The sequence below is a fragment of the Oncorhynchus mykiss genome, chromosome 10 (assembly GCF_057628025.1).
Source record: "Oncorhynchus mykiss isolate SJ-2025 chromosome 10, ASM5762802v1, whole genome shotgun sequence".
NCBI classification, from domain to species: domain Eukaryota; kingdom Metazoa; phylum Chordata; class Actinopteri; order Salmoniformes; family Salmonidae; genus Oncorhynchus; species Oncorhynchus mykiss.
Window position 1 is genome coordinate 60,860,183 of NC_143031.1, and position 144,179 is coordinate 61,004,361.

General features: G+C 42.8%; 3 protein-coding genes across 12 annotated transcripts; 1 reads left to right on the top strand and 2 right to left on the bottom strand.

The window, feature by feature from the left end:
- Positions 1-651: 651 nt before the first annotated feature.
- On the top strand, positions 652-38,144 carry LOC110534405 (pericentriolar material 1 protein). Of its 10 annotated transcripts, none has more exons than XR_016483859.1 (40): positions 652-901; positions 3,987-4,110; positions 4,930-5,181; positions 9,270-9,593; positions 10,247-10,417; positions 11,150-11,269; positions 11,620-11,800; positions 11,929-12,038; positions 12,424-12,712; positions 13,008-13,200; positions 16,448-16,657; positions 16,989-17,155; positions 17,269-17,486; positions 19,723-19,859; positions 20,049-20,178; positions 20,375-20,554; positions 20,816-20,997; positions 21,167-21,367; positions 21,575-22,596; positions 23,458-23,603; positions 24,189-24,415; positions 25,519-25,690; positions 27,770-28,089; positions 28,433-28,597; positions 28,754-28,810; positions 29,403-29,575; positions 29,849-29,977; positions 30,799-30,934; positions 31,102-31,254; positions 31,603-31,706; positions 32,096-32,230; positions 34,622-34,852; positions 34,990-35,046; positions 35,451-35,553; positions 35,849-35,994; positions 36,072-36,132; positions 36,435-36,637; positions 36,818-36,910; positions 37,037-37,160; positions 37,390-38,144. XR_016483859.1 is itself a non-coding variant. In XM_036933514.2 (40 exons), exons 2-40 carry the CDS (start codon positions 4,006-4,008, stop codon positions 37,413-37,415), a joined length of 6,414 nt encoding a protein of 2,137 aa, XP_036789409.2. In that variant the 5' UTR covers positions 652-901; positions 3,987-4,005; the 3' UTR covers positions 37,416-38,144. The 10 variants fall into 10 exon arrangements, 8 of the variants coding, with proteins under 8 accessions (XP_036789409.2, XP_036789410.2, XP_036789413.2 ...); XM_036933514.2 differs by having other exon boundaries at positions 20,813-20,997; positions 22,317-22,596; XM_036933515.2 differs by having other exon boundaries at positions 22,317-22,596.
- Positions 38,145-38,152: 8 nt separating this feature from the next.
- On the bottom strand, positions 38,153-44,439 carry LOC110534407 (acid ceramidase). Its single transcript, XM_021619264.3, has 14 exons — positions 44,046-44,439; positions 43,870-43,916; positions 43,427-43,517; positions 43,244-43,330; positions 43,040-43,118; positions 42,842-42,916; positions 42,658-42,703; positions 42,301-42,445; positions 42,063-42,117; positions 41,885-41,966; positions 40,257-40,388; positions 39,370-39,493; positions 39,206-39,262; positions 38,153-39,069 (listed from the first exon to the last, which is right to left on the bottom strand). The coding sequence occupies exons 1-14, from the start codon at positions 44,109-44,111 to the stop codon at positions 38,980-38,982; spliced, it is 1,176 nt and encodes a 391-aa protein (XP_021474939.1). The 5' UTR covers positions 44,112-44,439; the 3' UTR covers positions 38,153-38,979.
- A 796-nt stretch (positions 44,440-45,235) lies between these two features.
- Positions 45,236-61,992, bottom strand: LOC110534408 (protein FRG1). Its single transcript, XM_090187318.1, has 9 exons — positions 61,555-61,992; positions 61,275-61,342; positions 61,050-61,172; positions 49,081-49,138; positions 48,664-48,778; positions 48,254-48,358; positions 47,922-48,013; positions 46,343-46,453; positions 45,236-45,920 (listed from the first exon to the last, which is right to left on the bottom strand). Exons 1-9 carry the CDS (start codon positions 61,611-61,613, stop codon positions 45,884-45,886), a joined length of 768 nt encoding a protein of 255 aa, XP_090043444.1. The 5' UTR covers positions 61,614-61,992; the 3' UTR covers positions 45,236-45,883.
- Between the last annotated feature and the right edge of the window lie 82,187 nt (positions 61,993-144,179).

A 144,179-nucleotide genomic window follows, 5' to 3' on the forward strand; every position in this document is an offset into this window, starting at 1 on the left:
AGTAAATGATGTCGTCTGGTTTGCTTTAGTCCCAATCAAAACTCGCCTACACCGATGTATGCTCGCCTCCAATTCTACTTTTGCGCTGTCATCTTATTTTGTGTTTTTCATCGGATGGCGAGCATTTAGCTGGATGGAGTTGTAGCAAAGTTGTAAATTGGTGGTCGGACACATTATTCTGTAAATTTAAGCAGATCTTGCGGTGTTTTTTTATACTTCTCTACAGTCTCAGTGTATTATTAATATAGATTTTAGGGAGAAAAAAATGTATGTGTATGTGCGTGGTAAACTTTCAGCTCAGATGATAAGGGTAGGTTCTATTGATTCACAAAGGGGTCTGTTTGCTTATCATATAATTACAGCTAGTAACAGTTTGAATATTTACACGCTTCCATGACACTAGTGTGAGTGAATACTGTCAGTCATTGGCCAATTTGATTAAATTGAATTAAACTTGATCTGTTCAAAATTAAACTTTTAGGCTAAACACTGACATTCTTGCAACGTAACGTACCAATAATTAACCATCCGAGAGCCCAAATAGTACCTTATTCAATAGGGGTGCCATTGCCTGTACATTTATCCAACAATATTGTACACACAATTACAGTCACTTTGATATACTCCTTACATCTCTGTGTGTGTGCATTTGAGGAAAAACATAACCGTATTGATGATGAGGTTCTCTTGTGCAAGTAGCACTACTATTTTATATCACTCCGCCTTCTTGAACAGGGAATATAATGGCTGACACTGGACGGATAACGTACATTGACTGAGGGGATTCATCAACAACACCGAAACGACATTTCTATTCATTGAGAAACCAGCTTTCTCATGTCTCTTAGAATGAGCCGTTGACCATAACGTGTTACGATAATTTCTCAAAAAACTCACTGAGGTAATTCATTTATTTCCACTACTTTTATTAGCCAAGGCAAAGTGGCTAGTTCACCACCAGCTAGCTAACTTAGCATCATCACGCAGCTCGCTATCAAGTTAGCTACCCCCTTACCCAAAACAAAACTAGGTTGGTGCTGTATTTTCGAGGAGTCATGAAAAGCTAATGTATTTAATCAGCTACGTGTACTCATTTTGAAACTGCTATAGACAACAATAACTAAGTAGGTAGCTAGCTATCTCGTCAGGCCGTGAAATCTTGTTTGTTTTTAGTTGGCCAGCTAGCTAACGTTACCTAGAAAGGTCACGTTGGCTACTAACAAGTTGACGTTACCTACGCCAGTGCCAGCAAGGTATTGTAATTCCTAGCTAACTGTAATTCCTACTAGCAAGTGACAGTACTTCCCCCCCCCCCCCCGAATTGAACATCAGCTTTTGTTTTGAATATCAATTGTTCAAACTTTCCAAGGGCAGTGAATGCAACAATTAACGTTAGTTAGCCTTCAACGTATGTTCCATTATCGGAATTTCACCCCCAGTTTTCGCGGGGAAGGTAGGGGAGTGGGGGGCTCAAGTGTTACCATGGCGTTCAACTTCATGTTGCCAAACAGTGACAAAGCCAAATGTAAACTAGTTTAGAATTGCATAGCTACATTTTGTATCCCAAATGATGAATAGGCCGCATTGATTTGTCCCCATACTTTGTTACGTTAGAAGTTCTCAGAGGGGGGCTAGTTGTTGCTAGTGACAGTTGGCTCCTGCGAACTCACAGAAGTGGAGGGAATTTCGTAAACTTGACCGGGAATTCTAGTGGTCTACACCGCAGAGGTTTAACGCAAATCCATATAGACTAAACCGCGCCTTTTGTCGTGAAGTTAGCTAACTACTGTTAGTCGTCAAGAAATCCTTACTCAATCCGCTACCTCTCCAATAGCAAACCAACCAATTAATAGTGGGTGACTGAATACACCGCACAGGTACGTAATCGATAGGTAACGTTATTGAAATCGGTAATGTTTATTACTATTAGCTATGTCATAAATAAGTCATACACTGGTTTGTGGCAAGCTAGTGGTGGTATTCGGATTATTAACGTTATGCTTCACATGTTATGGTTTAGTTTACTCTAATACTTGTCCTAGGGGAAAGGTCTGTGAATGTTGACTGTTGCTTAGTTGCAGGAACATTCCTCCGAACAAGGCACCGTTTCGGACTGGAGGCTGTTTCTGAAAGCAACAAACACCTCTACAGTCATGCACTCTGTTAATGTCATAACGAATGTCATAACGATGTAGATACTAAGGAAACACACCTCTGTATATTTTCCATTTGGAAAATGTGTCCCAGACAACGTGACCTGATATGTTTTAATTTGCTGTCAATTTGAGAAATGTTCCTGAGCTATAATGTTATGCATTGTGTGTATAACCCATTAGGATGTCCCACTCACGGTGCTCAGAATGACAAACATTTTGATTATGGTATTCAAATTAACAGAACATCCAACTCCTTTAATGAAGCAGACACTAAAGCATTATTTTCAAAAATATGCTAAAATGCAATTTTTGGGAAAACACCACCATTACAAACAGCGCACCTGATGCCAGCGGTTCTATATATGACAGAGATGACGATCTCTGTTAGAAACTTAGGTTGCTAATATAACTGGGATTTGATATGAAACCCAACAGGAGAGATGCTGGTTTAAATGGCATATGAGGAAGTATTTTTATAAAAATAATTGCTTCCACGTTTCTATGGTCAGATTTTTTTTCTAGGCTGCTTTGTAGCAAGGTAAAACATGCCACATAATATGAATAAAAACTTTCAGGTTTCAGACAATTATGTATGTTTTCCAAATGCATACTGCCGCCAGCTCACATTGCCAAGTGGTGGGTGACTCAGTATTAATATGCCTACTGTTACTGTGACTGCGTTAGAATTGTTGCCCAATGACTGGTCTTATTAAAATACATGTTTTACTCCAGCAACAACGAGCTGAGGAGCTGCTGCAGCTCTAGTGCTGTCTGACAAGTGTTATTTTTCTCAAAATAGGCTCTGTGTGCAGGTAAGAAATTATACATTACAACCAATGTTCCCTCGTTTTCTTCGTCACTGAGCAAATTTCAGGTCTGCTGAGAACAATGTTTGAAAGTTGTGAACATTTTGTGCAACTTCCAACGCGCTGTTACTCTGAGCACTGAGGTTATATCTGCTGTAAGTTAGTTTTAACAGTGGCCATGTGTGTAGGCAACTGTGGCTATTTGATCATAATGTAGGCCTGCCAGAGTGGCCTAGCATAAAAAACAATGACACAAATGCGTCCCATAACATTTTAACATGGAAATAGCTGTTCTCTCTCAGCCTACAGTAGCAGCCAATGTGTGGTATTCAATGTAGGATTCCATGAGACCTTTGGGGAAAAAACATGCAGGGCTTGACAATAACCTCTTTATCAACTTGTCCTTCAGACAAAGTGACTGAAAATGCTGTTTGATGCAAGAAAAGACTTAACAAAATAAAATGCGTTATTGTCATACCATTTTTACAGAGAATCAGAAATGATGATACCCTCTGCCTATAGGCTTGAATAAGCTAAGTAGCCAGTCTCAATTTTCTTTTTATACACACATTCATGTTGTTACTCTTGTGGACAGAGTACATTGGAGGTCGATCATGATTGACCGGTTGGTGACCACTGCTCTGGAAGGTTGAGTGAAGTTATCTGTGAGCTGATATTTCTGTGCCGCAGTCCCGGGGGAGCAGACTCCAATTTTATTTCCACTAAATGTAACAAATATGCTAATCGTCTATTAGGTTGACTGTGAAATGTATTTCCATCAATTAATATAAAGCATTATTTTTGCACTGGGAGGATTTTATTTTATTCTCCTGCTCAATTTGGCTGGCAACAATTTTATCTGCTTCATTTTCTTAATTGTCCTAAAGCCAACAATTACCATCTAATGGAAAACCTGGTGAGTGTGTGAGTAAATAAGTTGTTTACAGTATGCCAGTATGAAAGAGTCTCCAGTCCAAAGCCGTTCTATAGTGTTGACTGACGATGCATGTCAACGACCCAACAGGTGCGGAGCGGAGGAGGACATGGCAACAGGGGGCTCCCCCTTTGACGACTGCGCAGACGAGCAGGAGCTTCATAACTGGACCGTTACCAACGGCAGCAGCCTGGAGGACAGGCTCAACAACATGGTACAGAGGAGACGAGGGAGACAATGGCTGTGTCCCAAATGGAACCCTATTCCCAACGTAGTGCACTACCTTTGACCAGGGCCCTATGGGTCCTGGTTGAATGTAGGGTACTGCTGAATAGGGTGGCATTTGGGACCATTGAGAATGGACACTAAAAGGCTAAATCCTAACTGGAGATTTGCGAAAGTAACAAAAATCTTTGGTTGCATAAGTAGTTTGTGGATATATAGTCCCACAGTGGAGGTGTCATAATACCCGTAAAGCCTAGAGGCCAAACAGGGAAATGGTTCCAATCATTTCCCCACCATTCATCTACATAAAACACAGTCCTTATTTGACGTGTTTCTAAAAACCCTTATGGGGAAAAAATGAATGGCGCAAAAACAGTTGGAACTATTTCCCTGTTTGTCCGCTAGGTTTTATGGGTATTATGACTCACACTGTGGTATCTACAGCTTTAGTAAGGATTCATCCCCTCACTGACTAGCTTTAGAGTCTTTCAATCTACCTACAATGCTGACCAAAGCAAGACATGGATTTGAAATGGTGTATTACAAGTTTATTGTAGTGTCTCCTCTTTGGGCAACTATGATGTGCAGTACATGGTATTACATAAAACACATGTATATGTCGATATGAGCTTCTGTCCTTTTAAACTCCAGGTTGAAGTTTCCCCTAGGTAAATGTCAAAGATCAGCTTCCCCCTCCCTCAATCCTAACCTGAACCATTTGTGGGGAGGAAATGCAAAACTGACCCAAGATCAGTGTTTAGGGATAACTGCACCCTACACCCCTTTTGAGCTCCCTGTCCCCCCTCAGGACTGGGGCATCCAGCAGAAGAAGGCCAACCGCTCGACGGAGAAGAACAGGAAGAAATTCTCAGCCGGCGGCGTGGCGGAGAGCCGACTGACCAATGACATCTCCCCGGAGTCCACACCTGGCACGGGGCGGAGAAGGACGAACACCCCTCACACCTTCCCCCATGTCAAGTACACCACCCAGATGTCGGTGCCCGATCAGGCCGAGCTGGAACGTCTCCGGCAGAGGATCAACTTCACTGACCTCGATGAGGTGAGAGGATTCTCCCTAGAGTTTTCTGAACTATGCATTTCTTGGTGGATTCATCTGTGATTGTTGGGGGTTAGTGTCTGGAAGGGGGGTAATAGTTCATCTGGAAATGTGTAGAGTAGTGATGCACCGCTATGACATTTTTGGCCAATACCGATATCCAATATTTTCCTTGCCAAAAAAACTGATACCATTAATAAAAAATAAAAAAAACGTTTATTTAACTAGGCAAGTCAATTAAGAACACATTCTTATTTACAATGACAACCCACTGTTCCTAGGTCAACTGCCTTGTTCAGGGGCAGAATGACAGATTTTTACCTTGTCAGCTCCGGGATTCGATCTTGCAAACTTTCGGTTACTGGCCCAATGCTCTAACCACTAGGCTTCCTGACCGATAACTAGGGTTGCAAAATTCTGGTAAATTTCTCAATTCCCAGGTTTTCCAGAAACACTGGTTGGAAAACTCCAGGAATAAGCAGGAAATCCAGGAATCTTCCAACTGGGATTTCTGGAAAACTTGGAATTTGATTTTGCAACCCTACCGATAACCAATATTTTAAATTTTTGTGGCATTTTAAGCAGTCTAGTTAAATTGTTATCACACACACGGACACATCGGTCTAAGGCACTGCATCTCAGTGCAAGAGGCATCACTACAGTCCATGGGTCGAATCCAGGCTGTATCACATCCAGCAGGTATATTTCACTGGTCATCCCCAAAGCCAACACTTCGTTTGGCCCACTTTCCTTCCAGTTCTCTGCTGCCAATGACTAGAAAGAATTTCAATCTCCCTTATATCTATCTCCCTCTCTAACTTTTAAGCATCAGCTGTCAGGGCAGCTTACCGATCACTGTACCTGTACGCAGCCAATTTGTAAACGGCACACCCAACTACCTCATCCCCATGTTATTACTTACCCTCTTGGTCTTTTGCACCCCAGTATCTCTACTTGCACATCATCTGCACATCTATCACTCCAGTATTAATGCTAAATTGTAATTATTTTGCCTCTGGACTATTTATTGCCCACCTCCCTTCTCATCTACATTTGCACACACTGTATATAGATTTTTCCCCCAAAAATTATATTGTGTTATTAACTGTACGTTTGTTTGTGTAACTCTGTTTTTGTCGCACTGCTTTGCTTTATCTTGGCCAGGTCGCAGTTGTAAATGAGAACTTGTTCTCAACTGGCCTACCTGGTTAAACAAAGGTGAAATAAAAATCATAATTAACATCTGGCCGTGGTTGGGAGTCCTACAGGGCAGCGCACAATTGACCCAGCGTCGTCCGGGTTTGGAAGGGGTAGGCCGTCATTGTAAATAATCATTTGTTCTTAACTGACTTTCCTAGTTTAAATAAAGGTTATGCACACTGACCAAAAAGTAATTTTGTTTGCATTTACATATGTCCCCATTACCAGTAAAACATAATCAAAACCTATTTCTTTCACTTACTTGCTCTACTGTTTTGTTGTTCACTTGTTCAGTCGTTTCAGTCTCAACCAGGATTTCATCATACATGTCAAGCAGTGAAGATTCAGCTCTGTCTGTCCATGGCCTCTTCCTCGGTGCGCACTGTCACCATACCATGTCTGTTTCCATCTTGTCCAGCTGTGTATATGTAACATTTCACGTAAACCCTGTTTCTTGTCTGCATCGAAGTAGCTGTCCTTGTACATGGCGGCGACACCTTAAAGAGCGAATGCCCCCGAATCGCTTGTTCACAGCCTGTGTTGGCAGTTATGAGCAGTCGATTCAATTAGAGGTCGACCGATTAATCGGAATGGCTGATTAATTAGGGCCGATTTCGAATTTTCATAACAATTTTTGGACTCCGATTTAGCCGATTTAATAAATAAATACATGTATATTTTTACACCTTTATTTAACTAGGCAAGTCAGTTAAGAACACATTCTTATTTTCAATGATGGCCTAGGAACGGTGGGTTAACTGCCTTGTTCAGGGGCAGAACGACATTTTTACCTTGTCAGCTCAGGGATTCAATCTTGCAACCTTAGGGTTAACTAGTCCAACGCTCTAACCACCTGCCTCACGAGGAGCCTGCCTGTTACGCGATTGCAGTAAGAAGCCAAGGTAAGTTGCTAGCTAGCATTAAACGTATCTTATTTTTAAAAAATCAATCAATCATAAACGCTATTTATAACTACACATGGTTGATGATATTACTAGTTTATCTAGCGTGTCCTGCATTGCATATAATCGCTGCGGTGCGCATTCGCGAAAAAGGACTGTCGTTGCGCCAACGTGTACGTAACCATAAACATCAATGCCTTTCTTAAAATCGATACACAGAAGTGTATACATTTTTAAACCTGCATATTTAGCTAAAAGAAATCCAGGTTAGCAGGCAATATTAACCAGGTGAAATTGTGTCACTTCTCTTGCATTCATTGCACGCAGAGTCAGGGTATATGCAACAGTTTGGGCCGCCTGGCTCATTGCGAACTAATTTTACTAATCTTTACTATCAAATGAGGATAGACAAACTTATCACACAAGTCAGAGTTATACTTAAACTAAATCTTTAATCACTTATTAGTAATAGAGCAGGTAAATACAACGCACACACATATAAAGTGAATCGATTGCGTGCTCTACGATAATCATGGCTGGTCGTCAATTCATGGTCAAATGATTCGTCGAGAGCCGCGAGACAAAGGTATTTTATAGCCAAGATACACCCCTTTCAACCTACATGACGAACAACAGATATATAGAATGGGTCACAAGGTTAAGATTTGTATGAAAGACAGTGTTTGCTGTGTATTATAGGTATCTGCTGTGTCAACAGTTTTCATTGTATAGAGACCAGTGTCTGGCCCTCCGACTCCAAACTGGAACCATCTCTCCCTGGTACGGTATAGAACAAAAAACATTAACTCATGCTCTGGAATGCTCTTTATGTTTTATCACCCAGAAGACATCGTACATTTCCTGTCAGTGTTATCGCCCAGAGGCCCATCCTCAGTAGAACACACACACAAAAGTTAAGAATACTCTATTCTGTTGACTAAAACAACCATTTGATGCAATATAAGTATTATATAAAAGTATTGTAACATAATCTTGCAATTTTGCTCTCACAGCCATGACGAAGGGTATCACGTCTACTGCAGGCGCAGTTGATGAGCTTTTTTCTCGAGTCAGTTGTTCGAATGGAGCTAGCTAGTGTGTTCATGGTTCCAAGTTTCAAACATGTTCTCAAATGCCATTGAAATGGCAGCAGTGGTATGACAACCAGCATTTTCATGAGCATGCAATACGACTTTCCTCAGTAAGAAATCCTCGACAACTCATTGTGATGTCAAACTCGGCACGCTCATGGGGTTGATATCGCTGGTCCAAATGTCAGCCGTGAAGCTAATAGCAGTGACGCTATTAGTGTGTAACTCCGGTAGGGCAACATCTGAAATCTAGCACACTTGGTATTGTGTACCGGTGCTCAACCAGTCGGCAAAAGCCAACCTCACCCACAACAGAGAACTGTTGATTGTCAAGGGCAATGAATTCTATTATCTTGCCGTTAATGGATTTCGCCTTTTGAGTTGTCTCGCTGAACTTCTCTTACTCTTTCAAATGACTGCTTGACTTGTTGACTGCTCGATCCACACAGCAGACGTTGTGTGGGCTAGATTAGGAATGCTGTGTTGCACGTGTAGCGCAAAATTTGACATAGTGTCAGTATGTCATGTATCTACATTATATAGGTATGCACGTCAGCTTTGACATCGGCGGTGAACTAGACATCGGGCCGATACCGACGTTGGCATTTTTAGCTAATATTGGCCGATTCAGATATATCGTGCATCCCTTGGGTCAATTTCACCAAAGATGTTGTGGAAGGGTACTGTTCTTGTTAAAAACGTGCACTTGTTGTCTTTAGGAATGTGAATAGTTGAACACTTTCAATGTTCCAAATAACCTTCTTTCCAGCTTTTTATATCGCAGAGGTTCTGCTGCGTTGTTCTGTTTCATAGTACTGGAATTTCAACTGGAAGCCAGGTTACTGTAATATAGACTGGAAGCCAGGTTACTGACATCCCTCGCTCTCTGTTTTCTCAGAGGAGCGTTGGCAGTGACTCCCAGGGCCGTGTAACAGCAGCCAACAACCAGCGAGAGCTGGCGGCGGAAAACAAAAAGCCCTTCAAATTCCTGCCGCTGCACGTGAACACCAACAAGAGCCGGGAGGCGCCCTCAGCCTCGGCCCCTGCAACCCCCTCCGTCGCCGCAACAGCCAAAAAGCAGAGCCCTGGCCTGGGTCTCAGGGACGCGTTCACCCCCTCCCAGCCCAGCAATGACACCCCCAGGCTAGGTAGAGGGGCCGAGAGAGGGCTCCTTCCCCCTAGGGAGGATGGGAGAGGAGAGCTCAGCATCGACAGTAGCCAGGTAGGCAACGTCTAGGAACTTGGGATTACTGAAGGATTAGGGCTTTTCAGGACTTGTATTTTAGACTACACACAGACAGTGTATGTTTTGTTTGATCAACTACATATTGCACAATGCAAATTATTGAAGTTTGTAGTTTCAATACTTAGTTAAAATAGAACAGACATAGGACAATGCATACGATCAAGGTAGTTTAGTTGTGGGTAGATTTGTCCTACTCAGTAACACATTTTGGACAAATCTATATAAGTAGCATACCTTGGAACAGCATTTTCACCATTTAGTATGCTTGCACTGAACTGATCGTCCTGTACTGGCTGCAAATGATCACATGGCGTGCTGGGTTCTCGCTCCTGTAAGAAAATAAATGGTAGAACAAGGATGGGAGCCTAGGTGAGCAAGATGACGATGAAAGCAGTGTGTATTGAGGGCAATTTTAAAAATATGCCACCACCGCAGGTTCCCAAGTGAGTTCTACCCTCGTTTAGCTCAGTCTGCAGTGAGCGGCCTGGTATCTGCACTCTCTCACACTATTTCTCTGTCTCGCTCTCGCTATCATTTACACTCACACATGCTCTTTCTCTCTGTTGTCACACTATCTCATACACACCCTGTCCCTTACACACCCTCACATTCTCTGGTGTCCCTGTCAGGTGGTGACCAAGCTGGTTCAGATCCGGGAGTACATCGGCAAGGCCAGCTCCATGAGGGATGACCTGGTGGAGAAGAAGGACATCCCGGCCAACGTGGAGCGCCTCACCCACCTCATCGCCCACCTCAAGGAGCAGGAGAGGTCCTACCTCCGCTTCCTGCAGAAGATGCTGGTCAGTACAGTACGCTGGCTTATCCCGGCTTTCTCACCGTCTCTCTTTCTGTGTCTCGTTGTTTTTCTCCATTTCTCTCACTTTGGCTTGATCTGTCTCATTATTTACATTTTTTTTTAAAGTCTCTTTTGGCCCATCTCTCTTTCCATCCTGTCATTTAAGGATGAAAGGGGCTGCTTTCAGAAGACTTTTAGTTTCAATTAACTTTTTCTATGGTATTGATAGTAAAAACAAGCTAAGCTAGCCTTCTTGGGCTTTTGCCTGTTAAAGAAGCCTGCAGTCCACTGCTTCTTACATTGCTGTTGATAGTTCAAGTTGTTGTGTTTGGGAACTTTTCACTTGCACCCTGGTCATGTATTTTTTAATTTTTATGCCAAGTTGTCTGAAACACGCCGACAAGACAGTCGTGTATCTTGTTCCATTTGGCAGACAAATCTAGGACATGACACGCATTGCTTCTGAACTGCTGGATGGCACGTGTCATTTGATCTTGCTATCAATATTAAATGGGTTTACCCCCCTCTGGCATTTGTGAGTAATTATCAGCAGTCCTTCTATTTTCATTATTGTATGCTCATTTTATCACTTCAACCACTGTTCAAGTATTACATTGAAAGGGAAGGAAATGCTTGAGGAGACCTGGTTTCCATAGTCAGTATAGGTCAGGCCAAAGAGGGGGCCCGTGCTTGCAGTACATGCCTACTATTTTACTGACCGCCCCCTCTTCTGTAGGCGAGGGAGAACGAGGAGGACGAGGCGGGAACACTGGACTCGGCCGTGGGTTCAGGCTCATTGCCAGAGAGCGCCTCCCTCAACATGGAGGTGCGCTCCTCGGACGCCTCCAACGCCACTGTGAGTAGCCAATCCTTTAGTTCTGACAGCCCGTTCTGCTTCAGCAATTTTTTTTGTACAATTATTTATTATTATTATTTGTTTTTGTAGTAGAGGAGTTTGGATTGGTCACTAGGGATTTGCATTACAATCTCTACCAGATAGTAAGACGCTGCTTCTAGAAGTAGAGACCCAAGCAGACTGAGGCTAATCTTATTGCCCACCATCCCTCCCTCTCGTCATTCCTTGCTCTCCCTCCCCCTCCGCCTCCCATTGCCGGTGTAACACCAGGAAGTCTGCGCGGTCAGCTTCTGACGCACAACCAGTTTTGCTTGTGCTGGCGATTTTTCTAATGTGTGTGTCTCCAACAGGGCCGTGTTGCAGGCCGCAGTGAACAGAAGGAGGAGCTGGAGAACTTGAGGAAGCAGCACGAGCTCCTGAAGAAGATGCTGGAGCAGCAGGAGCAGCTCAGGGCTCTACAGGGCCGCCAGGCAGCACTACTGACCATGCAGCACAGCTCTCAGCACGCCTCCCACACCATGGCTGACAACGGTGAGACACGGGCCATATAGAGAGGGCGCATGCAAAGGAGCACATACAATGACTTGACACACAGTGCACATGCGGAGCAGGTAGCTACACACACACACGTAACCCTTTTCATTTGGTGTGTGTTCCAGTGCCGACAGAGACCACAGGCAGTGTGTCAGGGCTGAGCATCACCTCGGAGCTGAACGATGAGCTGAACGACCTCATTCAGCGCTTCCACAACCAGCTGCACGACTCCCAGGTACCAGCAACATACAATAATACCTGGTCGTATGAATTAGGGCACACTGTAGCCAAAAGTATTAGCGTTTTCTTCTGTCTGATGCCTAATGAATACAACCCTGGGAAACATCAAAAGGTAGCACTTTACGCCACAGGCTGGTGTGGTAAGAACAAGGTATTGTTACCCCTCTATTACAGACGAGGTGTATAACCCTGTAACTAGAATGATTACATAAAGGGATAACTGGGCAAAATGAAGTCTTCATGTTGAGTAATTAGAACTTGTTACCATGTTATTGTCACTTTATCCTGTGTGGTAATGTGACGTGCTACCCATCAAAGTAATATATGCTGAGTTTGTGGTCATTCACCTACTAACATCCTGTGTGCCTTTCCTTCCTCAGACCAAGGCAGCAGTCCCAGACAACCGCAGACAAGCCGCGAGCCTCTCCCTCTCCCGGGAGGTCTGCCGCTCTCGCTCCTCCCAGCCTTCCCCTCCTCCCCGCTCTGCCGCCTCCTCCTTCCTCCGTCCCCCCCCTCTCACCTCCCTGACCTCCATCACCCTTACGTCGGCCTCGGCGGCGAGCGCCAAGCTGACCAAGCTGCAGGAACTGCAGGACAAGAAGCAGACCATGGACAAGATCCTGCAGGAGCTGCACTCGCTCCGTGACCAGACCCTCAACAACAACTCCTGTAAGTTATGGTTTGTCTCTGTAACTGACTAGGAGTAGGTTAACACCGTCAGGGATGGCGGGGGGGGGGGGGGGGGGTTATATTTTATTATTTTGCTTACTTGAACACCTGCAACTGCCATTTCTTGCAATCTAGAGCAAAACATTGCCTTCAGTCATAACAAACGTATGTTTTCTTTTTTTTTTGTGGCGCAGCTCCCATCTTACATTCTTTGGGGAGAACCCTGGTGCATATGATAGAAGCTTGTAAGTTTGCTGTCGTGCATGTGTGAGTGATGTGTGGGTTGGTCCCTCAGGTCGCAGCGCCAGTGTGCCCCTGTCCTCTCAGCATAGCCTGGCTCTGGGCGCGGACCCCTCCTCGGACCGCCCGTCTGCCCTGTACAGAGAGCCCAACGGGGCCTCAGCCATAAGACGGGATGCCTCCACCTACCACCCCTCCACACACACCCAGCAACCCCAGCATGAGGACGCCCCAGCTGACAAACTCCGGTACTAAACTCAAACTATTATTATGATCAGTGCACATCACACCACAGTTGTATTCATGGGGCAACAAAAGGATGAAAACTGACAAACGCAGAGGGACTTCCTGGACTTGCCAAAATCAAGTTTTATTGGTTGCATACACATATTTTGCAGATGTTTTTGCGGATGTAGCAAAATGCTTGTGTGCTCCAACAGTGCAGTAACATAAAAAAATTCACAACAATACACACAAATCTCTAAATGAATGGAAATGTATAAATAGATGGACGAGCAATGTCCGGAGTATGAGTATGTATGTACACTACCGTTCAAAAGTTTGGGGTCACTTATACATTTCCTTGTTTTTGTCCATTAAAATAACGTCAAATTGATTAGAAATAGAGTGTTGACATTGTTAATGTTGTAAATGACTATTGTAGCTGAAAAAGGCTTTAGTCCATAATTTATTATTTTTTATCTACAGAGGTCCATTATCAGCAACCATCATTCCTGTGTTCCAATGGCATGTTGTGTTAACTAATCCAAGTTTATAATTTTAAAAGGCTAATTGATCATTAGAAAACCCTTTCGCAATTATGTTAGCACAGCTGAAAACTGAAGATTTCGTACAACACCGTGTACTATACCCTTCACAGAACAGCCCAAACTGTCTCAAACCAGAATAGACAGAGGAGTGGGATGCCCCGGTGCACAACTGAGCAAGAAGACAAGTACATTAGTGTCTAGTTTGAGAAACAGACGCCTCGTCTCACAAGTCCTCAACTGGCAGCTTCATTAAATAGTACCCGCAAAACACCAGTAGTACCCGCAAACACAAAACACCGGGATGCTGGCCTCTGGGCAGAGTTGCAAAGAAAAAGGGTTTTCTAATTAGCCTTATAAAATGATACACTTGGATTAGCTAACACAACATGCCATTGGAACACTGGAGTGATGGTTGCTGATAATGGGCCTATGTAGATATTCCATTAAAAATCAGCCCTTTCCAGCTATAATGGTCATTTACAACATTAACAATGTCAACACTGTATTTCTGAGCAATTTGATGTTACTTTAATGGACAAAAAATGTGCCTTTCAAAAACAAGAGAATTTAGAAGTGAACCCAAACCTTTGAATGGTGATATGTGTACAGTGCATTCGGAAAGCGTTCAGACCCCTTTTCCACAATTTGCTACCTTACAGCCTTATTGTAAAAGGGATTAAATAGCCCCCCCCCCCTTAATCTACACAGAATACCCCATAATTAAACCCCAAATGTATTCAAAATAATGAAAATATTACATATACTTAAGTATTCAGACCTTTTACATAGTACTTTGTAATCGCTGCCCAAATCTGCTTCAACAGCCTCGAGTCTTCTTGGGTATGACGCTACAAGCTTGGCACACCTGTTTTTAGCGAGTTTCTCGCATTCTTCTCTGCAAATCCTCTCAAGCTCTGTCAGGTTGGATGGGAAGTGTCGCTGCACAGCTATTTTCAGGTCTCTCCAGAGATCTTCGAGCGGGTTCAAGTCCGGGCACTGACTGGGCAACTCAAAGACATTCAGAGACTTGTCTCAAAGCCACTCCCGTGTTGTCTTGGCTGTGTGCTTAGGGTTGTTGTCCTGTTGGAAAGTGAACCTTCGCCTCAGTCTGAGGTCCTGAGCACTCTGGAGCTGGTTTTCATCAAACTTCCCTCTGTACTTTGCTCTGTTCAGCTTTCCCTCGATCCTGACTAGTCTCCCAGTCCCTGCCTCTGAAAAACATCCCCACAGCGTGATGCTGCCACCACCATTCTTCACCGTAGGGATGGTGCCAGGTTTCCTCCAGACATGACGCTTGGCATTCAGGCCAAAGAGTTAAAGCTTGGTTTCATCAGACCAGAGAATCTTGTTTCTCATGGTCTGAGAGTCTTTAGGTGCCTTTGGCAAACTCCAAGCGTGCTGTCGTGTGCCTTTTTTACTGAGGAGTGGCTTCCGTCTGGCCACTCTACCATAAAGGCCTGATTGGTGGATTGCTGCAGAGATGGTTGTCCTTCTGACAGGCTCTCACCATCTTCACAAAGGAACTCTAGAGCTCTGTCAGACTTGATGGTCACCTCCCTGACCAAGGCCCTTCTCCCCCGATTGCTCAGTTTGGCCGGGGGGCCAGCTCTAGGAAGAGTCTTGGTGGTTCCTAGCTTCTTCCATTTTTAAGAATGATGGAGGCCACTGTGTTCTTGGACCAGTGCTGCAGATATTTTTTGGCACCCTTCCCCAGATCTCTGCCTCGACATAATCCTGTCTCGGAGCTCTACTGGCAATTCCTTCAACCTAATTACTTGTTTTTTGCTCTGACAACTGTGGGACCTTATATAGACAGGTGTGCGCCTTTCTAAATCATGTCCAATCAATTGAATTTACCACAAATGGACTCAAAGTTGTAGAAACATCTCAAGGATGATCAATGGAAACAGGATGCACCTGAGCTCAATTTTGAGTCTCAGCAAAAGGTCTGAATACTTATGTAAATTATGTATTGTGTGTAGACTGAGTAATTTTGTTGTATTTAGTAAATTTTACAATAAGACTAACGTTTCAAAATGTGGAAAAAGTCAAGTGGCCTGAGTACTTTCCGAATGCATTGTATGTGATGGGATGTATAGACATTGCAGATAGTATGTGGATAGAATATTATACATTCTGCAATAGTTGAATAGGATGGCATTGACTAGAATACAGTATTTACATCTGAAATGAGTGAAACAGTATGGAAACATAATTAAAGTGACCAGTGCTCCATGTCTATTGGGACTACCTGGACTTGTGTGCCCTAATGAATACAACCCAGTGCCAATGAAGCAAAGGAGACGAGTAGAGGGAACCAATGCAGACTATTAGCATGCACCCTTTCTATCTCTCTGGTACCAGCAGCTGAAGATCCATACTGCACTGTTCCTTCAGACAAACTCTACCATCCATCACCCTTATCCCTCTTATTCATTCATCAGTTGGTGCAACAATAGATCCAATTAGTCAAGTGTCTCTCCTTCATTGATTTCAGTTGTCTGTGTATCAACCTTGGTCTCTCTCCCACATTCCATTTCTCCCTATTCATTCCACCACATTCTCTCTGAAATTTGACTCAAAAGAAAGACTTGGGATGCTTTCAATTCTTGGGGGGGTGCACACTTTGGGCAGAAGGCCAATCCAATGCTTTTAAATCCTTGAGGTGGAGACATTTAAAACAGAATCAGGCCATTTTTAAAACAGAATCCCCCTCCCACCACAGGAAGCTGAAGGAGGTGCACAAGCGTCTGAACGAGCTGCGTGAGCTGGTACAGTACTACGAGCAGACATCGGACATGATGGTGGACACGGTCAACGAGAACGTGAAGGAGGAAGAGGAGGAGGAGGTGGAGACTGAGGAGGACGGCTCCATGCTGGAGACCATGTTCGACTCTGAGCAGGAGAACCGCCGGCCCCCCATCACAAACATCAGGTACTTGAGGGACACAGACGGAGTTGGGTGAAGTCATTATTACTCATTAGAGCTGTTTATTAGTGGGCCTTGTCCATTTCTGTTACTAAGCATCATTCGAACCGGCAACCATTGACAGTAACTGGTTCGCTTCAAACCAAGCATATAATCTGTTCCCTTCATGTGCCCCACATTAACAGGTATTTATTGTAAAAGATAGCCAGGCAAGTCATTGAGAACAAACTAAGAAATATTATTAAGGTTTAGATGAATACAGTTCCCAAGGGTAAATCATGGCAGAGAGTGAAATTGAGTCTTGACCCTCTTCTCCATCTCTCTTTCCCTTGGTCAGAAACCCACAGCATTCTGGGAACTGGACAGAAATGAACAGTCTGACCAACGGCCGAGGAGGAGGCAGCACCAACAACCACGCTGACGTCAGGCTCAACACTGAGTGTGAGATCAACAACCGCTCTGCAGCAGCCAACCTCCGCAGCCTCAACATCCCCTCAGCCATAGGTAGCGCAACGCACATTACATGCTGTACACCTGTACACCCCCCCCGCCTGCTGTTCTCACACATACACACAACCCACTCATCTCACTAACCCTGATTTCTCTGGCTCCACAAGAGTGCCAGTACAACCGGCCCTACAACCAGGTCAATGATGACGATGCCCTGGAGGATGAAGAGGTGCGGGGGGCCAGGGGCCGGGACAGCGAGGGCTCGGGGTCGAGCAGGAGGAGCAGCCTGGGGAACGATGACGCAGACTTCGCCCACAAAGTTCACCGGCTGCAGACGGCCAAGCAGAAACTACGGCAGCTCCAGGAGCTGGTGGCCATGGTGCAGGTGAGAGGACTGACTAGAAGCAGAGAAACATAGCATAGTGCAAGTCAGTGGGACCAATCTCATCCAAAAATTTTACTCAAGTTTGCCAAAAAAGCACCTGGATGATCAAGACTCTTGGAAGAATTTTCTATGGACAGATGATTCAAAAGTATAACTTTTTGGATGGCATGGGTCCCGTGATACCTGGCGAAAACCAAACACTGCGTCATTGCATCACCAAGCATGGTGGTAGTGTGATGGTTTGGAGATGCTTTGCTGCCTCAGGACCTGGACTACTTGCCTTAATGGAAGGAACCATGAATTCTGCTCTATATCAGAATTCAACAGGGAACTGTCAGGCCATCTGTCTGTGAGCTGAAGCGCAGCTCGGTCATTCAGCGAGACAGTGAGCCAAAATACACAAGTCGACATGAAAATGTCTAAAAAGGTAGAGGTCGACCGATTATGATTTTTCAACGCCGATACCTTTATCTAATTATTGGAGGACCAAAAAAAGTCTTAACGATTAATCGGCCAATTTTTTATTTTATTTTTACATTTGATTTATTTGCAATAATGACAATTACAACAATACTGAATGAACACTTTAACTTAATATAATACATCAATAAAATCAACTTAACCTCAAATAAATAATGAAACATGTTCAATTTGGTTTAAATAATGCAAAAACAAAGTGTTGGAGAAGAAAGTGCAATATGTGCCATGTAAGAAAGCTGACGTTTAAGTTCCTTGCTCAGAACATGAGAACATATGAAAGCTGGTGGTTCCTTTTAACATGAGTCTTCAATATTCCCAGGTAAGAAGTTTTAGATTGTTATAGGAATTATAGGACTATTTCTTTCCATACCATTTGTATTTCATTAACCTTTGACTATTCGATGTTCTTATAGACACCTTTAGTATTGCCAGTGTAACAGTATAGCTTATACGTCCCTCTCCTTGCTCCTCCCTGGGCTCGAACCAGGAACACAACGACAACAGCCACCCTCGAAGCAGTGTTACCCATGCAGAGCAAGGGAAACAACCACCCCAAGTCTCAGAGCGAGTGACGTTTGAAACGCTATTAGCGTGCACCCCGCTAACTAGCTAGCCATTTCACATCGGTTACACCAACCTCATCTCGGGAGTTGATAGGCTTGAAGTCATAAACAGCGCAATGCTTGACGCACAACGAAGAGCTGCTGGCAAAACGCACGAAAGTGCTGTTTGAATGAATGCATATGAGCCTGCTGCTGCCTACCACCGCTCAGTCAGATACTTGTATGCTTGTATGCTCAGTCAGATTATGTGCAACGCAGGACATGCTAGATAAACTAGCAATATCATCAACCATGTGTAGTTAACTAGTGATTATGATTGGTTGATTGTTTTTTATAAGATAAGTTTAATGCTAGCTAGCAACTTACCTCGGCTTACTGCATTCGCGTAACAGGCAGTCAGTCTCCTTGTGGAGTGCAACGAGAGGCAGGGGGTTATAGTGTTGGACTAGTTAACTGTAAGGTTGCAAGCTTGGATCCCCGAGCTGACAAGGTGAATATCTGTTGTTCTGCTCCTGAACAAGGCAGTTAACCCACTGTTCCTAGGCCGTCATTGAAAATAAGAATGTGTTCTTAACTGACTCGCCTAGTTAAATAAAGTCCAGATCTAATCCCAATTGAGTTGATGTTGTGGCAGACAAGAAACGAGCAGTTCATCCTTGAAAACCCACAAATGTCATGGAGTTACAGCAGTTCTGCATGGAAGAGTGTTCCAAAATTCCTCCACAGCGATGTGAGCGACTGATCAACAACTACAGGAAACGTTTGGTTTGAGTCATTGCACAACCAGTTATTGAGTGAAGGGGGCAATACACATTTTCAAACGGGGGCTTTGGGTGTTGTGTAAGAATATAATTGTTGTTATTTGTTCACTCAGGTTCCCTTTATCTAATTATTAGGTTTTGGTTGAAGATCTGCTAACATTCAGTACACAAAAAAAATAAAGCAGGGGGGGGCAAATACTTTTTCACAGCACGTGCGAGTAGGAACATATCAACACACACAAATAAGTCAATAATACAAAATAGACCATGGTACAGCATCTAAAATGACCATGGTGCAGTTGACTGGTCTAGACAGTTCAGAGTGGAAGAGGACCCTTTTACAGTCCAAGAAAATAAAGAGCTGGAATTTGAGCCGTTGAAGACGGGCAATGGCCTTACGGAATAGTAACCATGTGACTTTCTGTCTCCTAGAGTGACGATACAGACGCCGCCACGGCCAACGAGGACGAGGGCCTCCACCAGCAGCCCAACAACACCAGAGGTGCTGCTGCTGGGGCTCCTGGCTGCAGAGGAGGAGCCAGAGACCTCACCCTCACAGACAAAGCCAGGTTCGGAGACTCACTCACACCCATACGGAGCACTAACACACACCCGCGGTAGAAGCCGTTGTACCATCATAAGTGTATGAAAGTACCTCCGTCTATTTATATCGGAGTGAGTGCATTTCTGCCTTTAAGCGTGTGAGAATTACACCGCCGGTGATTCTGTTTGAATCTAAAATAAGTTGTGTGTCTCAGGGAGAAGCTGTATGAGGAGAAGCTTCGTCAGCAGCAGCAGGAGTTGCAGCAGCTTCACGAGGAACGCCAGCGGCTGATGGAGATCCAAGACCAGATCCAGGACCTGCAGTGGGCCTGCCCCGACCTGCAGGTAACACACACTGAGCACACCACTCTATTTCCTGATTGATTGTGTTGAAAGGCTTTGGTGTCAGAACTTGTTTCTGACATTTTAACCTTAGTGCTCTATATCGGGAATAGGGTGTTATTTGAGAGAGCCTCGCTCTTCCTCCTATCATTCTCTCGCATACACGCTCTACCTCTCCCTCCGATCTTCTCCTCTCCAGTCGTCAGTGTCCAGCAGCACAGTGAGTCAGCAGGCCCTGATGAGGAAGGTCCCGGCTGCAGCTTCCACCCCAGCCCCTCCCCCTGCTCCTGCTGCAGCCCCCAAAGCGAATGCTTCTCCTGCCGCCACGCTCAAACCCACAGCCCAGGCCGCCGCGAACGCCTCTGTCACCGACAACGAGGTGGGTTCTTGATTTGTTTCGATTTGACAGGGTCAGTTCACAGTAACGTCAAGGATCGTATGCACATCCCACGAACTCGATGGCTCGCCAAAATCATACAGACGACTTGCAAGGCAGTGCAAGGCTTTTCCTGAGGGTTAGCATGACCGAGTTAGCCATGGCTATGGCTGGATGTCAGGGAGCTGTATAGGAGTGTGAGTTATCATGCAGATGTAACCATGAAAATAACAGCGCTCATTTACCTTCATGTTTCCCCAGCAGCTGTGGTGTGAGATGCGGCGCCACCAGATCCTGCGGGAGGAGCTGCGCCAGCGGAGGAAGCACCTGGAGTCCCTGATGGCCGAGCACCAGAGGAGGAGCGGCCTCAGCGACTCCCCCTACAGGATGGAAGACCCCGAGGGTCACGCCGCCGCCGCCACGCAGCCACTCAGCAGGGACGAGAGGTGAGCGAAGACCCCCAAATAATCGGGTGAATTCCATGATATGTAGATATGAAAGCATGTGATGGCTAAAAAGCATCAATCTACTTCGATCTGATACCTCGTGAAGCGTTCTGAATGTATCGGTGTCGTCTCTGGGTTGGGCCTTAATTGACTTTGTTGCCCTCCTCAGGACCATGGCCACATGGGGCGGCTCCACCCCCTGTCAGCTGGACGAGGACGGCTACCCCTCTGAGTTGGGCGCTGAGGAAGAAGAGGAGGAGGAGGAGGATGAAGAAGAAGAAGACGGAGCAGAGTCCAGCTCCAGTGATGACCTGCATTGCTACTCCACTAGGAAGCAGAGATCCTACAGCAACAGGAAGACACTGGGCAGGTCTGTGAAAGAGGCATACAAGGAAACCCATTGTTTTTCAATTACGCATAAATATACAGGGCACAATAGTGTTAACCTCAAAGTCTATTTGATATCGAATTTTAGGAACCCTTTAGGTATAAAAAAACTATAATATACATCGACACATATTTAACCCTGTATTTTTTGGGGGCACAAAACTGCCTTTGTGCTTCCATGTGTTTGTAGGGGTTACCTTCAGATGAGTCACGGGACACTTGTGGGGGTCGTAGAGCAAAGTGGAGAACACCAACGCGTTCGGGAGTCATCTTTCCATCGCAATAGTTTGTAGGCCAAACCGTTCCGCTGCCACAGACGTTTTCGTGAGAAGACCAATTTCCGGGACGTCTCCTGGTCTGACTGACAACGCTGTGGCTCAGCCACCTTCCACCGCAGATGCGAAGGCCGACATGGGTGGATTGAGATGCAGCCCATGCAAACTGATATCACTAGCTTATACTGACTGATAAAAAATACAAATTACAAAATTGTTAATAAATTTTTTTTTATTTTTTTTTATTACGGGTTCGTTAATAGACTCTTAAGGATTAATCCATTGTAGTAGTGATATGAGGGGTTAGGGTTAACCTTAACCTAACTCCAGTCCAAGAGATACTGAGCCTTCAGGCTTTTGATCCACCCTGTAGGATTCTATAGATATATGGTTAAATACGGTATTCTACTGCCATTTACTTTTGTTCGTATTCTTATTTTTTACCGTTCCTTATTGTTGTCGAGAAGGAACCTGCAAGCATGCACTTCGTTGGACGATGTATACCATACGTAGCCCCCCGTACATAATACAAATAAAACTTGAATCTTGGCATCATGAAAGTTCTGTGGGGAAAATTGGCTCTTGCATTCACAGCAGCACCAACAACTCGCTGGACACCCAATAATACATCACTCTCTCTTCGTTCTTTTTCTCCAGCAACGTTCTGAAGCCGCCCCAACAATTCGCATCCGAAGCTAGTGGCCGTCCCTCTCCCCGTTCTCGAGGCAAACAACAGCAACAAGCCCATGGTGGCGTCAGCATCGGGGGTGCGAGGCGCCAGGAGAACCTACGCTGGGCGGCCGAGCTGTCCTTCCAGGAGGGTTCTGGCCCTGGGTCTGGGTTGGCATCACGCCACTGGCAGGAGCAGGTGGGCACACTACAGAGGCAGCTGGACTTCAGCACCAGCATGTGTCAGACCCTACTGCAGGATCAGCAGGTTGGTATAGCAGTTGGCTCACACTTCAGTCACCTCACACCAATACGTAGGCTTATCTCAAACGTTTGACATGGTTGAGCTTGTCAGGTACGAGGCTAGCTGGCATGAGGAGTTTGCACCATTTTTGTTCTTTGTACCATCCGAGCTAAATTAAGTACCTCAAGTATTTTTAAATGTTTGGAGTACACATCCGATCCAGGTCTGAATTCTCTCTTACCAAATGAGGTACTTGAGGTTCGTTTAGCTTGCCTGGCACGTGGAGTTTGTTTCCATTTTACATAACCCAGCTAAGCCAAAAGAAAGTACACCAGGTATTTCAAATATTCTGGATATGATGTATTCGCCCCCTGGTCTGTTTCACCCGACCCTATAGAGAAGGTAGCAGCAATGTTTGGCATTTCTGCTCACTTTCCTTTCTGTTCAATGTCTATTACGTTTTCATAAAGTAAGTTAATAAAGAAAATGTATTACTCACGCCAGTCTTGTGTTAGAGGTGCCTAAATGGATTTTCTCCACGTTGTCATTGATATAGCACGGTGGCGGTGACACTTATTAACCTATAGGGCATGGTGTTGAATTTATTCAGCGTGTGTCGTCCTGATGGAAATGCCAACGCTGCTATTCCTTTGTAGAAATCAGCCGTTGGCTTGAGTTCCTATTTGACTGGGTGTCAGAACTTGTATGTGGAAACCAACTGACGGACAGGTTCATGAATACCATTCTGTTCTCCCTCTTTCTCCTGCCCTTCTCTCTCTGTCTCTTCAAACTAACTTTCCCTCTCCACACACACACACACACACATACACACACACATTCTTTCTACATCCTCTCACTCTTCTACCCGTTTCCCCCCCCCTCCAGACGTTGTCCTACATGCTCCAGACCCTGCTGACAGGACCGCACAACGCGCTGCCCAACAACCTGTCCTCCCCCCAGGTTCACCTGGTCATGCACCAGCTCAGCCAGTGTTACACACAGCTGGCCTGGCAGCAGAACAACGTCGAAAGGTAGACCGAACACACCGCTACCGACCCCCAAAAAATAGACTAGAAAAACGTATTCTATTGGTTTATTTACATTTTTGTCATCTAGCAAACGCTCTTATCCAAAGCGACTTACAGTAGTGAGTGCATACTTTTTCGTACTGGTCCTCCATGGGGATCGAACCCACAACTCAGGCACTACAAGCGCCATGCTATACCAACTGAGCCACACGGGACCCATTTGACACAGATGATGTACAACAAACATTGCACCATATTTTAGCAATATACTGCAGCTAATTCTCATCTGAAGTCCACAGAAATGTTACTAATATGTTAATGTCACTGGCTGAATGTACTGCATGAGGGATATTATCAGCGTCTGTTTTCCAGACCTTACAATTCAGTTTATGAACATTTTATTTATTGCAGCTTTGGTTTGTTAGGTTCACACGCATGTCATGTCTACGTTAATGTATAGTTCTGAATGCATAGTCAATTAACCGTGATTGGCTATCTGCAGTATATGTGAACATAACATCAGGCTTAAACATGACTTGTGAATACATGAATGTGATTTAGGTTTGCCTGTATCCTGTTTGTCCCCAGACTGAAACTGGTGCTGAGCGACCTGCTCCGTCAACAACAGCAGCAGCTGTCTTCGTCTTCAGGTCAGCAGCCCCAGAACCAGGGCTCCACGTCCCGGGACTCCGGCAGTGCCTGTCCCCCCCTCTCCCCCACCAGCCTCTTTCTCCCCTTCACCACCTCCATGCAACCCTCTGTCAACCAGGCCCTCAACCTGCCTCCCGGCCTGGCTGGATTCTCGCCCTTCTCCGGTATGCCTTCCAACACCCCTTCAAACTTCCATCCTTCAATCCCATGTTTTTAGATCCTTCCTCGATGTTATGAAGTATCTGTTTTTGTATGAGTGACAGTTTTCTCAAAGGAATGTAAAATCCAAGAGGATACCCCGACTATACCGAACATACACCCCCCCCCCTGTCAGAACAGCCTGAATTTGTCAGGGCATGGACTCTCTAAGGTGTTGAAAGCACTCCACAGGGATGCTGGCCCATGTTGACTCCAATGCTTCCCACAGTTGTCAAGTTGGCTGGATGTCCTTTTGGGTGGTGGACCATTTTTTGATACACACTGGAAACTGTTGAGCGTGTGAACCCCAGCAGCGTTGCAGTTCTTGACACAAATCGGTGTGCTTGGCTCCTACTACCATACCCCGTTCAAAGGCACTTAAATTCTTGCCCATTCACCCTCTGAATGGCACACATACAAAATACATGTCTCAAGGTTTAACCTGTCTCCTCATAGCTTTCACCTGATCAGTCTGTCATGGAAAGAGCAGGTGTTCTAAATGTTTTGTGTAGTTAGTGTTCAAATGTTTATTTCTGGGACTGGGTGTGCAAAAATGTATCAATTGCTTTTGTAATAATGTCGTAGAAGGCAGTCTTCTACAAATACCTGTCACCTTGACCCAGTTCATTTCAGAGGTTAGCTTTAGAAATTGAGAAGCTCTGGCACAGAGGGCATACTGGAATACTAGGACAAATTCCTGATTTGATACACTTGTAATAAAGTTGTTTCCAGATCACAATATACACAGTTTGATGTTTGTAAGTCTTGTCCAGGAGGCAGAACTGAGCTATTTTATTTTTTAATAGATTTTTCCCCCCTTAAATAAGCCAGTCAAAATGGTCTATATTGTAAAAATTCACAAGAGCTTTTTGGTCTTAATTTAAGGTTAGGCATTAGGGATAGCAGTTGGGGCTAGGTTTAAAATGAGATTTTATGACTTTGGTCACTAGCTGGCAGAGCCGCACTCTGTAGATTTGCCTCCAGAACCAGATTCATAATGGAAAAACCGCTAACCTGCACAATATACCTCAACATGTGTGCTCACTTCATTTCTTTCTCTCCTCCACAGGGTTTAACTTCAACCCCCTGTTCCCTTCTGCTATGGGTGAGTTCCTTCAGAGTGCTGGTGGCCAAGCCAGCCCAGACAACCAACAGCAGCAGCAGCTGGATCCCAACACCTCAGAGTACTTGAGCTTCCCCCCGCCCCTACAACGCTCCCCACTCAACACTGTAGACAAAAGGTGTGCCTAGTAATGGGAGGAAAAAATCCATAGTTGCATGTCGTGATATTATTTTTGGACAATAATATCATCGTTTGACTCCCAAGTATCGATTTTGTAAAATCGATGTAGGTTGCGTTAGCTAGCGCTAGTCGGCTGTACATGTGCCCAAAACTCCAGTATTTTTCATGTTCTGTCTTTTTTTTAAAGTAGTTAGCCAACATGTTTTCAGCACTTCTATTTCCCTGACTGATCAAAACGAGTTTTCTCATGCTCTCTCTTGTCCCTCTGTAGCAGGCATATAGTGAGCAATATGTTTGGAACATCAAATCGCAGTACATATCGTATTGGCACCTAAGTATCGTGATATCGTATCGTGATGTCCCTGGCAATTCCCAGCCCTAGTGTGTGTGTGTGTATGCAAAGAATGAAAGGCATACAGTGAGGGGAAAAACGTATTTGATCCCCTGCTGATTTTGTACGTTTGCCCACTGACAAAGAAATGATCAGCCTATCATTTTAATGGTAGGTTTATTTGAACAGTGAGAGACGGAACCACAAAAAAATCCAGAAAATATGTTATAAATTGATTTGCATTTTAATGAGGGAAATAAGTATTTGACCCCTCTGCAAAACATGACTTAGTACTTGGTGGCAAAACCCTTGTTGGCAATCAGAGGTCAGATGTTTCTTGTAGTTGGCCACCAGGTTTGCACACATCTCAGGAGGGGTTTAGTCCCACTCCCCTGCAGATCTTCTCCAAGTTATTAAGGTTTCGAGGCTGACGTTTGGCAACTCAAACCTTTAGGTCCCTCCACAGATTTTCTATGGGATTAAGGTCTGGAGACTGACTGGCTAGGCCACTCCAGGACCTTAATGTGCTTCTTCTTGAGCCACTCCTTTGTTGCCTTGGCCGTGTGCTTTGGGTCATTGTCATGCTGGAAGACCCATCCATGACCCATTTTCAATGCCCTGGCTGAGGGAAGGAGGTTCTCACCCAAGATTTGACGGTATATGGCCCTGTCCATTGTCCCTTTGATGCGGTGAAGTTGTCCTGTCCCCTTAGCAGTAAAACACTCCCTTAGCATAATGTTTCCACCTCCATGTTTGACGGTGGGGGTGGGGTTCTTGGGGTCATAGGCAGCATTCCTCCTCCTCCAAACACGGTGAGTTGAGTTGATGCCAAAGAGCTCCATGTTGGTCTCATCTGACCACAACACTTTCACCCAGTTGTCCTCTGAATCATTCAGATGTTCATTGGCAAACTTCAGACGGGCATGTATATGTGCTTTCTTGAGCAGTGGGACCTTGCGGGCGCTGCAGGATTTCAGTCCCTCACAGCGTAGTGTGTTACCATTTGTTTTTCCTTGGTGACTATGGTCCCAGCTGCCTTGAGATCATTGACAAGATCCTCCCGTGTAGTTCTGGGCTGATTCCTCACCGTTCTCATGATCATTGCAACTCCATGAGGTGAGATCTTGCATGGAGCCCCAGGCTGAGGGAGATTGACAGTTATTTTGTGTTTCTTCCATTTGCGAATAATCACACCAACTGTTGTCACCTTCTCACCAAGCTGCTTGGCGATGGTCTTATAGCCCAGTCCAGCCTTGTGTAGGTCTACAATCTTGTCCCTGACATCCTTGGAGAGCTATTTGGTCTTGGCCATGGTGGAGAGTTTGTAATCTGATTGATTGCTTCTGTGGACAGGTTTTTATACAGGTAACAAACTGAGATTAGGAGCACTCCCTTTAAGACTGTGCTCCTAATCTCAGCTCGTTGACTGTATAAAAGACACCTGGGAGCCAGAAATCTTTCTGATTGAGAGGGGGTCAAATACTTATTTCCCTCATTAAAATGCAAATCAATTTATAACATTTTTGACATGCGTTTCTCTGGATTTTTTTGTTCTGTCTTTCACTGTTCAAATAAACCTACCATTAAAATTATAGACTGATCATTTCTTTGTCAGTGGGCAAATGTACAAAATCAGCAGGGGATCAAATACTTTTTTAGCCTCAATGTACTTCATTACTACTTAGTTCTATACTTAAATCCTTCATTAGTCCAACCTTCTTTCTCTGTCTGTATCCATCCCACCAGGCCCCAGAAGCAGAATGAAGGAAGCAGCAGTCGTGGCCATGAATCTGGCTGGCTCAACGTCTCCCAGCCGCCAGATCCTATCAACGAATCCCCCTCCCCTCTACCCTATAGAGGGGCTAACATCCCCCGGCCCCAGGCCTTCGACCAGGCCTCCCAGGAGAGCTTCAGCAGCATGCCGGACCCGGCTGACCCCACCACCGTCACCAAGACCTTTAGGGCAGGACGTAAGGTCTCTGCCCAGGCCTGCCTGGCCTCCCGCGACAAGACGCCCAACTCCAAGAGGAGGACCCGGCGGGCCAAGGGACACCACAAGAACATGGGTACGGGGACAGTGTCGGGACATGCAGTGGTTTATATTGAGCGCTTTTTCTCGAACCTGACATTTTCCTTCCTCTCCAGCAGCTCAGTTAGGAAGGTCGGGAGGTAACTCGCTCCAACCACCACCACTGTGTAGCACCTGCCTGTTGATATATTTAAACCCTAAGAATAGATATTTGAAGACCTCTCAATATTTAGGAGATGAGCTGAAATGGTATTGCTCAAGGCGACTTGGTCAACGCTATCTATGCAATAGACGAATGCAGAAAGTTTAAATGTTTTTCACACATTCTCCCCTCGATTTGTTTTGAATGTTTCTCTTTCCTTGCTTGTGTGTATCTCCAGTAGTGGAGAGTGACAGCGTGTCCAGCACGGCCGACTTTGTCCAGGAGAGGGCGCCGCAGCCCCATCGTCAGCGGGATCAGAACCAGAGCCTGCTGGACAAACTGACCCAGGAGAAACTGGACAGCAAGACCAAGACCGGCAACAAGCCCAACGACCTCTCCTCCGGTACAAAACCTTGACCGATCACACCACACCTTGTCCACTCACATCTTTAGTTTAATTATCATTTTTTTTATTTGGTTTATGTCCTCACCTCTTCGTAATGTGACCACATTTTACATTTATTTATGTCGTCACTTTATTTGTTGATTTTCCTCACAGCGTATGCTTGGAGAACACCTTTCCTTTCTAACAGAATTGCATGCACTGAAGTGCCAGGTAAACTCACTCCTAGCACACAGCTAAGCACCAGCTAACACTGATTGTCACTGATTGAAGTTCAGAGTTTTTTTTTTAACAACTTTTGTTTAATATCGGTCTTACAAGCACCTCATGAGTGTACTACAGTTAAACTTTTAACGGACTCAAACTAGATCCCAACCTTTGTAACCTTGGAATCTCTGGCTTGATCTAATATACTTGGCATTCTAATTGGCTTTAAAATATATAGATATTTTTTAATGCAATTGCTTTTTCTTTCACATTTAAGAACATATAACCTGAAATCTGGTACAATGTATTGGATTGTACAGTATCATTGCCTTTGATTAAAGCCGTACATTGCTCTTAGAGAACTACTCGGTGTGCAGGCTTTTTCTTCAACCCTACTCTTGACACATCTGATTCAGCTAATCAAGGTCCTGATGAAGGTATGTTTCAGCAGGGCTGGAGCTAAAGCCTGCAACGCCACCGCTTCACTACTGGATGGAAACCTGAGATTATATCCCCAATAGACTGCCACATATGACTGCTTCTTATTATTTGCGACAACATCTTCTAGAGTGTCTGTCTTGCGGTTTAACACCTCCAGGTGCCAGCAGTGACTTCTCCCTGTTCGAGGCCCTTAGGGAGACCATCTACTCAGAGGTGGCCACACTCATCTCCCAGAACGAGTCGCGGCCCCACTTCCTCATCGAGCTCTTCCACGAGCTGCAGCTGCTCAACACCGACTACCTGCGCCAGAGGGCACTCTACTCTCTACAGGTGAACACGTCTGAGAATCTTGTGCTGATCCTGGACCAGCACTCCTACTCTGAGACTGTAAATAGTATTTCATACAATATATGGGTGAACCTCATAGGAATGGATACAAGCCACAAGAAGCTGCTGATAAAGATCTGAGGGGTTGAAATGTTGTCGATAAATTACGTAGGAGTGTCGAGTGTTTATTTTTTTCTCATAATGTACAGCTCCTTGTAACCTTCCTTGCTGTTGGATTCTCATGTTTAACCATGTCTCTCTGCTGTTGACCACTAGGACATAGTGACCAGGCACTTGACGGACAAGAGTGCGGCCGGGGACCAGGCCTCCCTGGGTCCCGTGGCCTGGGCGGCCGGCTCCCAGTCAGAGCTCACCCCAAGTGAGAGCCTGGCCACCAGCGACGGGGTGAGACAGATGGATATACGCACACAGGCATATATACACACACACACACCTGCTGCCTCATTAAATCACTTGGCTGTCATATCTCCCACTCCCTCCTTTCTCTTTTCAAATTTTCCCCAGCTCTCTTTTCTCTAGCTCGCTCTCTCCCATAGCTTATTCTCGACACCTCTCACTTTCTCTCAACATCTCTCGCTCTCTCCAGCCATCCATCTTAAACACTCTGCCCATCTATTTCTCTCTCTATACCTCTCTCTCTCTCTCTTACCTCTTTTGTTCTCCACCCCCCCACTCTCGTCTTTGATATCCAGTGTTCCAGTTGTCAGAAAGGCTGTGCCTTGCAGCCCATCCGTCAATCTGAGCGAAGCGTTGCAGTTGCTGCCTGCCGGACAGATTAGATGTGTGGCTGTGCAGGTCTTTGTTCTAGCCCAGGTCCCCGGAGGTTTTGCTAAATTAGAACCATCCCTTTTGTAAAGCACTCCTTTGTTCCCCAGTGATGGATGAGATGCCCGATTCCCCATGTTAGGAGAAAAGGATACAAGGGAAGATGCTCTGCCCATTGTTTTTAGTCTATTGCATCCCTCACTGATTTCACGAGAGAGAACAGGCGCAAAATACGTCAAGGGAGTTTAGCAGAGCTGTCTCTGAAATGAATCAGTGTTTTTTTTTTTTTTTTTTTTTTTTTTTTTTTCTCCCCTCATTCGAGACAATGATGGATGATGATGGTTCTCATTTTGGAAATGGTCTTTTTTCCCCCCTTTTCTCTAAATCGTGTTTGTGGTTGAGTAGTGTAACTGAATTCCCTTTTTACCTCTGTCTCTCAGGACGTGTCGGAGAAGAATATCCGGGTCATCAAGCATCACAACCCGAGTAAGAGGCGGAATGACGCAGAATCGGTGGACAACGAGAGCACCCTGTCCACCACCTCCAACCTGGAGCCGTTCGCTAACGACGACTTAGGTAAAAATAATAATAATGCGCAATCAAAAATGCACATTGCTCTAATATACAGCACATTAGGTCAAAGGACAACTTTAGCTTGTGGTAACTTTACGTGAATGTATTATCCCTCATTGCTTTTCTAATATCCTTCTCTTGCTCTCTCCTGCCCCTTGCTGTGCTGCCAGGTAACACAGTGATCCACTTAGACAAGGCTCTCGCCAGGATGAGGGAGTATGAGCGCATGAAGCTCAAGGCTGAGCTTAGTCCCAACACCACTGCTGCTACTGCCTCTGAGGCCTCTGCTAACTCTTCTGCAAGCGCTGCTCAGCTGCTGGAAGGTACACATCTCTTGGCGGCTCTCTCCCTCTCTATCGGCGGCTCTCTCGCTCTCTCTCGGCGGTGCCGGCACGTTCGATTCGAGAGACGTCGACCTCGTCGAGAGACGTCGACCTCGCTCTCCGATCTTGTGGTCGGAGGGTGTGAGCACTCCCACTAGTGGTTCCAAGTGCAAAGCACTTTGGCTGTCTGCAGTCTCATGTAGAGCCTGTGAATTGTGCCATCTCACCCTCTTAGTAAAGAAAATTGGGACGTGGCAATGGTGTGCTGAGCTGTTTAGTTTTCTCTTGATGCCAGCTTACAAAACGCACACCTCAGATGGGAGATAATAAGTGTGCATGTGTGTAAAGGTGCAGGAGTCTGGTCAGGTGACGTCCACTGTCCCCAGATCGACACCCAGCAGCTGGATCGACAGATTAAGGCCATCATGACTGAAGTCATCCCCTTCCTCAAGGTAGGACACTCAATACTCTATAGTGGTCTCCCTTTTGTCTCCTCTCCATTTATACTAGGGGTGGTCAATCCTTATCCTGGAAAGCTACTGGTCTGGATGTGCAGGCTTTTGTTCCATAATTATTCTACATTTGGAGTGAGAGTCACAATATTCTTATTTTATGTCTTGTGTGACTTGAGCAATGATTCACATTATGTTCTAGGAACAGATATTTTCACGCTTGGCAATGTTAAAAGCCCTTGTTTCTGCCTTAGCCAACCTGTTGATGTCCCAACAAACAATTTGACAAAGCTAGCATGCTTGAATCCAGCAGCAAAGTGGTACCCAGGCTAGCAATGTAATATGTTGTTAAAGGCAAAGCCCTGAAAGAGGTTGTTGTGGTCTGTCAGGAGCACATGGACGAGGTGTGTTCCTACCAGCTGCTGACGTCGGTGCGGCGCATGGTGCTCACCCTCACCCAGCAGAACGACGAGAGCAAGGAGTTTGTACGCTTCTTCCACCGACAGCTGGGAGGCATACTGCAGGTATGATAAGCATTTTTTTCCACCTTTATTTAACCAGGTAGGCTAGTTGAGGACAAGTTCTCATTTACAACTGCGACCTGGCCAAGATGAAGCATAGCAGTGTGAACAGACAACAACACAGAGTTACACATGGAGTAAACAATAAACAAGTCAATAACACAGTAGGGAAAAAAAGTCTATATACATTGTGTGCAAAAGGCATGAGGTAGGCAATAAATAGGCCATAGGAGCGAATAATTACAATTTAGCAGATTAACACTGGAGTGATAAATGATCAGATGATCATTGATCATGTGCAAGTAGAGATACTGGTGTGCAAAGGAGCAGAAAAGTAAATAAATAAAAACAGTATGGGGATGAAGTAGGTAAATTGGGTGGGCTATTTACAGATGGACTATGTACAGCTGCAGCGTTATGATATTATAGCAAAGTTAGGGAGAGGTTTTCCCCATTGCGACTCTCAAACCTCAGATTAGTCTGGTAACTGTTTATTTTGGTAGAATAAGAGCTGAAAACGTCCACCCGAACAAGTTAACAAAGTGCTAACTAACGTGTGTGTGTGTGTGTAATATACACTGCTCAAAAAATAAAGGGAACACTTAAACAACACAATGTAACTCCAAGTCAATCACACTTCTGTGAAATCAAACTGTCCACTTAGGAAGCAACACTGATTGACAATACATTTCACATGCTGTTGTGCAAATGGAATAGACAACAGGTGGAAATTATAGGCAATTAGCAAGACACCCCCCAATAAAGGAGTGGTTCTGCAGGTGGTGACCACAGACCACTTCTCAGTTCCTATGCTTCCTGGCTGATGTTTTGGTCACTTTTGAATGCTGGCGGTGCTTTCACTCTAGTGGTAGCATGAGACTGAGTCTACAACCCACACAAGTGGCTCAGGTAGTGCAGCTCATCCAGGATGGAACATCAATGCGAGCTGTGGCAAGAAGGTTTGCTGTGTCTGTCAGCGTAGTGTCCAGAGCATGGAGGCGCTACCAGGAGACAGGCCAGTACATCAGGAGACGTGGAGGAGGCCGTAGGAGGGCAACAACCCAGCAGCAGGACCGCTACCTCCGCCTTTGTGCAAGGAGGAGCACTGCCAGAGCCCTGCAAAATGACCTCCAGCGGGCCACAAATGTGCATGTGTCTGCTCAAACGGTCAGAAACAGACTCCATGAGGGTGGTATGAGGGCCCGACGTCCACAGGTGGGGGTTGTGCTTACAGCCCAACACCGGGCAGGACGTTTGGCATTTGCCAGAGAACACCAAGATTGGCAAATTCGCCACTGACGCCCTGTGCTCTTCACAGATGAAAGCAGGTTCACACTGAGCATGTGACAGAGTCTGGAGACGCCGTGGAGAACGTTCTGCTGCCTGCAACATCCTCCAGCATGACCGGTGTGGCGGTAGGTCAGTCATGGTGTGAGGTGGCATTTCTTTGGGGGGCCGCACAGCCCTCCATGTGCTCGCCAGAGGTAGCCTGACTGCCATTAGGTACCGAGATGAGATCCTCAGACCCCTTGTGAGACCATATGCTTGTGCGGTTGGCCGTGGGTTCCTCCTAATGCAAGACAATGCTAGAGCTCATGTGGCTGCAGTGTGTCAGCAGTTCCTGCAAGAGGAAGGCATTGATGCTATGGACTGGCCCGCCCGTTCCCCAGACCTGAATCCAATTGAGCACATCTGGGACATCATGTCTTGCTCCATCCACCAACGCCACGTTGCACCACAGACTGTCCAAGAGTTGGCGGATGCTTTAGTCCAGGTCTGGTATGAGATCTCTCAGGAGACCATCCGCCACCTCATCAGGAGCATGCCCAGGCGTTGTAGAGAGGTCATACAGGCACGTGGAGGCCACACACACACTACTGAGCCTCATTTTGACTTGTTTTAAGGACATTACATCAAAGTTGGATCAGCCTGTATTCCACTTTAATTTTGAGTGTGACTCCAAATCCAGACCTCCATGGGTTGATACATTTGATTTCCATTGATCATTTTTGTGTGATAATTCAACTATGTAAAGAAAAAAGTATTTAATAAGAACATTTCATTCACTCAGATCTAGATGTGTTATTTTAGTGTTCCCTTTATTTTTTTGAGCAGTATATATTATCCAGAAATATTGGTTCAGCCATTTTAAAATTAGTATCAGCAAAGATTTGTATAACTAAACAAAGATAGGCTGTGGTCTGTCGTTTCCAATGGGAACAAATGAGCCATAGTGGTCTGAACAAGCAAGGCTGGGGGCAGAGCCAAGCCACACAGTTGTATCGGTGTGCAGCGTTCTTAGATTTTCTCAACACCTATATTGTCTATTATCTAGTGCTGTTTTAGCTTAACGTTATTGTCAAAATTGAGCCCGAAGTTTCTCCCTCCCCTCAGGACTCTCTGAGTAAGTTTGTAGGACGTACTCTAAAGGACTGTGGCGAGGACCTGCTGGTGGAGATCTCTGAAATCCTGTTTAACGAGCTGGCCTTCTTCAGACTCATGCAGGACCTGGACAGCAACAGCAGTAGTACTGCTACTATAGCTAACTCCCAAGCCAGACACAAGAACCACAGGAGACAATCCCCTAATAATAACCAAGTCAAGCGTGAACACAGGAATAATGAGGTAGGTGGGGGGGATAGGGGTGAGTGTGTTTTCTTATTGGATTTGTGTGTGTGTGTGTGTGTGTGTGTGTGTGTGTGATTCGATCTGACTAAATAAGGGAATCAATTTCAAGACTGAACATTTCCATCTACTTTCAGGAGAACAAGTCGCCGGCGGTCGAGAAGTCCTTTTCCCCAGTGTATCTTGAAGACAAAGTGAGGAAATCAACATTCAACATCTGATTTTCTAGTGTGGTTTCAAGCCAGATCTCTCTTTTTAGACTACACATCGTGTAGCACAGGGGTGTCAAACTCATCAAATGTTATATTTCTTTGTCGTCAAACTTAGCAAAAAAATATACGTTTTTGGCATTTTCGACCCTCCCTAAATGTGTAGCTTTAATTTCAGTGATTATTAGCTGGACACTGTATGAATGTAGGTCCATTATAATTTTACAGTTTCAATTTGGTTTAGTCATTTGAAAGTATATTTTGTTTGTTTTCTACCACCAAAAATGTTTAATAAAAAAAAGGTCATTTGACACCCCTAGTGTAGTCTAAAGGTTGGGGTTAAGGATAGTGTAAATGTCTTTAACTATACATCTCACTCTGTGTGACAGGATGAAGACGAGACAGAGCAGAAAGAGACCAAGAGGAAGGACAGCAGGAGCAGCGAGACCTCTGAGATGGAGGACGATGGAGAGAGTCTGCCTCTCTCTATTAGTGAGTGAACACTACAATACGAGAAGCCACAATTAGCCTAAACGCTTCTCTGCAAAGTGAGTTAGTTCAACCACAGCAAACATTGCTAGTGACCGTAACTACTAGAGGAAGCTTGTGATCGACTGTTCTGCAGGTTCACAATGGAGGATTTGTTGTGAATCTTTCTGGTCAAATCGTTACAACTCCCGCCAATCTATTTCCAACCAAGTAAACCCCTACTAGGATTTATGACGAGTGCCACACCCTAGACTAGTCATGTCCCAGTGCTTAACCCTTCATGGTTGTTCTTTGCCAGGTCTGTCCAAGGCGGAGACCCAGGCCCTGACAAACTACGGCAGTGGGGAGGATGAGAACGAGGTGGAGGAGATGGACGAGTTTGAAGCTGAGCCCCAGGACGTACAGACCTCCCTGCAAGCTAGCAATGACGGAGTTGAGCAACTGGTTAGGACACGTGCCCACACACACTCAGTACACACACTTCCACTAGACTCTAGTTACCATCTTCTCCTGTATTTCAGGGAGCAGCAAATGGAAACCGAGAGACAAAGTCAGACCAAGAAAGCTCTGAGAGTAACGATGGTAAGAACACTCACTGTTGTGTTTTCTGTCTCTTTAGTTTTTAGTCAACCACAATACTACCTGTTTTTCTTTTCATCTACCTTTTGCTGTGTACATAGTCCACATTTTGATAAATGGCTGTCGGATGTTTTCATTATAGCAATGTTTGGTCTGATGGATGCCTGTGTTTTCAGCCCCTCTGATTCTCAATTAACCCCATTCCCCCCCTCCCCTATCCTTTGTCTCTCCCTTCCTCCTTTTTCCCTCACCTTCTCCTCTCCATCCTAAACTTTCCTGCTTGCTTATCCTCCCGCCCCGCCCAGTCAAGAGCAGTAAGTCCGAGTCCATCGAGGTGGTGGACTCCCCAGAGGAAGAGGGGGAGGGTGTGGAGCACAGGAGGCCAGAGGGGGAGAGCCAGGGAGGTGTGGCCTCAGCCACCACCAACTACCAGGAGGGCTCCCACTCCCAGGGCTCAAACAGCAGCAGCAGCCCTGACACAGAGTCACCTGTCATGGTCAACATAGATGTAAGACCACTACACAGGCCTATGGTCCTTTTTTTAAACTACAAAAATCTATTTAAAAAGTTGATTGATTTTATTTATATATATTTATTTATTTTTTAAATGTGTATTCCAATGTCTTTATTACATTTCCAATTCTTTAGCATTTATATACTTTCTAATGCTTTCATTTAATTCATGCAGGAGGTGGGATCAGGGAACACGAGCCAGAAGTCCGACGAGGAAGACTTTGTCAAAGTGGAGGACTTACCCATGCAGCTCAGTGTCATATGTGAGGTGGGACAATACAGAATGACTCCATTTCCCCTGTTATCAATACGTCCACTTCCCTTTTTCCTCTTCTTACAAACTCTGATCATTGGTCTTGTGAAATCGAATAATCTGTGTGTGTGTGATGAACAGGAGGCGCTCCAGAAGAGGATAGTCGAGGAACAGCAGAATAATAATCTGTCTGCTGAGATCCTCAATGGGAACACTGACACACTGGCTGGACTAGTGGGCAATGGACACACACTCAAAGAACCAGGTAGGTACAGACCGTGCCTAGTGAAACGATTCACTGTCTGGCAGAGTGTTATGAAACCGGTAGAGTGCAACTTCTTAACAGAATGTCCAGGTAAATAAATGTATGTTGCAGAACTGATATTATTCTGTCATGTAAATGTTGGCTATATACTATTGTATCCATCTCCTGTGTTTGCGATATCTCCAGGAAGAATGATTCTACTTTTTTTTTCTCTTCATCTTTCTTACAGAAACCATAGGTGCACAAAGTGCATGAAAATAATCTTGTACGAACATTGTCGATTGACCACTACAGAATCATCCTAAAGATGTTCAGACTCCTATTTGTACTTAATGATTGATTTATTGGATGGCGAGACAATGTCATGACTTGCTAGTGACTGAGTGTCACTCGAAACGGTTAGAACAACTAAAACTGTAATGTAACCAACACTGTTTTTGTTTATTTCTACTCCCGAGGCTGTATCTATGAAGCACATCAGAGTAGGAGTGCTGAAGATCTAAGATCAGTTTGGTCTTTTAGATAATACATATTGAGTGTATGGACAAGTTGGACCTGATCCTAGATCAGCACCCCTACTCTGAGACGGTTGATACATACTGCCCCTGATTCCTGAATGTGTTCTATGATTTGTTGCTAATTTGGGGTTTTAGGGCGGGGTTTCTCTCTTGATCAATGCTGCTGTTACAAGCCTCGTTTGAATCCTCTAAGTCTAGTAAACTTGTTAAATCACCTTAGTTCTGTTTTTTACAGATATGGAATCTGTTTGTCATTTTGAATTGTTTTATTTGTTCTGTCTTCTTGGCCTCGTTTAATTGTCTTGCTAGCTCCCATGCTTTTTTTTAAGCATCTGACCCTTTGAACTCAAACTACATTCAGCCTGCTGGTGAGGGGGGCTGTCGGTCATCTTTACATGTTACCTTTTTTGTTTCTTGGGGCAGTTTCCCACTGTATGTAGTTAATAAAATGATTGAACTTTGCAAAGCGGTGGCTTGTCTTTGGGTTTAACTAGTGTAGTTTATTTGAATGCAAATAATGTGAACTGCTTTCATGAGGCCTGTTTATTCCTGGGCACTTTCTCAATTGGGTGAAAATCATCCTCTCTGATTTGTATAGAATTGGTTAATGAGGTGTTTCCTTGTTATCCCTTCCGCAGTAGAAAGGCTAATACATGTTAATTTGGAACAAAACAGTGAGGTGCCATTTGGCCTATATAGAAATGAAAGTACAACTGCAAATAAAATCATGTTAGTCATTTAGTGTACTTTGTATAATCTCAAACAAATACATCCAGTATCTAGACTATTCTTGGAAAATGTGGGGTGACAAGTGTTAGGCTTTCAAGGCAATTGTAATTTGTGCGCATAGGAGTCATGAGTGCAGCAGTGCATTTTTTTTCAAACAAATGGGATCACTCTTTTCAGAATAACCAAGGGTATGTGTCATCTTGTAACTTTACAGGCACATTCAATCACAGGTGTTTTGGGTTGCTTGTATGACAAAGCTATTATAATCCTCAATGTCATCTTTCAAAATACATTGCCCCACTTCTTGTTGCAAGTTCAAAATGGATGTCAGTCAAAACCCATACAGAGCTGTGATGTTACTGTACATCCACTATGTTCCAATTTAGGTGCTTATTAGTGCCCATGGGTTAAGCAAATGAGATTGAGGCAATATTTGGATCAGAGCAGTTAGTGCAAAGACTTGTACATATTTCAACATGATTATCCAGTTTCTGAATCAGTTAAGCCCATCTCCCCACCACTGTTCTGTGCAATAGATCATTTAGAAACCGATCTGAGGTCTGTTGGAGGCTTCACCAGGGCATGCAGGGGTTGGGGCAGTCACGGATGTAGGATTCCAGTTTGCCCTCGTTCACATCCATCAACGTGGTGTATGTGGTCAACTGCAATGACAAGAAGTCAATGTCACTCAGCTGGTCTTGTTGAAAAATACTGACAGGATTTATGCATTAGATTTATTTCATTTGATGAATTGTTCAATTGCGAAAATGGTTGATACTACAGTAAATAAGGACTCACCTTGTTCAAGACTGGTTTTGTCGACAGCACGTCATACACAGTCTTCAGTGAGATGTTCTGAGGAGAAAGGGAAATAATCTTAGCACGGAGTAAATTTGTACAGGAAATATAATGTAAGGAGCAGAGTTGACCCTTTTTGGTCAGCCATGGAATGGTTAACTCACTGCCTGCATGGTCTGGTTCATACACTTCATGGCTGGAGTCCTTCGGTTGTCCAAGAACAGAGGCTCCTTCCAGTGATCGTAGTTGGTTTCCAGAACGTACCAGCGGCCCAGCTTCAGCTCAATCCTTCACAACAGGAGTATAATGTTTCCTGATTAAATCAAGAATATCTAGGCATACCAGTGCTAGAGGCGTCACTACCTATCCGGGTTCGATCCCGGGCTGTGTTGCAGCTGACCGGGAAACCCATGAGGCGGCGCACAATTAGCCCAGCGTCATCCGGATTAAGGGAGGGTTTGACTGGCTGGGATGTCCTTGTCCCATTGCACTCTAGCGACTCCTTGTGGCGACTGAGCGCATGCACACTGACTTTGGTCGCCAGCTGTATGGTATTTCGTCCGACACATTGGTGCGGCTGGCTTCCGGGTTAAGTGAGAAGTGTGTCGGAGGGGTACGCGCGGCTCTTGACCTTCGCCGAATCTGTATGGGAGAAGACTAACTACCACTTGGATATCACAAAATTGGGGAGAAAGTAAAACCAAGAATATCAGCTAGACATTTCAGATTCCCCTTTTGTAGTGTTGATCACATCCCTGAATGTTTTACAAACCAAGGTTTTTAACAATATGACTTGTGATGCAATGTGATCTTGGGCATCATCTACATTCATAAGTTGAAATTTGTACTCTAGAATTTCCAAACGCATAAATGTGGGATTTCGTTCCACCCCAGCAACTTTTCAAATCAGACATGCTAGTGCTGGGCTGGAACAGAAGCCTGCCCATCCAGTATTTCTCCATGACACAAGTTAAGAGACCCCTGCTGTACTAGAAATGTGTTATTGATAGGGTAGTTGAAATTGGATACTAATGTGTTTTTAACCACTCACTCCCAGATGTCGAGGCTGAGGACTCTGGAGCGGGTGATGACACAGCCCTGGCCCGTCTGGTTCCCTCCCAGGATGAAGTAGGCCGGGGCCAGCAGCTTGGTCTGGGCCAGAAGGTTCTTTGCCTCCTCGTAGCTGGACACACACAGGGTTAAAGAGACGGTGTGTTTTTGTGAGACCAAAGAAATGTCAGTTTCAAAATGCTGGTCTTGAATGTGCTCAGATTTTCCTCCATAATAGAGCCCAAATCTCAGATTCCACTTTGCTAAGTATTGTCATCATATTAATTTATGGCTGGGGGCAGTATTGAGTAGCTTGGATGAATAAGGTGCCCAGAGTAAACTGTCTGCTACTCAGGCCCAGTTGCTAATATATGCATATTATTTGTAGAGAAAACACTGAAGTTTCTAAAACTGTTTGAATGATGTCTGTGTATAACATAACTCATATGGCAGGCAAAAACCTGAGAAAAAATCCAACCAGAAAGTGGGAAATCTGAGGTTTGTGGTTTTTCTACTCTTTGCCTATTGAAGAATAGTCTATGGGGTCGAATTGCACTTATTAAGGCTTCCACTAGATGTCAGTCTTTAGAACCTTGTTTGATGCTTCTACTGTGAAGGAGGGATTGAGTCAGGTCTGGCAGAGTGGCATGAGCGTTAGCTTGAGTTCCATTTCTGAAGGCAAAGGAATTGTCCGGTTGGAACATTATTGAAGATTTATGATAACATCGATTCGACATGTTTCTACGAACTGTAATAACTTTTTTGACTGTGTCTGAACTAAGCGATCGTGCATTGAGCATTTGGATTACTGGGCTAAACGCGTGTACAAAAAGGAGGTATTTGGACATAATCGAACAAATCAAACATTTATTTTGGAACTGGGATTCCATTCTGATGAAGATCAAAGGTATGTGAATATTTATAATGCTATTTCTGACTTGACTCCAACATGGCGGATATCTGTACGGCTTGATTTGTTGACTGAGCGCTGTACTCAGATTATTGCATGGTTTGCTTTTTCCGAAATCTGACACAGCGGTTGCATTAAGGAGGAGTATATCTAATTCTGTGCATCTTATATTAAAGTTGAGTATTTCTGTAAATTGATGTGGCTCTCTGCAAAATCACCGGATGTTTTGGAACTACTGAAAATAACGTACCAATGTTAACGCAGATTTTTGTATATAGATATGAACTTTATCAAACAAAACATACATGTATTGTGTAACATGAAGTCCTATGAGTGTCATCTGATGAAGATCAAAGGTTAGTGATTAATTTCTCTCTTTCTGCTTTTTGTGACACCTCTCTTTGGCTGGAAAAAACACAGCCATTTTCTGTGACTAGGTGCTGACCTAACAATCGTTTGGTGTCCTTTCGCTGTAAAGCCTGACACTGGTGGGATTAACAAGTTTTTCTTTAAAAATTGTGTAAAATACTTCTGTTTGAGCAATTTTAATTGAGATTTCTTTTTTGAATTTGGCGCCCTGCACTTTCACTGGCTGTTGTCATATCGATCCCGTTAGCGGGATCTAAGCCATAAGAAGTTTCAAAGCAAGAATATGTATTATCTTCAATAACAAAAAAAGAACATAGTAATTTGATACTTCCATGAAAGTAGAACGATACCTGGTAGCATTCTCTAAGACGGAACGAGTGAGGAAACTCATCCACATCCCATCTCTATGCCCCAGGATCCACTCCACGATCCCTGAGAGAGGACAGACACACTTAACATTCCCCGCTCCGCATTCATCACAGGTCTATAATGTACTGATTGAGAGACCGAGCATCTTGGGTAGCTCACCGATGTATCCGCCATCAAGGCTGAAGCGCTCATTCATGGTCAGAGTGAAAGCATGCTTCAAAGAAAATGAGAAATGTTAAATTACTGTCTCACAACTACCATGATATTAAAACAGATGTAAGAAAGCAATTTTGTCATCATTGGTTAAAAAGAGCACTTCAGCGTCACGTTCAAAAGATAATGTTGATTTCTTCCATTTGTGCCTGTTGAATGCAGCCCGGAGCAGACTGGAACTCACCGGCTTGATGCCAGTCAACATGCCCACGTAGCCGGCAAAGTTAGTGGACTTGAAGACCGTCTTGTTGCCTCTCTGGAAGTCGATGTTGACCACCAGAGGCTTGAGTTTCTCTGTTATTAACCAGGACCTGTTTTTCATGTCCCACCTGGTAGAGAAAGAAACAAGAGCATTACTTTCCAGAAAATAAAAGGTGTAGCAACTGGAAAAAGGTGAACAATATGATTGGTTAAAGAGGTATCATTCACCCAAATTACAAATGCACACATGATCTAAAATCTGTGACTGACTAGCAATTTGGGTTTGTAATAGCTCCTATCAACACAATGCGTGGTAGGACCCTTCATGTGACATTCTTACCCCATGAATAGTCCAAAGTCCATATTCCGCCCATGGATAAGGTTACCTATGACAATGCAAGGAGAAACCAAAATGATGTGTGTACATGAGAACTTCAAGCGTCACATCCTACCACGATGACATGTACTTGCTGCCTGACTAAAGTATTGATTGAAATGTGTCATAACAAACATGAGCTACTTGCCATTTGAGTCCTCTGCCACTAGAGAAGTGCACACCGTAAAGACCTCATAGAAGATGTTGAAGAGGACAACCTCGCCTGGAGTGAAACATGTATAATAAAATCAGAATAGAGGCCGAGGAGACAGAAACTAGAGACTGAATGATAGTGATGTTGTGGCCATGGGTTGGAATAAGGCAATTGTGGGTTAATGTATATTACCAAGGGGAACACCGGAGGCGGTCGCGATTCCTTTTATTTCCTCGTTGAATGGGTAGGGAAGGGTATTCACTATCAAAGGCTGCAGACCACAAAACCATGAATCATGGATCAGAAACAGTTACATGATTAAATCAAACAATAATTGAAATTATTTCATGTGACGAGGTGTAATCGTTTTCCAGTGAAATGGCCAAACGCTCTCACCAAGTCCTTGTCGACCAAATCTATCAGTTTCCCACTAGGAACCAAAGCATTTGCCAAATCCCTGATAGCTTGGATCAAGGTGACCAACTGAAGAAAACCAGACAAATAGTGAATAAGAAAACAGTCATGTAAATACATTTATGTAATTTAAATGGATACAAACAAGACATGTAATACTCTCACCTCAGCTTTTTTGTCAGTCATGATTAGCTTCCATCTTTCACTAGGGGGCAAATCCAGGTCTATTGTGTACCAGGTGACAGACCCTTTGAATCTGATCAAAATCGTGACATGATAAATGTTAGATTGATGCATAATGACATTGAGGTCACTTTACTATACCCTGAAAAGTGGTATTGCACAATATTGTCATGTGAGGTTCATTTTATGAGAATACAGTAGTCACTACAGTAGTCAATGTTGCCCTATGGACAGAGGCAGGTAGCTAATGACAATACGCACCTGTTATACAAACACTTCCTGTTAACCTTCCATAATGTATGCCGCCTCATGCGTGAACTTGTGCCAGGTGTTACACAATGTATGCAAGTTGTTTAGATGTTATGGACATTTGACAGCACCTTGGACAACCAGCTAACATACTCTAACTAATGGCAAATACTTACGTTGGACCTTTGGGAGGGTACATGCCCGTCTGACATTCTTCGGTATACTGTTAAGAGGGCGAAAGAAAGAAAAGCTTTGTTCATGTGCAGACGCACTTTCTAGCTAGCACTCAGGCTAACTAATTTTTGGCTGACAGTTTACGATTACAGAATAGTCATTATTTGGATGCACTTACCGGTGGTATAAACTGTGTCGATACTCCAGATAACGACACCAAGAGAATACAACAAAACCTATCCATATTGTGCCCCGTTTGTGTGCGTGAAGCTTCTCCCGACTTTTAGTCCGCTTCAAAATACGGAAGTGCATGCTTTCCTCGTGATTTGAGAGGAGCGTACCATTACGCTATAGGCGGGCGGCTACAACAGATTTTACACATGGCATTTTCTCTGATTCAGATACATTATTTGTTTTCTTTATCTCGCGTATTAAAAATATAAGTGGTTAAGTGTATAAATAGGCTCCTACTGATGTGAAATTATATAAATATTTCCTCCCACCCCTGATACTGGTACATTCCTGATTGTTTCACTTCAGTATAACAATGACATGACTGGCAATTTAAGATCAATGGAGTGGGATAATTGTAGTTAAAGTTCGTCACAGGTTACTCATAAAACAACTTTAAGGGGTTGTGACAAATTACTTTTTAAAGCTAATTCGCTTGTCAACAAAAGCTGTTCAAAATAGGTTGAAAAGTATGAGGCAAAACTGAGGCGTTTTGTCATATTCACACCTTGAAGCTGTAGGGCTAAGTGGGGTACATGAGCTACATTTCTTTTTTCAGAAACCTGAACACAATTAATAATTTGACCAAATATTTAGAAAGAGGTAATAATTTCATGAAGTATGTGAAGGAAGAAACCACATGGGGAAAGTAGTAAGCAAGTTAGGTTCAAAAAACTGATTTTGAACTAGTCAAATTAATTTGTTTTAGAGAGGTTTCATGATGCTTGAATCAAAACCAAAGTAAATCATTTTAAGATTGTTCTATACATCAGTTAGGGTCTCTATTAGCTTCAATATGAGGTCATAAAACTGGCATTAAAGTGCACCCTTGTAGGTGTGTGGGCTAATATTGTCCAAATGTTTGTTTTGGAATAAGTGCGTTTTCTTCCCAGGTGTAATGCAATCCATTACTGCTGGGATATGAGGTAAAAACAGGGCTTGGCCTATGTTAAAAGTACATAGTGTTTGTTAGGTCTTAAGCCGGTGTTAAAATATGCTTAAAATGATTAAGACAAAAAAAAAGGGATTGTGTTGAATTGTGTCTGGGAAATAAAGATAGATATGGTTTTAAAAGTTAGTGGTGATATTTCATTCCTTAGACATTTTCAGTTGGCGCAATTTACCACATACCCAGGGTAAGTTTTGCCAAGAGAATGTTTAAGAAGCTATGTTTTCAAAACTATTTTTTTTTTTACATGAATTCTGATTATTTCCAGGGATACACAACATCCTGAAATATATGTAGATATCTTTGTTAGAAAGAATACTATATTTCCCTTGATGTAGTGATGCTGAAAGCAACAAAAAAAATTCAACTTACCCCACTCTCCCTACAGTATTGCCTAATACACAAACATCAATGGACTGTCCCAAACATCTAACAGATCTACTGATCTGCCGTTTTTTAGGGCAAAACAAAGATAGTGGTGGTAGGCATGTTAGCAATGATTTACAGGAAAATTGGTTACTGAGTAATCTCTCAAATACAATCCAGTTCACCATAACCACTACTGCTGTTTATTACCTGAGATGGGAAACTCAGTGAAACAAGGTATTCAGTCTTCTGAGGAGCCTGCTAGGGAAGGGGTTTGGGGATTGAAATGACAATAAATCGCACAGTTTTACTTTCTCTTAACCAAATAAAATGTATTCATGATTAAAAAGTTCCATCAAAACAGATACATCAATGCCAGTCAAACAATAAAACTAATTAAAAAAAGAGCCTTTTTGATTTTAACATAAGAAATTCAAAGACGAGTGGACAATCCATAAATTCTTGTATCTTCACTTGCAGTATCGGTCTGCTTTCATCTTGGCTCTCCTGTGGACAAAAAAAAAAAAAACTATCCACCACTATCCACCAGACAATGTGATTAGCTATCATGTGACAAATCAGCTTGTTGAATCACATGTTGAATTGAAACAGGTTCGCGCAAATAGGTTTAGAGTATGTTGGCAGTTTGACCAGTTAAGTGACCGAATCCTGCTATTAAATGGCCATCAGTAGGAGTCATGTCAACAGTAATTTGGACCAGTTCCAGAACAATTTCTTGGAAAAGGAAGTTTGTGTTGATCATTAAAACCAATTTGTGTGCGCGGGTTTTTTCCTTTTGGGGCACTTACCGCCACTGAAATCAAAATTTCACTTAGTCATGCATTGATGTCAATGGGAGACTGAATGAAAATTAGACTTAAGTGGAAGTTTAGGATTTGCCTCTTTTGTGAAGATATTTTTCCCCCCACCTGTCTAACAGCTCCTCGTGGAACTTCCCGTCTTTCCGGGCCATCTTCAGCGTGTTGCTGTCCTCCTCGTTCACCCTCAGCCGCCTGTCTTGGAAACTCTGGAACTTCTTTCTGTAACGTCAGAAATCCGTGTTCAGTGAGACATTAACACGTGATAAGACACGGAAGGACCAGTGACACGCCACTATCAAACACAAAGAATAACATCACAGAACAGAAATCTAATCACAGGTGTAGTGAAATGCTTATGTTCCTAGCTCCGACAGTGCAGTAATACCTAACGATACAAACCCCCCCAAAAAACATGCAAATCCCCAAAATAAAAAGGTTAAGAAATATTAGAAAGAGCAATGTCAGAGTTTGGAATATAAATAACAATGCACTCTGGGGCATAAACCTGACGACTATTATCAATGACAAATGTGTATACAAATGTGTATAGAGCAACTTACACTCGCAAGTACCGTGCCATTTCATTGACGTAAACAGTCCTGATAGTAGATACATACAGAGTGCAATAGGCCCTCTAGCAGTGGTTACAGTCTGTCAGTGGTTTATGATTCACGGGCAGCGCTCTGTTCATGCAACACGCTCTGGGATGCTAAGCACTACATCACGATGACGGGCTCAAGGGCAGCCATTATCGGCACGTCAACATGATGAGTCCATTTCCCCCGTGTTTTTTTCTCCTCTAAAATAAAAAACGATGGAGAGGGGGAAGATTAAAAATGGAACATGAAGTTGAGGTGGGAAGAGGAGAAACGGAAAACACAATGACAGCCTTGTTCACGCTTAGCTCTCAGAACTTAATGGGCCGCCGTGGGCCGTAAAAGCGGCAGCGGTGGTTCCGTTCTCGTTCCCATTTCCATCCCCGTAGCGTTGGCCCATCAATCGGCCTTTTAAGGGAGCGGGATTGATGAGGTGGCGCCCCTACGCTCCCCCCACCAGCACCCTCCTCCTCCTTGTGCATCCGGGCTTGTGAATTAGTTGTCAAAATCTCGCAGAAGCAGAGTGGAAAGTTGTCAGATGAAAATGGAGGGAAATCACTGTCTGTCTACGGAAGGTCACAGAGTTCATCCCATCCACCTTCCTGGCTGTATTTTCTACATAAAATGCCCCCCGTGAGAATTGGTAGGTGAAGTTTAAAGGAAAAATCCACCCCCAAACAATTTGTCCATTGTTGACATAGTCCCAATATGTTTTGCATGTCAACAATAAAGTTTAAGATACAGAACTTTCAAAATACAGATATGCAGCCAGTATGAACAATTTCGGTATAACTGCAGTACTGCACAGTAATTTAGGATAACAGTCCACTGTTGACCCTTGTTGGGCATATCTGACAAAAAGGTCTGTCTTAACGTTTTTCATAAATGCATAAAACATTGTCGTGATATAGGGCAGGCCATGGCATTTCCGATACCTTTACCATTACTAATGTTCATTTGGACAAGATCAGCCGTACAACAGGGGTTTACAACCTCTAGACTAGAGAGCATGGAATCACAGCCTTGTACGATTGCCGCTGCAAATGTTGCTGCCACTGTGAGTGTGATTTAGGCCGACAGACGGTACATACACGTAGTTGAGCTCGCAGTTCTTCACGTTGCCCCTGTCCTCGTCGGCAATGTCGTCGTTTCGCTTGACCTCCCTCTCCGCGCATGACCGGATCTGTTCATCATCATCATCAGAGAGAGAGAGAGGCAGAAGGAGAGAGGGGCAAAACACAAAACAGTTGCATGTTGAATAGCAATATCCTGCCCCCCCCCCCTAATGTTCAGAGACATTTTGTTTTTTCATCCCGTCACCAACTTCACACTGCCCCAGTGGGATGTAATTGGGATGTAATTTCTGTAGTATAGATGGGGAGTGGTGGGGTTATGGAGCGACCTTGTGAAATATATACATCACCTTAACCATCTCGTCATCCCCCGCCAACTTGCCCTTGGCCTCAATGTCCCCACATTCACTGTAAGAGATGAAACAGCTATTTGCTGCCATGAGAGCCATTTTTCCCTGGAACGGGGGAAAGAGAAAGAAATTTGTAAAAAAAAAGAAAAAAAGAAAGGAAGACAAACAGAAATGAAAAGAGAAATATTTGACAGATGAGTTTCACCTCGCGAGGTAAAAGCTCATATGCAGAGAGCGTCAAGCTTTCACTCCGAACCACATCAACAAAGCAACAAGCTTGTGAGGGAAAACGAGGCTTATCTATATTTTGGGTTACAATGCAACAAGTTCTATATGAAATGGCATATCACAGTCTTTGTATGCATCGACTTTGACCATTTTTTGGGGGGATTGACAGTTGCTTCACTCACGTCCTGGAAAACAGGCTCCCACTGTTCGCGGGAGCCGATGGCGTCGGAACGCCCCACCACGACCCCCTCCGAGGTGATCCCTAGATACTTCCCATAGCCAGACTTCAGGGCTACCCTAGGGAGAAAAACACAGGAGAACAAAATTCATGCCTGGATACTGGCAGGTTGATTTTGAGTGTCTAAAAACTTTTCCAAAGACTATTCAAAGATAGACCATTTGAACGACAGAAGTGATGCTCCTTTATAACGTTCTCATTTAAATCCAATTTTGTATTTATAAAATTGTAAACCTGCAGAGACTGTAATTGTTCTTCCAAAGTCTATTATAACTCACCAGGGGACACTTTCTATTCAGATTTGGAGAGAAGAAGTCAACATAAAATGTGCGTAGGTGATATTTACTCCTTTCATACGTACCTAGAGTCTGACAGCTTGATGGCAGTGAACTGCTCCGGGGGGTCTGGCCCTTCATCGTCTGGAAAATATCAAAGAAAACATTTCCCTTTTAAGAGTCACGAAACCCTGATTGATATTCTAAAATCAGAGCATTTTCACTTTTTTATTTTCCCTTATTTTTTATCCGAGAGGAGCTTTTAGTTTTGGTTTAATGAGGATTAAAACTAGATGACTCTATTATCACTTCAAACATTTGGGAGCTCGGCTCTGCCGACTTAACATTCAGAGTGTCGAAACGTCGGGCGCGATTAGCATTTCTCACATTCTCTCGCCAAGGGGTTGTGATCTTGAGGAAGAAAAATAAATCTGTTTCAGTGGTGCCAATACAATGCATTTGATCTAGAATATATTAAACGTACAATAATGATGTGTCATTCTGAGAAACGGGCCATTTGCATCATTTCCTCTACCCTTGAGACGTACTGACTGATGTTTTACTAATGCTCCATGGTCCTTAATAACACACAACCTCGGGCTACACAATGTTGCTGCTGTGTGCTAGCGATCGCCTACACCCAACCCTACTCTCTTGAAACCCAGACCTCAAATCTTGCGTAATTGCATCAGATGCTCGATTAGGTTCTTGGGGAGATGTATGAGAACAGATACTATAAGACTAGAGAAATCTCCACCCCCTTAAAAAAAAGAAACTCTCAGCTAAAGGCTCCCACCCCTTCAGAAAATGTTCCCACTTGAAATCATTGCCCCAATTTAAGCACCACCCTAAATGCGGTGACACCCTGTGGAGATCGGCCACGGGAGTGTTTCGTTTACTCTCAACTTATCGTTTGATTGGTCAATGGTGGTTGATTTTGGGTTGAAAGGTTACACCTTCAGATGTTATAAATAGAATGAAATGCCTTTGTTCTCTCTCTTGTCCTGTATCCAGTCCATGGAGGAAGGTTGCATGATCAATTCTCCTTTCCTAGACTTGTCCTGTAAGTTCACCTTAGGATCTATATGCTTGGAAAATTTTGCCCAATGCTTGCTTGTATATCTTTATATTCATTATCTTTATGATGTCGGATAAACATTTTAAAAGGCTAATTGCTTACTCGCGTGTGATGTGTACTGTATATTCACATAATACATATTATCAATATATATTATTGCCCATTATAGCTTCATGCCCTAGTGTCCTTTTCTTTCTCCTCAGTGATGGATAAAAGTTGTGGATGGATTTCTACCCTATTGCTTTGTCCTGCCAGATCAGGGGCCATTGATGAAAGGAAGCTAGTTAATCATACCGAGAAACACACTCCGTAAGGATGTGACCATCACAGGTTATCACAACTTTAGGGAAAGATAAGGAGAGTCTGTCAATTTCAAGGACAGGCTGATGCAAATGTAAATTGGGAAACCACACCTCTGTGTGCAATCATTGGGCATTGGGATAGCAAATAAATTCCCTAGGCTCACATACAGTGGGGCAAAAAAGTATTTAGTCAGCCACCAATTGTGCAAGTTCTCCCACTTAAAGATGAGAGAGGCCTGTACTTTTCATCATAGGTACACTTCAACTATGACAGACAAAATGAGAAAAAAAAATCCAAAAAAATCACATTGTAGGATTTTTAATGAATTTACTTGTAAATTATGGTGGAAAATAAGTATTTGGTCAATAACAAAAGTTTCTCAAAACTTTGTTATATACCCTTTGTTGGCAATGACAGAGGTCAAATGTTTTCTGTAAGTCTTCACAAGGTCCACACACCGTTGCTGGTATTTTGGCCCATTCCTCCATGCAGATCTCCTCTAGAGCAGTGATGTTTTGGGGCTGTTGCTGGGCAACACGGACTTTCGACTCCCTCCAAAGATTTTCTATGGGGTTGAGATCTGGAGACTGGCTAGGCCACTGCAGGACCTTGAAATGCTTCTTACGAAGCCACTCCTTCGTTGCCCGGGCGGTGTGTTTGGGATCATTGTCATGCTGAAAGACCCAGCCACGTTTCATCTTCAATGCCCTTGCTGATGGAAGGACGTTTTCTCTCAAAGTCTCACGATACATGGCCCCATTCATTCTTTCCTTTACATGAATCAGTCGTCCTGGTCCCTTTGCAGAAAAACAGCCCCAAAGCATGATGTTTCCACCCCCATGCTTCACAGTAGGTATGGTGTTCTTTGGATGCAACTCAGCATTCTTTATCCTCCAAACACGACAAGTTGAGTTTTTACCAAAAAGTTATATTTTGGTTTCATCTGACCATATGACATTCTCCCAATCTTCTTCTGGATCATTCAAATGCTCTCTAGCAAACTTCAGACGGGCCTGGACATGTACTGGCTTAAGCAGGGGGACACGTCTGGCACTGCAGGATTTGAGTCACTGGCGGCGTAGTGTGTTACTGATGGTAGGCTTTGTTACTTTGGTCCCAGCTCTCTGCAGGTCATTCACTAGGTCCCCCCGTGTGGTTCTGGGATTTTTGCTCACCGTTCTTGTGATCATTTTGACCCCACGGGGTGAGATCTTGCGTGGTGCCCCAGATCGAGGGAGATTATCAGTGGTCTTGTATGTCTTCCATTTCCTAATAGTTGCTCCCACAGTTGATTTCTTCAAACCAAGCTGCTTACCTATTGCAGATTCAGTCTTCCCAGCCTGGTGCAGGTCTACAATTTTGTTTCTGGTGTCCTTTGACAGCTCTTTGGTCTTGGCCATAGTGGAGTTTGGAGTGTGACTGTTTGAGGTTGTGGACAGGTGTCTTTTATACTGATAACAAGTTCAAACAGGTGCCATTAATACAGGTAACGAGTGGAGGACAGAGGAGCCTCTTAAACAAGAAGTTACAGGTCTGTGAGAGCCAGAAATCTTGCTTATACTAATAAATACTTATTTTCCACCATAATTTGCAAATAAATTCATAAAAAATCCTACAATGTGATTTTCTGGATTTTTTTTCCTCATTTTGTCTGCATAGTTGAAGTGTACCTATGATGAAAATTACAGGCCTCTCATCTTTTTAAGTGGGAGAACGTGCACAATTGGTGGCTGACTAAATACTTTTTTGCCCCACCATGTTTCTCAGACCACAATAGTCAGACAGACAGGTTAAATTCTAATTATATTCCATCCCCTAAAGCAGGTCTATATCTCCCCGTGACCTTACAGAGGGCATTCACAAAGTCTCCTGCATCCAGTGACTAAGCATCTTGATGGCTTTTCTCAGCTTGAGAGGGCTAAACTATTCTAGACGGGGTTCCTTCTTAGTGAAAATCCCATAAAAGTGCAGAAACATCATCTCTCTGTCCCTGTAACTCAATTTCTCTTTCATCTCATTTAAATGAGCCTGCCTCCCAAGTTAGAGCCTCACCAAGGGAATAGGAATAGTTCACGTTTTATTCTCCTGGCCGTTTTCCCGCTTCAATGAAAAACCGTGAGCTGAATCCCAGGTCTGCGTCTTTGGAGGGTGGATGGGTTTTATGGAACATTTCAAAACATCTCTCGCCTTAGGGCAGAGAATTTTTGCCTGGAAACTCCCATTTAGACTAGCTTGGCTAGTTAGGTTAGGTGTTCCACCCCCAAGTTGAGGCCTTTTCCCTGAGGCTCAGGGGCTGGTGTAATGGGGCTCTGGCTTGCTAGTCAGTGGGGCTAACAGTGGGGAGACGAAGCATATCGTCTGTGAGCCTGGATTCAAAGATGTGATTCAAGCACACGTTGGCAATATCCCTCTAACTTGTCACACACGCCAACTTTGAATGGTAAACATACAATCGAAATGGTTGGTGCCGATCTTTCCCGTTCATTTTAGATTGTGGACTACACTTTTCACCTTAAACTACCCAGTGGGTCTGGATCTATTGTGGACCCTAGACACAATACCACTTGGTGGTATGAAAACGTGACCAATTTATATGTTGTGCTGAAAAACTATGCATTTAAGAGGCAAAGAATCACAATGACATTAGGTCAATGATACTCATTTGGATCTTGATATCCATAAACCATGAGACGAGAGAGCTCTTTGCCTGTTACCTTGTTGCATTCTAACCCATCACAGAGCTGTGCAATACATTTCCTCCGAATATTTCATTGTCTTCCTGCCTCTGCAAATGGATGGGCACCATAAATCGTAGCTAGCACCAGATTCATATTGATGATATCCAATAACGTGCTTGAGAGGACAAAGAAATAGATTAATGCCTGGTGTGTGTGTGTGTGTGGAGGAGCAATTCCAGCTTCCTCGCTAAAACCATTACCAGGCAAGCTGTGCAGAAATGAATGTCCTAATAGCTTCTGGAACAACATAGTAGTTCAGTTCTCCCTTTCATTTTCCGTGTCCACTCTCTCAGAGTGTGATTTCAAATTGATTTAGAACGAAACGCTAAATCCTATACCGTTTAGGACAAAATTGGTTTACATTTCAAAACGCTTGGTACCGCACACAGGCAGCCATCGAATGCGGCGGTCATCGAAAAAGCAAGAAAATAAAGTTGGAAGAAACAATTAGTGACCCCCCCCTCCCCCATTCTCCACAATGACTCAAAATTCCCTGCCACTTTGCCAGGCTAATGGAACGTGACGTCCATTACGGCTCTTTGGTTTCCTCACTTCGTATTGGAATAGAATGGAACATGAGAAAACTGGGCTTCATGGGGGAGATTTTCTTCCATTCACTTCTGGGATTCATTAATTCCAGACGATTACCAGCTCCATTTGCTCTGTCTATAATGCCGAATTACAGAATCCAACACAGACCCAAAAAAGTGTATTTACATTTTTTGGTGATAATCAAATTGATACTTACAGTCTTGGAAATCACTGCAACTCCCATACAGACTCCGGTGAGAAGGCCATGCATCCTCTGAAACACGACCCCGCCAAGCCGCACTGCTCGCTTAACATGGAAGCCAGCCGCACCAATATGTAGGAGGAAACACTGTACAGCTGGCGACCAAAGTCAGCATGCATGCGCCCGGCTGCCACAAGTCGCTAGAGCGCGATGGGACAAGGACATCCCAGGCGGCCAAACCCTTCCCTAACCCGGATGACGCTGGGCCAATTGTGCGCTGCCTCATGAGTCTCCCGGTCGCGGTCGGCTGCGACACAGCCCGGGATCAAACCCGGATCTGTAGACCGCTGCGCCACTCGGGAAGCCCCGATGCAGACAATTCAAGTAAATGCAAGTGACATGCTGGGCAGGCTTGCATTTCAAAAACGACTTTATAAGAGGGAACAATCAACAGGACCACTTTAGATTTTTCTCTCTCTCCTTCATTTCAATCTTGTCAGTTCGAATTGCAAAGTGAAATCATTTAAGAATTTACAGCCATTTTAGAGTGACTCATTCTGACAACTCGAGAGAGGTTGTCATCTAAACGGTTGCACAAGACACCACACAGCCTTGACTTAAGCAGATTAAGTTCACAAAACAACGTGTGCTCAAGCTACCAGTTGCGCGACCATACCTTACAATAACCATCATTTATGATAATCCTAATGTATGATGATAATAAGTAAATCAAGTTCCAATTGAAACTACGGTCCCATTAGTTGTTTTTTTTTGAGACATGAAGATGCCTTTAGTTTAGTGGGCCAACCTGTTGAGTTGTGCAGACCACCCAAGTTGGTAACATTGGTGCAAGTCACTTGAATCACAGTCGATTTCAGCAGCTGAGCTGCTAGGGATGCGGCAGAGATGAGGGGATTCAAGAAGTGTTTTGGCGATAGCTTGCCAAACTACCCTCTCAAAGCTCCTGCAACATCTGGCTGACATTTAACTGTGTCCGTGGTTACTAGCCTGGCTCCACAGCTACACCAGTGGAAGAAGGCAGAGGGTGATGATGAATGGCACATTCGGCCACTTCTGGTGTGCCACAAGAGGGCGTCGTCTCACCATATCCGTTTATCCTTCACATGTCCAACCGAAAAGTTCAGTGACACTGGGTATGCTGATGATGTAGGGCTGTCCCGAGCCATATACAACTAACCAGCATCCAGGAGGACACTTCCATGGGCTTGGAGGCAAAAGCAGCTGGAAGAGTGGGCCACATCCAACAACCTGCTCCTGAATGGAAAAAAAGTCTGTGGAAATTCGGATATGTTATTATTGAGACCATCCACAACCCACACCACTAATCCTAGAAGGACAGGAAGTACCCGTGGTAACAACAACTAAATATATTGGTTTTCATCTAGACTCTAACCTCAGTGGTGACACACATGTGGAGCAGTCAGTGAGGAAGGCCTCAAAATGTCTGCACTTTTTGAATGGTCTTGCCAGAAATGGCCTACCCACTGAAGATCTGGTCACAGTCTATACTATACTGGTCAGACCTTGTCTGGAAAACGGTGGAGTGCTGTTAGTTGGATGCAGTAAAAAGCAGCAGGCCCAACTAGACAGGGTGCAGAGGAGGGCCTTGAGGATCATCTCCAGAGTTGGAGCAGTCCAACCACAGCTTCCCTTGCAGTGCATCTGGCAAGGAACATGCACTCTTGAACAACCCCTGCATGACCCGCTCCCTCTAAGGGAGGTGAATGCACCACCAGGCTGCTGAGAAAGACAGTCCTGTGTTACTGCCCGTATTATAAAACAACAAAAACACCACTCTACCCACTGCTGTCAGACTGTACAATAACTTTAGCTCTTACAGACCTAATCTTAACCATTCAGTTTGACTATCATGAAAAGAAATGTCAAATATACACACACACACACACACACACACACACACACACACACACACACACACACTGGGGAGAACAAGTATTTGATAACCTGCCAAATCGGCAGTGTTTCCTACTTACAAAGCATGTAGAGGTCTGTAATTTTGATCATAGGTACACTTCAACTGTGAGAGACGGAATCTAAAACAAAAATCCAGAAAATCGCATCGTATGATTTTTAAGTAATTCATTTGCATTTTATTGCATGACATAAGTATTTGATCACCTACTAACCAGTAAGAATTCCGGCTCTCACAGACCTGTTAGTTTTTCTTTAAGAAGCCCTCCTGTTCTCCACTCATTACCTGTATTAACTGCACCTGTTTGAACTCGTTACCTGTATAAAAGACACCTGTCCACACACTCAATCAAACAGACTCCAACCTCTCCACAATGGCCAAGACCAGAGAGCTGTGTAAGGACATCAGGGATAAAATTGTAGACCTGCACAAGGCTGGGATGGGCTACAGGACAATAGGCAAGCAGCTTGGTGAGAAGGCAACAACTGTTGGTGCAATTATTAGAAAATGGAAGAAGTTCAAGATGACGGTCAATCACCCTCAGTCTGGGGCTCCATGCAAGATCTCACCTCGTGGGGCATCAATGATCATGAGGAAGGTGAGGGATCAGCCCAGAACTACATGGCAGGACCTGGTCAGGAATGGGAGAAGGTCATGTGGTCTGATGAGACAAAAAGAGCTTTTTGGTCTAAACTCCACTCGCAGTGTTTGGAGGAAGAAGGATGAGTACAACCCCAAGAACACCATCCCAATTGTGAAGCATGGAGGTGGAAACATTCTTTGGGGATGCTTTTCTGCAAAGGGGACAGGACGACTGCACCATATTGAGGGGAGGATGGATGTATTGCGAGATCTTGGCCAACATCCTCCTTCCCTTAGTAAGAGCATTGAAGATGGGTCGTGGCTGGGTCTTCCAGCATGACAACGACCCGAAACACACAGCCAGGGCAACTAAGGAGTGGCTCCGTAAGGAGCATCTCAAGGTCCTGGAGTGGCCTAGCCAGTCTCCAGACCTGAACCCAATAGAAAATCTTTGGAGGGAGCTGAAAGTCCGTATCGCCTAGTGACAGCCCCGAAACCTGAGGATCTGGAGAAGGTCTGTATGGAGGAGTGGGCCAAAATCCCTGCTGCAGTGTGTGCAAACCTGGTCAAGAACTACAGGAAACGTATGATCTCTGTAATTGCAAACAAAAGTTTCTGTACCAAATATTAAGTTCTGCTTTTCTGATGTATCAAATACTTATGTCATGCAATAAAATGCAAATGAATTACTTAAAAATAATACAATATGATTTTCTGGATTTTTGTTTTAGATTCCGTCTCTCACGGTTGAAGTGTACCTATGATAAAAATTACAGACCTCTACATGCTTTGTAAGTAGGAAAACCTGCAAAATCGTCAGTGTATCAAATACTTGTTCTCCCCACTGTGTGTGTGTGTGTGTATATATAAAACATAATTATGTGGACATCCCTTCAAATTAGTGGATCAAACTAAAGGCTACTCAGTACTACAGTTGCAAAGGGTAGGAAACTTTCCGGAAATGTTTTGAAAATTATCCATGGGAAGTTAAGCCTGGGAATTTTGCTTGATATCAAAAAAGTTAGCTTATAACAGTGAACCTTTTTTATGGGATACACATAAGGCAATTCTAGGTCTTGTGGCATATTTTGGTTAAACTATCCACAATTCAATGGAATTGCAACCCTCTGCATGCACAGTGCATTCTTCCATCACATGTAGAGCTGATTCTCAAGATCTTGCACACTAATGAGATGCTATTGAGCTCACACTACTACACTGTCTGAGCCAAGGACTACATGCTTTCCGGTAAGTTTTGCTTACTGGGTGGGGTGAATATTTTATATGACATACATTATTTTTTTGTAATTAGTAAATAGTAGCCTACAGCAAAGTGTGTTTAAATAATTTATAACTTGTTAACAATTTCTGCTACTTAGTTGTTGCTACCATGTGGGTTTTAGCTTGCTTGAGCCTGCTAACAGAGGAGTGTTAATACACCTGTTTCCATACCTGTTCCATTTTAAAACATTTATCTTACAAAAGGAGTTGTTTAATCTAACTTCTTAACTATTTATCTGTACATGGAATTGTATGTTGTTTTTCTAACTCATTTTTTTCTAATCTTTACAGAAAAATGCCACTGGCACTATCTGATGTGTGGAGACATTTCACTGCAGCTAATGTAGAAGGAAAAGCTGTGTACATTTGCAAATACTGTGCCAAATCATATGTGAAGAATGCAACAAAGATGCAGAATCATCTGGCCAAGTGCATAAAGTTTCCTCAGCGCTCTCAACAAGCAACCTCTGACAAAAGTCCCTCTACTTCTAATCAAAGTGAAAATGATGAATCAGACACCTTATCGATATTAACAGCTCATGGTCCTCCTGGAATCAGAAGTTTTTTTGGCTCAATAGCAAACGTAATCAGAGAAATAATGAGGAATGTCTTGCTCGAGCTGTGTATGCAACTGGTTCACCTCTGATTCTCACAGGCAATGTGTATTGAAGAGATTTTTGTCATGTTCTTCGCCCAGCATACACCCCTCCAACCAGACATGCTTTATCTACTCATTTGCTAGATACAGAGTTCAACAGAGTTCAAGTGAAGGTCAAGAAAATCAGAGAAATCAGACCGTATTGCAATCATCTCTGATGGGTGGTCGAATGTCCGTGGGCAAGGAATAACTAACTATATAATCTCCACCCCTCAACCAGTATTCTACAAGAGCAAAACAAGGGACAACAGACACACCGGTCTCTACATTGCAGAAGGCAGTCATCAATGACTTTGGACAACAGAAGGCTGCTTGGTCTAAAGTGGAGTCCTACCCTCACTTCACACCCAATGGCTGTGCTGCTCATGCATTGAATCTGCTTCTCAAGGACATTATGGCACTGAAAACAATGGATACACCCTACAAGATAGCCAAGAAAATGGTTAGGTATGTGAAGGGTCATCAAGTTATAGCAGCAATCTACCTCACCAAGTGAGAAGAATAAGAGCACCACATTGAATCTGCCCATCAACACCCGTTGGGGTGGGGTTGTCATCATGTTTGGCAGTCTCCATGAGGGGAAGGAGTCTCTCCAAGAAATTGCCATATCACAGTCTGCCGATATGGACAGCCCCATCAAGAGGATCCCCCCTTGATGATGTATTTTGGGAGAGAGTGGTAAGCAGCCTGAAACCTATAGCAGTAGCCATTGCACAGATTTAGGGAGACAATGCCATCCTGTCTGATGTTCAGACCCTGCTTGCAGATATAAGAGAAGAAATTAATTCTGCCATGCCCACTTCACTGTTGCTCCAAGCAGAGGAAACTGCAGTTCTGAAATACATCAAAAAGTGTGAACACTTCTACGTGAAGCCCATACATGCCGCAGCGTACATGTTGGATCCCAAGTATGCTGGCAAGAGCACCCTGTCTGGTGCAGAGATCAACAAGCCATATGGTGTCATCACTACCGTGTCTCGCCATCTTGGCCTGAATGAGGGCAAGGTTCTTGGCAGTCGGGCGAAGTATACTTCCAAGCAAGGACTTTGGGATGGAGATGCAATATGGCAGTTGTGCCAACATATCTCATCAGCCACCTAGTGGGAGGGACGTTGTGGATCTGAGGGTCTTTCCCCTGTTGCCTTCATCATCATCCAAATCAGAGCGCAACTGGTCCTTGTTTGGGAACACACACACCAAAGAACACAACAGGCTGACCAATACAAGGGTTGAAAAATCGGTGGCCATTCAAGCAAATTTGAGGCTTTTTGAGCCTGACAACGAGCCATCCTCAACCAGGTTGGAAAATGACAGTGAAAGATGAGGCCTCAGAGTCTGATGTTCAGAGGTGGACATTGAGGAGGTCCAGGGAGAAGACATGGAAGCCTGAGAGGAAGACAACCAAAGCTTTAGTTTCTAGATGATCATTATACAGATGTATGTTGAAAACATTTTAGGGATGCGATGTATCATTGGGGATCATTCAATATTCCCTTTATTTTGTTGTTCAGTGAAATCATCCCACGTGAAGAGTCAAATCATTTAATTAAAGTTCAATTCGTGACTAAATTGTTTTTTTAATTATTTCTATTGGAATGATTTAATAATTTGAAATGATGTCTACTTACGATAAGGTAAAAGGTTTATGTTTCTGTCTCCATATATGGTAAATATATCCAATGCAAAAAAAACATCTACATTTAAATGGTATTCATTTGCATATATATTTTTGTTAATTCCCAAATATTCCTGTTAATTCCCACCTCTGAATATTCCCCAAAATGTGCAACCCTACTCAGTACTGTCTTGTGATGAGTAACCCTGCCCCAAAGATTTGTGTTAGGGGTCAATCCATTTAAACAAAACTTTCCATACATGTTTGCCCATGGAAACATTTGTCACAAAGGGACTTTTTGAACCTGAATGCCAAAACATTCAGGAGATAAAGGTGCTCAGAGTTGACACATTTTTGCACATCCCACCATACCATGAGACATCCATGTCTTCATCACTGGAAAAGAAAAATGGTTCATTTAAAAACTTTCTGAGCACTTCTACAAAGGGCAAATACGTATGGAAGGTTTACTTTAAATCAAAAGGGGTGCTGTCAAAAAAGTGATTGAATTCAAAAGGATTTACCCTTAGGTCTTGAATTGTGCATAAGCCCCCTATTTGATACCTGTGGTTTGCAATCTCTTCCAGTGTTTGTCTCACAACAGTCTAAAACAGTCATCTGTATCTAAACAAAATCAAAATTTCCACTACGTTCAACCTCCCTCCCTGCCCCCTGGTAACAGGTGGAGCAGGAGAGTGAGAGCTGTAACAGGGACTCGACCTCCAGCTCATGCGGTGCAGAGGTGAAAGCCTAACGGACTGTACCACAAAAGCCTCTGGGTTGAGTCAGTACAACGCTCCCATATGCCACTTACTCAAGCATAACATTTTGATCATGCCCCTATCGACTCAATGATGTAACAAATGGCAAAAAGTCTCTCGAAACACTTCCCCCTGTCCAATCAAGTAGCAAAACAACCTAGTATGGCATACAGCAAATTGTGTTTCATCATCATCATCATCATGCATTAATGACAAAACACATAACACCCTACTCCCTATATTATTGTGCACTACGTTTGACCAGAGCTCTATGTGACTTGGATTAGAAGTAGTGTACTACAAAGGACATATTGGGTGAATTTAGCGAAAGATAGTCTCGCACTTTTCTTACCTTGATGTGGTGCACCAACTGTGAACAGACCAGTATCCAGGGCATGGATGTAGGAATTAGTCTGCATCTCTATTGCAACCGTTCCTGAAATCTCCCCAAAGCCACTGATACACCACCATCCACCTAGAAAGCAGAAAAAAAACATGATTGTTTGCTACTTTGTGGAGTATCATAAGAACCCTTTTCAACTAGCTAGCTACCAAGAATGACCAGCAAACAACATACCAACAATATCCGGTTTATCTTGTGCATCGTCCCTTTTTCTCTTCTTATCCTTGTGCTTCTTCTTCTTTCTACAAGACAATTATGGATCAACATTAGCAAGGTCAAATTGGGAAAAAGGAAAATAGCAAACAGTTATCTAGCTAACATTAGCCAGTAACTAACTGTTAATGCCTGGTCAGAGTCGATGAACGATAGCTAGTTTGATAGCATTATTAGCCAGCTTGATTCGCCATCTTCCACACAAACAAATATTGAATTCGATGTTGAGGAATAAACTCACCCCTTGTTTAGTCCTTTCAAAACAAGTTTTGTTATTTTCACTTTTGAATAGTCAGCCATATCTTCAGATTATGGGAAACTAGCTAGCCACCAAGCTAACAACATAAACAAACGAAAACATGCGAGTACGGTGGCTGTCGAGGTAAAAACAAATATCAGTTTCCAAACGAGCGACATCTGTTCTTTGGAGAATATATTAACATTGTATGTGTTCATAAAATACATTGACTAATGCCTTGTTTGTTTAGCATTTTGTTAAATGTAAAAGGTGATGTGTTAGTAATTATGTGTTACTAAGTGTGACAGAGAGTCGTACACGCTCTATATAAACTCACAGTAATTTAATGGGTAAAGGAAACCAACATTTCTTCTAGGTTACTATGGTCATTGGTTGCACTAATTGCACTGTTTGTCTACATAACCTGGTTCAAGCAATAATGACATTACCCTGAAGAAGGCACAGTGATGCCAAAACGTTTGTAGTTTACCCAATACATTACTCTGAGATTATATAGAGGGTTTGTGACTATTTTCTATAGCCTACAGTTTTCTCGCTGTTACAGTGGTCAGCACCTATACGAACATTTTGGGGTGTGCAACAGCTCATGCTTTTCACTAGACTAAGTGTGCCAGAGAATCACACACACACATGCACTTAAACTTGCACACACTCACAATGTCACCCCAACTCCACACACATCCATTCATGCCGTAGTCAAGGAGCAGCTTAAGTGGCCATGTTTAGAGTCTCTGCACAGTCTCACATAGAGTGTATCTCTGTAAACTACCCGAGTCCAGGCCAAGGCTGGCAGTGAGTGTGAGGGAAATTGACTGTCTGTCTCCTGGCTCAGAGGAGTACTGGAGTTTGGCTTTTCTCTCAATAGACTGTGTGTCTGCTGTCTCTGACCAGCAAATTACTGTAAATTACTACCCAGACATTGGTTCTGTTTTTTCATTCACCAAGACTCCTGGAGGGGCTGAAAGAGAGCATGAACACAGACCAACGCACACGCACGCACACACACACACACACACACACACACACACATTCTCTCTTATGCACACTCTCACACACTGGCACTCACACTCTCTCTTTCACACACACACACAAAGTATCTCTCACTCACACACAAATTCATTCTACTTCAACGAACACGCATATGTGTGCTGCTCAACATCACACAATGCGCCAGAAACGTGAAACATTGACTCCACCGACTGCTAACAGGTACATGGCGTTGTGTCAAATTCCTGCACCAATTCCTCCCAGAGTCTTCATTGAAACAACCAACATGTGAGCCATAGCAAGTATCGACCTAGGTGAGAGGGGTGCACTCAAATTAAGGTTTATACTAATGGCACCCCATTAAGGAAGAATAGGCCAATCAGGAAGCCTGTGACAGGAGGTAATAAATCATTGGATGACAGTGTCAGGAAGTAAAATTAATGAGACAGAAGCCTGCCCTTTGTGGTGAAGCAAAGCGCTACCAGGCAGTGGTGTTTCTCAGAGCTGAAAAGTCACACAGACAAAGTGGAGAGATTCAGATGATGTGGGATCACTGAAGTCAATTAAATGCTTTCAGTGATGATAAATGGTCATTTTAGAGAGTTGTATAACTTACGATCAATCAATCAAATGTATTTTATATAAAGCCCTTTTTACATCAGCAGTTGTCAAAGTACTTTAAAGATACCCAGCCTAAAATCCCAAAGAGCAAGCAATGCAGAGTCAGAAGCACAGTGTCTAGGAAAACTCCCTAGAAGGCAGGAAGCTATAAGAAACCTAGAGAGAAACCAGGCTCCAAGGGTTGGCCAATCTTCTTCTGGCTGTACTGGGTAGAGATTTAAGACAAATCACATATTTTGTTTCAAACTGCTCTACTCTATCATATTAGCTAGTATAGCCATCGTACTCCTAACCAGTTACTAGTAATCTGCAAGGACATGCCAGGGTGCAAGCAATATGGTGGAATTCCCTCACACCCTTCCACTTACCTATAGTTTGGAAGGAAATTAAGACATTTGATTGGATCACAGCCCAGTAACATTTCTCAAATGGGAAGATTGTAGTGAATGTTCTCTGGATGTGAGACTTAAAAATAATTCAGATATATTGCAGTGATAACAAAATGTGATTATAAACATTGCTGCTTTTGAAAATGTTTGCAATGTGTTTGAGTCAGTGGAGCGAGTAATCCCAAATCAATTTGCAAACATGAAAGTTAGTCTTGTTTTCATAAATATTTTTTGGACAATTAGAGTCATTTGCGAGTGTGAACCAAGTGAGAATCAAGATTTAAGCCTCAATTAGCCGAACGCTCGGACAAAACTAAAGATGTCGCTGGATGGAAAGAGAAGTCACTGCAGCTTAGATTTGACTGTTTTTGACAAAGTTATTCAATCGGTTTCTAGCAAACACACAACTGAAGACGCTCTCTGTGGAGGTTTAGATTGGCTGTGTCCCAAATGGTACAGTGTTCCCTTTGTAGTGCACTTCTTTTGACTAGGGCCTATAGGGCTTTGGTCAAAAGTAGAGCATTACAAAGGGAGTAGTGTGCATTTCGGACTCAGACTCTGCCTCTTGGTAATTGAGCTCTGTGATGTTCCCTTTCTGTCCTTAAAATGCATTTGATCTAATAAGTCCTCCTGCTCCATTAGCTGCCTTTCAGCTGTGAAGGAAAATTCATCGTCCTTTATGTGGCCAAGACCCAAAACAAGGATAACAAAAAAAGTGGTTTAGGAAATAGTGTTTCAGAGAGAAGAGAGATGTTTGTGGCATTTTAGTTTGACTTCTAAGCGTGAAGGGATTGTGAAAGTAAACTATGACAAACCATTGAAAGTTAATGTCAAAGTGCACGCACGGGCATGAGCACCCACAAATATACACACGCACGCACCACAGTAAACTATGAACCCTATGATGGTGGCTATGCACACAGTGAGTAGTTAAACGCCGAGGAAAGCAATCCCATTTGTAAAATGATGAGATTGACCAGAGGTGTTCCTAAATTACAGCTATCCAGTAAAAAGCCTAAAGAGGACTGAGTGTTCCGTCAGATAACGGCAGACAGTTCGAGACGTCTCAATTGATAGGAACTGACAGGCAAACACTCCCCTCTCTCTCTCATTCTCTCCCTCTACCGCTCTCTCTCCCTCCTTGTTCCACTCCTTCTCTCCCTCTGTTCCTTTCCCCCAAACCATTAGCACTACAGTCCCTCAAATCCTGTTCAGCCTGCCTTGCAAACATAAGTGCAATCTACTCTCCCCCGCAACCACCTCCCTCCCTCCTCTCTCTCTCCGCTGTCACTCAAACCCTTCCTGCGAGGACTCGGGTGATTCAGGGTGAAGTGACTGACAGCGACTGAGCAGGTATCCCCGACTCCCTGTTAAGTGACGGCGTGCAGTTACGCTCCCCTATGGGCCCCTCTCACTTTGTCAATGTCACCGTGCCCCGCTGACGGCTGCTCTTCAGGGATTACCAACTCCTGTAGCGCTCTTTAATGTGGGTGACATTGGTGAGACGGAGAGAGCTTGAGTAACGGATTCTTAAGATGTGGTCCCAAGGGGCCCACTGAGTTAAAAAAAAATGACACAGTGATGTCATCTCTTGGCCGGATGGTGGTGGTGGTGGGGGGGGGGGGGGGGGGGGGTGTCTTTGTCATTTGAGAGGGGCGTAACCCCTGGCCTGATAATTATAGTAGTGGTTGGGGACTTTCCAACCTATGGATACATGGCCCAGTCCAAAAACAACCCTTAGCCTCTAAATCAAAGGCACTTTCTGTAGACCTGAAAAAAGTGTGTGAGTATTCCCACAATATGGTAGTAGCTCCACCTTGCACTCTTTGGTAGTTTGGCCCACTAAGATGTACATGCTAAAATCGCCACTGCTTCAATTGGACAGATTTTGGTCAGAGATAGCCCACTAGGTACAGACGTGTTCAACTATTTCAACTATTTATCTATTTTTGATTTACATTTGGTTGAGTTGTCAACTAATGTGAATTCAACATTAAATAAATAAAACAATTTGCCAGGTCACTGGATTTAGGTTAAAAGTTGGGCATAAAAATGGATATTCCCTTATGTTAACTTTTTTTAAGTCCAATCATTTTCCCACGTTGATTCAACGTCCTCGCAGCGATTTTTTTGGGCCGTTGAAATGAACTGGAAACATAGCTTCGCCTCTCTCTGTCAGTACCAAGCCTTCCAAAAAGATAGAAGAGGACAGCAACACAAGGGTGGACCCTCAACCACAGACTCTATGGGTTGGGTTCCCAGACACAGAGGAAGCCTAGTCCTAGACTAAAATGAATGTTCAATGGAGATTCACCACTAAAAATACATCATCTGTGTCTGGGAAACGGGCAATATAAGCATAGCAAGCTGTTAACCACGCGGCAAGTTATTGACTTATGTTGTGTTAGTGTAAATTCACTTCTGCAAATGAGAGTGCAATGGAACAAAAAAACTCCAGAAATACACACCTGTTCAAAAGTTTGGGGTCACTTAGAAATGTCCTTGTTTTTGAAAGAAAAGCAGAAATCAAGTGCATCAGAAATACAGTGTAGACATTGTTAATGTTGTAAATGACAATTATAGCTGGAAACGGCTGTGTCACGTTCTGACCTTAGTTCCTTTGTTTTGTCTTTATTTTAGTATGGTCAGGGCGTGAGTTGGGGTGGGCAGTCTATGTTTGTTTTTCTATGTTGGTTTCTGTGTTCGGCCTAGTATGGTTCTCAATCAGAGGCAGGTGTCCTTAGTTGTCTCTGATTGAGAATCATACTTAGGTAGCCTTTTCCCACCTGTGTATCGTGGGTGTTTATTTTCTGTCTTTGTGTATGTCGCCAGACAGGACTGTTTCGGTTTTCGTTCGTTCAAGTTATTGTTTTTTTATTTCAGTGTTCAGTTTTGATTCATTAAATATTACATCATGAACACTTACCACGCTGCAAATTGGTCCTCCTCAGAAGAGGAGGATGAGATCCGTTACAGGCTGATTCTTTATGGAATCTACATAGGTGTACAGAGGCCCATTATCAGCAACCATCACTCCTGTGTTACAATGGCATGTTGTGTTAGCTAATCCAAGTGTTTTCATTTTAAAAGGCTAATTGATCATTAGAAAACCCCTTTGCAATTATGTTAGCACAGCTGAAAACTGTTGTTCTAATTAAAGAAGCAATAAAACTGGCCTTCTTTAGACTAGTTGAGTATCTGGAGCATCAGCACTCCTCTTTCTATTCTGGTTAGAGTCAGTTTGCGCTGTTCTGTGAAGGGAGTAGTACACAGCGTTGTATGAGATCTTCAGTTTCTTGGCAATTTCTCGCATGGTATAGCTTTCTTTCTCAGAATAAGAATAGACTGACGAGTTTTCAGAAGAAAGTTATTTGTTTCTGGCCATTTTGAGCCTGTAATCGAACCCACAAATGCTGATGCTCCAGATACTCAACTAGTTTAAAGAAGGCCAGTTTTATTGCTTCTTTAATCAGAACAGTTGTCAGCTGTACTAACATAATTGCAAAAGGGTTTTCTAATGATCAATTAGCCTTTTAAAATGATAAACTTGAATTAGCTAACACAACGTGCCATTGGAAGACAGGAGTGACGGTTGTTGATAATGGGCCTATGTAGATATTCCATTAAATATCAGCCGTTTCCAGCTGCAATAGTCATTTACAACGTTAACAATGTCGACACTGTATTTCTGATTAATTTGATGTTATTTTAATGGACAAAAAAATAAGCTTTTCTTTCAAAAACAAGGACATTTCTAAGTGACCCCGAACGTTTGAACGGTAGTGTACATTTAGTTCAAGCTTCACTAAGCTCAAACAAAGCTAGCACTTTGTGTGTGGCCCCATGATGTCTGTGGGCCCTGCATTTCCAATTCTGTTTCAAGATAGAAGAGAGAGCGCAAATAAAAAGCTAATTAACGTTAAACTGAAGATGTGCTGCGCTGTATACTCCCAAGTTGAAAAACAGATTAACTCAGGAAGAAAAAGGGGTTCAGACGATAAAAGAAGTAAGAAGCAGTCCAGGGACTAGTGTTTTGGAGCGAGTAGAGTACTTCTCTCATGGTGTGCTGGACTGTGGCATTACCTGACTTCATGGGGCTGTACTTCTGGAAATTGACTACAGTCTCTAGTCATTTGTGGGGCTTATGGCAATTTGGCCGCAGGCTATGGAAGATGGGAGTTCAGAAAATGGATAAACAGCCGTGAAATGTCCTTTCAGGACCTTGTTGGAGGTAACAGATAACCCATTTCCGCTTTGTTTCTCTCCCCACCCTTCCTTTTTCCCACCTGTATTTTTCTTAATGCTCACTCGGCGCGTAGGGAGGACGAGAGACTTTGCGCTCTCTGGGGAAGAGTGGAAAACAGAGGTAACCACTTTATGGGTTCCACGTGAAGAGGTCAGATGTTGGTGATAGGAAAAAAAACAAGTAGTAATTCCCATAAGGCCAAGTGAGAGACAAGTCAACGGCGGTCTGACTTCGCTAGACATGTCATTTCACGGTGGCGCACCTGACAAAGCCATTTCAAACAATGGACTTGATGGAGAACTGACATATGAATGGCTGCCAAACAAAGGTCCGTGGTGAAAATTGTAATCATCAAAATGGCTCCATCCATGGTCATTTAAAACAGGGTCGCTCCTAATTTTAAGGGTTCCCACACAAGGACTTCATTACACATTCATAATTCCAACATTATACATTCATGACAGTAGCCTACTTCAGTATTTCATAACTACTCTCGTTCCAGGTGACCAAATGAGGGTGGCTCATTTCATTAATGCTTTTGTCAACAAATGCATACCGATAATTGCAGTAGTAGTGACATTGATGTACAAAAATATTAGTTCCTCATATTAGTGGTTTGGAGAAAAACAATGATTTGAGAAAATCCTTTTACAACCGTCTTCTCCGATTCCATATAGTGCCACGGACCACGGTTAAATTTAGGCCTGTAGCTGGCTCTCTGTAATTACAAACTGTGCAGTGGACATTGAAGAAACCAGTCATTTTGGTGTCCAGTAAAAAGTAAAAAACAAGAGAAAAAAAATAATAAAAATGTCTTCCCTTCTCTTTGTCAGAGTACAGTAATACTCCATTGGCCACACTAGTGACACTCCGGTTTCTCGCAGGTTACCCTGCGGTAGATGTCCTACAGTACACATGCATGCATACAGACAGACAGACCCACACTCCCCAGGTACACCTCAGCATGCCTTCTCCCTGGCAGGTGCTCGCTGTGTGGGGACTCTGAATGCCTTTGGCACACACTCCCGTTCCTGCTACACAACCCCCTCACCCTCTGTCACTCTCTCCTTCCCTCCCTCCTTCCACCCTTGTTCCACTCGTCTTATGCTGGTCCCTCGACCCTTTCATCCTTCCAGACCTAAAGGTTGTGCTTCATCAGTTGTGAATGTTAAAGTGATTAATTTAGCAGCCAAATGGGTCTTGTTGCTGCTGGGCCAATGAGATTAGGCTGTAGAGTCCAGTCAAAGTGTGTGTGTGTGTGTGTGTGTGTGTGTGTGTGTGTGTGTGTGTGTGTGTGTGTGTGTGTGTGTGTGTGTGTGTGAGAGAGAGAGTGCATGTTTGCGTGTGTCTGTGTGTGTTTAAAATATTCGGTTTCAATATTTTATCATAGTCTACCCTCACCCCTGTCTGTCACATGCCAACACTAGGGGGCAGTGCCACCTCATAGATACTGTACGTACTAATCACTAAGGTCAGTGCTATCTTAGATCCTTGGGATGTCCCTACCCTAAACCCTAACCTTAAGCCTTACCCTTACCATAACCATAACCCGGTCTTACCTAACCCTCACCTTAACCATTTTACAATTCTACTTCAATGGGGTAGGGATGTCTCAAGGATCCAGGATTGCAGAGACCTAACCACTACCAGCCCAAGCCAAGTGAAATTGCTCATCCACAGTGCTTTATGTTGCCAGCCGGCCACAGAGTGTGCCACTGAGAATTAGGTAGCATTCCAAAGTAAATCATACTGAAATGTATTTGGGCTATGCATATCTGAATGTGTAATTCAGAGGAACATCGTTATATTTCAAGGAAATCTTATATGGCTTGTGATTGGAGTGTTGTGGAGCGTGTGTAGAGGGTGTAGGACCAGCCACCTGGAAAGAGAGGAACTGCTTTAAAAAGCACACATGATATTCATTGAGGCCATTTTCAATGGCATAGGTACAGGTTGTAGGTGGTGAACAGATCCATATTCTGATAGAGTTTGAGTTTGTCTACTGCTGATTGTTATGAAAGCCACACAATCTGATTGTTCAGTATATATTGCAGTGTGGTAAGTTACTTCGACCTCATAAAAAATAACTAACAGGTCTACATCAATTATTGTCGACATCCTATGGACATCCTTAAGGTTTTGAGAAAAATACTGTGTAGGGTTGTGTTCAGAAGGGTATACTGCAGCAAAAGGTTTTGCAACGGAATTTATGATCCTCCAATCAAACAGTCCTCCTCTGTAGAAGGCCCTGCAATCACAAGCTTTCATTGTGTGTGTGTGTGTGTGTGTTAGGGTTGAATATTTTCAATATTTTCCAACAAATCTTTGAGCCTGATGAGCCATACATTAAATATGTTTTATGAGCCCTTCATTAACAACATTTAATGAGCCCAAGCCCCAAAAAGCCCAAATAATTGTGCCGTTATCCAATACATATATGATATAGGCTACTGCACATTTTGCACGACAGAAAAACATAAAAGCCCATAGATGTAGCTTGCTCTACGCTCTCTTTGGTATAGAAATGAAACTTGCTCCAGTGGGCTAATCTTTTTGAGTGTGGACTGTATTACTGTACTGTACTGTATTATACTGTATTACTGTACTGTACTGTATTATACTGTATTACGTGGACTGGAATCACGCACATCGTTCAAACCATGATAAAAAAACAGAAGAGAACATGCAATTCTGGTGCAGCACATGCAGCCTACAAAGTTACAAGTATAGGCTAGCGAATTTGATTTTAATTTTGAAATATAACAGGGTCTATTTTTTACAATTAATAGGCCGACGCATATATATACCTTTCATAATATTTCCCCTAATGTTATTAGCCTATCTCCTCTTTCTCTCTCTATTGTTGCTTCGTTTCTTCGCTCCCTTTCAAACAGTTAGGCGAAATGAAATAAGTGAATCATTCTCATGACACCCTTGAATAATATAATGTAAGGTAAGAATTAGATGCAGAAGACTTTCACTTCTCTACACAAAGATTGAATGATTATGGGTCTGAATAAATAACTGCTATAGCCTACCGCCATTGCGTTCACTTTTCTCAAACTACCCCTTGAGTTCTATTGGCTGCTGTAAAAAAAATAGCCTATTGGTATAAGAAACGCAGCAAAAATAAACAAGGTCCAGCAAGCTATTCTAGTCTAGCTTTTCCTGCATGGGGCTCCAAGAGCTTAGGAGCATTTTTTTAAGGAGAGGCCAGCGAAGCACAGGTGCTTGCGTATTGTGCAATAGACAGCCTCTATAAGTTAGAAGCTTATTATGCATAACCCGTTATTAATTAGCTAAATATAAATGAATATAAATAGAACGGTATTGAATGTATTACCTGAAAAGGGTAGGCTAGGACATCTACAGTATATATAGGTCTACATATCAATCTAGAACAGGATTATTTATTTTTGAATGGAGTTGATGCGTGCACTGTTTTAAAGCAATGATTTTCGAGTGACAGGCTATTTTAAAACTCTGCAGCGGCATTAAAAGAAAAATAAACAATCTTTACACATTAAACAACAAGGTGACCGCCGAAAGCCAGGGGAATATTGGTAGATAAGACTCGCATTCGGTCTTTACATTACTGCAGCATAGACCATTGCTGCAGCAAATGTAGGCCTACCTGTCAAAAGAACAAGTAGTTACCGTGAGACGATAGGTCTTGTGAACTGTGCTCCATACTGAGATGGGTCTGTCCCCACCCTGAGCGTTGATTCATCGGGCGGTGGAGAAGCCAGATTTAGACATTGCATATAATTTAACAGTTCCATTTCACGCTATGCTGCTCATATAAATAATTTATACAAATTTACCGGTTTCTCGCAGTTATTTATCCCTGGAAAATGGAGTGGTTTTGGCCGGTAAATCCCGGTAAATCTCAGTAACCGGGTTCCCGCTATTCAACCCTAGTGTGTGTGTTGCATGCATATACATGTGTGTGTGTGTGTGTGTGTGTGCAAACCTGGCTTGAAGTGAAGATACACTGAATGATTAACAGTATGTCAGTCTCATAGCAGCTGGAACATGATTCACATCTCTCTGCATTATAGATGTATGGGGAGGTTTAAAAATACACAGGTTGGTGAATAATTCAGCCCCTCCCTCTCACTCTGAGTGATTTTATCCTGAAATGTTTGTTTGTGTCCCAAATTCCCTATGTAATTAAAAATATTTTTTACCACTTTTTTCTCCCCAATTTCGTGGTATCCAATTGGTAGTTACAGTCTTGTCTCATCACTGCAACTCCCATACGGACTCGGGAGAGGCGAAGGCCGAGAGCCGTGCGTCCTCTGAAACACAACCCAGCCCAGCCAAGCTGCACTGTTTCTTGACACAAGCCGCAACAATGTGTCGGAGGAAACACCGAACATCATACACCATGTCAGCGTGCACTGCGCCCGGCCCACTATAGGAGGCGCTAGTGTACGACGGGACAAGGACATCCCTGCCGGCCAAACCCTCCCCTAACTCGGACGACGCTGGGCCAATTGTGCGCCGCCCCATGGGTTTCCCGGTCACGGCCGGCTGCGACAGAGCCTGGAGTCAAGCACTGCGATGCAATGCCTTAGACCACTGCGCCACTCGGGAGGCACCATAATTTGCAAATAAATTCATAAAAAATCCTACAATGTGATTTTCTGGATTTTTTTTCTAATTTTGTCTGTCATAGTTGAAGTGTACCTAAGATGAAAATTACAGGCCTCTCTCATCTTTTTAAGTGGGAGAACTTACACAATTGGTGGCTGACTAAATACTATTTTGCCCCACTGTATATATGAGGGAGGAAAATTCACAGGAGTAACAAGTAAAGGTAGACCTACCAATTAGGTATTGTTTTTACTGATATAAATTTGGTTTATGAATTATTAAATTATTAAAACTCAAAATTCCATTAGTAAATTGACAACAGAATCCCTCTATAATGTACTGTACTGTATATAGAAGTGTACTCTACTTTACTGTACTGCACTCTAGTCTAATGTTCTGTACTGTACTCTACTCTACTGAGCTCTACTGTGCTGTACTTTGATGTCCAAACGTGTGAAATACAGATATCTATAATTGTTTTCAGATTTGGTATGGTCTGGACCAACCAAATTGAGTCTTGTTTGGTGGCGGAGCTCATTAAAATAATAGCCATTGTGTAGAATAATACCCACGTATGCAAGGGAGGATATTGCATATTTCTACCTTTGTGTACCTATTTCATGAAGAGAATAACGTTCATATCCATAATCATGCACTTACAGTTTGAAGTTTACATACACTTAGGTTGGAGTCATTAAATGTTTTTCAACCACTCCACAAATTTCTTGTTAAACTGTAGTTTTGGCAAGTCGGTTAGGACATCTACTTTGTGCATGAAACAATAAATTTTTCCAACAATTGTTCACAGACAGATTATTTCACTGAAAATTCACTGCATCACAATTCCAGTGGGTCAGAAGTTTACATACACTAAGTTGACTGTGATTCTAAACAGCTTGGAAAATTCCAGAAAATTATGCCATGGCTTTAGAAGCTTCTGATAGGCTAATTGACATCATTTGAGTCAATTGGAGGTGTACCCGCGGATGTATTACAAAGGCATACCTTCAAACTTAGTGCCTCTTTCCTTGACATCATGGCAAAATCAAAAGAAATCAGCCAAGACCTCCACAAGCCTGGTTCATCCTTGGGAGCATATTCCAAATGCCTGAAGGTACCATGTTCATCTGTACAAACAATAGTAAGCAAGTATAAACACCATGGGACCACGCAGCCGTCATACCGCTCTGGAAGGAGACGCGTTCTGTCTCATAGAGATTAATGTACTTTGGTGCGAAAAGTGCAAGTCAATCCCAGAACAACAGCAAAGGACCTTGTGAAGATACTGGAGGAAACAGGTACAAAAGTATCTATATCCACAGTAAAATGAGTTCTATATCGACATAACATGAAAGGCCGCTCAGCAAGGAAGAAGCCACTGCACATGGGGGCAAAGATCATACGTTTTTGGAGAAATGTCCTCTGGTCTGATGAAACAAACATAGAACTGTTTGCCCATAATGACCATTGTTATGTTTGGAGGAAAAAGGGGGAGGCTTGCAAGCCAAAGAACACCATCCCAACCGTGAAGCACGGGGGTGGCAGCATCATGTTGTGGGGTGGCAGCATCATGTTGTGGGGGTGCTTTGCTGCAGGAGGGACTGGTGCACTTCACAAAATAGATTGCATCATGAGGAAAGACAATTATGTGGATATATTGAAGCAACATCTCAAGACATCAGTCAAGTTAAAGCTTGGTCGCAAATGGGTCTTCCAAATGAACAATGACCCCAGCATACTTCCAAAGTTGTGACAAAATTACTTTAGGACAACAAAGTCAAGGTATTGGAGTGGCCATCACAAAGTGCTGACCTCAATCCTATAGAAAAGGTGTGGGCAGAACTGAAAAAGCATGTGCGGCAAGGAGACCTACAGACTTGACTCAGTTACACCAGCTCTGTCAGGAGGAATGGGCTACAATTCACCCAACTTATTGTTGGAAGCTTGTGGAATGCTACCTGAAATGTTACCTTAAACCATTTAAAGACAATGCTACCAAATACTTATTGAGTGTATGTAAACTTCTGACCAACTGGGAATATGATGAAAAAAATGAAAGCTTAAATAAACCATTCCTTCCGAAATCAACTGTAGCTAAGAAAGTAATACTAAGTGTTTTTTGTGTAGTAAACTGTTAGTAGTCCATGTGTCTCAAACTAATAATTTGGTCCTCCCCCTCAGAACTTAGCCTGCTGTTCTGACTTGGTGGTGCACATGTAGCCTATAGACTGTTTTTAGAGAAATTAAATCATCGGATATTGTAAGAGCTTTCATTGTCTGCTTACATGCCCCCGTTATTTATCCTTTGGTTCTGACTTGGTGTACAGGGAGAATCGACTACATCCATCTTAATCAAAATCACGGCTTGCCTCTTATCCGCTCGTCTTTTCCTCATGCCGTAGTTTTAACATCTCCATTGTTATATTGCTTATATTACATTTGTGGGCAAAACTGAAAAAGTGTGCATGCAAGGAGGCCTACAAACCTGATTCAGTTACACCAGCTCTGTCAGGAGGAATGGGCAACAAATTCAACCAACTTATTGTGGGAAGCTTGTTGAAGGCTACCCAAAACATTTGACCCAAGTTAAACAATTTAAATGTAATGCTACCAAATACTAATTGAGTGTATGTAAACTTCTGACCCACTGGGAATGTGATGAAATAAATTAAAGCTGAAAGAAATAATTCTCTCTACTATTATTCTGATATTTCACATTCTTAAAATAAATTGGTGATCCTAACTGACCGAAAACAGGGACTTTTTACTAGGATTAAATGTCAGGATTTGTGAGAAACTGAGTTTAAATGTATTTGGCTAAGGTGTATGTAAACTTCTCACTTCAACTGTATGTGTAGTACAGATCAGGGACCCACAATGTAAATCCCTTACCATAATTCTGTTACCAGGTGTAAATACACATATCCCGAGGCTGCATTTATTGTAGTTGGGGATTTCAACAAGGCTAATCTGAAAACAAGGCTCCCTAAAAATAAATTGGCTACCGAATGTGCGACCCGGGCCGGCAAAATCCTGAATCATTGTTATTCTAACTTCCGCGACGCATACAAAGCCCTCCTTTCGGCAAATCTGACCACGACTCCATTTTGTTGTTTCCAGCCTATAGACAGAAACTAAAACAGGAAGCTTCCACTCTCAGGTCTGTTCAACGCTAGTCCGACCAATCTGATTCCACGCTCCAAGATTGCTTCGATTATGTGGACTGGGATATGTTCCGGATAGCGTCAAACAACAACATTGATGTATACGTTGATTCGGTGAGCGAGTTTATTAGCAAGTGCATTGGTGATGTTGTACCCACAATGAGTATTAAAACCTTCCCCAACCAGAAACAGTGGATTGATGGCAGCATTCGCGCAAAACTGAAAGCGCGAACAGTGGCAAGGCGACCGGAAACATGACCGAATACAAACAGTGTAGCTATTCCCTCCGCAAGGCAATCAAACAAGCTAAGAGTCAGTGTAGAGACAAAGTAGAGTCGCAATTCAACGTTCCCAGACAACTAAACAAATTCTTTGCTCGCTTTGAGGACAATACAGTGCAGCTGACACGGCCCGCTACATAAACCTGCGGACTCTCCTTCACTGCAGCCGACGTGAGTAAAACATTTAAACTTGTTAACCCTCGCAAGGCTGCAGGCCCAGACGACATCCCCAGCCGAGTCCCCAGAGCATGCGCAGACCAGCTGGCTGGTGTGTTTACGGACATATTCAATCAATCCTTATCCCAGTCTGTTGTTCCCACATGCTTCAAGAGGGCCACCATTGTTCCCAAGAAAGCTAAGGTAACTGAGCTACCTGTCATCATGAAGTGCTTTGAGAGACTAGTCAAGGACCATATCACCTCCACCCTACCTGACACCCTAGACCCACTCTAATTTGCTTACCGCCCCAATAGGTCCACAGACGACGCAATCGCAACCACACTGCACAAGGCCCTAACCCATCTGGACAAGAGGAAGACCTATGTGAGAATGCTGTTCATCGACTACAGCTCAGCATTTAACACCATAGTACCCTCCAAACTCGTCATTAAGCTCGAGACCCTGGGTTTCGACCCCGCCCTGTGCAACTGGGTACTGGACTTCCTGACGGGCCGCCCCCAGGTTGTGAGGGTAGGTAACAACATCTCCACCCCACTGATCCTCAACACTGGGGCCCCACAAGGGTGTGTTCTGAGCCCTCTCCTGTACTCCCTGTTCACCCACGACTGCGTGGCCATGCACGCCTCCAACTCAATCATCAAGTTTGCAGACGGCACTACAGTAGGCTTGATTACCAACAACGACGAGACGGCCTACCTAGGGAGTAGGTGAGGGCCCTCGGAGTGTGGTGTCAGGAAAATAACCTCACACTCAACGTCAACAAAACCAAGGAGATGATCGTTGACTTCAGGAAACAGCAGAGGGAGCACCCCCTATTCACATCGACGGGACAGTAGTGGAGAGGGTAGCCTCCTCAGGAGGCTGAAGAAATTTGGCTTGTCACCAAAAGCACTCATAAACTTTTACAGATGCACAATCGAGAGCATCCTGTCGCGCTGTATCACCGCCTTGTATGGCAACTGCTCCGCCCACAACCGTAAGGCTCTCCAGAAGGTAGTGAGGTCTGCACAACGCATCACCGGGGCAAACTACCTGCCCCCAGGACACCTACACCACCCGATGTCACAGGAAGGCCATAAAGATCCTCAAGGACAACAACCACCCGAGCCACTGCCTGTTAACCCCGCTATCATCCAGAAGGTGAGGTCAGTACAGGTGCATCAAAGCAGGGACCGAGAGACTGAAAAACAGCTTCTATCTCAAGGCCATCAGACTGTTAAACAGCCACCACTGACATTGAGTGGCTGCTGCCAACATACTGACTCAACTCCAGTCACTTTAATAATAGAAAATTGATGTAAGAAATGTATCACTAGCCACTTTAAACAATGCTACTTCATATAATGTTTACATACCCTACATTACTCATATCATATGTATATACTGTACTCGATACCATCTACTGCATCTTACCTATACCGTTCTGTACCATCACTCATTCATATATCTTTATGTACATATTCTTTATCCCTTTACACTTGTGTGTATAAGGTAGTTGTTGTGGAATTGTTAGGTTAGATTACTCGTTGGTTATTACTGCATTGTCGGAACTAGAAGCACAAGCATTTCGCTACACTCGCATTAACATCTGCTAACCATGTGTATGTGACCAATAAAATTTGATTTGATTTCACACCGTCCAATCGATGGGCTTTGGTCTTGTATTGTGACGCTATGGAGTCAATATGGAAAATAACAGTTGGTATATTATGGCATTATGATGAATATCCTTTGTATTCTCCCAAGGTTGATTTTGTTTGACAATTTAAATGTTGAAGTAAGGTTCTGGACGACAGCTTCAATTATTTTCATTTTACATTCCTGTGACCGAGCAATGCCTCTTTAGCAGTCCAGGAAATATCTGAAATCCTGGCTAGTGTCAGTACACTACAACTATAAAGATAGATTAGACCATTTTTAAGCCCCACTGTTCTCAGAACGGAGAATTGTCTTATCAAATCCTCATGTCAGAAGCATTTTCTGCAATTAGTCGATGAAATAGTAGTGCGGAGCATCACATCCACTATTCAAAACAAATTACAGAGAGCTACTGCATTGCAAATGCATTATTCATCCCATTCTGAATCAGACACACAGCTAGGAGGTAGGTAGGCTCATTTGTATTTCTCTCTGCTGCATTTGAGATGATGCGAACATCCACTCTCACTCTAAATGTCAACATTCTAGAAACCAAAAAGCATATCTGAGACAACTGAAGTGTTTAAATACTCGGGTTAAGAAACTCTTTCGATCTGATCTTAGATCACTTTTGATTCTGAAGTTGTATTCTGAGAGGAGAGCTGCCGATAATGGGTTGGAAAGAGAGATATAGAGAGAAGGAAAGAGAGAAAGAGGGAAGGAGAGAGAGAGAGAGAGAGAGAGAGAGAGAGAGAAAGAGAGAAAGCAAAGAGAGGAAATGGTGGGGAGTGAGAGGCAAGAAGGAAGACTAGGAAAAGGGAGATGGAGCGAGAGTGGGGGGAGGGGGTATTGAGAGAGGGAGTGAGATAGGGAATGAGAGGAGAAAGCGGAGAGGAAGAGAGTATAAGCCTTCTGCAAAATAAATAGTCTACTTCAAACAAAGACAACAGAAAGGATGTGCTGTGAAGGAGATCCAATCTGACATAATTTGGTGTCAATGGGATTCAGTGAGTAATGTTTGGCTGTGTGAACCTTTTGCCTTGGACAAATCGCAATAGTGGTGTTATATGGACAGTACATGATGAAAACACAGATTTAGAGCAAGGGAATTCCAGTAAAATAGTTTATCAGAATTTTTCATGTTTGATTAAAAATGTTTAATGTATTCCAGCATCTCCGCTCAATATTAGGAAGATGTTCCTAATGTTTGTTGTTCTCAGTGTATATGAAAAGCTAACCTGTACTAAAATAGGCTATACTCTGAATCGTTATTCACAATTTCCCCACTGTGTGGGAAAACATGGGTGAGTTCTCATAAACCACCAGCAAAAAAGCCACAATTTACATGATGCTTATGAGTGCATTTCACACTACTTTTGGATTATAATTGGATTGTAAGGCTCATATGAATGTCCTGCTTAATATAGCGTTTGTGTCATCGTCGTAAATCAACTACATTATACTTAAAAAACACTTCAACTTTAATCAATGAAATGGTTGTAGCTTTTAGCCTATTCTATGTCAATAAGTGTTAGCATTCTAGCTAACAACTGCTGCATCCAAAATAGGTATTTTGCTATCACAGACAATCAGCTTTTCAAGCAATAATCTAAACAACATTGTAAGCCTGTGAGAACCCCCAAAAGTTTAGAAGTAATAGCCTATATTTAAGTACAGTGCCTTGCGAAAGTATTCGGCCCCCTTGAACTTTGCGACCTTTTGCCACATTTCAGGCTTCAAACATAAAGATATAAAACTGTATGTTTTTGTGAAGAATCAACAACAAGTGGGACACAATCATGAAGTGGAACGACATTTATTGGATATTTCAAACTTTTTTAACAAATCAAAAACAAAAAAATTGGGCGTGCAAAATTATTCAGCCCCTTTACTTTCAGTGCAGCAAACTCTCTCCAGAAGTTCAGTGAGGATCTCTGAATGATCCAATGTTGACCTAAATGACTAATGATGATAAATACAATCCACCTGTGTGTAATCAAGTCTCCGTATAAATGCACCTGCACTGTGATAGTCTCAGAGGTCCGTTAAAAGGGCAGAGAGCATCATGAAGAACGAGGAACACACCAGGCAGGTCCAAGATACTGTTGTGAAGAAGTTTAAAGCCGGATTTGGATACAAAAGATTTCCCAAGCTTTAAACATCCCAAGGAGCACTGTGCAAGCGATAATATTGAAATGGAAGGAGTATCAGACCACTGCAAATCTACCAAGACCTGCTGTCCCTCTAAACTTTCAGCTCATACAAGGAGAAGACTGATCAGAGATGCAGCCAAGAGGCCCATGATCACTCTGGATGAACTGCAGAGATCTACAGCTGAGGTGGGAGACTCTGTCCATAGGACAACAATCAGTCGTATATTGCACAAATCTGGCCTTTATGGAAGAGTGGCAAGAAGAAAGCCATTTCTTAAAGATATCCATAAAAAGTGTCGTTTAAAGTTTGCCACAAGCCACCTGGGAGACACACCAAACATGTGGAAGAAGGTGCTCTGGTCAGATGAAACCAAAATTGAACTTTTTGGCAACAATGCAAAACGTTATGTTTGGCGTAAAAGCAACACAGCTCATCAGCCTGAACACACCATCCCCACTGTCAAACATGGTGGTGGCAGCATCATGGTTTGGGCCTACTTTTCTTCAGCAGGGACAGGGAAGATGGTTAAAATTGATGGGAAGATGGATGGAGCCAAATACAGGACCATTCTGGAAGAAAACCTGATGGAGTCTGCAAACGACCTGAGACTGGGACGGAGATTTGTCTTCCAACAAGACAATGATCCAAAACATAAAGCAAAATCTACAATGGAATGGTTCAAAAATAAACATATCCAGGTGTTAGAATGGCCAAGTCAAAGTCCAGACCTGAATCCAATAGAGAATCTGTGGAAAGAACTGAAAACTGCTGTTCACAAATGCTCTCCATCCAACCTCACTGAGCTCGAGCTGTTTTGCAAGGAGGAATGGGAAAAAAATTCAGTCTCTCGATGTGCAAAACTAATAGAGACATACCCCAAGCGACTTACAGCTGTAATCGCAGCAAAAGGTGGCGCTACAAAGTATTAACTTAAGGGGGCTGAATAATTTTGCACGCCCAATTTTTCAGTTTTTGATTTGTTAAAAAAGTTTGAAATATCCAATAAATGTCGTTCCACTTCATGATTGTGTCCCACTTGTTGTTGATTCTTCACAAAAAAATACAGTTTTATATCTTTATGTTTGAAGCCTGAAATGTGGCAAAAGGTCGCAAAGTTCAAGGGGGCCGAATACTTTCGCAAGGCACTGTAGCTATGTTGAATGGGCATAAATGGTCAAGGGCAGTTGTTTTCCTTCAGGGTGGCCATTGTAGGCCTTGTTTATGAGGTGAATAGCAACTTGGAGTATAACAAGGTTCTATGGTTACCATGGTGCGGTGAGGAAGCCTAGGCAGAGAGCTCTATAAATATTGAATATGTGTGGGGTTTTTTTTGATAACCTTTTGAGGGTTTAGCTAAAATATCTGGTGGCGCCGCGGGGTTTATTCAAGATAGTCTTTAAAGAAGTAGAGTTTCAGATGTTTTCAGAAGATAGGAAGGGACTCTGCTGTCCTGACATTAGGGGGAAGCTTGTTCCACCATTGGGGTACCAGGACAGAGGAGAGCCTTGACTGGGCTGAGTGGGAGATGCCCTCCCGTACCGGGCGCCAGGATAAAGTGACTGAGGGGGCAGTTGAAATCGACGAGGGGACTAAATGTTTGGAGTTCTTGCATTGGAATTACACTGACTCCTGCTGATATACTGTAACCACGCTATAACACAAGAAACATCAAGTTTAAATGCAGAGACTCTGAGATCATCTAGTCCTTTTGAAATCTCTGCTGCGCTGTACTAGCACAATGGACAGAACCCTACAGCTATGCCGTTTTGGTAATGAATATAGGCTACAAGATAGATATGCCAATTCGCCAATTACAAACAGCCTATTTGAATGCAGCCGTACACATAGCTGTTTTACCAAAATAATGCAAACTTAATCCTGAAAGTAGTAGCCTAGTTATTCATGCATGCAAACAAAAATACTGAATAACAGTTTGGCTTAGAATACCGACACAACTGCAAATGCAAATTAATTTAACTAAACAAAACAGAGCTCCCAAGTAGTAGGTCTAGTAAACAAAATATCAGATCGATAAAGGCATGACACAATCTCTATTTAGGCTAGTTACATTAACAGAAAACAAATGCAGTAAACAAAAGGCGAATGGGGATCCAAATGACCAAAACATGGCCTACAGCCTACTACAGTGAGATGCAGCCATGCACAGCTGTCTTGACAAATAAATAGGCCTAGGCCTAAATAAGCCTTCAAACATGGAAAATCATGCTGCTCAGTCATGAGTTCAGCAACACATTGTGATATGGCACAATACAGTTCTGTGAATCAAATTTGACCCAAGTAATGAATTTGGCAAGGTTGAATACCAGGCGTGTTGCTGTGTTCTGGGATAAGTTGCAGGGGTTTGATGGCAGAAGCAGGGAGCCTAGCTACCAGAGAGTTGCAGTGGTCTAGATGGGAGATGACAAGTGCCTGGATTAGTACCGTTTTTTTTACATTAACATTTTAGTCATTTGGCAGACGCTCTTATCCAAAGCGACTTACAGTTAGCGACTTACATTCATCTTAAGATAGCTATGTTGGACAACCACATATCGCAGGCATGACAAAGTACATTCTTCCTCAATTACGTAGCTATCAGCAGAGTCAGAGTTAGAAGGGGGGTGGGGGGGGGGACAATTTCAAGTGCTGGTTATTTTGTATTTTTTTAAATGGGGGGGGGGGGGGGGGGTGTCGAGGTGAGGAGAAGGATTATTTAAGACGGTAGGGTTTCATATGTTTTGGGAAGATGGGCAGGGACTCTGCTGTCCTAGCTTCAGGGGGAAGCTGGTTCCACCACTGGGGTGCCAGGACAGAGAAGAGCTTGGACTGGGCTGAGCGGGAGCTGCCCTCCCATAGAGGTGGGAGAGCCAAGAGACCAGAGGTGGCAGAACGGAGTCCTCGGGTAGGGGTGTAGGGTTTGAGCATAGCCTGAAGGTAGAGAGGGCCAGTTCCTCTTGCTGCTCTGTAAGCAAGCACCATGGTCTTGTAGTGGATGCAAGCTTCGACTGGAAGCCAGTGGAGTGTGAGGAGGAACGAGGTGACATGAGAGAAATTGGGAAGGTTGAAAACCAGGCCGGCGGCAGGGTTCTGCAGGGGTTTGATGGCAGGGGTTTGATAGCACAAGCGGGGATGCCCAGCCAACAGCGAGTTGCAATAGTCCAGACGGGAGAGGACGAGTGCCGGGATTAGAACCTGCGCCGATTGATGTGTGAGGAAAGGTCATACTCTAAGGATGTTGTAGAGCTTGAACCTGCAGGAGCAGGTCACTGCTTTCATGTTTGCAGAGAATTACATGGTGTTGTCCAGGGCTCTTTGCATTCTGGAAGGGGGACACCGTGGAGTTGTAAACCATAATTGAGAGGTCATGGAGCAGGCAGGCCTTCCCCGGGAGGAAGAGCAGTTCCATCCTGTCGAGGTTGATTTTGAGGTATGGGCCGACATCCAATCTGAGACGTCTGCCAGGCATGCAGAGATGAGAAAATTAGTTGAGCGTTGTCCGCATAGCAGACCATCTCCCATCAACTGCATGGTTCCTTTTAAAAAAAAAGTGCCAGAAGGAGAAAATTAGTTGAGCGTTGTCCGCATAGCAGACCATCTCCCATCAACTGCATGGTTCCTTTTAAAAAAAAGTTAAGTGACTTTGAGATTCTGTATGAAAAGCACTATTTAAAATAATACATTATTGTTGTGGTTATATTTATTATTACTAGGACCCCTGAAAAGAAAGCTTGTACACTGTACAGTGCCTTGCGAAAGTATTCGGCCCCCTTGAACTTTGTGACCTTTTGCCACATTTCAGGCTTCAAACATAAAGATATAAAACTGTATTTTTTTGTGAAGAATCAACAACAAGTGGGACACAATCATGAAGTGGAACGACATTTATTGGATATTTCAAACTTTTTTAACAAATCAAAAACTGAAAAATTGGGCGTGCAAAATTATTCAGCCCCTTTACTTTCAGTGCAGCAAACTCTCTCCAGAAGTTCAGTGAGGATCTCTGAATGATCCAATGTTGACCTAAACGACTAATGATGATAAATACAATCCACCTGTGTGTAATCAAGTCTCCGTATAAATGCACCTGCACTGTGATAGTCTCAGAGGTCCGTCAAAAGCGCAGAGAGCATCATGAAGAACAAGGAACACACCAGGCAGGTCCGAGATACTGTTGTGAAGAAGTTTAAAGCCGGATTTGGATACAAAAAGATTTCCCAAGCTTTAAACATCCCAAGGAGCACTGTGCAAGCGATAATATTGAAATGGAAGGAGTATCAGACCACTGCAAATCTACCAAGACCTGCCGTCCCTCTAAACTGTCAGCTCATACAAGGAGAAGACTCATGAGAGATGCAGCCAAGAGGCCCATGATCACTCTGGATGAACTGCAGAGATCTACAGCTGAGGTGGGAGACTCTGTCCATAGGACAACAATCAGTTGTATGTTGCACAAATCTGGCTTTTATGGAAGAGTGGCAAGAAGAAAGCCATTTCTTAAAGATATCCATAAAAAGTGTTGTTTAAAGTTTGCCACAAGCCACCTGGGAGACACACCAAACATGTGGAAGAAGGTGCTCTGGTCAGATGAAACCAAAATTGAACTTTTTGGCAACAATGCAAAACGTTATGTTTGGTGTAAAAGCAACACAGCTGAACACACCATCCCCACTGTCAAACATGGTGGTGGCAGCATCATGGTTTGGGCCTGCTTTTCTTCAGCAGGGACAGGGAAGATGGTTAAAATTGATGGGAAGATGGATGGAGCAAAATACAGGACCATTCTGAAAGAAAACCTGATGGAGTCTGCAAAAGACCTGAGACTGGGACGGAGATTTGTCTTCCAACAAGACAATGATCCAAAACATAAAGCAAAATCTACAATGGAATGGTTCAAAAATAAACATATCCAGGTGTTAGAATGGCAGGTTAGAAGTCAAAGTCCAGACCTGAATCCAATTGAGAATCTGTGGAAAGAAACAAATGCTCTCCATCCAACCTCACTGAGCTCGAGCTGTTTTGCAAGGAGGAATGGGAAAAAATGTCAGTCTCTCAATGTGCAAAACTGATAGAGACATACCCCAAGCGACTTACAGCTGTAATCGCAGCAAAAGGTGGCGCTACAAAGTATTAACTTAAGGGGGCTGAATAATTTTGCACGCCCAATTTTTCAGTTTTTGATTTGTTAAAAACGTTTGAAATATCCAATAAATGTCGTTCCACTTCATGATTGTGTCCCACTTGTTGTTGATTCTTCCCAAAAAAATACAGTTTTATATCTTTATGTTTGAAGCCTGAAATGTGGCAAAAGGTCGCAAAGTTCAAGGGGGCCGAATACTTTCGCAAGGCACTGTAAGTGCTGTAAATGCAACGTTGACGTTTTTACTGTAATCGTGCACCCCCGTTGGGTGCAGACTATGTGCTGTGCACGCTTTCTTTCTTCTTAGTCGGTTTTCGACTCTGAACCGGTGTGAATATTTGGGATGTGGACATGTACAGGTTATGCAGAAGGGTTTCAATATGCAGTTGAAGTCGGAAGTTTACATTCACCTTAGCCAAATTCATTTAAACTCAGTTTCTCACAATTCCTGACATTGTTTCCTCCAGCATCTTCACAATGTCCTTTGCTGTTGTTCTGGGATTGATTTGCACTTTTCTCACCAGAGTACATTCATCTCTAAGAGACAGAATGCATGTCACCTTCATGAGCGGTATGATGGCTGCGTGGTCCCATGGTGTTTATACTTGCATAATATTGTTTGCACAGATGAACGCGGTACCTTCATTTGGAAATTGCTCCCAAGGATGAACCAGACTTGTGGAGGTCTACAATTTGTTTTCTGAGGTCTTGGCTGATTTCTTTTGATTTTGCCATGATGTCAAACAAAGAGGCACCGAGTTTGAAGGTATGCCTTTGTAATACATCCCCAGGTGCACCTCCAATTGACTCAAATGATGTGAATTAGCCTATCAGAAGCTTCTAAATCCATGACATAATTTTCTGGAATTTCCCAGCTGTTTTAAAGGCAGTCAACTTAGTGTATGTAAACTTCTGACTTACTGGAATTGTGATGCAGTGAATTATAAGTTAAATAATCTGTCTGTGAATAATTGTTGGAAAAATGACTTGTGTCACGCACAAAGTAGATGTCCCAACCGACTTGCCAAAACTATAGTTTGTTAACAAGACATTTTGAGTGGTTGAAAAACGAGTTTTAATGACTCCAACCTAAGTGTAGGTAAACGTCCGACTTCAATTGTAACTATATGACCTGAAGTCAATCATGAACACGTGTTCAACCTATTTTGACAAATGTTTTTTCCGCTGTTACATCACAGATTGTCCACACACTCTTCAAAATGACCTTGTACAGTCATTGGTCTCCACCCAGAGCATACAATACCTCACTGTAGCAAACACACAGGTTACAGTGAGGTAGCTCAGGTGTGTATACAGCCATTGCTTAGAGACAGAGGGGAGGAGTTGCGGTGTGGTCCTTAGAACTGAACTTCAGTTACATCAAATTCCATGTAGTTATTTCACGTGGCTATAGCCTTTACAAAGGGAACATACACTACATGACCAACAGTATGTGGACACGTGCTTGTCGAACACCTAATTTCAAAATCATGGGCATTACGGTAATATGGAGTTGATCCCCTTTTGCTGCTATAACAGCCTCCACTCTTCTGGGAAGGCTTTCCACTAGATGTTGGAACATTGCTACAGGGACTTGCTACCATTTAGCCACAAGAGCATTAGTGAGGTCAGGTACTGATGTTGGGCGATTAGGCCTGGCTCGCAGTCGGTGTTCCAATTCATCCCAAAGGTGTTCGATGGAGGTGAGGTCAAGGCTCTGTACAGGCCAGTTAAGTTCTTCAACACCGATCTTGACAAACCATTTCTGTATGTACCTCGCTTTGGGCACAGGGGCATTGTCATGCTGAAACAGGAAAGGGCCTTCCCCAAACTAATGCTGTAGCATTACAGATCTGGCATTGCGCCAAGGCTTGTGTGCAGCTGCTCGTCCATGGAAACCCATTTCATGAAGCTTCCAACAAACAGTTATTGTGCTGACGTGGCTTTCAGAGGCAGTTTGGAACTCGATAGAGAGTGTTGCAATCGAGGAGAGATGATTTTTACACGCTATGCACTGAATCACTCGCCGGTTCTCTTCTGTGACCCTCTGTGGCCTTACTACTTCTTGGCTGAGCCATTGTTGCTCCTAGACGTTACCACGTCACAATAATAGCACTAGCAGGGCAAAACCTGACTGGTTGGAAAGGTGTCATCCTATGATGGTGCAACGTTGAAAGGCCATTCTATTGCCAATGTTTGTCAATAGAGATTTCATGTCTGTGTGCTCGATTTCATATACCTGTCAGCAACGGGTGTGGCTGAAGTATCCGAATCCACTAATTTGAAGGGGTGTCCACATACTTTTGTATATGTAGTGTAGTTCAACATACACTACCTCACTGCAGCAAACACACAGGCTAGAGGCAGATAAGGTGCAATAGCCATCGATTAGAGGGAGGGAGCAGTTGAGTTTTGGTCTTTATCCTGAATTTAATGTGGTTTAACAAGTTGACTCTACCCAGAACATACTATGTCTTTGTAGAGGTGGAGATGTGTCCCGAGGCAATCAGAAAATGTTAACTAATCACATTCTATCTGATTTACTGCTCTTGGGAAATAAATAGGCCTGTGGATTTAGTACCTGGTTTACTCATAATCTGACACACCAAGACATCAACACACAGAATGATATACATTGCAAAATCATTTCTATACTGTATGTCTCATTCAATCCTACATAAGCGGCTTTAGCCCACACTTTGAAGAGATAAATATAGGCCTATATGAAACTGAACATTGCATACGTTGTCAATATTAGGACAGCCTCAGTGTCCGCAGGTTGTCCTAATATGAACACCATACATTGCAGAATGGGTCACATTGGCCACATCCCACTGGGCACACAGTGGTTGAATCAATGTTGTTTCCACGTCATTTCGATGAAATGACGTTGAAGCAACGTGGAATAGAAGTCTGTGCGCTGTGGGGTGGTTCTATAAATACTCTACCAGTTATTTTCCCCCCTCAATCCTAATCCCATGGGAACTGTGTTGGGATTATACACAAAAGGCGCATCTTTGACATGGATTTGCATGTTTGGATTAGTAAAGCCGTGTAGTAGAAGCTTGCAGAAAGCCATCATCTTGTTCTGACATACATTAACGTGATGCTTGGTTCCCTTTTAATACATATTTGACAAACAGACGCTACTCATCTGAGCCGAGTGTGAGGGCCAAGGATCATTTCTGTTCTGAAAAATAGAACTTAACATAAATATATTTTCTTGCGTCTATCTACGTGAGGCAGATGCAGGGGTCTTGAGACTCAATTATCAGCCTTGCGATAAAGCTCCTCACCTCCGACTATGTTAAAAAGAAACAGACAACCAGATCAAATGGTCCAATTTGCATCTCGGACTCCTCAGAAGTGAGGAGAGCGTGGATTGAGGATTCTTTGAGTTCTTGAGTGCTGTCCAGCTGTTTCTCTGTTTTGCACAACATGTGTTTTCCTTGCGCACATTCTGTACACATTTCCAGTCGAATCTTACTCTGCCTACAGCATATCCTTTCACAAATCACAAATCACGGTGAACTAAACAACAAGTTGTGAATAGCAGGTGCCCTTTAGTAGGGCTGTGTTTATTCAAGCTACACCATGATATTCCCTTCTCCTTCTTCCCCCTTCCTTTCTTTGACAAAAACAAGCCAAATGTACTGTTCTGGGCGATCATGTATTATGCATCTCCACACACATTTGCTTATCTAATAGGAGCGTATCGTCTCTGTTATTTAGGAAGCTTGGGGAAGAGAACGGCCCTGGGCCTGGCCTGGTTCTCATCTTCAGATCTGGCTCATGATGTCACATCGGTCCTGGGAATGGGAAGCTACTCAGTGACTCAAGGCGACAACTCTGGTCTCGTAGCGTAAAGTGACGAGGCTTTATGTTGCTTAAAGTTACAGTCTGCAATTTGAAAACAACAAAACAGGGTGCCCTAGATGCAAGGACTGACAGTCCATGACACCCAAGACATTGTTTGTTTACGTTCCTGTTTTTTTTTTTGTTGAAAAAGAAATAGATCATATAACCTTTGAAATGATTAAACTCGTGAGGCATTTATGAGTTATATTCTTCAAGAATCATTAAGTAAATCTCAAGAATTTAAATGACCGTTAAAGAGCTTCGCTAATCCCATATTTCCCCTTTTAAACTCAGAGAGAGAAAAGACTCTGAAAGGCCCTTAGCAGAGACAGTCCACATGATTGGGGTTTTGGTCCTCATAGTGCCTGTTGGGGCGAGATAATACTCCCTGTATCATCACATCTATCTCTAGACTAAAGACACGCACCATATTGGCATTACAAAGGATTTTTCTTCCAAATCACTGGTTGGCATAGATCAAGGGCTGACGTCTGTGAAACGTAATAATTAGCTCCCACGTGAAACCTTTAAAAGGACAGTCATTTGTAGGTTAATTAACACGGGTTTATGAGAATATTGACGTATATAATGTCTTTCTTTCAAATATTAATAAGCCGCTTACCAGATTTCGTTTGAATGGGTACAGAATTAATAACTGTTCAGGGGGTTAGTAATTAAGCTAACATTGAAAACTCATAGACCATCCCCATTAGCTAAGTTGCGAGTCACTTCCTTGGACATCCTCCCAGGCCAACATGACATTGCCTTCAGCGTTTCCCAGTAACCAGTCTTAACAAGGAGCACACCTCTGGGCAATACAAAGGGTTAGCTGTTCTTCTGGGCAGTATTTCTCAAACTCTTTGGTAGACCGAACAATGCACTGTTTTGTTCTACCTCACCAATAACAGCTTAACAGGTCATTGTGAAAGATAATTTGTTTTCGTTGAGTTACCTGGCAAAAGTACGATTTAAACACCTGATGTAACAAGTCAACTAATCACCTGATTCAACTAATCAATGCATCATCAAGCCCTTGGTTCAGCCAGGTGTGTTAGAGCTGGGCTAGAGTAAAAAAAAGCCAACCCAATGGATCCTGTTTAAGATTGAGGACGTGTACTCATGTTACATCAAGTGTATTCATCCATTCCACCTGGGAGGACAGGTGCAGTCGTCAGGACTATAGGCTGTTCAGCACATACAGTAGTAGGAGTGGATTGCTGTTTATTTGCGTGCAGTGGAGGGGAAAAGTCCCAGCATATGACCCAGCGCTGGAAATCACAGCCGGGAACAGAGAGACAAATCAGTGGAGCAGCATGGAGACGGTGGCATTCATCAATGATAGATGGGCCTCACTTCCAGCCAGCAGCCAGCACACTGTGGAGACCACAGTACAGTAGAGCATGCTGAGACGCACACAGAGATGCAAATACATAATTACCTATTCTTCTTGTTTAATGGAGATCCCACTTTGGGGCCGTATCAGAAAATATCTGATGTACGGTGTCCATATTAGGACAGTCTTAGTAACAGCAGAAGGCTGTCAGAATAGAGACACTGTGTATTTGTGCCATGGAAAACCATTATGTCCAGTCATTATTATAAACAGGTCATCAGGTTGGAGCTGAGATCGGTAAAAGCCTCACGTTCTCCAGTATTTCATTGTCATTGACTTTTGTGACTAATTGGCTTATCAACTCCTGTCAGAAGGCAAGACCTTCAGACTCGGGAGAAAACGCTCAGCTCTATTTTTCCTTAAAGGAAAATTCCACCCAAAAAGTATTTTTTGGTATTTGTTTCATTATATATATATTATATATATATATATATATATATATATATATATATATATATTCATTAATTAATGGCTGTTAACCACTTTTCTGAGTCCTCTTCAGCCTCTGGGCACCATGGTGTCCATATTACGACAGCTTTGACTGCTGAGACCGAGGGAGTTCTAATATGGACACCACGCTGGTAGAAGATGGTCTTCCTCTCTGAAGCAACTGCAATTCTAAAGTCATGAATGAATTTTGAGGTGGAATTACTTCATGACAGCTTGCCACGCAGTAACAGCGCTCCTGCGGAAGAAAATAAAGAAAATAATGTGTGCAAGACAAGGAGAGGTCAACTCCGCAAGGCACAAAAGGTAAACTCTGAATATTCTCAAAGGATCCTGCGATTGTTTTCCGCACTCCAGTCAAATATTCCATGCTGCTGAACAGACTTCCTACTCATTACCTAAGGCCCTGATGAAACTTTCTCTACTGATGCAAACTTTACTTAAGCAAATTAGCCTTGTTCTACTTCGAACACAATCTGTCACGCTGCAAATGTATTTGCTGGAGCTTAAAAATTGATGAATGACTTGTACCCACAAGACCTGACACCACAAATGAAGTTCCCTCGGGAAGAATAAAGTCCATCGCAAGTATTCATGTAACTTCAAGTAACTGCCTTCATCTAACTGTATTATTTGTGGAGAAATTTACACAACGTTTCAGGTTTTATCTATACTTAGAATCACGTGGAATACACACTGCCACCGGGAAAGGAATCTCCGGTAGTTAAGTAGATGTTTATTGCAGCGTGACAGGTACTTGTCGTCAGGTTAATATGGGGATACAAAGCATCAGTTTCAGTAGGGTGGTCAGATTCTGCTCTGGGCGCATGTCAATGGCTCTGGAAAGGCTGCGGCCCAAATCGCACCCTATTCCTACCATGGTGCACCACCTTTGACCAGAGCCCTGTGTCCTGTGTCCCAAATGGCACCCTATTCCCTAAATAGTGCAACCGAATGGTTGCCGGCTTGAAAACCCGAGCCGACTTGGTGAGAAATCTGCCGATGTGCCTTTAAGCAAGGCACTTAAGCCTAATTGCTCCTGTGAGTCACTCTGGATAAGAGCGTCTGCTAAATGACTCAAATGTTTACATGTAATAGGAAATAGGGTGCTATTTGGGACGCACCCATGGAATTCCCCTGAGAGTGTGTTATATCTCACAGATTTATGTTAAACCTATGATATATGATGTAATGTTAAACCTGTGATATGAGTTCATATGGAGGTTAGGACACTTCCACAGTAAAAGGGGGGTTTAAATTGTGCGGGGAGTTTTGTTTCCATGCAGGCTAAGATTCTCGATGTCAGGAGGTTGTCCATGATAACAATAGAGCCCCACAGTGGAGGTGTCATAATACCCATAAAACCTAGCAGTCAAACAGGGAAATGGTTCCAATCCATTTTTCCCACAGGGGATTTTAGAAACACTTCAAACGTGTACTTTGATGCTAATTAGCGTTTTCGAATCTGAGAGTAAATAGAACCGAATATATTGCTAAAAGTCACCTTGTCCTAGAGAGATTTTACACAGTCATGCCAGTGTAAGCCTACACGAAACACCGCCCTTATTTTATGGTGGAAAAAATGATTGGAAACATTTTTTTATTTTGTATTTTTAATTTCACCTTTATTTAACCAGGTAGGCTAGTTGAGAACAAGTTCTCATTTGCAACTGCGACCTGGCCAAGATAAAGCAAAGCAGTGTGACACAGACAACAACACAGAGTTACACATGGAATAAACAATAAACAAGCCAATAACACAATAAACAAATCAATGACACAGTTGAAAAAACAAAGTCTATATACAATGTGTGCAAAAGGCATGAGGAGGTAGGCAATAAATTGGCCATAGGAGTGAATAGTTACAATTTAGCAGATTAACACTGGAGTGAAAAAAGTGCATATGATGATGTGCAAGTAGAGATACTGATGTGCAAAAGAGCAGAAAAGTAAATACAATAAAAACAGTAAGGGGGAAGAGGTAGATAGATTGGGTGGGCTATTTACAGATGGACTATGTACAGCTGCAGCGATCGGTTAGCTGCTCAGATAGTTTGGGTTTAAAGTTGGTGAGGGAAATAAAGTCTCCAACTTCAGCGATTTTTGCAGTTCGTTCCAGTCACTGACAGCAGAGAACTGGAAGGAAAGGCGGCCCAATGAGGTGTTGGCTTTGGGGATGATCAGTGAGATATACCTGCTGGAACGTGTGCTACGGGTGGGTGTTGTTACCAGTGAACTGAGATAAGGCAGAGCTTTACCTAGCATAGACTTATAGATGACCTGGAGCCAGTGGGTCTGGCGACGAATATGTAGCTAGGGCCAGCGGACTAGAGCATACAGGTCGCAGTGGTGGGTGGTATAAGGTGATTTGGTAACAAAACGGATGGCACTGTGATAGACTGCATCCAGTTTGCTGAGTAGAGTGTTGGAAGCTATTTTGTAGATGACATCGCCGAAGTCGAGGATCAGTAGGATAGTCAGTTTTACTAGGGTAAGTTTGGCGGCGTGAGTGAAGGAGTCTTTGTTGTGAAATAGAAAGCCGATTCTAGATTAGATTTTTGATTGGAGATGTTTAATATGAGTCTGGAAGGAGAGTTTACAGTCTAGACACCTAGGTATTTATAGTTGTCCACATATTCTAGGTCGGAACCGTCCAGGGTGTTGATGCTAGTCGGGCGGGCGGGTGCGGGCAGCGAACGGTTGAAAAGCATGTATTTGGTTTTTACTAGCATTTAAGAGCAGTTGGAGGCCACGGAAGGAGTGTTGTATGGTATTTAAGCTCGTTTGGAGGTTAGTTAGCACAGTGTCCAAGGATGGGCCAGAAGTATACAGAATGGTGTCGTCTGCGTAGAGGTGGATCAGCGAATCGCCCGCAGCAAGGGTGTCACCCCCTTTGAAGAGGGGGATGACCGCGGCAGCATTCCAATCTTTAGGGATCTCGGACGATACGAAAGAGAGGTTGAACAGGCTGGTAATAGGGGTTACAACAATGGCGGCGGATAGTTTTAGAAAGAGAGGGTCCAGATAACCTAGCCCAGCTGATTTGTATGGGTCCAGGTTTTGGACTTTACAGTGTCCCAAAACATTTTGGAGTTAGAGCTAACGGATGTGAATTTCTGCTTGAAAAAGCTAGCCTTTGCTTTCCTGACTGACTGTGTGTAGTGGTTCCTGACTTCCCTGAACAGTTGCATATCGTGGGGACTATTCGATGATATTGCAGTCCGCCACAGGATGTTTTCGTTCTGGTCAAGGGCAGTCAGGTCTGGAGTGAACCAAGGGCTATATCTGTTCTTAGTTCAGAATTTTCTAAGATGGTGAGGAAATTACTTTTAAAGAATGACCAGGCATCCTCGACTGACGGGATGTGGTCAATATCCTTCCAGGATACCCGGGCCAGGTCGATTAGAAAGGCCTGCTCGCAGAAGTGTTTTAGGGAGCGTTTGACAGTGATGAGGGGTGGTCGTTTGACCGCGGATACAGGCAATGAGGCAGTGATCGCTGAGATCCTGATTGAAAACAGCGGAGGTGTATTTGGAGGGCAAGTTGGTCAGGATAATGTCTATGAGGGTCACCATGTTAACGGATTTAGGGTTGTACCTGGTGGGTTCCTTGATGATTTGTGTGAGATTGAAGGCATCTAGCTTAGATTGTAGGACTGCCGGGGTGTTAAGCATATCCCAGTTTAGGTCACCTAACAGAATGAACTCTGAAGCTAGATGCGATCAATTCACAAATGGTGCCTAGGGCACAGCTGGGAGCGGAGGGGGATTGATAGCAGGTGGCAACAGTGAGAGACTTATTTCTGGAGAGGTTCATTTTTAAAATTAGAAGTTCAAACTTTGGGTATAGACCTGGAAAGTATGACAGAACTTTGCAGGCTATCTCTGCAGTAGATTGCAACTCCTCCCCCTTTGGCAGTTCTATCTTGACGGAAAATGTTCTAGCTGGGTATGGAAATCTCAGAATTGTTGGTGGCCTTCCTAAGCCAGGATTCAGACACGGCTAGGACATCAGGGTTTGCGGAGTGTGCTAAAGCAGTGAGTAAAACAAACTTAGGGAGGAGGCTTCTGATGTTGACATGCATGAAACCAAGGCTTTTTCGATCACAGAAGTCAACAAATGAGAGTGCCTGGGGACACGCAGGGCCTGGGTTTACCTCCACATCACCCGAGGAACAGAGGAGGGAGTAGTATGAGGGTGCGGCTAAAGGCTATCAAAACTGGTCGCCTAGAGCGTTGTGGGTTTTATGGGTATTATGACTCATACTGTGGTAATCTATTCATGTTAGGACCCGACGTGGGTGCATTTGTCCATAATATCAGTTTATGTTAGGATCTTGTAGTCGGTTTCGTTATCAATTTACTGACCGCACGCAACTCTAGTACATTATTGGTGGGAACTTAGGCATGTGACTTCTCGCTGGGTCCAGCAATGAATGAGAGCTTCCATCAGAGCAGCCCACACTCAGGCTCTTTATACCTGGTGGGGGGTGCTAATTTCTGTACTCTGATTGGTGTTTCCACACAATCACACCTAATGCTTCTCCACACTAAGTAGGCCCCTCTCTTGAGCAGGGGAAGGTACCCCTAAGCAAAAACACGAAACGTGCAGGGGCACAACCCACTGGGCACACACTGTTTGAATCAACGTTGAAGGAAATTACATTGAACCAATGTGGAAGAGAAGTCTGTGCCCAGTGGAAAGACAACATAACAGAGGGAATAGGAGGTACGGACAAACACACACCCATACAGACACTCGCACATGCAAACACACCACACACACACACACACACACACACACACACACACACACACACACACACACACACACACACACACACACACACACACACACACACACACACACACACACACACACACACAGAGACAGAGAGACAGAGACAGAGACACAGACACACACACTTGACATGAACATCATGCAATTCTAATCCACAAAAGCCTATGCTACCTTATTTTATGATTGTCACAACCTTATCAGGTGTGTTGTACCTCCTCAAGTCACCACCTCTCAAAAAGAAGCGTCAACAAACAGTAACTGGCTCACATCTTCAAATGAACTGGTAATTAAGCCTACAGATGTCTGTCCACTTTCTACCTGCCTTCTTTCCCTCCCTTCATCATTTCCACCTGCCCGACTTTGCCTCCAACAATCTGTGTTTCCCTGCGTCCCCTGTGTCTCTCGCATTTGTAACCTTTCAGGATGCTAATTGTGGCGGGGGGAAGAGTGGCAGGAAGACAGCTGCGAGATCAGAGAGAGGGAAAATAAAGAGAGAGCGAAAGAGTGTGAGTGTAGAGAAGGGGTGGAGAGAGAGGGAGAAAGCGAGGGGGAGAAAGAGAGAGAAACGGGTGGGAGAGAAAGAAAGAGAGAGAGCATGGACGAGAGAGAGAGAGAGAGAGAGAGAAGAGAAGAGAAGACGACGGCAAAAAAAGTGAGAGCACATGGAAAGGGTATGATCCGACCCTGATCCCCACACCTGTCTCTTCCAACTGCTCCTTCCACTACATAAATCTGCAATTCAGCAGGCATTAAGAATGACCCCTCATTAGCGTTAATGACCCGTGCTTTGCTCAGATCCTAACAGTATACAGTGTAGCGACGCTATCATTATACAATCACATCACAATCACATACAATTATTCAAACACTAGAACACATTCATGTGCTTACTTAAAAAAAAAAGTGAGTCTTGAACCAGGGGTGGCTAACCCTCCACCTGGAGATCGACTAGGTGACTCGTGTCGCCAGTTGTACAGTGTAGCCAGGGGTGGACAACCCTCCTGAATTCTCCTGGGTCTGCACACTTTTTCTCCAGCCCTTCCTGTTACACCTGATTCAGCTCATCTTGCGGGATGATAATTAGTAGAATCAGATGTGATACTGTAGGGCTGGATCAAAAGCCTGCACATTGCAGTAGGTCTCCAGGAGGAGGGTTGGCCACCCCTTGCCTTAAAGGTCAAGTCTGTGACCTTCTCCGAACTGAGAGGATCGATGAGATGCTTGGCATGGTGTTGAAATAGGCTGCTGTTTACTTTAGGATGGTCTTTCTCTCACTCAGTGAGAAAGGTCAGGAGACATTGTTACTACTGTCCATTCAGACCCCTTCACTTGTTCCACATTTTGTTACGTTAAAGCGTTATTTTAAATGTATTAAATTGAAGACAAAAATATACATCTACACACAATACCCCATAATGACAAAGCAAAACCAGGTTTAGAAATGTTAGCAAATTTGTTTAAAATATAACATTTACATAAGTATTCAGACACTTCAGTCAGTACTTTGTTTGAGTACCTATGACAGCGATTACAGCCTCGATTACAGCCTCGATTACAGTCTTTTGGGTATGATGCTACAAGCTTGGTACACCTGTATTTGGGTAGTTTCTCCCATTCTTCTCTGCAGATCCTCTCAGGCTCTGTCACGTTGGATGGGGAGCGTCAATGCGCAGGTATTTTCAGGTCTCTCTAGCCACTCAAGGATATTCAGAGACTTGTCCCAAAGTCACTCCTACGTTGTCTTGGCTGTATGCTTAAGGTCGTTGTCCTGTTGGAAGGTGTACTGTCACCCTAGTATGAGGTCCTGAGTGCTCTGGAACAGGTTTTCATCAAGGATCTCCCTGTACTTTGCACCATTTATCTTTACCTCGATCCTGACTAGTCTCTCAGTCCCTTCTGCTGAAAAATATCCCATAGCATGATGCTGCCACCACTATGCATCACCGTAGGGATGGTGCCAGGTTTCCTCCAGACATGATGCTTGGCATTCAGGCCAAAGAGTTCAATCTTGGTTTTATCAGACCAGAGAATCTTGTTTCTTATGATCTGAGAGTCCTTTAGGAGCCTTTTGGCAAACTCCAAGCGGGTTGTCATGTGCCTTTTACTAAGGAGTGGTTTCCGTCTGGCCACTCTACCATAAAGGGTTGATTGGTGGAGAGCTGCAGAGATGGTTGTCCTTCTGGAAGGTTCTCCCATCTCCACAGAGGAACTCTGGAGTTCTTTCAGAGTGACCATCAGTTTCTTGGTCACCTCCCTGAGCAAGGCCATTCTCCGCTGATTGCTCAGTTTGGCTGGGGGGCTAGCTCTAGGAAGTGTCTTGGTGTTTCCAAACTTCTTCAAATTAAGAATGACGGAGGCCACTGTGTTCTTGGGGACCTTCAATGCTGTAGACATTTTTTTGGTACCCTTCCCCAGATCTGTGCCTCTACAGTCCTGTCTCGGAACTCTACAGACAATTCCTTCGACCCCATGGCATGGTTGTTGCTCTGACATAGACTGTCAACTGTGGGACCTTAAATAGGCAGGTGTGTGCTGTTCCAAATCATGTCCAATCAAGTGAATTTACCACAGGTGGACTCCAATCAAGTTGTAGAAACATCTCAAGGATGATCAATGGAAACAGGATGCACCTGAGCTCAATTTCGAGTCTCATAGCAAAGGGTCTGAATACTTATGTAAATAATGCATTTCTTTTTTAATACATTTGCAACATTTTCTAAAAATGTTTTTAGCTTTGTGATTACGGGGTAAGGTGTGTAGATTGATGAGGGGAAAAAATCCTTTAATTTATTTTAGAACAAGGCTGTAACATAACAAAATGTGGAAAAAGTTAAGGGGTCGGAATACCTTCCGAATGCGCTGTATGTTGCTGAGACACAAAAGGGTAGACAGTGAGGTGGGAAAGCCATACAAATCCATCCCTAGAATGGGCAAGGTCCCATCTCAGAACACTGAATTGAATGAGAATTTTGGTTCTAGTCATTCGAATTCTACAGAGCAGCGCTGGTGCTGTGAGGACACAGGTACTTCAGGGCCACGTTCATTAGGTATGAAATGGAAGAAAACGGAGTGAAACAGGGAGGTACTACCTGAAGTTGTCCAATAAGAACAGCTTGCTTTCGTTTTCAGTTGCAAATTGTTTCAAAATGTTTTGCTACTGCGTGCCCTGATTTTTTATTTATTTTTTACTTTTTTATTTCACCTTTATTTAACCAGGTAGGCTAGTTGAGAACAAGTTCTAATTTGCAACTGCGACCTGGCCAAGATAAAGCGTAGCAATTCAACACATACAACAACACAGAGTTACACATGGAATAAACAAAGCATACAATCAATAATACAGTAGAACAAAATAAAACAAAAAGTCTATATACAATGAGTGCAAATGAGGTAAGTTAAGGAAATAAATAGGCCATGGTGGCAAAGTAATTACAATATAGCAATTAAACACTGGAATGGTAGATTGGCAGGAGATGAATGTGCAGGTAGAGATACTGGGGTGCAAAGGAGCAAAATAAATAAATACCAGTATGGGGATGAGGTAGGTAGATAGGTGGGCTGTTTACAGATAGGCTAAGTACAGGTGCAGTGATCTGTAAAATGCTCTGACAGCTGGTGCTTAAAGCTAGTGAGGGAGATTTTTGCAATTCGTTCCAGTCATGGGCAGCAGAGAACTGGAAGGAAAGACGACCAAAGGAGGAATTGGCTTTGGGGGTGACCAGTGAGATATACCTGCTGGAGCGCTTGCTACGAGTGGGTGCTGCTATGGAAACCAGTGAGCTGAGATAAGGTGGGGCTTTACCTAGCAGAGACTTGTAGATAACCTGTAGCCAGTGGGTTTGGCGACGAGTATGAAGTGAGGGCCAACCAACGAGAGCGTACAGGTCGCAATGGTGGGTAGTGTATGGGGCTTTGGTGACAAAACGGATGACACTGTGCTAGACTGCATCCAGTTTGTTGAGTAGAATGTTGGAAGCTATTTTATAGATGACATCACCGAAGTCGAGGATCGGTAGGATGGTCAGTTTTACGAGGGTATGTTTGGCAGCATGAGTGAAGGATGCTTTGTTGCGATATAGGAAGCCGATTCTAGATTTAATTTTGGATTGGAGATGCTTAATGTGGGTCTGGAAGGAGAGTTTACAGTCTAACCAGACACCCAGGTATTTGTATTTGTCCACGTATTCTAAGTCAGAGCCGTCCAGAGTAGTGATGCTGGACGGGCGAGCAGGTGCGGGCAGTGATCGATTGAAAAGCATGCATTTAGTTTTACTTGCGTTTAAGAGCAGTTGGAGGCCACGGAAGGAGAGTTGTATGGCATTGAAGTTCATCTGGAGGTTAGTTAATACAGTGTCCAAAGAAGGGCCAGATGTATACAGAATAGTGTCATCTGTGTAGAGGTGGATCAGAGAATCACCAGCAGCAAGAGCAACATCATTGATGTATACAGAAAAGAGAGTCGGCCAGAGAATTGAACCCTGTGGCACACCCATAGAGACTGTCAGAGGTCCAGACAACAGGCACTTCGATTTGACTCACTGAACTCTATCAGAGAAGTAGTTGGTAAACCAGGCGAGGCAATCATTTGAGAAACCAAGGCTTTCGAGTCTGCCAATAAGAATGACGTGATTGACAGAGTCGAAAGCCTTGGCCAGGTCGATGAATACGGCTGCACAGTAATGTCTCTTATCGATGATGGTTATGATGTCGTTTAGAACCTTGAGCGTGGCTGAGGTGCACCCATGACCTGCTCTGAAACCAGATTGCATAGCGGAGAAGGTATGGTGGGATTCGAAATGGTCAGTAATCTGTTTGTTAACTAGGCTTTCGAAGACCTTAGAAAGACAGGGTAGGATAGATATAGGTCTGTAGCAGTTTGGGTCTAGAGTGTCACCCCCTTTGAGGAGGTGAACATGCCCCAGGTTTTTAACCTGCAACCCTTCAAATATCAACTCAACACTGCAGTCTGCAGTCAAGGCAGCACTGGTCCACACCTGCCTTGTGTCTGGTGATTGGTACAGTATGTACCTTCAGGTTCCTTTCCAAGTGTAGGCTATTGTACTGCCCTATGTGGTACAGTCTTTCATACCGTACAATTGAAGTCAAAAGATTATGATCCAAGGTTGTGATCCAAGATGGCGTAGCAGTAGGACGTATTGTCGTGTTGTGTCCCTTGTATATATCGTTTGTTTTCGTTTTTTTTTCTTCACATATCTTTAAAACTTTTTGCTGAACCTCAACTTCTTCTAAATACTCTCCTGCAACCCGCCTCACCCAACGTAGCTATTTTTCCTAAAGTATTTATATTTACTTCGGACCTTGGAACCCCTCAACTGAAGCTAGCCAACGAACTACCAGCTTCAGCAAAACATTGCTAGCGGTCTTCAGCTAACCGGTCATCAGCTAACCTTTAGCTCGGAAAGCTCTCGCCAGTTCGAACAACGCGACTCTAACCAGAGCATAACGGACCTATTTATTATTTTATTTTATTTTTCATCCCCGGATTCCCATCGCAAACGGAACATTTTGAGCTCCTGGGCTACAATATCCAGACCCACGACCGGTCCATCGATGTCACTGCATGAAGAGGAATAAACAGATACCCCCATCGCGACGTCCCCAAAGGCTAACTCTCTAGCCCTTGCTATCTCCTTGCTTGCAAATTCGGCCTGCTAACTGCTAGCTTGTTTAGCCCGGTCCGCTAACTGCTACCGTGTTTAGCACCGTCTACTAACTGTTAGCTTGTTAGCACAGGCCTGCTAACCGTCTGAATCGCCGCGTCCCAAACACTCACTGAACCCATATTTACTTTCTACCCCTTTTCGATTTTTAATTTGTTTATACCTTCCGGTAACCTGCCTCACCCAATGTGATACGGAACCGCTATTATCTTTACATTTTTAGAACACACTCAAGAACCTCCAGAAGCTAACCAGCTAACTGGCTACAAGCTATTTGGTCATTGTTAGTTTTCTAACCTGGATAACACTCGCCAGTCCAGCTTCCCTGCCCCATCCACCGCTGCCCCTTGGACACTGATCACTTGGCTACATAGCTGATGCATGCTGGACTGTCCATTAATCACGGTAATCCATTCTGCTTGTTTATGTTTTATCTGTCGGCCCCAGCTGCACTTAGGCTCTGTGTGTAGTTAATCCGACCCTCTCTGCCTAATCAATCGCCATTCTACCTGCTGTTGTTGTGCTAGCTGATTAGCTGTTGTCTCACCTACTGTTTTAGCTAGCTCTCCCAATTCAACACCTGTGATTACTGTATGCCTCGCTGTATGTCTTTCTCAAATGTCAATATGCCTTGTATACTGTTGTGCAGGTTAGTTATCATTGTTTTAGTTTACAATGGAGCCCCTAGTTCCACTCTTTATACCCCTGTTACCTCCTTTGTCCCACCCCCCACACATGCAGTGACCTCACCCATTACAACCAGCATGTCCAGAGATACAACCTCTCTCATCATCACCCAGTGCCTGGGCTTACCTCCGCTGTACCCGCACCCCACCATACCCCTGTTTGCGCATTATGCCCTGAATATATTCTACCATGCCCAGAAACCTGCTCCTCTTATTCTCTGTCCCCAACGCCCTAGGCGACCAGTTTTGATAGCCTTCAGCCGCACCCTCATACTACTCCTTCTCTGTTCCACGGGTGATGTGGAGGTAAACCCAGGCCCTGCATGTCCCCAGGCACCCTCATTTGTTGACTTCTGTGATCGAAAAAGCCTTGGTTTCATGCATGTCAACATCAGAAGCCTCCTCCCTAAGTTTGTCTTACTCACTGCTCTAGCACACTCTGCTAACCCTGATGTCCTTGCCGTGTCTGAATCCTGGCTCAGGAAGGCCACCAAAAATTCTGAGATTTCCATACCCAACTATAACATCTTCCGTCAAGATAGAACTGCCAAAGGAGGAGGAGTTGCAGTCTACTGCAGAGATAGCCTGCAAAGTAATGTCATACTTTCCAGGTCCATACCCAAACAGTTCGAACTACTCATTTTGAAAATTACTCTCTCCAGAAATAAGTCTCTCACTGTTGCCGCCTGCTACCGACCCCCCTCAGCTCCCAGCTGTGCCCTGGACACCATTTGTGAATTGATCGCCCCCCATCTAGCTTCAGAGTTTGTTCTGTTAGGTGACCTAAACTGGGATATGCTTAACACCCCGGCAGTCCTACAATCTAAGCTAGATGCCCTCAATCTCACTCAAATCATCAAGGAACCCACCAGGTACAACCCTAACTCTGTAAACAAGGGCACCCTCATTGACGTCATCCTGACCAACTGGCCCTCCAAATACACCTCCGCTGTCTTCAACCAGGATCTCAGCGATCACTGCCTCATTGCCTGTATCCGCTATGGAGCCGCAGTCAAACGACCACCCCTCATCACTGTCAAACGCTCCCTAAAACACTTCTGTGAGCAGGCCTTTCTAATCGACCTGGCCCGGGTATCCTGGAAGGACATTGACCTCATCCCGTCAGTTGAGGATGCCTGGTCTTTCTTTAAAAGTAACTTCCTCACCATTTTAGATAAGCATGCTCCGTTCAAAAAATGCAGAACTAAGAACAGATATAGCCCCTGGTTCACTCCAGACCTGACTGCCCTCGACCAGCACAAAAACATCCTGTGGCGGACTGCACTAACATCGAACAGTCCCCGCGATATGCAACTGTTCAGGGAAGTCAGGAATCAATACACACAGTCAGTCAGGAAAGCTAAAGCCAACTTTTTCAGGCAGAAGTTTGCATCTTGTAGCTCCAACTCCAAAAAGTTCTGGGACACTGTGAAGTCCATGGAGAACAAGAGCACCTCCTCCCAGCTGCCCACTGCACTGAGGCTAGGTAACACGGTCACCACCGATAAATCCATGATTATCGAAAACTTCAACAAGCATTTCTCAACGGCTGGCCATGCCTTCCGCCTGGCTACTCCAACCTCGTCCAACAGCTCCCCCCCCCCCGCAGCTACTCGCCCAAGCCTCTCCAGGTTCTCCTTTACCCAAATCCAGATAGCAGATGTTCTGAAAGAGCTGCAAAACCTGGACCCGTACAAATCAGCTGGGCTTGACAATCTGGACCCTCTATTCCTGAAACTATCCGCCGCCATTGTCGCAACCCCTATTACCAGCCTGTTCAACCTCTCTTTCATATCGTCTGAGATCCCCAAGGATTGGAAAGCTGCCGCAGTCATCCCCCTCTTCAAAGGGGGCGACACCCTGGACCCAAACTGTTACAGACCAATATCCATCCTGCCCTGCCTATCTAAGGTCTTCGAAAGCCAAGTCAACAAACAGATCACTGACCATCTTGAATCCCACCGTACCTTCTCCGCTGTGCAATCTGGTTTCCGAGCCGGTCACGGGTGTACCTCAGCCACGCTCAAGGTACTAAACGATATCATAACCGCCATCGATAAAAGACAGTACTGTGCAGCCGTCTTCATAGACCTTGCCAAGGCTTTCGACTCTGTCAATCACCGTATTCTTATCGGCAGACTCAGTAGCCTCGGTTTTTCGGATGACTGCCTTGCCTGGTTCACCAATTACTTTGCAGACAGAGTTCAGTGTGTCAAATCGGAGGGCATGCTGTCCGGTCCTCTGGCAGTCTCTATGGGGGTGCCACAGGGTTCAATTCTCGGGCCGACTCTTTTCTCTGTATATATCAATGATGTTTCTCATGCTGCGGGCGATTCCCTGATCCACCTCTACGCAGACGACACCATTCTATATACTTCCGGCCCGTCCTTGGACACTGTGCTATCTAACCTCCAAACGAGCTTCAATGCCATACAGCACTCCTTCCGTGGCCTCCAACTGCTCTTAAACGCTAGTAAAACCAAATGCATGCTTTTCAACCGTTCGCTGCCTGCACCCGCACGCCTGACCAGCATCACCACCCTGGATGGTTCCGACCTTGAATATGTGGACATCTATAAGTACCTAGGTGTCTGGCTAGACTCTAAACTCTCCTTCCAGACCCATATCAAACATCTCCAATCGAAAATCAAATCAAGAGTCGGCTTTCTATTCCGCAACAAAGCCTCCTTCACTCACGCCGCCAAACTTACCCTAGTAAAACTGACTATCCTACCGATCCTCGACTTCGGCGATGTCATCTACAAAATTGCTTCCAACACTCTACTCAGCAAACTGGATGCAGTTTATCACAGTGCCATCCGTTTTGTCACTAAAGCACCTTATACCACCCACCACTGCGACTTGTATGCTCTAGTCGGCTGGCCCTCGCTACATATTCGTCGCCAGACCCACTGGCTCCAGGTCATCTACAAGTCCATGCTAGGTAAAGCTCCGCCTTATCTCAGTTCACTGGTTACGATGGCAACACCCATCCGTAGCACGCGCTCCAGCAGGTGTATCTCACTGATCATCCCTAAAGCCAACACCTCATTTGGCCGCCTTTCGTTCCAGTTCTCTGCTGCCTGTGATTGGAACGAATTGCAAAAATCGCTGAAGTTGGAGACTTTTATCTCCCTCACCAACTTCAAACATCTGCTATCTGAGCAGCTAACCGATCGCTGCAGCTGTACATAGTCTATTGGTAAATAGCCCACCCATTTTCACCTACCTCATCCCCATACTGTTTTTATTTATTTATTTTTCTGCTCTTTTGCACACCAATATCTCTACCTGTACATAACCTTCTGATCATTTATCACTCCAGTGTTAATCTGCATAATTGTAATTATTTGCCTACCTTCTCATGCCTTTTGCACACAATGTATATATAGACTCCCCTTTTTTCTACTGTGTTATTGACTTGTTAATTGTTTACTCAATGTGTAACTCTGTGTTGTCTGTTCACACTGCTATGCCTTATCTTGGCCAGGTCGCAGTTGCAAATGAGAACTTGTTCTCAACTAGCCTACCTGGTTAAATAAAGGTGAAATAAAAAAATAAAAAAATAAAAAAAACAAAGTCGCCTTGTTATCATCTCTGCCTACTGTAATATCCTTCCTCAAAGAGACAAGTCCAAACACAGCTTTATCAGGGAACAGAGCGGCTCCCCTTCGAAGGCCTAGAGAACGTGTCGGTGCAAAGCGAACTGCACCCAGTTCTCTCAGGGTTTGTGTGCAAAACACCACAGCCGAGTCACTGTGAGAAAAGTGGTAACCATTGAACTGTGAGGAGAATGAAGGCTGAGGATTAGGCTCTTTAAACATGACAGCTCTGTGTGTATGACTGGGAACACGCTGTTCTAATATAACCTAATCAATTATTTGACTGTTATATTAGACATCCTTTTCTTCTTTTTTAAAATCTTCTTTTATTCATTTATTGTATTGCTTGTTTTTATTTTGGATCTCAGTTATTTGACTGTTTTAATGTAAAGTATTTTGCACTGCAAATAAAGTTAGATTAAATGTGATACATTTGAACCTTAAAGCAACTGTAGTCTCAGAAACCCTATCCAGGTCCCCTTTCACACAATAATCTTTGCTGTCTGAAACTTGAATCACAGGTTGCTGGTAATCTGTCCAGAATCTCTGTTCCTCTGTGCTCTCTTGTAATCTCAGCTCAGACTATAAATATGTATTTACTGTGTTTTGTGTCAGAGAGGCAGCTCTCCTCTCATCTCCCCAGAGTGGAGCAGCTCTAACTGGTCTTATCTGGCCTGGCTGCTGTCTGGATGGCTGGCTGGGTCCTCAGCTGCCACAGCGGGAGATAGATTCATCGGGAAGGAAACTTTACATGTTCAGGGGAGGGAGGAGAGGATGGAGGGATAGGTTGAGACAGGATGAGGGTGAGAGAGAACAAGGTGAGAGCACGACACAGAGTGAGGATGGGGAGAAGAGCTAGGCATAAGGTGAAAGGGAGAGAGATAGAGACAAACAGAGGAAATGGGATAAATGGATAAATGGGATAAAGCTTCAACTTGGAGCAGTGTAGCGAGAGGCTGTGCTGTATATACAGAAACAACTGATCTTTTCCATTTAGTTTGTTTTTTTGTGCAATCTTCGATTAGTTTCGTCATGTCTAGGGTTGCAAAATTCCAAGGGTCCTCCTTAATCAATCATGGATAGGCACAAATCTGTGCATAAACCATGCCTTTCCACGCAAAGTGTGAGATTTAGCAATATGAGAGTGTGCGTACATTTACACACAGCCATGACCATGCGTACACACAGTGCCATGTGGTGTAATAAGGGAACTGCTTGTCAAGCGTAGAATACGGAAAATGTATGTTGAAAATGTGTGAAATTGTGAGAGTAATAATTCAATACTTTTTCAAATGAATTGTACTGTATTTCCATTGTGAATTTATGCAACATATCTTGACAGTCTACATATAATTGGTCCACATCAGTACAGGAATTTGTTCAATTAGAAGCTCGTGTGAAAGTGAAACCCTTGTTTAAATACTATAAAACGGGGGGAAATGGAATGAGAGATGGTTGATCTTACTTTGTTGGAAGATTTGGCACGTGCTGCATTTCGCAGAGAGTGTGTTTTTCGAGCCAGGTGGGACTATAGTATAGATTGGCTCATCAGATATCGATTCCCAAAACCAATCGCATAGAATATTTGTGAGGATATAAGACCTACTTCAAAAAGGCAAACGCATGCCATTCCGATGCACATCCAAGTGCTATCCACCCTCATGTTTTTGGCAAAGGGCACTTTTCAAACGGGAGCTTTGCCGGATCGACATGTCACAGCCCTCCAATGAGCCACTGTTTTGGGTGAAATCCTCAGCAAAACGTACAGTAACACATACCATTTCCATACACCATCGCACACCAGGTTGAAGTCAAGAGGGGTTTCTTTGCCGTGATGCCATAAATGGGTTCCCAAAAATGTATGGAGCAATAGACGGCACCCACATCGCCATTCCAAGATGATTTCAACTTTGTGAACAGAAAAAAACATTATCCTGTCATAGCATGCCTCAAATGTATTCATAAATAAACACACTCTCCCACAGGACTGCATGTGTTCAGTTAAAGGCTTTTAGAGACAACACTCTGAACTAAACAAGCTCTTCACTCTGAGCGGCCCCACGAGAGTAAATTACGCTCTCCATGTTTTGTCTCTGTGTAGAAACGCTTCATAATTGTTGAGGTGCTGCACTTTCAGGGCTGCCTGCTCTGCATGGTGCCCTGTGCTAATGTGTGTGTGTGTGTGTCTGTGCGCGTGTGAGCTGCCTGCTCTGCATGGTGCTCTGTGCTAGTGTTTCCTGCATCAAGGTGTTGCGACAGTCAACTCCCTGCTGTGGAAGCCACTCTGTATTTATGTCAATTTAACAAAACAACGCTTAGTTTTCTCCCTCCCAGGCTGCCGCAAACAACAACGACAATATTTCCAATGGAAAATGTCAAGAACATAATATTGAATTGTAGTGAAGACCAGGACAGAATTTGTTTAGCGATGTGTTATTGGCGTTATAGAAGAGGAGAGTTCCCGGAGCAGGGAAATCCAATAGAGATGTAAATATCCCAGGAGCATCAGGGTCAAATCATCTCTGGACCGTTGGTCTGTTTGTCTGCTACAAATGAAAAGACGCCAGTGGTATGTATTCATGGATGCGAAGGGAAGCCAGGCTTCTCCCCCCCCAAAATTTGACCAAGATAAATAAAATAAAATAAATTGTCTCTGTTTTATCAATTTCCTTCAATTCGCAATAGGCTGAAAACAGTTCCCCTCTGTCTCAGTATGTGTAGGCCATCTATCTGATGCTGTCTGGTCAAAAAGAGTGACAGAAAAAGAGTATGACAAAAGAGTATGACTCTGGGAAGCCAGCGAGCATTTGGCCAATGAGCTAAAATGAGTGAGTGCAGTTGTGAAAAAAAAGTGTCAAAGGAAGCCATTTGGGATTTGGCCTCAGACCAATCACATCACATCAGAAGCCAAACTTCATGTACAGAAGGAACTTGAATTCTTGCATCTCTTTGTGTTGTTGTCCTCCGGTGGCTAGCTAGCTAAAATCGTCTCTTTCCTAAATGAACCATGAATGGAGATAGGGATTTGGACTTGTGGTTTTACTTAATTCTCCGTACTGGACACTGATTATAACAGCGATTCTGATCCAACCATAAATTCATACATTGTGCCCCGTGGTCTGAGAGGCTGGAAGTTCAACATGTAGCTAAATGTAGTAGGCCTGGCCCATTGCTGTCCATGAAAGGAAGTTAGTCTAGCTAGCAAGCATTTTAGCCAGGTAGCCTAGGACAACAAAAACTACATGTGTGTACTGTATGACAGAGTCATAGACCGTTTAGGCAACATGAAAGAGGAGGATGGCATTGGTGTTTCTCTACAAGTAGGGTGAGTCAACATGTATTTTTTCTACTTACACACACAGAAATCAGTACCATGGACAGCCACATCATATTTAGCTTACGTATGATGGGACTAAATTATTTTTGGCATCTTTTAGTTGTCACTGAATTGGACTAAGCATAGGTGATTTGAGGATGTTGAAATGTCGAAGTTGAAATGGTGCTGGAATAGTGGAGGCAGCTCCTGTTGTTTTCTTTGCGACTTGCGGTCACTCTCCGTGGTTCTAAGTCAATAGTTGTTTAGCAGTCTGAAAATGTCAGAAACATTACCTTACGTGACCATGCTGTAGGTCAAACAGTTATGTTTTGTGGACTTCATCGGACAGATGTTGCTCTCTGGTTTTGTGATGCAACTAAAGGTGTGGTTATTATCTCAGCCTTAGGTCCATATATCATGGTGTCAAGGCATATGAACTAACAGGTTACAGAGCAAACAACTCAATTATCACAGAACATAGGTTGTAATATGGCAGTTTTTTTTCGGGCTTAGCTTCCCCGGTGATTTTACCCACGCACTGCTACTGAAAGACGCGGAAAGGAGATTGGACCAGAACCTGAGGAGATATCATCTGTGGATTTACAGTAGTGTAGTATTGTAGCATACCTTAGGGGATTCAATAATGTGTTGAGGAGATGCAGTCATCACCATATGAATTTTACATTTGGCTCTATACTCCTGCATTTGAGAATGAATGTATTAGGCAACAGTACAGAATGTCACCTTTTATTTGAGGGTATTTTGATGCGTATCTGTTTCACTGTTTAGAAACAAATGCACTTTATGTATCTAGCCCCTCATTTGAAAGTGTCAAAAGTATTTGTGATAAAGCAAATAATTGAGCCATCATCGTATAGCTAATGAGGCAACCGGTTGTTTACGTTAGTAAGTTTATGCTCAAACTGAGCTCACAAGACCTCTGAGAAGCTAAATCATTTTGACTAACGTCTCTTCATTATCACGACTGGGGTTGAGCGTACCATAGCTGCAGTGTAAATCTACTGTGGGAAGAAGAAATCAGATACAGCGTTTACACAACAGCAAAATCATCACAAACTGCCTAGCTAATAAACTGGACACCAGGATATACGCTAGTAGGTTCATCTGTACCAACCAGGCACTCGCTGTGGGGTTGCAGAGAAGACTGATAAGTAGGCTGGGAATAATAGGGCTTGTCATGAATATCTCCCTCCACTTTTCAGCTATAGATGTGTCATGTCTTTGGCTATGCCGGATTAAGTGATATGACATGCTATTCTATAAAATCCTTTCTCTGTAATTAATATTACCTGATTGAGCTAATGTAAATGTAAATGTGATTAACTAGAAAGTCGGGGAACCACAAAATAATATTTATAGAGCAGTTATCTTCCGAATAAACTCTTAAAGACCTAGTAATATTTTATATCAATAACAGTCAATATTAATCGTCTCATCTGAAAGTTGTAAATACTTGGTTATCTTCACAAACCCTGGCTATCAAGTTGACTCAGCAATACAAAATTGGGGTTAATTATTTATTTACTAAATACCTAACTAAATCACACAGAATTACATATACACAGAATGAATCATACCTTGATTACAAATTATGTCATAAAGGAAAACGTCCCTAGCGGACGGAACAGATATGACAGCTGGTTACACAAAGAAAAGGGGTCTGGGTTTGCGTGAAAGAGCGGGGAGACTGAAGAACAAAGGGAGAAGCGATGTCTCTATCGGGCCGTAGGCAGCTACTCTATCGTAAATACAGAATCTTATGCATGCTAAATTACCGCCCATTTGGAAAAGGAAAATGCATAAATATTTACTCTGAGCTGCGCTTCAATAGGTTGGTGGTAGATGGAAGGCCGTGTTGCCCAACAGAGTCCTTTGTCCTTTTAAGAGTGACTCTGGTGGTGAACGGGAAACGTTGTAGTGTCGTCATTGTGTGGTAGACGGGATACTCTGTCTGTCCTCTCCTAGCCCACGTTTACAGCGGCCGCTGCTAACTCAACGGCTAGGAGGTATCACTTCTGTAGCGAATACGAGTTCAAAGTTCATACCATTCGCAACCAAAGCTCACGCTGAGGTTGGCTTTGTTCTGTAGTTATTATCTGAACCCTTCTGACATCGGATCGTCATCCTTATGTACTCGGAACAGGAGGTTATATTTTCGTCAAGGGCTTATATAATAGAGGGAGAAGGGTGTGTTTCATAGTTATAGCCCATGTCTCTTCACAGGGGCGGGTCACTGATTGAGCAGAGCCCTAACCTTATGAAAACCCAAATCTCTCATTTGGAAGCTAAAACTACCTTTCATCTTGTCACCAATAATTTTATATTTAAACATTTGAATTGCACTACAATTCCATGTGAATCTGATAACTATAATGTGTAGACTTTCCCAGATACAGTTTAGGTCATCCTGTCATCAGTCATAATGTCTCAGATGACAACCGAACTGACATCATATTCATTCAGTACCAACGCATATTTTCAACTGGTTCTATTACCGAAATATGGTTCCTTTCCCTCCACTTGTTTGATGTTCCCATACTCTCTGTTTAACAAAGGCTATTCAAGAGTCCCTCTGTAGAGTCTAGAGAGAGGGAAGGGAGAAAAGTATTTATGGGGGGGTCATAAACCTTTCCCACAGGCCAACGTCATGACAGATGTATATCTATAGGATCTGTGTCTCTCTCCACTCCCCAGGTGTTCATGTATTTATATAGAATCTATCTCTCCTCTCTGGTAGAGATGTTATTCTATAGGATCTGTGTCTCTCTCCACTACCCAGGTGTTCATGTACTGTATTTCTATAGAATCTCTTCATCTGAAGAGGAGAGGCGAAAAGGATCAGAGGACCAATATGCGGCGTGGCAAGTGTCCATGGTAGATCTTTAATAAAGAAAGACTGAACACTATACAAAAGAGTAACAAAAACAATAAACCAAATTCGACCGTGAAGCTACAAAATGAGACCTGTGCTGACACAAGCCACTAACATAGACAATCACCCACAAACAAACAGTGCAACCCAGGCTACCTAAGTATGATTCTCAATCAGAGACAACTAATGACACCTGCCTCTGATTGAGAACCATACTAGGCCGAAACATAGGAATGGCCCAAAACATAGAAAAACAAACATAGACTGCCCACCCAACTCACGCCCTGACCATACTAAATAAATACAAAACAAAGGAAATAAAGGTCAGAACGTGACAGGTAGAGATGTTTTTCTATAGGATCTGTGTCTCTCTCCACTCCCCAGGTGTTCATGTATTTCTATACAATCTATCTCTCCTCTCTGGTAGATATGTTTTTCTATAGGATCTGTGTCTCTCTCCACTCCCCAGGTGTTCATGTATTTCTATAGAATCTATCTCTCCTCTCTGGTAGAGATGTTTTTCTATAGGATCTGTGTCTCTCTCCGCTCCCCAGGTGTTCATGTACTGTATTTCTATAGAATCTCTCTCCTCTCTGGTAGAGATGTTTTTCTATAGGATCTGTATCTCTCTCCACTCCCCAGGTGTTCATGTATTTCTATAGAATCTATCTCTCCTCTCTGGCACAGCTGTATTTCTATAGGATCTGTGCCCATTGGAACAACCCAGTCTGCAGAATCAGGGGGATAAGCTATTTTCTTGCAGTTTTATGCCCAGGGAGACATATGTGCAGCAAATGACATCTGAGCAGCTTCCCAGAGCAGCACTGCTGTTCCTCCTCCTGCCAAAGACCTGTCAGCAACACACTGGAACTGGCAGGACAGACAGATAGACAGACAGAAGCTAGGAAGAGGGAGACACACACACACACACACACAGTATTGTTTTACAAGCCTTGTGGGGACACACAATCTGAATGACAAGTGTGAATTTCATGTGACCTTTGCTCTACAAGTCACATCCTCAAATGGTTTCAGAATGGACAAAAACTCATTTTTTTCCCCACATGCACCATCACTCATAGCCTTCAGCTGGTCCAGTGTATTTATTTGGATTCCCATTAGCTTTTGCAGAAGCAGCACCCCTTCCTGGGGTCCACAAAAAAGTAAACAAAACACTGATCCACTGATCGACAAGGACAGTCACACAAATGTAAAATACAATGACTTGTTTCATGAAATGCACACAGCTGTGATGAATGCCAATAGTGAACTCTTTCTAAATGGCTTCTGATATGATGATTCCTGTAGCCTGTAAATGGGCGGAGTCAGTCTTGCTGACCGACCTGCCACAAGGATTGGATCAAACAGGCTCTAGTCAGTCTAGTGAAGCAATTAGGATGTCGGTCCCCTCAGCCGTCAGAAAGGGCCTAAGTGTGTGTGTGTGTGTGTGTCATTTCTTTCTGGCACATAACAATAAGCACTTAGCCATCTCCTGGGAGGTGTGCGAGTCAGTGTGCGTGCGCGTGTGTTTATGTCGTGTCGTGCTCCTCCGATGCCTCAGAGTTGCGTAATAACGAGGTTAGAGTGTAAACTCAAAGGCAAGAGGAAGAGGGTGAAGAGTATATAGAGAGAGAGGTGTATGGGTTTCTCTCAAGTCTCACCTTTAAATGTAATTTGTTATTTTTTACAGGAAACAAAGTGCCGTTAGCACCGCTGTAGAGCTACTCCTGTCTGGAAAGGACAAAGCTGTTACTCACAAAGTCAATATTTTTCAAATATTGGAAATTCTTCATGTTATTTTAGTATGCCTTCAGGGAAATCACAGGCCTATTTGTCAGCCATACTTTTCCCATTGGAGACTGTATAAACATAGACAAGTCTCTCGTGTAAAATAGATTTTTAACCTCAATCGATTCACCTGAATAAATAAAGGCAAAAATAATGACAAATATTTGAAATAAGCTATTTAAAAAGGTTTTGTAGGTGGTGAGAAGCTTTCTCTCCATCATTGCATATGTTTGACAGTGCTCTGTGTGCTAGCTCATTACTACTGTATACTCGCTGGCCCTGTTTGTATTGTGTGCTATGTTAGCTTCCGTTGTACATAGTGTGCTATTGCTCATTGCTACTTACCCTACAGGCTGTTGAGCGCTATGTTTAGCCTGCTACAGGTATAGCCATTACCTATTACTGCTTATGCACATATACCAATACTCTTAGCACAGCACTGATAGCAAGCACTGTTATATATTGTTCTTTGTATAGCACTGCTACTGCTATTACCACAGTGTAATATATACGATCTTCTCTTGTAGAAGCCGTGTGTGTCTGTTTTGCCTTGTGTGTCTGTTTGGTCTGTGGTAATAAAGTGTGTATTATATCATCCGTGTTTTGTGCTGGTCATTTCCATCCTCTTATACCTAAACTGACACCTCTTCCAGAGACCACCACAAGGTGGAGCTCTTTTTCCCAACAGATGGATTAGTTCAGTGCAAGGCCACATTTAGTTTTGTACACTGATTAGAGGACCAGTACATATCACATGTTTCTACCACAGTGCAGCATATCAGCTGTGTTACAACACATCGGCTTTGACTGTATCCCCCGTTGTTCCAACATCAAGATGAACCGTTTGATCCACCGTTCATCTAAACCACTAATTTCAACTCTAATTTGTCTCTCTCATAATGGACCTGCGGGGACTCGGGTGGCAGGTAGCGGGTAAATGTATCTCCTTTCTCTCTTTCTCTCTCTTTCTGTCTTTAAGCAAGTGAGATGGAATCCCAGGTCTACAGTGAGCTCTCCCCACGATCCTATGAGGTCCAGAACGAGTGTAAGGGAAAGGGAAAGGGGGATGCCTAGTCAGTTGTACAATTGAATCCATTCAACTGAAATGTGTCTTCCCGCAACCCCTCGAAATTGGAGGGCTGCCTTAATTGCCCGGGGAAGAGTGGGTTAATTGCTTTGCTCAGGGGCAGAACGACAGATTTTTACCTTGTCACCGCAGGGATTCGATCCTGCAACCTTTTTTACTAGGGTTAACTTGAAGAACCCCTCTCCCCTCCCCCCTCTCTCCTTGTATAGGTAATGAATGATGGGGTGATGTGGTAAATCATGAGAGCCAGACCTGTTGAGTTGCCTAATAGGGTGATGTGGTAAAACACGAGAGCCAGACCTGTTGAGTTGCCTAATAGGGTGATGTGGTAAAACACGAGAGCCAGACCTGTTGAGTTGCCTAATAGGGTGATGTGGTAAAACACGAGAGCCAGACCTGTTGAGTTGCCTAATAGGCTGATGTGGTAACAAAGGCGAAATCGACCACTACTGGGCCGTCTCTGGCACTAACGCAGTGGCCAAGTGTTTCTCCCCCTCCAGCCGCCGTCCCTCAGGCCGCGCATACAGGGGATGAGAGGGTGGAGAGGTTATGTGATCTATCACTACCACCAGAACAGAGGTGTGTGTGTGTGTGTGTGTGTGTGTGTGTGTGTGTGTGTGTGTGTGTGTGTGTGTGTGTGTGTGTGTGTGTGTGTGTGTGTGTGTGTGTGTGTGTGTGTGTGTGTGTGTGTGTGTGTGTGTGTGTGTGTGTGTGTCTTACTGGGGCATACGAAATATCCTTTGCTGCAACATTTATAATTGAAAACATCCAACAGCACTCAAAACAACAATTCACGATTCTTGGAACCCCTTGAATGGAGGCCCTGGTATCCGAGTTAAAAGTGAAACTACACCTTGTTACTTGTTACAAGGAAAAAGGCTTTGTTTCCCCCAGGAATCGATAAAGAGGATACGTGAGAATCTCAGGTGAAAATGTATATAATTTCTGACTTAATTACAGGCTTTTGGCGCCTTTTTGCTGGTAGTACATGGCACTACTCCTCCAAGATAGACTTTGCTCTAAAGGTTTTTGGTATCTATTCCTATTGTGCACTACATTTGACCAGGTCAAAAATAGTACACTATATACAGTAGAGAATAGTGCCATTTGAGGGAAGTCACTCAGAGAATGGAATATAGAGGACAAAATAATAGTGTGATTATGGTAAAAGGAGACATGTAGGTAGAACAGCCAACTGTAATGAATAATTGGATTCTAAGATGAATTTGTTTAGAATATAGACAATTCCTGACATAGAATGAAACATATTTGAGATGAATTCCTTATTGCGGAATATAAACCAAGCTATCCTTATCCTTATCAATCCCAATTCCTCAATGTACAGTTTGAGAAATCAGTGTCATTTCTTGTTTGAATGAGTACCACTTACTGAATACAATTAGCATTCCGGATAGTGGTGGCCATACATTGCTTGTAAGTACTCCTATTCAACAAAAAAATTATTGGTAGGATACCAACTTTCAAAATGTCACAATCAACATGACAAAAAGGAACACTGTTGATTTGGGGGTCATGTTCAGTAGGAATATAACGTTGTGAAACGGAAAGCTATTACCTCAACTGCTATAGGGCTCCCGAGTGGCGTAAAGGTCATTATAGATCATTATATATACACAGTCAGTGTCTCTGGAGCCCAAATCTGCAACCGCAGATTTAAAGGGGAATTTTAACCCGGCTCTGCCACGGCATATAGTCATTACTATATGAACAACGTTACGTTTTTATCATAAACATCGCAATTATCCAACACGCAAGGTAGAACCAACACATTTTCATTTCATTTCCATCGTAACTACTGTGCACTCCTAACCTGGATGAATATGGACCAGCGATCAATTAATCCATTCTAATTTTATCAGACGGTGCGGGAAAACTGCAAGGTCAGTTGCGTAGAGTTAAACTCTGGCACGGTGTACGTTTTAGGATGCCCCTACTCCCTTTGACATAATACCTATGACATATTGCCTGGGACCTATTGCATAGGAAATGGTTACTCAGCCTTTTAGCTAACGTATTCAAATGTGCCCGCGTGTATAGTGGATAGCGAAAGGTTAACCTGTTGTGCCTGCACGTACTTAGCTAATATTTTGCGATTCGAACAACGTGAGCATTTCTTCTGAAATGTTTTTCTGGCCGCAACCAGTGTTTTTTTTGTCTGCAATATTCACAAAGCTTCACTTCTGCATTATAATAACATATCAACGTAACCGTTCCCTGCAAAGGAACTTTTAGGATAGCTAACAAAAACAGTTTCCCCATTGTTTGGGATATGATTTCTGTGCAAACCGAAACTCATTTTAATTTTAGGTACAATTTCTTGTATTGTATCCTTATCTTATCCCTACTTCCAAGCCTACTTGCTGTTTATTGCAGGCGAATATAACAAGAAATGTAGCCAATATTTAATGCTGATAAATGTGGAGAAGGAGGTGGGAGATGAATAGAAAGAACACAATACGGAAACAGTATATTGTAGTTACTCATCTTTTTTTTGCATGAACTTTAAAACCTTTTTAAAACTGATGTTGTCCTTCAGTGCTTTGGGCTAGACGCAAGTTGAGCAAACCATGTTCTGAGTGAGGCAAGTTGAGTTAAGGAACTTCAACTTGAACTAACAATGACTTACATTTCCACTAATTGAAGTACAGTTTAGCGGGATCTCGATCTGAAAAGTACAAAAAAATGGGGGAAAAAACAAGGCCAAGGATGCAAGAATTTACTTAATTTAATCCACGTTCGAAAGAATACAAAAGGTGTAAGTGCAAAATGCTAAAAAGAGCTCAGCAGAATAATGAAGCAGAGATACATTTTTCCCACGGACTGGTTACTGTTCCTTTTAGCCTGAGTGCTGACCCTCATACTGGCTTCGCAAACTAATTGAATTAAATACATTTTTTTGCTTCTATCTTAAGCTTTTGTTGAATTTGAGTATACTTTTTTGGAAATAGTTTACTTACAAGCCAAATAACGTTTTCCTCTGAATAGGTGCGACATTGCGTTGGATTTTAAATGGATTTCAATCTATCTGTGAAACTTAAGGCACTGAACATAAAGGAGAAATCCTGTGCAAGGCCAATAATCCCAATGGATTCCTTGAAACACATTCAACATCACACAGAAATCACAAAAATAGAAATAACTTTATATTGACAAATGCCTTAAAAGCTTCTCAGCTGTATATATTTACTGTATATAAACATGTCACAGGAGATAGAAAGATTGTATAAGTATATCACAATAGAACACATATTTTTGTCATTACTCTAGCCCAAATGGTCCCTTTTAGCAGGTCATTGGTGTTCAACCTTATCAGTCCCCTGGTTGGTTTCCAGGGGTGACCTTCAGACACCATCTCCCCCCCACTCTCCACTCATCAAAAGGAGCAGCCAGATAAGAGCTGACTGGGGAGGTAGAGTTTCCCAGCCTGCCCATAGAGATGGATAAAGGGCACATTTGTCACAAGAGCCTGTTTTAGCAATGAAACGGCGATAGCCCTCAGTGCTGTCACAGACGTGATCAATGGCAAAGACGGGATTGGCCTCTTTCCATCTCTATGTGCCTGCCTCATACAGTCAAACATCCCATGGCCACACTGGCCTTCTCTATCTCTATCATAGACGGCTTCACCACCCACAGATTTAATGCTCTCTTTTGCCCTAAAGGGAATATCCTCACATGGGGTACCATTCATGTAGGATTTCCCAATTTGTATTGTTCAACACATGACATTAAACAACACGTCGCTAGGTGACATACAACTAATATGTAAGCAAAAGTGACTACAATGGTTAAATATCAATATTTTAACATATTCTAATGAGACCACGTTGCAGAGACAAAGTTGATCCACAAGGTCTTTGTTCACAGTGCCATAACAAACATTGCATGTGACCTTGGGTTCAGATAACAGTCGGTTGAGCTCAGATAAGCTCAGCATGTTGGCTAATTAATTTAATTCAAGCTCATGAACACTTTGGGACTTGAACATCCAAAATGTATCTTGCAGGAAATCAATCAGTTTATTATGTAAAACTTTGTTTTGCCACATAATACTTTATTTGAAACCAAAATGGAATTACAAACTCAGCCAAGTTTCTGAAATAAAATGATGCACCTTTGTCAAAATCTATGAATAGTAAATTCCACCCAGGAGATAAACTCCTCTATTTGAATTAAAACATGGAGGTGAATGACATTATTTGGGATGAGGCTAAATGGAATGCTTTTTGCATGTGGGCGCACACTGTGAAAGTCAATGCAATTAAGATAAAATGAGAAAATGATGTGTTTGTGCTGATCGTCAATGTGGGACACCTGGAGATACTTTTGGCAGGCAGCCATTTTGCGGATAGAGATGACTTCTTCTCTCTATGTTAATGAACCCGGAGACAACTGATCAAGAGGACGTGTTTTGACCAAACTTGGCGAGGGCTTAGTCAAGTTCACTGACATTTCTCCAACTGGGTTAGACATTCTTTAACTCTCATGTAGCTAAAGGTAGAGACATACTGAGAGTCACCCCTGGATTCTCCTCCAAATGGGATCTTCTCTGTGAATGCAATCACCTTAATATTAGGAGTCTATTCAGATAATGAAATAACTAGTTGCTATTATAGCTGTTTAACTGTATCGGTGAGCCATTCACTTATCGTCTCGTATTACGCCTATATTTACACTGCTTTAAGAGGGATAACAGTCTATTGTCTCCTATTCAGCTCATAAACCAATAAATCAATAAATAAATGACAAACGATGGTGCCTCTATGTCTAGAGGTAAGATGACGGTGGCATTAGACGACAGCTATTTCAACCATGAGATGAGGACAAATTCATCAAAATACAAATGGAAGCAAAACCAGATACATGCTCAGTAAGATTAATAGTAATGATCGGAAAAGAGAGTGGAGGGGGGGGGGGGGGTGAAATCACCCACACAGCAGTATTTATTGCAATTAAAAGATGGAGCCATGGAAAGGGCATGGTCATTTGGTTTAATATTAAAAGGATGAGGTTCAATTAATGACTTGTTGGTTGCGAGGAGCCCCGAAGCGGCGCTCCAGTGGTCCTGATTTATTGTCAACGGCTGCTAGCGCGTTGACAGGTGATCTATCATGTGACTTTCTCCTCCATCAGTATGCCATCCTGTTAATTCTGACTGTGAATTTCCAGAGTAAGGATTCCAATTAGACTACTTGTATTAAGAATGCCCGTGTTGGCAAAAGTATTGAAAAAGGCACAACTTATCTCCAAACTGGAAACTTAGAACATTGCCTCTTCTTGTCACCACACTACCATTTCTGGTAAAAATGTGCCACCTGTTTATAAAACGTTTTGAATGTACTAAAAGCTACAGTCTGTGATTAAAAAAACAACAACTAAAAAGGCCACCCATCGTTTGTTTTCAAATTGGACGTACCAATCCCAGACTGTTGCTTTAAAGTGCCTAATAGTGCATTTTATGACTTCCTACAAGCATTTAGCTCAGATGCTCCTTTTTAGCGGGCTTTATGAATGCATAAAGGCAATACATTTTTTTTTTTATTTGATTAGAAACCCCGTTAGCCAACTCCAATGGTGACAGCTAGTCTTACATTCATTAAGTATCACACACACAAGGGATAATATGCATAATAAAACAGCTCATTGCTACTCATGAGAAATGTATACGTTTAAATATCTATAATGTATATAAAACGGGTGACTCATAGGAAGCGTCTGAGTGTCATTGGCTGTCTTACACAGTGTAGCCTAATATAGTCATTTTAACTGAAAATTCTTCGATATCCAAACCAAATTCTAAATGTAAGCGACAATTCGGTGGGTACACCCGAAATAGGTCACAGAAGCACCTTGCGCTTTTCCTTCACCAATTACCTAAATCACCGTGGAAAGGCATCAAGGGTATCATGGATTAGGCCGTCATTGTAAATAAGAATTGGTTCTTAACTGACTTGCCTAGTTAAATAAAAGGTTAAACAAAATAAACAAAAAATATCCTGATCGTTCTCCTTGTTTATCACTTTGTTGAAGTCTCATTGTTAGCTTTCCCCGTATTACAGTAGCTGTGTTTGGGCCAAAGGTTTTTCACTTTCTTTCTTTCCTTCCTCCATTTTCTCCTCTTTTATGATGAGTGGATTATGGGGGAGGCTGAGTGTGGTCCGGGGCTGAGGAAGAGACCTGCTGATTTACGCCAAAGAGTTTGTTACAGGGATACTCACCCAGTGGAGAGCTGCTGGGGGGATTGCTACTGCACTTCACTAGGCTGACTCATAGCCACTGCTGACTGCTGTCATCGTGGACTTTCACAGAACACTTCAGTGAGATATTGTGGAGTACATTCTGGGTCACAATTATAGGGCCTTAAAGGATTCTGTTTACCTGGTTATGCAAATTAGGACCCTGAAGTGATAGTTCATTTCAGTATATATTTAGAGATTTTGACAGGTTTTACAAATGAAAATGTGTTATGTTGTATTGCTGGTCGCTATTACGAAGTATGATTGCTTACTGTTTGTTTGATTACAGGTCACAGTGTGTTAAAACTTTTTCTTTTTTTTTAAACTATAGGAATCTGTATTTATTTTTTCAGCGGGTGGATCAGCTTTAATATTGTGGATAGATTGTTGCTTCCATCAATGTAATTGTCTGCATCATTTCCAATCCCCCATATATTTTTTGGGGTAAATCTATCTATTTATCTATCTACACACACACACACGCACACACACACACGCACACACGCACACACGCACGCACGCACGCACGCACACACACACACACACACACACACACACACACACACACTTTTCTTTTAGAATATACCTTTATTATTCCCTGCAAACCCTACCACCCGTCCCCCAATTGGAGTAAACTAAGAAACAATAACACTTAGGCTTCTACCTTCACTTTATACATACTATACACATTTTACAGACACAATCTATTTTACAATAGTTATATTTTGTTTGTTTTTAGTCCTGGCCTTCCTCCATTTCTGATGTCCATCCAGTTTGATTTCTATTTGTGCTATTTCGCAACATTTATGAGCCTATACACATTTTACAGACCCCGGATGTTTTACATTACTTATCTTGTTGTTATTAGTCCCACCCTTCAACTCCGTTCAACCCCTCCCATCTATCTCTTAACACCATTCATTTTGGATTTCTACTTGCCATATATTTTTCAACTGTGCTGTGATGCTTCACAAAAGTACTGAACCTTTCTATTCTCATAGCTTCCACAGATTGTAAATTAAAGATAAACATTTTTGCTAAAATTAGTATTATATTTTTGATCAATAGACTATGACTTTTCAAATCACCCAGCTTTGCTATCTGCAGCGTTAGTTCTATGTAAATGTTGCAATTCTTCAGCCATTCCTGGACCTGTAACCAAAAACGAGCTACATATGGACAATACCAAAATAAATGATCTAATGACTGCCTCCTCCCATCGAAAACTGTGAAGATTGTATCTCCCATATAAGATTTTTGTATAATAATTTAAATAAAAAAATTAGAAGTTTTGAATCCGGCATTGTTTTGCGTGTCAATTCATAAACAATGTGCCATGGAATCGGCACATCAAAAATCTCTTCCCAACGATTTTGCAAATTATATGGCTCAGCTGTCAATTTTTTGGTCCTTAAATGAAATTGGTATCAACCATTTTTGGTCTTTAATGCAGTGCCCGAGACAAGTTTCTTCCTTTTCCCCCTTCCACTTGCCTCTTCCATTTTTGTGGTAATGCTACAATTAGTTGTTTGTAATTTTGGGTAGAGCAGACATTTCCATATGTCTGTGTTAGCTGCATGTGGGATATAACTCCACCAGTCCTATTTATGATATAATTTAAAAACATTATCAAAAAAATACGTATTTTTTTTATCAATTAGTGTGTTTTAGTTTAGCTACAATATTTGCTGTATTATTTGTTTTGTTTCTTCAGGTTGATTAAACTGAAATCACAACCAACTTTCTAAGGCTTGTTTAAAAAAAGAACAATATTTTGGAGATTATTTCATTTTAAAATAACCGAAAGTGAGCAGTTGTAATCTGAAAAAAGGGGAAAAGGCCATTCTTGAACATGTGGTGAGACATTGTTACTAATTTAGTAGAAAACCATTTCAGATATAAGCATAACTTTTGTATGACTGATGCCTTTAGTGAAAGGTCTAAATGCTTTAAAATGTAATCATTTCTGCCCTCAGAATTCATATTCGTTATATAAATATGCCCTTTTAATTTTGTCTGGCTTGCCACTTGCCATTCCAAATAAAATTGTATATTTTTTTGTTCATATCATTTAAAAATCAGGTCACTAGGTATAGGCAAAACCATAAGCAAATAGGTAAACTGTGATAATCAGGGTGATTTTTCCACATATAGACAAGTATTTTCCTGTCTGTGGTAGCAAGATCTTATCTATTTTTGCTAACTTTCCATTAAAATGTATTGGAGGTAGATAATTAATTTATTTCGGGATATGTATACCGAGTATGTCCACATCCCCGTCAGACCATTTTAATAGTAAACTACACGGTAATGTAAAAGTAAAAACATTTTAGTGACCCAATACGTAATACCATAATTTGATTTTAATCCAGAGGTTAGGAAAAGTATCTAGATCCTCTATGAGGCTGTGGAGGGATTCTCATTGTGGTTTTGAAAGAAAACATGAATCAGCGTACAATGACACCTTTGTTTTTAAGCTATGGATTTCTAATCCATTATTGTTGGATCTAATTTTAACAGCTAACATTTCGATGAAAATAATAAATAGATATGCCGATAGTGGACAACCTTGTTTTACTCCTCTTGACAGTTTAAAACTTTCTGAGATGTAGCCATGTTTTACTATTTTACACCTAGGGTTACTATACATAACTTTAACCTATTTTATAAGAGATTATCCCAAATTTAAATATTCCAGTCATTTATATATAACCTCCAGTCGTACTTTATCAAAAGCCTTTTCAAAATCAGATATGAAAACCAGGCCTGGTTTCCCCGATATGTCATAGTATTCTATTGTTTCCAGTACTTGTTTGATGAATACTCAGGGAGAAAAAGGTGTAGATTCACATGCAGAGCGAGGCAGGTGTTTATTCCGCCTTTGCAGAAAGCAGGAATCTTAGTCACAGGCAGGCAATGGTCATACACAGGTAGGCAAACAGGCAGGTGAATCAAAACTAAGACTGAAGGATATAACTGGTTCTCACAAACGAGCTACGAAAAGGCTTACTGCAGTCAAAATGAACAATACCTCATAAAAGGCAACAACAGAATGAACTGAACTAAATAAGGAGCTGATAAGACCAGGTGAGTAACTAACACAGGTTAAATCAATGAACAAAAATGAAAGACAGGGTTACGTTCAAGAACACAAAGAAACAGGGCTACGTTACACTACCTCACACTCAACGTCAACAAAACTAAGGAGATGATTGTTGACTTCAGGAAACAGCAGAGGGAACACCCCCCTATCCACATCGATGGAACAGTAGTGGAGAGGGTGGTAAGTTTTAAGTTCCTCGGCGTACACATCACAGACAAACTGAATTGGTCCACCCACACAGACAGCATCGTGAAGAAGGCGCAGCAGCGCCTCTTCAACCTCAGGAGGCTGATGAAATTCGGCTTGTCACCTAAAGCACTCACAAACTTCTACAGATGCACAATCGAGAGCATCCTGTCGGGCTGTATCACCGCCTGGTACGGCAACTGCTCCGCCCACAACCGTAAGGCTCTCCAGAGGGTAGTGAGGTCTGCACAACGCATCACCGGGGGCAAACTACCTGCCCTCCAGGACACCTACACCACCCGATGTCACAGGAAGGCCATAAAGATCATCAAGGACAACAACCACCCGAGCCACTGCCTGTTCACCCCGCTATCATCCAGAAGGCGAGGTCAGTACAGGTGCATCAAAGCTGGGACCGAGAGACTGAAAAACAGCTTCTATCTCAAGGCCATGACTGTTAAACAGCCACCACTAACATTGAGTGGCTGCTGCCAACACACTGACTCAACTCCAGCCACTTTAATAATGGGAATTGATGGGAAATGATGTAAAATATATCACTAGCCACTTTAAACAATGCTTCCTAATATAATGTTACATACCCTACATTATTCATCTCATATGTAAATGTATATACTGTACTCTATATCATCTACTGCATCTTTATGTAATACATGTATCACTAGCCACTTTAACTATGCCACTTTGTTTACATACTCATCTCAGATGTATATACTGCACTCAATACCATCTACTGTATCTTGCCTATGCCGCTCTGTACCATCACTCATTCATATATCTTTATGTACATATTCTTTATCCCCTTACACTTGTGTCTATAAGGTAGTAGTTTTGGAATTGTTAGCTAGATTACTTGTTAGTTATTACTGCATTGTCGGAACTAGAAGCACAAGCATTTCGCTACACTCGCATTAACATCTGCTAACCATGTGTGTGTGGCAAATAAAATTGGATTTGATTTGATTTGACGTTAAAGAACACAACGAAACAGAACACAAGGTTGAGTAAGACAATTAAAACAGAACCTTACACTTGTTTTATATTATCTCCAATGTATCGTCCATGTAAAAAAAAAAACTGTGATTAGAATGAATAATATCTGACAATACCTTTGTAATTCTATGCGCCAAGCATTTAGCTAGAATGTTTGCCTCACAACACTGAAGTGTAAGTGGACTCCAATTTTTTAAATGGTCTGGATCTTTATATATACAACTTAGATCCTGTTTCAGTAATAATGAAATCAGTCAGCCTTTTTGTGTGTCCGTTAATCTACCATTTATATAGGAGTGGTTAAAAGGTGCTAATAATGGTCCTCTGAATATATTTAAAAACGTTTGGTATACTTCCACTGGTCCAGCCCTGGAGTTCACAGCCTTAAAGGCTTTAATTGCATCAAGAAGTTCCTCCTCTGTAACTTGGCCTTCACATGTGGCACTTTACAGACGCTAATTTTACATTATTAATAGGGAAAAAATCCATACAATTAGCTTCGGTTAGTGGAGATGGAGGAGACTGAAACAAAGACATATTCTTAAAGTGCTTTTCTTCCACTTTCAAAATATCATTCAATGAATCATGCGTGACTCCATTTGTACATTTTCTGGTAGCGTTTCTATGTTAAAGATTGAAAAATATTTGTATGCATTTTTCCCCATATTCCATTCAATTATAATATATTACACTGGATCTTTCTTGAATAAGTTCCTTGATTTCTTTTTGTTTTCCTATAACTTATTCTGTGCCTCTATGGTACCGTTTTTATTGCTATCTAACTGTACTGTTAGTCCTTCAATTTCCTTTGTTAATATGGACTCTTTTGATCTAAATTGCTCTTGTTTTATAGATGAGTACTGAATTGCATGGCCTCTAAAGGCTCAATTAAAAGTATCCAAAAAAATAAGGGGATCTGTTGTACCTATGTTATGTCGGAAAAAGTACGTTTTAAATTATTCTGTCCTAGTTAAAAACAAGTTATCATCCAGTAGGCTTTGATTAAATTTCCAATATCCTCGCCCATGTGGAAATTCTGTAAGAGTAATATATATGACAATTATGTGATGATCCGACCGCATTCTGTCCCTTATCAACACTTTTTAAACTTTGGTGCCAGAGAGAATGGCATAAGAATGCAATCAAGGCTTGATTAAGCCTCCACCATGTATATCTCACTAGGTCAGGGTATTTAAGCTTCCATATATCCACTAATTCCAAGATATCCATGACATTCATGATTTCCTTAAGTGCCTGAGGGTGATAGTTTGTAGTGTGATTTCCTTTACTGTCCATAGAGGTATTTAAAACCGCATTAAAATCTCCCACCATAATAATAGAGTCTAGTGTTGCTTGTAGAGTTGATACATTTTTACATATATTTTCAAAGAAGCTTGGATCATCATTATTTGGACCATATAGGTTAATAAGCCATATATTTGTATTGTCCAATAACATATTTAAAATAATCAATCTACCTTGATGATCTGTTTGGACAATTTGCACATTTGGATCAAGTTTACTGTTAATTAATATCATCACCCCTTATGAATTTCTTTGCCCGTGGGAGAAATATATTTCGCCCCCCCCCCCAGTTCCTTTTCCACAAAACTTCATCTAAAATTGTTGAATGACTTTCCTGTAAACAATAGATATAGATAATAGATAATAGATACTATTCCTTCTCTTTTAGCCAGGTAAATACTGATCGTCTTTTCTTATTATCTGCTAAGCCATTGCAATTATAACTTTGCTATTGTTTTAGGTGTTGAAGAAAAGGAGAGTTCTCTCCTAATCGTCAAACTACTGTATTTGTGTCTATCACGACTCAGGATAAGGCCCAGATGCAGACACAGGTGGCGGATAGTTTGAATGTTTTTTTTTAACACAGGGTGCAGGCAAAGGGCAAGTCAAGGGCAGGCAGAGGTTCGAAAATCCAGGAGAGTCAGGCAGGTACAGGATGACAGGCAGGCTCAGGACAGGCAGAAGGGTCAGAACTGGGAAGACTAAAAACAAAAACTTGAGACAAGAAAAACGGGGGGAAACACACTGGTGCGACCTGACAAGACGAACTGGCAACGGACAAACCAAAAAATCGCAGGTATAAATACACGGGGGATAATGAGATAAAATAGGAGGCACCTGGTGGGGGTAGAGACAAGCACATGACAGGTGAAACAGATCAGGGTGTGCCAGTGTCAGTCTTCCCTTAGACAGACTAATCTTCCATTGACATGTGGGCTTTTTCAGAATATTCCTCAATTCGCTTTTAAACGTGCTAGACACCTAAGAGACAGCCTGGTAAGAGCAGATGAATATGTACCTCCTCAGCATTTTCCATCTACCCTCCTCTCAGGTAATTTTCCATGTCATAATTGTGCAAACTATAATGCAATTATTAAGGGAGATTTTTCTTCACCTCCATACAGCTAAGACAATGTATATCAGAGGTAGAATATCTTGTAAAACAACATTTGTGGTGTGGCTATTATGTTGGGAAGCTTAAGAGAGAACTGAAAGTTACAGAGCACAAAAGCAACATCAGAACTGGTGACGTGAATTCTCCTGTAGCTAGATACTTTAATGCGGCAGGACATGATGTGTCACATCAGATTCCAGGGCTCTGAAAATTATACAGCCAGCAACGAGGGGAGCAGATAAACACTGGTTACAAAGAGAGGCATCCCAGCTAGCAATGATGAATCGGCCCAGAAGTGGCCCTCTTCCGGGGGGATGGAACTGATTGAATCGGGCCGGAATCGGGTGTCGGACTCGGCCCGGAATCAAAATAATTGACTGCCCAGTACATCGGGCCGTTTCCGTCTATCGGAATTCAGCTGACTTTAACGGCATCTTACCAAAATTCCCCCCAAAACAGCCTGATGCAAATTGAAATAAATGTATACAAAATTACCCGATTTAGTAATTTTAAATGTTTCTATTGTACATTTTATGCATACAAATTATACCCATCCACCTCAAAAAAATGATGTCGGAGGAAACACCATACACCTGGTGACAGTGTCAGCGTGCATGTGCCTGTCCCGCCACAAGAGTCGCTACAGCGCGGTGGGACAAGGACATCCCGGCCGGCCAAGCCCTCCCCTAACTCGGACGACGCTGGGCCAATTGTGCGTCGCCTAATGGGTCTCCCGGTCGCGGCCGGCACGGGTATTGAACTAGCCAATCGGGAGGCTCCATCCAAGTTTTTAATGCTTGTCAACTGCCTTGAACAAAGTATCAAAATGCAATTTAAACAGGACTTAAAGAATTTTATTTAAATGTTAATTGTATTTGATCACAGAAACAATGAGAAAATATGGAAAAATACATATATAATTAAATGTTAAATATATCTAGCAGCCCGTGTAATCATCTAACAGAGAGTAGCCCCCAAGAAGCAGTAGCACCATGTCACGTCATCTATAAATATTGGTGAATGCCTTCTGTTAATCCGAAACACGTCCGCTTGCTCTGACCTCAGCTTCTTTATTTAATTAATATTTATTTAACTAGGCAAGTCAGTTAAGAACAAATTCTTGTTTACAATGACGGCCTACGAAAAGGCAAAAGGCCTGTGGGGACGGGGGCTGGGATACAAAATATAGGACAAAACACACATCATGGCAAGAGAGACACCACAGCACTACATAAAGAGAGACCTAAGACAACTACATACTGTAGCAAGGCAGCAACACATGAAAACACAGGATGGTAGCAACACAACAACAACATAGTAGCAACACATGGCAGCAGCACAACGTGGTAGCAGCACAAAACATGGCATGAACATTATTTGGCACAGACTACAGCACAAAGTGCTAGAAGGTGGAGACAACAATACATCACGCAAAGCAGCCACAACTGTCAGAAAGAGTGTCCATGATTGAGTCTTTGAACGAAGAGATGGAGACAAAACGGTCCAGTTTGAGTGTTTTTTGCAGCTCGTTCCAGTCACTAGCTGCAGCAAACTGAGAAGAGGAGCGACCCAGGGATGTGTGTGCTTTGGGTACTTTTAACAGAATGTGCCTGTCAGAAAGGGTGTTGTATGTGGAGGATGAGGGCTGCAGTAGGTATCTCAGATAGGGGGGAGTGATGCCTAAGAGGGTTTTTATAAATAAACATCAACCAGTGGGTCTTGCGACGGGTCTACAGAGATAACCAGTTTACAAAGTAGTATAGAGTGTGATGATGTGCCCTGTAAGGAGCATTGGTGGCAAATCTGATGGCTGAATGTTAAAGAACATCTAGCCACTCGATAGCACCCTTACCTGCCGATCTATAAATTACGTCTCCGTAGTCTAGCATGGGTAGGATGGTCATCTGAATCAGGGTTACTTTGGCAGCTGTGGTGAAAGAGGAGTGGTTACGATAGAGGAAGCCAAGTCTTGATTTAACCTTAGCCTGCAGCTTTGATATGTGCTGAGAGAAGGCCAGTGTACCGTCTATCCATACTCATAAGTACTTGTATGAGGTTACTACCTCAAGCTCTAAACCCTCCGAGGTAGTAATCACACCGGTGGGGAGAGGGGCATTCTTCTTACCAAACCCCATGACCTTTATTTTGGAGGGGTTCAGAACAAGGTTAAGGGCAGAGAAAGCTTGTTGGACACTACGAAAGCAAAATCCGGGTAGGGGTCATCTGCATATAAATGGTGAGAGAGCTTCCTACTGCTGGAGCAATGTTGACGATGTAAAGACAATAAAACGTTAAGAATATCCCAGTGAATGTGGGCTTTTCTTTTTCTCAGTTCAATGATACACAATGGAAGAAAACAACAGGTAGAGGATAATGAGGTGATGGGTAAGATACAAGTTAATATGAGAGCGTAGGGTCAATTGGGGTCAGAGTTGATGTTGTGAAATGTGCAACATTTCTCTTTTCAGAGCAAAGGTAAAGTCATGACAAAATATGGACCTGAAAATCTATTGAGATACCGTGTCTCTTTGAAGAGTTGACCGTCGACTATGTTTCTTGCTAGGTGAATTCTCTTTATCACAGGGGATCTTTTGTCTACATAAATTAACATCAACAAGAGTATTCAAGGTGGCATACGATTGCCAGTAGGGGGCTTGTTAATCGACCTATGCGCTTACGAAACAGTGATATCAAAATGCGTCTGATAAGACTGCGATAAAAGTGTACATACACCACCAGTTGCGAAACAAGACGACGTGTGTTCATTCGGAACTATTTTTCTGAACGCCCCACGTCACACCCCACGTCACCTCATACACCATCTCAGTACGGTTGACACTAGACTTCCAGGGGGTAAATTCAGGTGCAATCTGTCTGAGAGCTACATCACTGCCAATATCACCCTCTCCGTAAATGAGAGTTATCGGCCCATAACTTTATTAAAATGGTAATTATAAGATATAATCAAATATAAGATTAAAGCTAGCCGCACTGTGGATCGTAAATAGTATGTGTCCACAAGGTAATTCTCACCAAACGTGCAAACATTACCCAAAAGCCATCTCCTGCATCATACAAACAAACATGAATTTCTGATACAAACACTTCATTTCCAAGGTGCAGATTCATGTGCAAAATGTGTTTCTGTTTACTGGTGATTGATGGAGTTGCAGAAATGCAACATGAGGCAACATGCTCACGGTTCAGTTCCCTGCCTCCCCAGAGTGGGGATGTGGAAGGTGCAGCGCTGCAGCCCCAGATGGTTTATCAGGGCGAACGTTTGGGTCACAAAGCTCCAGTAAGGTCACGCTTCACAGCCCACCTCGGGCAGATCGTCATCAGAGAATCACTGCAGCGGCAAATGGCACCTTTCTCTGATGCGTCTCAGTTTAGCTCTCGAACAGATTGTACCTTTTCATTTTGTTCTCAGATTAATGAACAGAGTGAAATAGGGTTTTGATCTGCTCTTGTAGGCTGTATCCTTGGCTCATGTTTCAGTGTTAGAAATGCTTCAGTTTTGTGCTGACATGTTCATATTGAAGCTGGCGTAGTTGCCATTGCTATAATGGAATTTTGAAATATAGACTGGAAGAAATCTATCAGACATGATAAGTAATTACAAATTAATTAATAATTCATATAAAGAAACAATAAATCATAGGTACTGAACAGAGTGGTATAATTACACTAAATAGTGAGTCCATATTGTATATCTGTACAGTATAGTTCTTGGGGATACTGAATGGCCAATTAAGCAGTCAGATATTCCAAATGCTAAATAAGTCATCTCACCTAGGGATGTGGCGGTTGTGAAATTTTGTCAGCCAGTGATTGTCAAGCAAATAACTACTAGTCTCACGGTAATTGACCTTTAATTATCATAAACACATTTAGCATCTCCTGGCTTCCTGGCTTCCACACATAGGCTACAAACAGACCTTTGGAGCTACATTATAAAAAGTCTACTCAATCCATTTAATATAGCCTTCACCATCACAATAAATTCATATTTTTTTTATAGACAGGTATAAAGAAAAACGATAGGAAGAAAATGTAGTCTCTTTCAGGAGAACAGAACAGCATATTCTGAGTTGTTAGACCCTGATCTGGCTATGCCATATGGCTGTGGGCTACACTAGTTCATTTAGCAGACAGGATTTGCTTAGAATTCCATGGCATTATTTCATAGTATGAAGAATGCAATTGAACAGCTGAAGAAAACGGAAAGGATGCTTTCTCCAAACAATTTCCGAGGGAATGCGCACATGCGGCTCTTCTGTGTTGAGAGGTTAACAAAGAAACTGGTCCTCCTATATGCTTCATTTAGAGTTATTTATGCTTTAGTTGTAATACAAATGTTGGGCTACATGTTTAGATTTTTAATACATTCTAAGGCTGCATGGTGGAACTAATGATCATTTGAAAAAAGTTGCATGAAAGGCAGGAGCTCTGCTTTGTTTATTGCACAGGCTGCGCACTTCATTAGTCTCTCAGTCACAATCTGACATGCACTTGATAATGCCTCGAATTTCCCTGCGGTATCCCCCTAGTGTGGCCGTAATGCCCCCTAAAACAAATTATGCCTTTTTGCGGCCAGTGGCTGTTGTGCCCTTGGGCTGAATATAACAATTATAATTCCTTTCTCCCGGCTGAGTGTTCTGAAGCGCCTCTCCTCACATGGTTCTCTTAGATATATCAATTCTTATTAGCCAATGCCGGTCATGTGATCTGGTTCTTATCACAGACATCTATCTGAGCTCCTATTCTATTGGTCAACTTGTCCTTCTGTGTGAGAAATAAATATTTCACATTTAGTTTGGGGCAGTTGTGGGATGCGATTGAGCCCACTACAACCACTTACCTCGAAACATTTTTTAAAAGCAATGAGGCTGATGCAACAGATCAGAACGTTTAGCTTATATTTTTTATAAACTATTAGACTATTTCTTCACATTATAAGCTCAGCAATGATCACACGGCAGTAGGCAATAAGTGTGAATGTTCCAAAATGCAATCAAATAGTGGGAAAAGACCACTCTCAAAAGTGGCAACAAATGCATGTAATGCGTTATGGTGAAAATGATCTTCCCCGAACTTGAAACTCACGTGCTGCCTATGTATGCCAGTTAGGCTCCACACTGGTTGTAAAGGGGATTAATGTGCCTAATTTTAAGAAGATATTTGACCACTTAAGTTGTGATACAAACCTAATCAAAACATGGTGGCTTTCAAAAGTATTCACCCCCCCTTGGCATTTTTCCCATTTTGTTGCCTTACAACCTGGAATTAAAATAGATTTTGGGGGGGTTTGTATCATTTGATTTACACAACATGCCTACCACTTTGAAGATGTAACATCTTATTTTGTGAAACAAACAAGAAATAAGACAAAAAAATTGAAAACTTAACTTAACATAACTATTCACCCCCCCCAAAGTCAATACTTTGTAGAGCCACCTTTTACAGCAATTACAACTGCAAGTCTCTTGGGATATCTCTCCATAAGCTTGGCACATCTAGCCACTGGGATTTGTGCCCATACTTCAAGGCAAAACTGCTCCAGCTCCTTCAAGTTGGATGGGTTCCGCTGGTGTGCAGCAATCTTTAAGTCATTCTCAATTGAATTGAGGTCTTGGATTTGACTAGGCCATTCCAAGACATTTAAATGTTTCCTCTTAAACCACTCAAGTGTTACTTTAGCAGTATGCGTAGGGTCATTATCCTGCTGAAAGGTAAACCTCTGTCCCAGTCTCAAATCTCTGGAAGACTGAAACAGGTTTCCCTCAAGAATTTCCCTGTATTTAGCGTCATCCAGCATTCCTTCAATTCTGACCAGTTTCAAAGTCCCTGCTGATGGAAAAACATCCCCACAGCACGATGCTGCCACCCCCATGGGGATGGTGTTCTCGGGGTGATGAGGTGTTGGGTTTGCGCCAGACATAGTGTTTTCCTTGATGGCTTAAAAACTAAATTTTAGTCTCATCTGACCAGAGTACCTTCTTCCATATGTTTGGGGAGTCTCCCACACGCCTTTTGGTGTACACCAAATGTGTTTGCTTATTTTTTTAATCAAGCAATGGCTTTTTCTGGCCACTCTTCCTTAAAGCCCAGCTCTGTGGAGTGTGCGGCTTAAAGTGGTCCTATGGACAGATACTCCAATCTCCACTGAAGGAGCTTTGCAGCTCCTTGAGGGTTATCTTTGGTCTCTTTGTTGCCTCTCTGAATAATGCCCTCCTTGCCTGGTCCATGAGTTTTGGTGGGCAGCCCTCTCTTTAGGTTTATTGTGGTGCCATATTCTTTCAATTTTTTATAATGGATATAATGGTGCTCCGTGGGATATTTTTTTTAGAACCCAACCCTGATCTGTACTTCTCCACAACTTTGTCCTTGACCTGTTTGGTGAGGTCCTTGGTCTTCATGGTGCCGGTTGCTTGGTGGTACCCCTTGTTTAGTGGTGTTACAGACTCTGAGGCCTTTCAGAACAGGTGTATATATACTGAGATCATGTGACAGATCATGTGACACTTAAACAAAGTACACCTGTGTACAATCTAACTATGTGACTTCTGAAGGTAATTGGTTGCACTAGATCTTGTTTAGGGGCTTCATAGCAAAGGGGGTGAATACATATGCACACACCACTTTTATGTTTTAAATTGTTTTATAATTTTTTGAAACAAGTCATTTTTTTCATTTCAATTCACCAATTTGGACTATTTTGTGTATGTCCATTTTGTGTATGTCCATGTCCATCCAAATAAAAATTCATTTAAATTACAGGTTGTAATCCCACAAAATAGGAAAACACCAAGGGGGATGCATACTTTTGCAAGGCATTGTATAGGCCTAAGGTGTGGGACTATGATTTGATAAAGTTGGCATGCTCTGTTTTCTTGTCCAGCTTGTGTGCCGTGATAATGTATCATTCACAAGTGATAGGCTAATATCGTCACCCATCAGACTATTCTTGATTTAATCTTGTCTTTACATATACTAAATAATATATATGTGCAATTAGTTTTGATTTAGAATAGACCATTATCATGCCCCTGTCTCGGTACAGGGGCAGGGTCAAAAAAATATGTAATCTATGCGCTTAAACAACAAATGGAGGATTTTCCCATGGTTCATTTTCATGCCAGCCGGGTAGGCTTTATGCATGTTGTAAAGCGAAGCAATGTGCTTAATATTAGGAAAGTTGAGAAATAAATAGTAGGCCTAGCCTATAGAAAGCTGATGGGATCCTCCTCTTTTTAACAGAGGCCATCAAAACTCTCATTTCTCACGCAATTGCATTCCCTTTAGAAATGTTGTGCAACGTGAGCTCAAGGTTTCTCATGAAGCATTTGATTTTCAATTAAATTTCCATTGATGTCAGAGTGATTAGAGGGACAATAGAGTTCTTAGCAACAGGCAGTTAGCAAGTTTTGTGACCATCAGTAGAATCAGAGTTTGGAAAAACCTAATTACTGTGACTAAAATGTCATGACTTGCGAATTCCAGTGTGGAGGTAATACGGTCACTGTAACAGCCTTAATCTCACCTTGAGTTCCTTATCTGACCCTCTTATAAAGTTTGAATTAATTTCTGCATCCTGTTTTGAAGAACCTTTTTCCATATGCCTCAACAAAGTACATGTACGGTATGTTAAAGAACCACATGGTCAGTCTAGTACTTGTATTCGAGAAAAAAAAATGTCCGCCACATTTCTCACCCACTCCTTATTTACAGTCCCACTTGTCCAATTTAAATTGTAATGATTAGACTGCATGCATGCAAAGCAGTATCTTTAAAATTGGTTTAATAGCCTTAAATATATTCATGAGATTCCCAGGAGAGTCTTGCAGCAGACCTGTCAGTGTGGGAAACCTGCCAAAAGAAATTACTGCAAATACCCCGCTCTTCATGCACTGTGCACAAACAAGGAAGCAAACTGCCAATGAAGGTGAAAATGTGCTATCTGTAGTGTACAGTGATGCTTCTTTCAGGCTTTTTAGGCTCTGGGCATATTTTTTATTCCATTAAAGTAACCCCCCTAAAAGTAACTTAGACTGCAGATGCACAGTAATGCCTTGATCACACCGATATTGTATCAATGTTGCACAGCAATTTGCACAGCTATTTAACTATACTGATTACAGGTATCTACACACACGTGTTGCAGAGGGTCCTCAAATTCGTGTTTTTTGTTACACAACTACAGGGACGTGTGTGTGTGTGTCTGTGAGAGAGAAAAAGTAATACAAATGATGCTAGTTACTACCCCTGATGATTTGGCCAAATAACTGTGTGTACAGTAGGTGACATGTCCATGTTAGCGATCTAATAACTATAGTTACATTAGGTGGTGGAGTCTGGCTTATCATGTCCATGTCTATGTAGAAGAAGACTGAAGCAGGAAGAGGAGAGGACTCAGGGACAGGTGACAGAGAGAGAAAGGCAGAGAAAGAGAAGAAGAGGTCTGGGTCAGCAGCTTCAGGCCAGCGGCCTTGGCGCTTCTGCCACATTATTTATTTTCTCGATCCATTTATTGTGCCTGGGGCAACGAGTGGCAATTCTACAGCCAAACCCTCTACAACATCTACATCATCCACAAGTTTGACCATGTGGATACAAAATGTACCATTGAACTCAACACAGGTAGTGTCATAAGTATTGCTACTGCGAAGTTAAGTGGGTCATTTTTTTGCAGTACACTCATGTAGGCTAATTGGAATTTCAGATAAAAGATGAATTTGAGGCAAATGTATAGCTGTTGTTTCTTAGTAAGAAAATACCAACAGACAACAGTTTGCTGTCTAAATATTTGCCTGTCATATTCATCTTTTGATTTAGCCTGTGTTTGACCAATTAGAATTCCTTGCAATAAAACTGGGCCACTGGCCAAAAAACAAGCATCCTATTTCAGGCTCAATGCCTAGACAAGTTCCTCCCATGTCTCTGACCGATTGACCATTAATTCCCTATTACTTAAATAAAACTATTTCCTTTGATCGTTAATTCCCTCTTGACCTTTAGGCCTCTACTGACCTCTCGTCCTCTGCGTTCTGTATTATCTTTGAAATATTCTGACACGGGTCTGAACACTTATGTAAATGGGATATTTCAGTTTTTAATTTTTAATAAATTAGCAAAAATGTCTGAACCTGTTTTTTCTTTGTGAGGTATTATGTGTAGATTGATGAAGGAAAATAACACTGAAATCCATTTTAAAATAAGGCTGTAACCTAACAAAATGTGGAAAAAGTCAAGGGGTCTGAATAGTTTCCCGATTGCACTATAGTTAACATAAATCTCACCTTCTATGGTGCTATATTATGTAACGCGACCAGAGATGGAGTCAAATTATCCCAATGGGCAGGAAGAGGAGAGAAGTTGTCTGGTTGTTGTTTTTATCTCCCTCCCTTTCCTTTCACAGACATGTCAATTCCATTTAAATTCAGTCAATTGTTTCTCAATTAGGATAACATTCATTATTAGTGTTACATAGACCTCTGAATTGAAACACACACCGGAGAATTCAGATTCTCTTGTTGGTCTCTTACAAGACGAACCTTGAATAGATTTATTTCATATAAAACCACTTGAAAACCAGCTTATTGGAACTTTGTGAACTTTTGTTCTATGGAATGGTCCATGACGTCCAGGGGCCATTTGTTTGTTTAGCTGTGTTATGGCCACACACACACACACACACACACACACACACACCTTTTCTCCTCGAGGAACCTCACATATCTCTCTCTGCCTGAGATGGCTGTTGCGATGAATGGTGGTGGCTAACCATATGGATGGAGCAGAGGCAGATAGAGGGGAGAAGGCAGGCAGACTGGTGAGGGTGTGGGTTGACTGTCTGTATTATTCTTTCTCCATGGGAGAATGTTTCCTTGACTCCTCACCTCCTTCTCAAAGCCCACTGGAGTAGGTCAGAGAGAGGGAAGGTCAGGTTCCTTCACTCTGACCTTCTCCTACAATGGGTTTTGAGTCGGAGGTGAGGAGAGAGGATGCGAGGAGCCAAGGAAATGCAATTGAGATTGTCCAACTGTCTTCATTTTAGATTTTTCAACCAACCTTATTCCGCTTACTATGTCCTTGTTAGTAAGCTTTGAGTATAAAATTCATGAAGTAAATAGTTACTCAATACTTAAAAGCATTCATTATTAGTTGTTCATACAGTACCACTTAACCAGCATGGCTACCACAGCATTCTGCATCAATACGCCATCCCATCTGGTTTGCACTTAGTGCAACTATAATTTGTTTTTCAACAGGACAATGACCAAACACACCTCCAGGCTGTGGAAGTGCTATTTGACCAAGGAGAGAAATGGTGTGCTGCATCAGATGACCTGGCCTCCACAATCACCCAACCTCAACCCAATTGAGATGGTTTGAGATGAGTTTGACCGCAGAGTGAAGGAAAAGCAGCCAACAAGTGCTCCGAATATGTGCGAACTCCTTAAAGACTGTTGGAAAAGCATTCCAGGTGAAGCTGGTTGAGAGAATGCCAAGAGTGTGCAAAGCAGTCAAGGCAAAGGGTGGCTACTTTGACGAATCTCAAATATAACATACATTTTGATTACTACATGACTCCATTTGTCTTCACTATTATTCTACAATGTATAAAATAGTAAAAATAAAGAAAAACCCTTGAATGAGTAGGTGTGTCCAAACTTTTGACTAGTACTGTAGATTTCATGAAAATTTACTGAACTCAAACTCACACCAGATAATTCAGATGCTCTTGATGTTATTTTACAAGACCAAAGGGGACATTTGTGTTTACTTGTATTGTTGCTACACGTTTACTGAGTTTTCAGACAAACACACACCTCTCCTCCACTCCTCTCTGTACCTCAGATCTCCAGTGCCATGCCCTCTCTCTCTCTCTCTCTCTCTCTCTGTGTCCATGTCTGAAGTCCCCCTACTACGGGTCTATGAGTAGTCCCTGTATCTGTCTGCAAGTTGTGCCCAAACAAATATGCTCTTGTTGTTCTCTAACAGATTACATGTGATTTGTGTGTTTAGCTACACAAACACCTCTTTCAATACTTTTCTATTTTTTGTAACATGTTTATAACACACATACCCACCATGTTCTTCCATGTAATTCCCATTTTTTTGTAGTCAGTTGCTTCATTTGTTTATTAGTATCTAATTTAAATGTATTCACCTCATTTCCTCCCAACACCTTTGCAGCTCTAAGACAAGATGAAAGTAAAAACAATTATCTTACCAATTCATTTTTTTACCACCTGCATTTTGTTGTCAGACCAGTGAAGATGGTGGAAAACTGTACTATTTGTATGGACCCTAGATGACACTTTCCCATTGTTATCATACTAACTGTATGCAGTATAAACGTAGAGCTCCTGCTCACCTGATGTACATGATACTTGTCACGTTCTGACCATAGTTCTGTTATTTTCCTTGTTTAGTGTTGGTCAGGACGTGAGCTGGGTGGGCATTCTATGTTGTGTGTCTAGTTTGTCCGTTTCTATGTATGGCCTGATATGATTCTCAATCAGAGGCAGGTGTTAGTCATTGTCTCTGATTGGGAACCATATTTAGGTAGCTGGTTTTGTGTTGGGGTTTGTGGGTGATTGTTTCTTGTCTTTGTGTCTTTGCACCAGAGGACTGTTTTTCACATTTATTGTTTTGTATTCTGTTCATGTTGAGTTACCTTATTAAAATAACATGAACTCCAACCACACTGTGTTTTGGTACAATACTGATGTTAATGGGAGAGGGAAGGGCTTAAAGCGTGGTCTTTACTCCCAAATTTCACTTAATATAACTCCATATATTATCTGTCAAATATCCTATTGAACGTAGCCCCATTAGAAATGAATAGTTTATTCTGTTCATGCCTGTGTACTGTAGATAGTCTAGTCCCATATCAGTGAAATTCGTTTTTACAGCAATACAGGCATCGCCATTTGAGGGGCTGAGACCAAGCACTCTGCAATACACCCTCCACCGGGCTGCCAAAATCCCAAAGGCACAATCAACAACTAACCTTGCTCTGGACAGTCATTTGTTGAAGATCCTTACAGGCCTTGGCAATGGCAGATGGTGTCCAGCATAGGGCCTCATGAGGATGTGACTCAAAGTGAAGGCCTTGTCACTGACAAAGACATGGGGAATGGGTCCCAGGTCTTCAGCCCCAGGGGGTGATGCAGGTGGTGGAATCTCCAGGGTGCCATCCTGAGGCGCTGGCTGAAGGCAGAGTCCCGGAGGTTCCTGCCATCACTTCCTTTGCCGTAAGCACCCTGTATTTAGCACCACCCATCATTCCTTCTATTCTGACCAGTTTCCCAGTCCCTGGCGATGAAAAACATCCCCACCGCATGATGCTGCCACCACCATGCTTCACTGTGGGGATGGTGTTCTCGGGGTGATGAGGTGTTGGGTTTGCACCAGACATAGCATTTTCCTTGATGGACAAAAAAGCTACATTTTAGTCTCATCTGACCAGAGTACATTCTTCCATATGTTTGGGGAGTCTCCCACATGCCTTTTGGCGTACACCAATTGTGTTTGCTTAGTTTTTTCTTTAAGCAATGGTTTTTTTCTGGACACTCTTCCATAAAGCCCAGCTCCCGTGGAGGGTACAGCTTAAAGTGGTCCTATGGACAGATACTCCAATCTCCACTGTGGAACTTTGCAGCTCCTTGAGGGTTATATTTAGTCTTTGTTGCCTCTCTGAATAATGCCCTCCTTGCCCGGTCTGTGAGTTTTGGTGGGCAGCCCTCTCTTGGCAGGTTTGTTGTGGTGCCATATTCTTTCCATTTTTAATAATGGATTTAATGGTGCTCCGTGGGATGTTCAAAGTTCCTGATCTTTTTTTATAACCCAACCCTGATCTGTACTTCTCCACTGTCACGCTGGTATAAAGGATTTTGGAGACAGGCGCAGGAATACACAATAGGGGTTTTTAATACACCCAAAACAAACGTATAGAAAAATACTGGGCTGTACCCAAACAAAAGAGCGAGGGTAAACCTCATACCCATAATACACAATATATATAGCACGCAGCATAACAACTGCACCAACGCATAGGTACTCACACCACCAACAGACATGGGGACAATAAATTGACAAGACCATGGAAACCAAAGGGCACGTGTATATACAAATACTAATCAGTGGGAATAAGGGACAGGTCTTCGTGATGAAAGTTCCGGAGGGATCTGTGAAATCCACAACTGTAAGGCGTGCATAACTGGTGGCAGGGAAGTCAGACTTAGGAAAGCAGAACTAGGTAATAGCCGGAGCAGTTTAATTGAAAAACCAATGGCATAAAGAAATAACAAACATGTGTACAAATCCCGACGCGCACCAGTAAACATGTGCACAAGCACTTACAACAAACAATTCCACACAAAAACATGGGGGGAACAGAGGGTTAAATACACAACAATTAATGAGGGAAATGAAAACCAGGTGTGTAGGAAAACAAGACAAAACAAATGGAAAATGAAAAGTGGATCGAGGATGGCTAGAAGACCGGTGACGCCGACCACCGAACGCTCCTTGGTCTTCATAGTGCCACTTGCTTGGTGGTGTTGCAGACTCTGGGGCCTTTCAGAACAGGTGTATATATCCTGAGATCATGTGACAGATCATGTGACACTTAGATTACACACAGGTGGACTTTATTTAACTAATTATGTGATTTCTGAAAGTAATTGTTTGCACCAGCTTTTATTTAAGGGCTTCATAGCAAAAGGGGTGAATACATATGCATGCACCACTTTACACATTTGTTGTTTGTTTTTCATTTCACCAATTTGGAATATTTTGTGTATGTCCATTACAAGAAATCCAAATAAAACTCAATTTATATAGCAGGTTGTAATGCAACAAGTAGGAAAAAATGCAAACAGGGGTGAATACTTCTGCAAGGAACTGTAAGCTTTTGATAAATCAAAAGTTTGCACCAAACAGAATGCAGTGCACTGGAAGGCAAACACAGCTTTCTATTGGAAATGAATGTACTTCTGCTGCACCAAAACACAATGATGCTGTCGGTGTGATCGAGACGTATTTCAGGCCATCAGTGTTGTGCATTTCGGACCAAGGTGCAGTGTATTTTGAGTTCCACATGATTTATGAATTAATCTCTGGGATAGGCGGGACAGTTGCGTCCCACTTGGCCAATAGCTAGGGAAAATGCAGAGCGCCAAAAAAAAAACTATAAGGATCAAACTTTATTATCATTAAATTATATTAAAGCTACACTCGTTGTGAATCCAGCCAACATGCCATATTTTAAAAAGACTTTTCGGCGAAAGCACACGATGCTATTATCTGACGATAGCACAACAGTAAACAAAGAGAGTATCATATTTCAACCCTGCAGGCGCAACACAAAACGCAGAAAGAAAATATAAATCATGCCTTACCTTTGACGAGCTTCTTTTGTTGGCACTCCAATATGTTCCATAAACATCACAAATGGTCCTTTTGTTCGATTAATTCCGTCAATATATATCCAAAATGTCCATTTATTTGGCGCGTTTGATCCAGTAATACACAGCTTCCAATTTGCGAAACGTTGCTACAAAATATCTCAAAAGTTACCTGTAAACTTTGCCAAAACATTTCAAACTACTTTTGTAATACAACTTTAGGCTCTCTTGAATTTTTTCAACATTTTGTTAAAAATCGCGCAAAATGTCAACGTCCTGCTACTCATGCCAGGAATATAGTATATGCATATGATTAGTATGTGTGGATAGAAAACAATCTGAAGTTTTTAAACAGGTTAAATCACGCCTGTGACTATAACAGAACGTCAATAGCAAGCGAAATCCCAAGAAAAACCTGTTCACAAAAAAAAAAAAAAAACAGTATCCATCCGCCAGTCTCTGAATTGTCTATGGCAAGGGAAAATAGATAGCGGTCAGTTTACAGTTCCTACAGCTTCCCACGATGAAAATAGATAGCGGTCAGTTTACAGTTCCTACAGCTTCCCACGATGTCGCCAGTACTGGCAATTAGATTGAAGTTAATCCTTGGTGGTATGAGAAATAGGCACTTCCTCTCGTCGAGTACACAACAGGAAGTTTATGGAAGAGAGAATGTGGACCATGATTTCAAGAGTAGCTGCTATTGAATACAGATCGCCCCGTGATCAATTTGATCGATTATTAACGTTTACTAATACCTAAAGTTGGGTTACAAAAGTAGTTTGAAGTGTTTTGTCAAAGTATTGGCAACTTTTTTAATAAAAAAAAATGACGTTGCGTTTTGGAAAGCTGTTTTTTCCTGGATCAGACGGGCTATATAAATTGACATTTTGGGTATACATGGACGGATTTAATCGAAAAAAAAGACCCAATTGTGATGTTTATGGGACATATAGGAGTGCCAACAAAGAAGCTCGTCAAAGGTAATGAATGTTTTATATTTTATTTCTGCGTTTTGTGTAGCGCCGGCTACGCTAATTCTTTTGTTTACGTCCCCTTCAGGTATTTCGGGGGGTTGCATGCTATCAGATAATAGCTAGATTCACAATGAGTGTAGCTTTAATTCAGTACCCTGCATGTGTGTTTTAATGAAAGTTTGAGTTTTATCGAGTACTATTAGCATATATCAAACATTTGCTATTAGCAAATATCAAACAGTACACATAACGTGACACTTCTTCAAGATGGCCGTACTTCTTCATTAGATAAAGGACTAACCTCAACCAATTTCTAAAGACTGGTGACATCCAGTGGAAGAGGTAGGAACTGCAAACAAGTCCCTTAGAAATCTAGTTTCCCAATGAAAACTCATTGAATAGACAGTGACCTCAAAAACAATCTGAATGGTTTGTCCTCTGGGTTTTGCCTGCTACATAGGTTCTGTTATACTCACAGACATGATTCAAACATCTTTAGAAACTTCAGAGTGTTTTCTATCCAAATACATGTGTATCTTATATTCTGGGGATGAGTAGCAGGAAGTTGAAATTGGGCACGCTATTTATCCAAAAATGAAAATGCTGTCCCCTATCCCGAAGAAGTTTTAAAGAAAGTGAAACTTAGCAAAGACAAAAAAAAATAACGAACAGTGACTACAGAGAATGCTACGTGCACTAACTCAAAACGATATCCCATAACACACAGGTGTAAAAAAATGCTACTTAAGTGTGATCCCCAATTAGAGACAACGATAGCCAGCTGCCTCTAATTGGGAATCATACTAGAACCCCACATGTAAAATATAAACTAGACTAAACCCCTAGTCACACTAAACCCCTAGTTATACCATAGAAAATAAAGGCTTTCCATGGGCAGGACGTGACACCAAAGGTGTGCTCTTCGACTGCAAAACCTGAAACAAACAGGGGAAGGTAGGGGGGGTGTCTAGTGTCGGTGGCGGCTCTGGTGCGGGGCGAAGTACCCGCTCATCCCGCGGATCCGCCAGCATCAGGGACGGCTCTGGTGCGGGACGAAGAACCCGCCCCAGGCTGAACACTGTGCCTGGACTGGACCTAGGTGCAGAAGAAGACTCCTGCCATGGAGCTGGACTGGACGCCGTGTTCGGACTGGACATCGGCGCAGAGGAAATCTCCCGCCATGGAGCAGGACTGGACGCTGTGCCTGGACTGGGCACCAACGCAGAAGAAGACTCTGGTCTTGAAGCTGAACTGGACGCCGTGCTCAGACTGGGCATCGGCGCAGGG

Coding starts and splice junctions, on each gene's coding strand:
- LOC110534405 (XM_036933514.2), top strand. CDS start 4,006: ATGGCAACAGGGGGCTCCCCCTTTGACGACTGCGCAGACGAGCAGGAG. Junction 12,039..12,423: donor ACCAGCTGCACGACTCCCAG/GTACCAGCAACA, acceptor TTCCTTCCTCAG/ACCAAGGCAGCAGTCCCAGA. Junction 31,255..31,602: donor CGCTGCTCAGCTGCTGGAAG/GTACACATCTCT, acceptor ATGTGTGTAAAG/GTGCAGGAGTCTGGTCAGGT.
- LOC110534407 (XM_021619264.3), bottom strand. CDS start 44,111: ATGGATAGGTTTTGTTGTATTCTCTTGGTGTCGTTATCTGGAGTATCG. Junction 42,917..43,039: donor CGCCTCCGGTGTTCCCCTTG/GTAATATACATT, acceptor GTTTCACTCCAG/GCGAGGTTGTCCTCTTCAAC. Junction 42,446..42,657: donor GACTTTGGACTATTCATGGG/GTAAGAATGTCA, acceptor TTTCTCTACCAG/GTGGGACATGAAAAACAGGT.
- LOC110534408 (XM_090187318.1), bottom strand. CDS start 61,613: ATGGCTGACTATTCAAAAGTGAAAATAACAAAACTTGTTTTGAAAGGA. Junction 46,454..47,921: donor AACTGCGAGCTCAACTACGT/GTATGTACCGTC, acceptor CTGACGTTACAG/AAAGAAGTTCCAGAGTTTCC. Junction 45,921..46,342: donor CACGAGGAGCTGTTAGACAG/GTGGGGGGAAAA, acceptor TTTTGTCCACAG/GAGAGCCAAGATGAAAGCAG.